General features: G+C 35.7%; 16 protein-coding genes and 1 long non-coding RNA gene across 27 annotated transcripts; 7 read left to right on the top strand and 10 right to left on the bottom strand.

Annotated features, from left to right (window-relative positions):
* Positions 1-963: 963 nt before the first annotated feature.
* LOC122303038 (transcription factor MYB20) lies at positions 964-3,297 on the top strand. Its single transcript, XM_043114569.1, has 3 exons — positions 964-1,211; positions 1,768-1,897; positions 2,431-3,297. Exons 1-3 carry the CDS (start codon positions 1,079-1,081, stop codon positions 3,080-3,082), a joined length of 915 nt encoding a protein of 304 aa, XP_042970503.1. The 5' UTR covers positions 964-1,078; the 3' UTR covers positions 3,083-3,297.
* Positions 3,298-20,612: 17,315 nt separating this feature from the next.
* Positions 20,613-27,775, bottom strand: LOC122302904. The gene is made up of 11 exons (XM_043114370.1): positions 27,340-27,775; positions 27,164-27,221; positions 26,150-26,427; positions 25,905-25,938; positions 23,705-24,396; positions 23,555-23,603; positions 23,362-23,487; positions 22,358-22,462; positions 21,840-21,931; positions 21,322-21,475; positions 20,613-21,003 (listed from the first exon to the last, which is right to left on the bottom strand). The coding sequence occupies exons 1-11, from the start codon at positions 27,513-27,515 to the stop codon at positions 20,737-20,739; spliced, it is 2,031 nt and encodes a 676-aa protein (XP_042970304.1). The 5' UTR covers positions 27,516-27,775; the 3' UTR covers positions 20,613-20,736.
* A 3,385-nt stretch (positions 27,776-31,160) lies between these two features.
* On the top strand, positions 31,161-35,889 carry LOC122302903 (glucan endo-1,3-beta-glucosidase 2-like). 2 transcript variants are annotated; one of them, XM_043114368.1, is made up of 4 exons: positions 31,167-31,607; positions 33,995-35,248; positions 35,389-35,416; positions 35,567-35,889. In XM_043114368.1, exons 1-4 carry the CDS (start codon positions 31,550-31,552, stop codon positions 35,715-35,717), a joined length of 1,491 nt encoding a protein of 496 aa, XP_042970302.1. In that variant the 5' UTR covers positions 31,167-31,549; the 3' UTR covers positions 35,718-35,889. The 2 variants fall into 2 exon arrangements, with proteins under 2 accessions (XP_042970303.1, XP_042970302.1); XM_043114369.1 differs by lacking the exon at positions 35,389-35,416 and having other exon boundaries at positions 31,161-31,607.
* A 2,707-nt stretch (positions 35,890-38,596) lies between these two features.
* On the top strand, positions 38,597-40,707 carry LOC122302902. Of its 2 annotated transcripts, none has more exons than XR_006240540.1 (2): positions 38,597-39,417; positions 40,263-40,707. It is a non-coding gene; the product is annotated as an uncharacterized LOC122302902 (long non-coding RNA). The 2 variants fall into 2 exon arrangements; XR_006240541.1 differs by having other exon boundaries at positions 40,252-40,707.
* Positions 40,158-41,936, bottom strand: LOC122302901 (GDSL esterase/lipase At5g37690). Of its 3 annotated transcripts, none has more exons than XM_043114367.1 (6): positions 41,625-41,936; positions 41,399-41,526; positions 41,159-41,285; positions 40,876-40,988; positions 40,554-40,776; positions 40,158-40,470 (listed from the first exon to the last, which is right to left on the bottom strand). In XM_043114367.1, exons 1-6 carry the CDS (start codon positions 41,869-41,871, stop codon positions 40,259-40,261), a joined length of 1,050 nt encoding a protein of 349 aa, XP_042970301.1. In that variant the 5' UTR covers positions 41,872-41,936; the 3' UTR covers positions 40,158-40,258. The 3 variants fall into 3 exon arrangements, with proteins under 3 accessions (XP_042970301.1, XP_042970300.1, XP_042970299.1); XM_043114366.1 differs by having other exon boundaries at positions 40,554-40,803; positions 41,159-41,279; XM_043114365.1 differs by having other exon boundaries at positions 40,554-40,803; positions 41,625-41,934.
* A 1,756-nt stretch (positions 41,937-43,692) lies between these two features.
* On the top strand, positions 43,693-45,815 carry LOC122302899 (F-box/kelch-repeat protein At1g57790-like). Of its 2 annotated transcripts, none has more exons than XM_043114361.1 (2): positions 43,693-43,997; positions 44,332-45,815. In XM_043114361.1, the coding sequence occupies exon 2, from the start codon at positions 44,473-44,475 to the stop codon at positions 45,535-45,537; it is 1,065 nt and encodes a 354-aa protein (XP_042970295.1). In that variant the 5' UTR covers positions 43,693-43,997; positions 44,332-44,472; the 3' UTR covers positions 45,538-45,815. The 2 variants fall into 2 exon arrangements, with proteins under 2 accessions (XP_042970295.1, XP_042970294.1); XM_043114360.1 differs by having other exon boundaries at positions 43,694-43,997; positions 44,369-45,815.
* Positions 45,816-49,225: 3,410 nt separating this feature from the next.
* LOC122302898 lies at positions 49,226-53,279 on the top strand. Of its 2 annotated transcripts, none has more exons than XM_043114359.1 (5): positions 49,226-50,161; positions 50,534-50,592; positions 50,693-50,821; positions 51,736-51,875; positions 52,766-52,905. In XM_043114359.1, coding segments are annotated over exons 1-5 (1,032 nt in total). In that variant the 5' UTR covers positions 49,226-49,459; the 3' UTR covers positions 52,768-52,905. The 2 variants fall into 2 exon arrangements, with proteins under 2 accessions (XP_042970293.1, XP_042970292.1); XM_043114358.1 differs by having other exon boundaries at positions 49,232-50,161; positions 51,736-51,871; positions 52,766-53,279.
* A 753-nt stretch (positions 53,280-54,032) lies between these two features.
* On the bottom strand, positions 54,033-60,610 carry LOC122302900 (THO complex subunit 4D-like). Its single transcript, XM_043114364.1, has 7 exons — positions 60,361-60,610; positions 59,053-59,290; positions 58,040-58,183; positions 57,883-57,951; positions 56,350-56,537; positions 55,700-55,750; positions 54,033-54,544 (listed from the first exon to the last, which is right to left on the bottom strand). The coding sequence occupies exons 2-7, from the start codon at positions 59,245-59,247 to the stop codon at positions 54,286-54,288; spliced, it is 906 nt and encodes a 301-aa protein (XP_042970298.1). The 5' UTR covers positions 59,248-59,290; positions 60,361-60,610; the 3' UTR covers positions 54,033-54,285.
* Positions 60,611-70,118: 9,508 nt separating this feature from the next.
* Positions 70,119-81,381, top strand: LOC122302896 (DNA repair protein RAD4). Of its 3 annotated transcripts, none has more exons than XM_043114356.1 (14): positions 70,119-70,270; positions 71,018-71,086; positions 71,202-71,323; positions 71,552-71,842; positions 71,936-72,028; positions 72,589-72,681; positions 72,803-72,904; positions 74,515-74,564; positions 76,689-77,456; positions 78,095-78,470; positions 78,569-78,763; positions 78,859-79,011; positions 80,224-80,433; positions 80,850-81,381. In XM_043114356.1, exons 1-14 carry the CDS (start codon positions 70,228-70,230, stop codon positions 81,240-81,242), a joined length of 2,958 nt encoding a protein of 985 aa, XP_042970290.1. In that variant the 5' UTR covers positions 70,119-70,227; the 3' UTR covers positions 81,243-81,381. The 3 variants fall into 3 exon arrangements, with proteins under 3 accessions (XP_042970290.1, XP_042970289.1, XP_042970291.1); XM_043114355.1 differs by having other exon boundaries at positions 71,018-71,089; XM_043114357.1 differs by lacking the exon at positions 72,589-72,681 and having other exon boundaries at positions 71,018-71,089.
* Positions 81,382-82,816: 1,435 nt separating this feature from the next.
* LOC122302895 (HMG-Y-related protein A-like) lies at positions 82,817-84,702 on the bottom strand. Its single transcript, XM_043114354.1, has 2 exons — positions 84,487-84,702; positions 82,817-83,533 (listed from the first exon to the last, which is right to left on the bottom strand). Exons 1-2 carry the CDS (start codon positions 84,544-84,546, stop codon positions 83,027-83,029), a joined length of 567 nt encoding a protein of 188 aa, XP_042970288.1. The 5' UTR covers positions 84,547-84,702; the 3' UTR covers positions 82,817-83,026.
* Positions 84,703-85,306: 604 nt separating this feature from the next.
* Positions 85,307-90,909, bottom strand: LOC122302893 (myosin-binding protein 3-like). 2 transcript variants are annotated; one of them, XM_043114351.1, is made up of 5 exons: positions 89,874-90,909; positions 88,090-89,186; positions 87,762-87,980; positions 86,132-87,663; positions 85,307-86,005 (listed from the first exon to the last, which is right to left on the bottom strand). In XM_043114351.1, the coding sequence occupies exons 2-4, from the start codon at positions 89,054-89,056 to the stop codon at positions 86,168-86,170; spliced, it is 2,682 nt and encodes an 893-aa protein (XP_042970285.1). In that variant the 5' UTR covers positions 89,057-89,186; positions 89,874-90,909; the 3' UTR covers positions 85,307-86,005; positions 86,132-86,167. The 2 variants fall into 2 exon arrangements, with proteins under 2 accessions (XP_042970285.1, XP_042970284.1); XM_043114350.1 differs by lacking the exon at positions 89,874-90,909 and having other exon boundaries at positions 88,090-89,821.
* A 615-nt stretch (positions 90,910-91,524) lies between these two features.
* LOC122302894 (senescence-associated protein AAF, chlorolplastic) lies at positions 91,525-97,637 on the bottom strand. 2 transcript variants are annotated; one of them, XM_043114352.1, is made up of 13 exons: positions 97,479-97,637; positions 95,944-96,340; positions 95,390-95,539; positions 94,551-94,624; positions 94,179-94,255; positions 94,001-94,072; positions 93,246-93,314; positions 92,995-93,041; positions 92,764-92,893; positions 92,607-92,675; positions 92,400-92,503; positions 91,979-92,054; positions 91,525-91,880 (listed from the first exon to the last, which is right to left on the bottom strand). In XM_043114352.1, exons 2-13 carry the CDS (start codon positions 96,276-96,278, stop codon positions 91,737-91,739), a joined length of 1,347 nt encoding a protein of 448 aa, XP_042970286.1. In that variant the 5' UTR covers positions 96,279-96,340; positions 97,479-97,637; the 3' UTR covers positions 91,525-91,736. The 2 variants fall into 2 exon arrangements, with proteins under 2 accessions (XP_042970286.1, XP_042970287.1); XM_043114353.1 differs by lacking the exon at positions 95,390-95,539.
* A 1,787-nt stretch (positions 97,638-99,424) lies between these two features.
* LOC122305539 (protein RSI-1) lies at positions 99,425-100,268 on the bottom strand. Its single transcript, XM_043118137.1, has 3 exons — positions 100,096-100,268; positions 99,971-100,001; positions 99,425-99,819 (listed from the first exon to the last, which is right to left on the bottom strand). The coding sequence occupies exons 1-3, from the start codon at positions 100,171-100,173 to the stop codon at positions 99,638-99,640; spliced, it is 291 nt and encodes a 96-aa protein (XP_042974071.1). The 5' UTR covers positions 100,174-100,268; the 3' UTR covers positions 99,425-99,637.
* A 6,377-nt stretch (positions 100,269-106,645) lies between these two features.
* On the bottom strand, positions 106,646-111,457 carry LOC122302892. The gene is made up of 10 exons (XM_043114348.1): positions 110,751-111,457; positions 110,469-110,606; positions 109,651-109,839; positions 108,886-109,023; positions 108,671-108,792; positions 108,385-108,517; positions 108,164-108,293; positions 107,980-108,059; positions 107,668-107,802; positions 106,646-107,250 (listed from the first exon to the last, which is right to left on the bottom strand). Exons 1-10 carry the CDS (start codon positions 111,447-111,449, stop codon positions 107,023-107,025), a joined length of 1,992 nt encoding a protein of 663 aa, XP_042970282.1. The 5' UTR covers positions 111,450-111,457; the 3' UTR covers positions 106,646-107,022.
* Positions 111,458-116,959: 5,502 nt separating this feature from the next.
* On the bottom strand, positions 116,960-123,339 carry LOC122303477 (probable transcription factor At3g04930). Its single transcript, XM_043115276.1, has 2 exons — positions 122,133-123,339; positions 116,960-117,064 (listed from the first exon to the last, which is right to left on the bottom strand). The coding sequence occupies exon 1, from the start codon at positions 123,227-123,229 to the stop codon at positions 122,222-122,224; it is 1,008 nt and encodes a 335-aa protein (XP_042971210.1). The 5' UTR covers positions 123,230-123,339; the 3' UTR covers positions 116,960-117,064; positions 122,133-122,221.
* A 1,066-nt stretch (positions 123,340-124,405) lies between these two features.
* On the top strand, positions 124,406-125,800 carry LOC122302888 (geranylgeranyl pyrophosphate synthase, chloroplastic/chromoplastic-like). The gene has a single exon (XM_043114345.1). It carries the CDS (start codon positions 124,421-124,423, stop codon positions 125,606-125,608), a length of 1,188 nt encoding a protein of 395 aa, XP_042970279.1. The 5' UTR covers positions 124,406-124,420; the 3' UTR covers positions 125,609-125,800.
* Positions 125,801-126,234: 434 nt separating this feature from the next.
* LOC122302890 (glutathione S-transferase DHAR3, chloroplastic-like) lies at positions 126,235-130,916 on the bottom strand. Its single transcript, XM_043114346.1, has 6 exons — positions 130,459-130,916; positions 129,551-129,641; positions 129,170-129,313; positions 127,581-127,698; positions 126,643-126,783; positions 126,235-126,507 (listed from the first exon to the last, which is right to left on the bottom strand). Exons 1-6 carry the CDS (start codon positions 130,697-130,699, stop codon positions 126,421-126,423), a joined length of 822 nt encoding a protein of 273 aa, XP_042970280.1. The 5' UTR covers positions 130,700-130,916; the 3' UTR covers positions 126,235-126,420.
* Between the last annotated feature and the right edge of the window lie 9,657 nt (positions 130,917-140,573).

The following is a 140,573-nucleotide window of genomic DNA, read 5'->3' as shown; positions in this document are numbered from 1 at the left end:
CATAAGAGTGTAAAGGTTAATTCAAATTGGACCCAGTTGACGTATAGTCTTCCTTCGGTTCTCATCAACCAAGTAGTTTTCGATTCGCAGGGTAGGTATATATACAAATCGGACTTCTTCGATCCTTGTCCTTTTCTATAGAAAAATTGGAGTATTTGACCTTTCTTCTCTTCTCTTTTTACATAAGAATTAAAGGCTTATGCATGAGTCTACAATTAAAATGTCCATTGAGAATTTTCCTTTTCTTAATTTTCGTATTGTTTATATTAATCTTCTTATCATTTTAAACTTTTTATGACAATAAAAAATTTAGCACGATCATGATATCATAATATATATCAGTCTTAAGATTAAACAATTATCTATTCCTCATCTCTCTTTTGAATTAAATATTTTATATGTTGGGTATTAAGATAAAATGTGATCTATCAAGATATTAATTAAATACACCTATTTTCGTTAACTAAATTTTGATATAATTAATGATGTGACATTCTATGTAATATGTACATATTTTTTGGAAAAGAAAACGTAATTGTTTTTTTTTTGCTTGGCAGAGAAAGTGACTTTGGTATAGACTCAAAACTGTGAACTATTTGTAACTTTTTATAGAATTTTTTAAGGTTATCTTACCCGTACACGGAACATCCCCTCTCTGCCTTCTGTGACCTGACAACATGGTATTATCTCACGCTTCAAACTCAAGCAAAGCAAGTTGGATGAGGTGGCGCTTTCTGATAAAGACGTCGCACGTGTGGTACGCATTGCTTCCCTCGTTAACACGTGGACAAAGTCGGAGGCGGAAAATTACTATAAACACAAGCAATTAGCAATATATTTACTAATTAATATATAAATAAAATGATAATAACAACAATAATAGTTATAATAATAAAAAATAATTTTATGGCCGAGTCCATCCAAGAAGGGGTTTGCTTTATATATGTAGGTAGAGGTGCTAACACTACCTCATTCTGTATTTCTGTAACTCTCTCTCTCTCTCTCTCTCTGTGCCTAACTTGAAGAAAAGTATATTCGTCTTAATTTGTGGGTGTCTGAGCTTCTGGTTTTGGTGAGGATGGGGAGGCAACCATGCTGTGACAAAGTTGGGTTAAAGAAGGGGCCATGGACAGCTGAGGAGGACAAGAAGCTTATTACCTTTATTCTCACCAATGGCCAATGCTGCTGGAGAGCTGTTCCTAAGCTTGCAGGTCTTCCATCATTTGTCTTTCCCTCACTACATTCTCAGACACAGAAACAGAGACATTTAGCGAACTTTTGATTTGTTGATGGTTTCTTTCGGATGTCTCCCATAGTTTGGTCAATTTAAAATGCTTGTTAAAGTTGATTGTAGTTTTTCTTGTCATCACGTATTCGTCATCTGAAAATGAACCGTGCATGACTTTGCCTCGCAGAAATGCGAAAAAAAACATGATGCTCTGATGGATTTGAATCTAATTTTTTCGTACAGGGCTTTTTCTGATTGATCATTCTGAACTTTCTTTGAATGTCTTTTTTTTCCCGTTCTTTCTTATATATTTATCCTTTTCTCACAGATTGTAAGGAAAGCAGGCAGGATTTTTAAGTTGGTTTTGCTTTCTATGTTTTGTTTTGGGTTTGGCTTGATAATTTAAGAGGAATAACCCAAAAAGCTGACTGCCCAAATGGTTCTGGATTGTTTATAGTCAGAAATAATGAATTTGAATACAGAAATGAAGACAGAAACATTCACTTTAATGATTAAAGTAATGGTGGGTCTGAGTGCAGGATTGTTAAGGTGCGGAAAAAGTTGCCGACTGAGATGGACAAACTATCTTCGGCCAGATTTGAAGAGAGGTCTTTTATCAGAATATGAAGAACAAATGGTCATTGATCTCCATGCTCAACTAGGCAACAGGTTCAATCTTTTAATCTATTTCATACTCTGATACCACCTCCTCTTCCTTCTTTCCCCTGTCTTTGCTCAGGTCTTCTGAAATCAACTTGTTTTTAGTGCTAAATCTGGAGTGGTAGTCTTCTGCATTATTATTTTCTCCACATATGCACCCTATCAAATGGTATTTTATTTTATTTTTTATTCATCAGTAACGGAAGACTTGGTTCTTGCAAAATTTTGAAAGAGACCGAGTCCCTTTTCTTCTTATTTTTATAAATGTAGCTCGTTGATTTTTTTGTTAAAGCATGCCAAATTCGGGAGAATATTACTCTTCCAAGGAGTAAATACATCGGCAATTTTGTCATGGCGGCGATTTTTCATATCTGTTAGTTAAGACTTTACGCATGGACATTTCTAGTGGCCATAAAAGTCAGCACTCTTCCTTTTAGTAATTCCAAAGGATATGAATTGAAGTTTTTATTTTTAAATATATATAGATATATATATAGTTACTATTATACCGAAGTCCGTAAATTTTTCTTCTCGTTTTGCAGATGGTCTAAGATTGCTTCTCATCTCCCTGGAAGAACTGATAATGAGATAAAAAATCACTGGAACACCCACATCAAGAAAAAGCTGAAAAAGATGGGCATCGATCCTATCACCCACAAGCCAATTTCTACTGCCGCTGAAGAACCCCAACCCCAACAACAACTGCAACACCAACCAGAACAAGAGGAAAAGCATGAGCATCAAACTTCTGATCAGACTGATCATAGTACAGCTGAACTTGATCAAAACAAAGAACCGGAGACATCATTGCAATCATCCACCATTACTGAAACCAAAGAGGAAGAGAAAAGCATGACAAGCCCATTTGACCCAATGGAACTCATAAATAACTTCCTCTTTGATGAAGTTCCATTAATGGAACCCCATGAGATTATCGCTCCAAGTGCAGCTTCTTCATCGACTTCTTCCTCCTCATCCTCTTCTTCAAATTCCTCCAACTTCTTGCAAGAGTGCATAGATCAATTCCAGGATTTCGAGTGGCCTTGTGATCAGTACAACAACAGCTTGGGCTGCTTGTGGGATGATCATGACCTTCCTAGGTGGGATTTGTTGATTCATGATGATGGTGACAGAAAGCAGGTTGTTGATCAGTTCCCAATATTGGTTTTCGAACAAGAATCTAATTGGGCATAAAACTAGTTGTGAGTTGGGATTTTCTTAAGAGATTCACTTGTAATTCGGTTGTTATAGACTTATAGTTGTCTCAAAGCGAGTCAAAATCAAATAAATCAAGATCCGGGAAAACCCCATCTCTGAATTACCATTTTACTTTTATCATTTCAAAAATGAACAGAAAATAAACGTTTCTGTAAATGAGTATGGGAGTATTTTGGATTATGTTCTTTCAATATGCATGTGTTGCGGGCTTCATTTTTGTGGTTTAGATTTTGGTTTCTTACTGGTTTCATTTTCTTCCCTTGCGTCGAGGTTCAAAGCTGGTAAAATATTGCACTTTACCCATTGCTTGGAATTTCGTACTATTTTATTCCCGTCCTTTTGATTCCGATATTGTCCCTTTTAATATCCAATCCGCGTTTACTTTTACGTTTCTGAAGTCTGGATACGGGTGCTTGAGCTCCTGTACATAGATTGTAGGTGCATTCTCCCCCACCGTACTTTTACAAGACGAAGTGGAGTTTAGATTTTGAGCAGTAGTTGATTCTATATATTATATTTATTTTATAATAAAAATAATTTTATAATATGAGGTAACACATCGAATTATATTAATTTGTTAGATTTATCTTAGAGTTTTGTATATATATGCATATATTTATATATATATATATATAGAATTATTCTACTTAGCATCTTACACATCACAAACTATATTTCTTTTAATTTTTTTTTTCATAATAAATATATAGTATATAAATGATAAATAAATCAACTCAATTAATTTAATAGAAATAAAATAAAAATATATATATAACGTGTGGTGTGGATCCGTCAGATGCTAAGTGACATGATATATAACCCATTTGTATATATGGCAAGACTTATGTTTTCTAGAAGTAATTTACGATAACTTTCTTGTGGGATTCAAATATCGACAGTACTTTTATAAGTCCAAAATATTAATTTTTTTTTTTAATGTTAACTTATATAAGATAATTTTCACATCAAGATATATTTTATAAGCATTCTTATGAAAATATTATTTTCTATATTGCTTATATATTTTTATTTTCTATCTCTAATATCTTCATGATCAGTACTTCATTATTAATTAATTACTGGGTGTCTCCATCATCATATTTGTTGAATTTTTCTCCAAAGCGACAATTCAAATTAGTGGATTTTAAAAAATCATAATCTCGTCCATTAATTCAAAAGTCCAATGCTCTTATAAAATACAAAAATGTTTGTCACAGTGACAACTAGCTAGGGGCAAGCGAGAGCGAGATCAGATCAATGGGATTAATAGATATTTTCACTGGATTTTTTTTATTTTTTATTTATTTATTTATTTTTATCCTTTTGCATGCGACTATGGTGTATTGATTATTTTGTGTCATTTAAATAAATAACTTTAAGATATATTTATTTATTTATTGGATGACTCTTTCAACTCAATAGCATTAAGTGTCATCATAGGCTCTAGTCGCTGTTGCTATATATATATATATAGAGAGTGATATATCTCTGTGCATTTATTATATATATAATCTATTTTATTGACAAAGTTTTATGGCCATATAACTTAGTTAATAGTAATATTATTATTAAATGGGTCCTCTGAATAAATAAAAAAATGATCAATTACTAAAATAGGTTAATATATAAACTGTGGACGAACTCAATATCATGAAAAGTGTTAGAAAAAATGTAGGTAATGAAATAGCTATATATAAGTAAGCACTCCTTTAATTATGATTGGTTAATTTACAACATATTTTATAATCAATAAATGCAGTCATGCTATTGTATAAAAAATAAATTTTAATATTATAATACTATATATCCTCCATTTTATATATATGAATTGTGAAATAATTATAAAATTAGAATAATTTTTCATGATAAAAACATGAATATATACATTGTTTAGATTCGGAAAGTGTTTCAACTCGTCTCATCATTAATATAGGTTTTTCAAATTCTCATATAAAATATAATTAATAATTCAATTTTTTTAAATTTCAATTCAACTTTTTTAAATTTCAAAACAATAATAATAATATGTTATTCAACTTTTATCTTTAATCTAAAACCAGTTCATCTCATATCATTTTATCTTATCTATAAATCCAAACCAACAAAAGTAAGTGATTTTTGTCCTGATCATCATCAGCTTGCCATTAAAAGTCAGCTAGTTGTTATTGAATTGTGTACCAAACATTTGAATATGACGTTGCATATGAACCACAATGGATAGTGGATTCGTGGGTGAACTTTAATAATAGTACTACTGGTCAAGGGTCATTAGGATTTAGTACTGATCGACATTTTTCATCATCCTGGAGAAAGAAGCAAGTTTTCCGATCCTGATGATCAACCTTTTAGGCCAAGATTTTGAAAACTTAAATAATATTAATGCAATCATTATGATCATCGGGATATTTCTTATATTATATTGATCATGAATTAATTAAGGTGATTATGATATATATTGGCAACTTGATTCAGATACTTAATTTAAACAAGCTACTTCGATCGGGTCAACTTAATCTGTAAATTAAATATATTAAGCCAGCTTCCACGAAATAAAGGGGAAATATATATATATATATAATGAAAGGTTTGCTTGTTTCCGATTATTTTATAAACAGTTTTCACATCAAAATTTCACAAAAAACAAATGAAAAAGATACAGAAAAGCCCTTATAATAAATATATATTAAATATGGTTTGAATTAGCATATTTAATATAATATAAGTAGCATGCATGATGAGAATTAGCAAAACAATAATACATAATATAAATACATTTTCCTGCTCATTAATTAATATGGATTCTTAAAACTACCTAATCATTGACGTACAATAGTTTAGCTTATGGCAGTGTCGTAATTACTTCAAAATTAACTTTCAATCCTGTGGGCTGTGAGAATTATATATACGGATATACCCATGCACGATATGCTGGACTTCGAAGGAAAGATCGATCATCCACCTGATGATCTAGCTAACGTCTCACCGTCGACCATGATCATCTTTATTTGCAAAGGTCAGATTCCGCAACCTTTCCGGCTGCTCTCTTGGTACGACTATTAACCATGTGACGGCACAACAATAATCAAATTAAAGAAAATTAATAAATAGAAAATAACAAAAACTCTAATAATAATAATAATTATAGGATCTAGCTAAGTACTTTAGTTAGACCGGGTAATAGATTAATTAACTTTAAGATTTTCTTTCCCAAATATTGGTATATTTTACAAAATAAAAATAATAATTTACAAATTTAGAGAGAGGAAAAAGGAGATGATCGATCATGATCTCGCATTATGTATGGTCCGATCTAATTAAATTATATATATATATATATATATATATATATATATATATATATATATATATATGCTTATTTCGTGATTTTCATTTTGAGGCTAGGAACGAATAACTCGATCGTGTTGATCAAGTCAAACGCAATTTCTCCGAACCATTCAAGTCTTTGTCTTCAATTTTAGTTGGATTAACGTACGAAGTGATCATGAAAGCGTCTAGCAATTGAAATAGAACCACATACTAGCTACACGTAATTTAATAAATATTACCAGATCTATCGCTTGTCGCTCACAAATGCATGCATGAGTATATAAGTGGTCCTAGTGTGTGTACGTACTTCAAAATATTCATAATCTCGATTTTACGGCCGCCGCATTAATAGTGTTTGTCTTCTTTTTTTTAAAAAAAAAAAAGAAAAAAAAAGAATAATTATAATTCAGTTCTTAACTTCTAAACGATATATATATATCAAGCTAAAGCTGCTAGCTGTATTAATCGATTAATCGCAAGATCATGACACGAAAATATGTCAACGCAAGACATGATCTTTTGGCTGAATATCTGAAGCTGAAACTCGACGTTCACACTTCGGAAAGATCATATATATACATGCAGTACTGATCTTTCGATCCAGAGGTTGACTTGTAAACGAAGGTTATAGTACCGTACACATAGTCAAAGTGAACCTTACTAATTAGTAGTTTATCAAAGGTCGATCGGCCTGGCCAAAAGTACCAAGACAAAGCTTCTTGTTTTTTTAAACTAAATAAAAATAAAAATAAAAATCTAGCTGTTCCTTGCGTGCTAATGCCATTGATTGAAATTAAGGTCCAAATCCGATCTTGTTGACCATGAAAGATTCAATGAGATCAGTAAAATTAAAGAACAAATGGATATACATCATTTTAATTTGTTTTTGAATAATTAATAGTACTTGTTTCGCATTCTTTTTTATTAAGTGACAACTAGGAGGCCGGAGCGATTGATATCAAACCCATGCAAGCTGGAGCATTAAAGCAATAGTCGAATGAATAAAATATTATATTCTTTTGAATTAAGACATTGAAGATACTGTTATAATCAATTAATTAAAAACTTCAACTCGTTCTTTATATGATTTTTTTTTTCTCTTTAAATAAGTGTAATATCGTGCGCATGAAAGGCTACTTCATGCATGCACGACTAGTCTCATGTCAAAGGCCGGATGAAATTTCATAATATTAATTAATTATAATAACAAATTAATGTGTTAACAAGTGGGCAGCTTGGGAGGGATGGAGCGAGGCATATACATGTTGCCATTTTAGCGCCAGTTTATGAGGATCATAATCACCATTAATATATGGACTAATTAAAGATAATCATGACTGAAACTCGTTATATGTGCTGGCACCTCATTTTCATGACTTGGCTGCATTACGGCGAGTATCTTGTCCTCCCATCTCTTGTATGACTCATGACGTACTCAACCGCGTGAAACGATTACCATGTTGGCTGGGCATTAATTAATCCTAAATATATATTTTCAGGGGAAATAGTGAGTTAAGTAAGACCTCATTTAATCAAGAATAATTTTATATTTAACTGTAAAATGTATAAATATCATGTAATTATTTAAAAAAAATAAAATTCATTTTTAAATAATTAATTTTTTATATAAATATTATATTTTAATTTTTTTTAAATAATTATATATTGATTATATAATTTACAATTATAAATATTCTTTTATTTAATTAATTTATTAGTCACCACCATTCAAAGATAGTGGCTAATCTCTGATAATGACTAATTGAGAAAATGGATTTAGCACCATTCATTCTTGGGCCATGCAATAGTACGTACTCATCTTGCGGTGAATCTTTCTGACTTGTACGTTTTGCGTTCACACCCTTTCTGCGGTCTCTTCATCTCCATCTTTCTCGTCCACAATTTTCACGACTTTGTTTCCCTCGGAATTAAAATAATCTTATTTCCCATCGCCTCGGAGTTGAATCCTCGATTGCAATATATCTATATATAATTCAATAAAAATTAAAGAGACTTGAGTTATGACACGTACAGACAATACAGGGATTATTTTCATTACACTAATGTAAAATTACGAATATATTCCACATTATTGGTTGGGTATATAGTAGCTACTAGGTCGAAGTTAACACGCTAATTAAACACCGCGTTTACGTACAGCAACATCATCATTAATTGGTGAGCGACGGACAACTGGATCCCATTGTTTCTCATGTGTTGATGATCTTGTACCATAAAACTTGGCAAACAGGCTAAAGTATGAAGAAATTGATTATCCTTTTAGTGGAGAGATTAGCCAAAAGGAATGTTACAAATATAATGTGTATATATATATATATATATGTCCTGATAATGTTGTTGGTATTTGTCGGTTGTCCAAATGGACAATACAACAAAAGCTGATACGTACCTTTCTGCTTAATTGGCCATATAATAAATAGAGTAATATTACACAACTTCCCCAACCTTTTATTGTGCTTCCGGCCTGTCCAAAAATTACACAAGATAATTTTAAAATAGTTCAACAAGTTACTTACGTCTACTGGAGCCTCTTTTATAGAATTTGTACGAGATTTACAAAATACTCTAAAAATTCTATTTCTCTCTCTCTCACGTTCCTCTTTCTCTCTTCACCCATTGCATTCTATCACTAGCAGAGCTCTCCTTTTATAGGAGAGCAGTGGGGGGACACACACCCACTCCTCTTGACCAGAAGAGTCTCTGGAGGTGAGTGAGTGGGTGGATGGTTGGTGAGAATAGAGTGGGTGGCTGCAAACCCAAACCCATTTCATACTTGGGGGGTTTATTCAACAATCACCCCCTCCACCTAAGTGTGTCATACCAGGATGCTTACAAACTGATTCATTCTTCAAATGAATGCACCACATTCTTTGATATGAGAGACTTCCGTTGTTGAATGCGCTCCAATGCACCCGAGGGTGCTCAGCAGTGTTCAATACTGATCAAGTCCAAACAGTGTTGGAACTTGATCCCTGTGACGACCTTCGTCAACATATCTGCTGGATTATCTTCAGTGCCAATCTTATGAAGTTTGATGTCATCTTCTTCTAATATTTTACGTACAAAGTGAAATCGGACATCTATTTGTTTTGTTCGAGAGTGATATACTTGATTCTTGGCCAAATGAATTGCACTTTGACTGTCACAGTAAACGGTAACCTCTTGCTGCTCAAAGCCCAAATCTGTTACCAATCCCTGGAACCAAATAGTTTTTTTCACGACTTCTGTTACAGCCATGTATTCAGCCTCAGTTGATGATAGTGCGATTGTTGACTGCAAAGTTGATCGCCAACTAACTGGTCCTCCAGCCATAGTGAACATATAACCAGTTGTCGATTGACGTTTGTCAAGATCATCTGCATAGTCTGAGTCAACATATCCAGTTACTAGACTATCTTCACTCTTCTCGAACCTCAAACCAACATCTACGGTCCCAACAATATACCGTAGAATCCACTTAGCCGCATGCCAATTAACCTTTCCAGGATTATGCATATAGCGACTAACTAAGCTAACGGCCTGGGAGATATTAGGTCGTGTACACACCATGGCATACATTAAACTTCCAACAACACTTGCATATGGGACATTCTTCATGTAGTCCCGCTCTTCATCAGTTTTAGGAGATTGCAATGCACTGAGCTTGAAACATGGGGCCATAGGAGTACTCACCGGCTTCATCTTCGAGTCGATGTTGAATTGTTGCAGTATTCTCTTCAGATATTGTTTCTGAGTAAGGTGAACTGTACCTTTCACCCTATCTCTGCTGATCTCCATCCCCAGTATTCTTCGTGCTTCTCCCAGATCTTTCATTTCAAACTCATTACTTAACTGAGTTTTTAAGCGATCTATCTCCCCCTTGCTTTTACATGCAATTAACATATCATCTACATATAAAAGCAAATAAATGAAAGATCCATTTGTAAGTTTTCTGAAATATACACAATGATCGTATTGGCAACGAGTGTATTTCAGATTCAACATAAAGCGGTCGAAACGCTTGTACCATTGCCGAGGTGACTGCTTCAAGCCATAGAGAGACTTCTTCAGACTGCATACCCAACTTTCTTTGCCAGCTTCTTTGAATCCTTCTGGTTGAGACAGATAAATCTCCTCTTCCAGATCACCATGTAAGAAAGCTGTCTTTACATCAAGCTGTGCTAACTCAAGATTATATTGTGCAACCAAAACTAACAATATCTGAATGGATGAATGCTTCACAACAGGAGAAAATAATTCACTGTAGTTAATTCCCTCTGTTTGAGCGTAGCCCTTGGCTACCAACCTAGCTTTGTATCGCACTTCATTTTTAGCATCTTGATCATCTTTCTGATTGAAGATCCACTTACAGCCAATTGTCTTCTTTCTTTTTGGAAGCGGCACAAGCTCCCAAGTCTAGTTCTGGTGAAGAGACTGCATCTCTTCATTCATCGCTTTTGTCCATTCAACTTGTTCACTGGACTGTATGGCTTCTCTGTAAGTGGTTGGGATCTCACCCCCTTCAGCTGGTAATGCATATGTCACATAGTTTGCATAACGTGTCGGTATACATTTCTCTCGTCTCGGTCTGTTGGTTGCTATTGACTCAGGTTGACTTGGAGGTACTGTGACTGGATTATCAACCTCATCTTGTCCATGCTTTCCCAACTTCTTTGAAATAAACTTCACACTCTGTGAATCATCTGATATTTCGCCATCACTGCTGCCTTCACAGGAATCTTTATGCTTATGTGACTTAAGCATCTCAGGTTCGTTGAATGTAACATCTATACTGATGATTACCTTTTTGGACTCTACACACCAGAGTCTATAACCTTTTACACCAATACTAAAGCCCAAGAATTTTGCTTTCTTGGCTCTAGGATCAAGCTTACTTTCTTTAGCATGATAGTAAGCAGAACATCCGAAAATGTGTAAAAAGTCATAATCAGTAGCATGTTTACCTCTCCACATTTCAATGGGTGTCTTCCCATTATTGGCAGCTGCTGGTAGTCGGTTGATGAGGTGGTAAGCATATGTCATAGCTTCAGTCCAAAATTGTTTACTGAATCCAGCATTCAGCAACATACATCGCACTTTCTCTAATAAAGTACAATTCATTCGTTCTGCCACACCGTTCTGCTGCGGTGTACCTCGTACCTTGAAGTGTCTGACAATTCCCTTTCTCCGACATACTTCCATGAAGGGGTCTGAAGTGTACTCACCTCCATTATCATATCTGAGCCGCTTGATCTTCCTGCCGGTCTGAGTCTCAACCATTTTCTTCCAATCAAGGAAAATTTTCAGCACTTCATCTTTATTCTTCATCGTATACACTCACACACGACGAGAATAATCATCAACAAAAGTTACAAACTAATGTTTACCTCCCAAAGATGTATTTTGGGTAGGTCCCTAAACATCGGAATGCATATAGTCAAGAATTCCCTGTGTATTGTGTACTGCGGTTCCAAACTTGATCCGCCTCTGCTTCCCCAATACACAGTGCTCACAGAAAGACAGTTTACCTGTCTTGGCACCTTTAAGTAAGCCTTGCTTTACCAGTATTTGTAAAATTTTTTCTCCTGCATGTCTCATACGCATATGCTAAAGACTAGTGGTGTTGGCATCAGTCTCATCTAGCTTCTCACAGCCTGTGGAAGCTCTTCTATTAACAATACTTCCTTGCAAGAAGTACAAGTTTTCTCGTCTCAAGCACTTCATTGCCACCTGAACTCCCATTAGTACGTTGAGAGTTCCGTCTTCAATGGCGATTCTGAATCCCTTTGAATCCAGAGATCCCAGTGAGATGAGATTCTTTCGCAAGTTCGGAACATACCGAACTTCTGTCAGAGTCTTGACGCTACCACCGTGCAGCTTTAACCGAATGCTACCTATTCCTTGAGTCTTACAGGCACTATCATTGCCCATAAGTACTACTCCACCATCAATTTTTGTGAAGTCAATAAACCAGTCCCGACTAGGACACATATGATAGGTACATCCGGAATCCATAATCCATTCATCGGAACGACAAATGGATGATGAACTTGCCAAGGCAAAATCTGACTCGTCATATCTCTGTCCACAACATTGGCTGTGTTGGGTTGATTCTGTTGTTGTCCCTTCCGGTTGGGACAATCCTTCCTCCAGTGTCCTTTGTTATGACAAAAGGAACACTCATCTCTGGCGAGTTTTCTGCCGACTGATGAACCACGTGATGTGGCCCGAGTTTTCGAATGAAAACCTTTCCTCCTTCCGGGATACCTTGACTGTGGTCTCCCCCTTACTGTTAGCGCTTCACTTGATGTATCTTGGTGTACCTGTTTATCTTTTCTCCAGTACTCATTGCTAATTAAAGAGCTAGATACATCTTTAAAACTAATATTTTCCTTCCCATACAATAGAGTAGTAATTAAATGCTCATATGTATCAGGCAAGGAATTCAACAGTACTAAAGCCTTATCTTCATCTTCGATTTTAACATCTAAATTTAACGAATCAGCAAGAATTTGGTTATAATTATTCAGATGTTCAAACATTGAAATACCTTCACGAAATTGGAATCTGAAGAGCTTCTTCTTCAAGTGCAAACGGTTCTCAATGCTCTTCTTCATGAACTTATCCTCCAATTTCTGCCAAAGTACCCTAGCATCTGTCTCTCTTATGACAAAATACTTTTGTTCTTTGGTAAGGTATAATCGGATTGTACTACAAACTTGAGTATTAAGTTTCTTCCAATCCTGATCAGTCATATCATCTGGCTTTCCTCCCAACGCAATATCCAACTCTTGTTGGATCAACACATCCATGACTTCACACTGCCACATGTCGAAGTTGCTTGTTCCATCAAACTTTTCAACTTCAAATTTGACATTTGACACAGTGGACCGACGTCCCGAGCTACTGGCATATTCAGAGCTCCTATCTCTTCCAAATCCTTCCATTTGAATTTAAAAAATTTAGACTCAAAATTTTAAAATTCTAACCGTTCGGATGAGTCCAGAACGATCCAAATAGTAGGAAAGCACTATTTGATTGCTGAAATCGAATTCCGAATGACTTAGATCAAGCCGAAAATGGATCTGAAAAACGGACAGTTGTGATCTGTCTGGCACGTGGGACGCACACGCTGCACAGTGCAAGTGGGCGCGAGTTGGCTCGTGTATTACACGCGCTTCAGCACTGTGTGCGCGTGGGCAAGAGTGAGGCGCGTGTACTACACGCGCTGAACCTCTGTAGGGCACGTGGGGGCGCGTGTCCGTCATGCGTCTTCAACCTCTGGAGCGCGTGAGGGCGCGTGGACGCGCGTGACTCAGTCGTCTTTAACCTCCGATGCGCGTGGGGGCGCGTGGATGACAGCAGATGCACGCGTGGACCTTCTAGGGGCCCGTGTGGGCTACTCCGACTTCTGTTTTCGATTCCGTTTGTGGCAACAGATTCGTCTCGACGCGAGGAACGCCCTGGAGTTGTCAAAAATTGATTTTGAGCAACTTGAATTTTCGGACAGCTCGAACGAGAGCTCTGATACCAATTGTTGTGCCTCCGGCCTGTCCAAAAATCACATAAGACAATTTTAAAGTGGTTCAGCAAATTGCTTACGTCCACTAAAGCCTCTTTTATAGAATTTGTACGAGATTTACAAAACACTCTAAAAATTCTATTTCTCTCTCTCACGTTCTTCTTTCTCTCTTCACCCACTGCATTCTATCACTAGCACAGCTCTCCTTTTATAGGAGAGTAATGAGGGGACACACACCCACTTCTCTTGACCATAAGAGTCTCTGGAGGTGAATGAATAGGTAGATGATTGGTAAGAATAAAGTGGGTGATTACAAACCCAAACCCATTTAATACTTGTGGAGTTTATTCAACACCTCCTGGTTGTAATCCTCAGCTAGCTAACTACTTCTCTAGCTCTTTCCCGCCAGATGGATAGATGAAAGTACAATACAAATGTGAAGTCTCGGATTGACATTTTCGACAGCAAGTAATCTCAGAAAATGTGTAAAATGATCATTGCACGTACGTTGTTGTCGGAGGCCAGACAAAGTTGTTGTTATTGAGCAAAGTCGTAAAGAATTGGTCCCATGACTCTCATTACTTTGTTGGCTTGTTGGAACCCTGTAAGCTCACAGCATCATTATGCGCGTCGATCGCTATCACTCCACGTCAAACGTACGTTGATTAATTCGATTCCTCGTCCACAAAGACATAGTTATAAGTCGTCACATGTTGAAACACCCGTCAGAGATCGAGTGGCATTCTTATAAGAGAGTGACACCCAGTGTTGTAAGTAGTAGCATCAGCTAGCTAGCTTATTTAACGCGATCTTCAAAAAGGTCAAAAAATCCAACCCACCACCATTCATATGTTTCATACATGAATAATGATACATTTGTCACTTGTTAACAACCAATTCATAATTTAAATTTAAAAAATTATGTAAATTTATTTTATAATTTTATAAAATAAAATATTACTTAATCTCCTCATTATTAATTTTTAAAGTCACTATTAGAATATTTTATTCATTTTTATTCATTTATTTTACTTAGTAGTAATTAAAGAAGTGACTTTTAATAAAATTATATATATTTAAAATTATTTTAATGATTAAAAATGTTTAAAAATATGTAAAATATAATAATAATAATAATAATAATAATAATAATAAATAATTTTATCAATTTTGTTAATGATAAGGTGATAAAAATAAAATTATATTATCTTAGTTGTAAATCGGTTGTTAACCAGTTGAAAGGGTATCATTACCCTTCATATATATGGCACTCTAACGTTCGTTTAGCTATACAATTTAAATGAGATTAGATAAAATATTTTGAAAAATAATAAATAAAATATTATTATAATATAATTTTTTAATATTAATTTTGTATTAAAATTACAAAAATTAAATTATTTATTATACTTTATGTTAAAATTTAAAAAAATTATAATGATTAGATGAGATAAGATTTATTAGTTTTTGATAACCAATCCGGGCCTAATGCTTATAATGATCTTGACCAATAATTCACTTTTGTGTTTAATTTCATGAATAATCAACATGTCAAGGATTTGATACAAATAATGAAATCTATCTCTTCTAATTAGTTTAAGTTTTTAGAATAAATGGTGATTTTACACAATGATTAATTAAAATTTAAAAATAAAAATAGAAAAGTTTTATTTATATATAAGTCGGTGTGGATCACACACTTAATAAAGTGATTACATAACATAATTTAATTTGAAAAATAAATTTTAAAATTTAGATTTTACTAATCAAATCAATTTACTATTTAAGTAGTGTTGATGGTGTGTTCTACAATATGAACTTAAAAATAAAATAATTCATAAAAAATAGTTAAAAAATTTAATTAATTTTGTTTCCCTCAAACCCGTCGAGTCTAATATATTTAGAACTATATTTCAAGAATTTTTTTTACATGATATTAAATATATTTTATTGAGTAATATTATTCGTTGAATTACCCATGATCTAAAATTATATAAATGATCAAGTGGATATTTTGGTTGTTTCTTTAAGAGTAATATGAACTGGTGGCGGACGGAACGTGGGGCCAAAAGAAGAGAGAAGCTCAAAACCATCTCGTCCTCATTTTTGTACCAAGGACAGGCCCACCGACCTTGTGGGACTTTGTCGGTGGGCTTGACACATCGTGCGTATGTGACCTAAATGGCGCGTGGGGTTATGAAGCTTGCGGTCATGATACGGCGCTGACTTTGAGGTTTTAAAGAGTACGCGGGGTCCACCAAGGAGGAAAAAATCGTCGTGGGCGCCCTTTTATTTCCACTCGCCGAAACACGTATGAGAAGAATGCGGGAGAGGACACAGGAGAGTGAGTCGAACGGCCAGTGTGCAGACGGGCTTGAACTCTAGAATATCTTTTTTTTTTTTTTTTTTTTTTACATTAGTGATTAAGAAAATGAATATTATTAAATTTATGTATTTTTTGTAAAAAAAAATATTTGAAAGAAAAGAAAAAAATTGAAAATACACTACATCAGTTGATCATCGGTCCCAATAGCATTATCTTTCAGAAAATAAAAGAGAAAAAGTTAAATAAAAATATTATTAAAATATATTTTTTTAATATTATTTTTGTTTTGAGATTTGAAAAAATTAAATTGTTTTTCGTATTTTGATTGAAAGTTTGAAAATTTTGTAATGATTAAATTAAAAAGTTAAAAATTTAAAAATTTAAAATTAAAAGATATTTATGTCTAAATAATATTTGAATGTTGAGATGAGATAGTATGTAAAACCAAATTATGCCTAATTCTATATTGCAACTCAAGGAGAAAATGGTGATTACTCTTCTTGAAGAGTAATGATTGGTACAAGTCTCGACCATACAAGTCTAATCAACCCATTTCTTTTGTAAGAAAATAGGTCTCATCAAGAAAAAAAAATGTAAGAAATTACTTTTTTTTATGTGGGAGCTATTTTTTTACAAAGATATGTGCAACACTTGTTCACCCAAAACTTAGATATAATGTTATTTATTCTTGAATTTCACCACACATGCAATCAACTGTAGAGTTTGTATATATTCATATGTTGTACTGTAGTTTACAAGGCGCCTAACACGAGATATGAGAAAAGAAAAATGGAATCTCAATCAATTACAAATATTCAATCAATCACAAAGAATCTATAGCAAGTTTTTATATTTTTTCAATGTCTGCAACTTGTAGTGATCTTGATCGATCATTAATTTTGAGTCAGTTACAGAAAATGGTAAGTATGGGCATCAGAATCTCCTGATCAAGTCCATACGAATAAGTCAAACCACTAGCTTGTGATGTAGTAAATGAGGTCACAATGAAGCAAGCTTGCTGTTGCTGATCCCACTTATCATTTGAATCAATTCATGTGAACTCAAAATAATTAAGTATTTTTTGCTACAGTTTAAACCTGTGAAAACGTGGATATTAATGTCTCACACGAATACAAATTAAGAAATAGTGGAATTAATTATGTCTATGTGTGTCATGTCTCCTCATCATGTTTTAACCAATAATTAATAAATTATAGACGTTAATTGCTTGAAATTAACATTGAATTACTATGTCCATTAAGCATAAACAACTTCAAGTGCGTTATATATGACAGAGGTTATTGCTTTTTGACATTGATCCATGCGCACATATGCATGAACACCGATCCAAAACAATATGATGTAGGTTGCTGTAACGGACACACACACATATATATATAATAGAATATTTCAAACTGTACAGGACTGTATTACTCTACTGAAATAAATAAATGTGTGTGTGTGAACAGGCAAAGTGAAGAAAGAAATAATAATTAACAAATGCGCGAGTTGGAAGCTGGGAGTATAAAGTGCAGAAAATGCACATGTGAAAAGGAGCATGTCTCCCTTTACACAATTATTGCCTCGACAGACGTATACATACGGAATTAGACAAATGGAAAGGACAGATAGTGGAAGAGAAAAAATATTGGATATGGACGAGTAGGACAGCACCAAAGGAGAAGAGGGAAAACATATATAATTTCATAGCATTATTTGTTTATTTAAGGAGATACGAGAGGTTGCCACATCATATACCTTCTTCTTTTTTCAAGAAGCAAGCAATATATATCGTATGATTTTCTTTAAAAAAAGAAAAGAAAAGAAAAGGAGGAGGAGGAGGAAGGGCAGGGATAATATTTTGAGGCACCTTTTGAAGCTTTTTCATGCATGGAACATGTCTGTGTGAGCATGCTTCAATGGCTACTCTGTTGGGGCGGTCGCCGAATCATAGGCCCCGGTCGCCCCACGCGCATCGATTCCATTGGCCTTCTTAGTGGATTTTGGGGCCCTCTCCCCAAGCAGCATTTATCCCATCATGAATAAACTGAATCAATGCTCCAATGAGTACTGCATAGTCACTTGATTTCCAAACCTAATATAGTATCCTTTCAGGGCAATGATTTTGGAACTCCAAACGGACCACTGATAACGCGCACGACATTTGGTTGTTTGCAATGCCCTCTCTGATCATCTTAGTGGGAAAAAAGGGTTTGGACTTTTGAGGTATATATATTACACTGAATTTGACTAAAGTGACGCGATGCCAACGTGATGCCCAGGTTGCTTAGGTTTCGTTTCACACCTAAATTTCTTGCTCTTCCAATGACTCCTGATCTCTCATTGCTCACTTTTCCATTGTTTTGGGTGAGCTTAATTAAGTGCATGTTTGGGATTGCGGTAGAAAATATTATTTTTAACTTAAAGTTTATAACTTAGAGCTTAACGCAATAAGCTCTACTATTAAAAAGCTATTTATTGTTTGGAATCCATATATCTATAGTACTTTTAAACATACTAATTTGTTTGGAAACAAATTTAAAAAACACTTTTTGACATAAAAATGACATAAAAGGGCATATATTTGATAAAAATAAAATATTACAATACAATAATAACAAAAATAGTCTAATAGATTTTTCAATAATTATAATGAAAAATAAAATTTTTTCAATGATGCATAAGTGATAGGAGAAGAATAAAAAATATTGATGGGCAAAATCTTGAGTAGATTATACTGGAATAATAAAAAATATAGATTGGCAAAGTTGTAATTGTATTAAAATGATGAGGGTCATTTCGTAATGTACATAGTACAGTAAAATAGGGATTACTTTTTCTGAAGTGCTTCTGACAAAAAGCATCACTTTGGTACTTTTGTTGAAACGTAGTTTTCTGCTTTTTCTTAGTTTAGAAGTACTTTAATGTAAAATTATTAAACGGATAAATTTTGTCATATAAGCACTTTATACCGTTCTATCGCACTTTTTAGACCTCCCACCGCAATCCCAAACAGGCCCTAAGTGTCTTTCACTATTAGTACGCTCTCATGGGTCCAAAGGACCGCAGAATAGTTAATCAGGGTACGTTTTCAGCATGTTTGTATCGCTGGCAGCTCCCGAGTCCCCACCACGTACAACAAAAAATGAGAGGTGATGAACATTTTAGAGTACCTTTCGGACCCCTACGGGAAATTTCTGGATCCTCTTTCTCAAGTTTTTATATACACACATGACCTCTCTCTCTCTCTCTCTCTCTCTCTCTCTCTCTCATGGATATTCAAAATGGCTTTTGTATTTGATTCATTTTTATACAAAACCTTATCTTCTGCAACCACCTTAAGGAGACATTTTGTTTTGGACGCCACCTAAAGTCGACCATTTGCTTACATCCAATACGTTGAAGGATGAATATCAGTAATACACTTTCCTCATAAAATACTTTTTTTTTTTTCTTTGAGATCATAGATTAGATTTGTCGGGCGGCAACCCTGTATCAATCATTTTTAACACGTCTGTGCACACATGTTCTTTCAGGCTACATTGGGATGCAGCTTGATCCCATATGATTTGAATCGATTTGTGAATAGTAATATTTTACAAATATTTTAAAGATATATTTAAATATAAATAAGTTGAAATAAATATAAATATATAAAATAAATTGAGATGAATTAACTTTTATATGAATAGTAAAAAAAAAAGTCTCATTAATGATTGGTTTAAAATAGTTTTAAATGATTGATTTGATATAAAGTGAGATGAGTTTGTTGGCCATGGGATGATAAAGCTAAATTGGGTTGGTTCTTTCTAGGTCTGCTCTGCAGTATGGCTTACTTTTTTTTTTTTTTTGATAGGATGCAGTATGGCTTACTTAGAGCATCATTGGCAATAGATTCTAATGCAAAGTCATAATTTACGTAATATCACATGATTTTGTAATTGGTTATTCTACTCAAAACTTATTTTCACATTAGATTATTTATCTAAGATCCAAAATAAGAAAAAAATATTATTCTAAATTATTTTTGCCATTGACAAGAAATATTACTGTTCTACAATATGTAATTAACTGGGCTGGGTCTGCTTCCCTTTTTTATGAACCAAAGATATCTGATTTCAATATTAATAAAAACACCAAAAGTTACGTACCCAACAGTTACCAACAGTTACATTTGGAGGTCTGGTCCGTCTATGGTCTGGGTGACATCCATGGAGTTTGGCAGTTCACCATCAGGTCTTCATTTTTGGTTGTATACGAGTTTAGGCTAAGCCCATGTAGATACATTCTTCTGGACGACATAAATGATGAGACTGCAGAAGTTGAGAAAGTAAACTAAAATATTGGTACAACAAACTTTATTTCAGTTTGTAACTGCCGTCTGTTGTCAACAAGTATAGTAATGTTTCATCTATGTTAATTATTTACACCCTTCTAAACAAGCTAATCTTTTAGCTAAAACTCCAACTTAATTTCTGGGTTCCGGGAACCTATGTATTCTTCAACCTTCTTTGGAATGTTGGTTGCAACCATACTTCCACCGTTGTAACCATCCATCAGCAACTTTCCTATCTTTGATTTCCACTCTGAACTGTCCTTCTCATTCTTCCTATCATGCACAACTCTGTCACAATAGTTGAGCATTGTTCCCAAGCCGCTATTCGGTACCCAACCGTATTCCATCAACACTTGAGCCTCAGCTTTTGTCAAGTCTTCTCCAACCTGAACCACAGAGTCAGGCACAAGAGAATTAAATAGCAAAAGCACACACGGGCAAACAGCATAAACTTTATTTCTATAAATTCATAAGAGCAAGTATAATGCATTCAATTGGAACAACTGTCTCCTTTATTAACGGGTTTTAGCATTTAGTTTTTGTGTTCATCCCCTACGCTATCAGCTAAACACAACAAGATACTCAAATTCAAGTCAAGCCAACCGTATGTAGTACATGGTACAAAACCACATAACCCAGCAGATCCATGCTACAAAATTCAAGTCAGGCCAACCGTACGTAGTACATGGTATCCAAGACATTACCACTAATGCTTTGTTCTCAATTACTGAAAGCCTGCCGCAGTTACTAAGCTTCATCGCAGTCACTAAGCGCTTGATCTGCCAGTCAATTGGTAACGAATCCACTATCTCAAAGAAGTATGTCGCATAGCCATATTCAGGACGTTCTAACACAATCCTGCATTACAGATATGTCATCATACAAGTAGACAAAATGGAAACATCAAAGTATATTAAAACCTCCAAAAGTTTAAGCTATTAACAATTGGAGCAACAAATATATGAGACTCACAAATATTAATATACATACTTCCCTTCCTGCATAGACCCTTGCCTTTGTAGACCCTTCGAGCATATTTTTCAAAACACAAATAGTCTCTTAAATCAATTAATCACTCTTTTGTTACGTATTGTATATTCATATCATGTAGTGTATTTTATAAATATACATGTATAAAGAAAAATAATTGTAACAAATTTGTGATATAATAAATTAATGACCAATTTATCGTCACTAATAATTTATGTTGAAGAGCATTCACCTGTTATGCCTCTTGAAGACAAATATAAATGATTGGAGGTCTCGGCACCAGCCCCATTCAACAGGCCATTTTCGAAACTGTAGATATCGCGTCTTTGACAAAAATAAATAGATGAATCAGAAACTAATGACTAGTGAACAATGACCAGAATGATATAAAATGTCGAAAATCCATCCCCCCCCCCCCCCCCCCCCCACACCAAATGATACAACAAAGTCTTTTTTTTTTTGCTATATGATGGGGCATTATTGTGTTTTTGAAAACTTTCATGGGTAATTTTGACTTTTAAGGGAAAATGAGGTACATTGCAGTTTTTGGTAGGTCAGGGGTCATTGTCAAAATAGATAGTTTGGGGGGCGATTGCAAATAGTGAGGTAGTTTGAAGGGGAAGGGGCTATGCATATCTTCTCATTATAAAAATTATAACCTACTAACATATATAAATAGAAAGTCGGCCAATGGACAAAATGGTATAATGTCCACCACTTTCAGATCACCAGGTCACAAGAACTTATTACCTGCTCCACGAGTGAAAATAGACAGGCCAAGCAATAACTAGATCTTGCACCCTTTGCGCATCGTATAGGTGCAAACTTTAGGCACAAGTCGCGCTGAGAGAAAATCTGTCTCATTAAGAAACTGATATTAGAAAATGAATTTACTGAAAAGCCTGATGCATCGTACAGACGACACAGGAAAATAAATCTTCAATCAGAATCTGTCAAAGAAAAGTGCTTATGAGACTCGATAGTCACTCTTACAGATATTCAGTCAACAATGCAACAACTAATAAATTAGCATTACAATATAAATAATTGTACATATACAAGAGCATCGCCTATGTGCCCTAGTTTAGTGATACAAGAAATTCATGAAAGTTCATGCCATTGCCCGCTCATCCATTGACCGCTCTCAATATCTATTAGGTTTTTTCAGTAGCATTATAACCATGATGATAGCTACCTAGGGAACTTTTGTCAGTATGATGTTTGACATGATAAAGGAGGCAGTCCACCCAATTATTCAAAATATTATGAAATTGTTAATCTTAAAGAGGAAAAGACTTGCAATGATCCAACATTTAGAGAATGCCAACCCCAATTTTTTCTTCTTCTTTACTCTTACTTATAAAAAAATAATAATAATAATTTCTTCTTCTTTACTTAAATTTTGCATGTCTCCATAATTGAGGTTCAACGTGAAATAAAATAGACAATAGAAAAACCTATCTAACAACCATCCACGTATACAAATCTGAAAAAAAAAATCCATTTCTTCTAAAAAATTGTGCAGGTTCTTATCAATTATTTTCTTTCAAACAAATACTGCTTTTGATTGCTCGCTTATGTCTTCCATCTTCTCAACTTTGAATAATAATTTAAGTGATTTCAACAAATCTTTTTTCCAGAACGGTTCACATATATGTTTAAAAAAATAGAAACCACAAAAACGAGTAAGCCATGTAATATCATAGCAAAGCAAAGACAAGTGAAATCTATTAAATCTCAGAACTGTTACCAACCTTCGACATCACATCTTCAAGCTCAGCAAAGCTGTCTTCACTAAATGACTCATCAAGAGCTTCATCATTCTCCATCTCCCCATAAAGCTTAATTTCATCGACTGATATGCCTTTGTCAACCAACACCTGCCATTTAGCATTTCCATGAAACTTGATCCAAATAGAAAGTGCAACAACATCATTAATACTATACCTTCAGGAGTCCAGGTGCATCTTCCTCCAGGGCTGTTTCAACTGAATCCCTGCAATTAATTATAATAACCAAGAGAAACCTAAGAAAAGAGGAATAAGGATGGAAAAGAGAAAATGCAATATGCATAAACATGTCAAAAAAAGAAAGTACGTGGCTGTCTTTCTTCTCTTCCTTGGACGGTTGATGCAGAGTGGTTCAGTAGATTCTGGAGCAATACAGCTAAATCCAATTGCAGAGGTCACACTTTTCTTCAAGCATTCGATGTTTCTAGCTATATTCAATTCAGAATCCTTTACCAACGTAGCAGGCATCATCATCTGATCTCTCAGTCGCTTATGGTCCACCTCACCTCCACATAGTTGATCAGAGAGTTCTAATTCATTCTTCAACTGCAGTTTGTTACAGTAAAAGTTATGCCTAGCATTCCAGTCAGTTTTGTGCAAATTATGGTCATCCCTAGTTTCAACCTTGACCTCGACAACAGTTGATGAAGTAGAAGTATGCACACTACTTCTGTTGGCAGGCAAACAATCCTGTGACTTGCATGAATTTGACTCCACAAGCGTTCTCTCCAATGAGCATTTGCTGTCACTTGCATGAAGTTCCATATCATCACCACATTTAATTAATGCCCGTGAATATTGGTTGGTTACAGAAGATTCCATAGTAATATCATCTGGTGAACCATTTACTAAAGGTCTGCAGAAAACAGAAGCACTACTTTCAATGTTATCACAAAGTTGATATTCAGACACTGGCTCTTCTTCAACGAGATGAGTCTCTTTCTTTCCTTTCTCAGCAAACTGTTGTATTAGGATTTCTGGCAAGCCTCCAGAACTACCCTGTATAATATAAAGTTTAGCAGCAATAACGATAGTTACAAGAGATTCATAGACATCATTTTTCCCAGTATGCATTAAATGGAGCACAGAAAGGAAGAAAATCAATAAATGCACAAGGGGACGATAAACTCACACGTACCTATATAAACCTAGAGATGCATCCATTCCATTACAAGCAGTCAAAACAATAAAGATATATTATAATACGTACTCTCTTCCTTTTTATGGGAGTGAGGGGTGGGGGAATGTGAATCAATTCACCTAGGGATACACATATACACACTTGTATATGTTTACAACATTCAGAACAGACCAAGTTCTTATATTTAAAATTACCACTCCAGCTAGATAGCAGCTCATAATAGATTCCAGTATAACCCAATAGCGCAAGAAGAAGACATCAAAGTTTCCAAGCTATTCAGTGTATAACGGTCATTGACACAACTGCACATAACATACCAGATCACCATGAATGCTTTCTCACAACGAGACTCGAGAGTCAATCGTGAATATTCTGATTAGCTGCTTTCCGGACAGAAAAGGCAACTGTGGAGGTGCTAAATTTACTTCCACAGAGTTAAGATAGTTTTAGAACCCTTCAGGCCCAGAAAAAGGATCAATTTCAGACTCCTACTTCTTCATAGAGATTACTTTTGCGCCAAATTCAGGTAACTCTAGCAATATTTAAAATCTTCAAAAAGTTCAACATTTCTTTCCCAAACCTCTTTCAATTTTTTCAGAAAGAAAAAACCCATACTTCTTTGGCATACTAAAGATTTGTGAGCATCCGGGCATAAGTTCCCAACATACATGCATCCCATATATAACTTATAAGCAACACTTTCCCTCACCCTCAAACCCATGGACTTAGAGCTGCCTAATAAGTAAAGGTTCACCAAGTTATTCTGACCTTTTCATATTTCATGCACGGAGAAAGAAAATTCAACAAAAATAGGGGGAAGAAGGGGATCAAAGTGTATCTGACTGCCAAACAGTCCACCTTTAGTTTGTAGTTGAGATGTGATAGAATCATAGAAGGGAAGACAAAGCAAGGAAAGAAATGAGAAATCTTGATTATCTTTTTTTGATAATGAGGAACCTTGAAGGCCGTGAAAGCATAACATGTTCTTTTACCTGGTTAAACCCCAAACCCATGTAACGTGTCCCATCACAGAGAGTAGGTAAATCATCGGCTTTTTATTGATAGGACGTGGCCCCCAAAAATTGTTTGCACCAAAAAGTTCAAACTTAAGACCTAAAGGGAGCATACCACCAAGATCCAAACCTCACTTGATTGAGCCAACCCGGATTGAAAAATATTTATTATATAATATGCACACTTCTTTGTTCTAATCTTTGGAAAGTTGACATGGCACACCAACACAGTTTACCATCAAATTGCGGTATTAAGGACATACAGGTTATCACTTATCCTACAGAACACCGTTATGCTACTCAAGAATGACAGCAATATTATCTACCAATCAAATACCACGAAAATAGATTACCTTTTGAACTGGTTTTGTCAACTCCAACCGTTTCCTATAGAATAACAACGGACAATGTTCAATATGTTATCACATATATATGTAAGCAAATACCACATACAGACATACAATATGCCAATGTTTTTGTGACATGAAAGTGATGAGAGAGATAAGAAAAGCAGACATATTGATGACAAGGACCCATCATAACTTCTCCAAAGAAAGAACCATAACAACACTAATATGATTAAAAATAAAAATGGCACCTTGATAGCAGCATCCTCAGCCTCTCTTTCAGAGCAATGTGATCAAGATCATCATCAACAAAGTAACCAGGGATCTCATTTTGCACAATGGATACTGACACATCAGCAGCGGCAAGACCATTTATTCCATTACCCAATGAACCCAGCAAGTTGTCAAAATACTCAACCTTAACTTTGGCAGGAGCCACTGGCAGTGTCTGACTTTTGGGCAAAGTGCAAGCGTTGACATTGAGTTTATCTTGCCCAGCAACATCAGCCTCAAGTCCGGTACATCTAATCTGCTAAGAACAATCATGTGTACTTACTTGAGTCACTTGGCACTTGCAGTCTCCTGGAATACCCCCATATCACTTCCACTTTCTAAACACTAATCAATTCCAGACACTACCAGAATGCTACAGCACGGATCTTCAGGAGTCGCTCCCCCTGAGATCTTTACCATCACAAATTTGTACCTTTGACAATAGTGTATCTCCTAATCTGGCAGAGCAAGCAGAAGGGAAAGAAAGAACACCTTACAGAACAAGTATACTCCACTAACCAAAGAGGAAAAAAAAAAAAAAAACAAGAAAAGAAAAAAGACAGGAACCACGTGAAGGGAACAATGGATACAAAACTCAAACTTCTCTGTGAGTAGTAATCCATAATCTCTCTTCTTTCCTCAATTCATCAGTGGTCAATTTATTTCCAAACAAAAAGGTTCCTATCTATCAATGGAGAAAACTATCACCCCCGATTTTCTCCCCTTTAAACAAATTCAGATGAGAAATTTTGAGTAACCACTGTTATCTGACATACAGACACCAATATAAATTTCTTCATATCAATGCATCACTTGCATAATCTACGCTAATGTTAATCACAAACTTTTCCAGCCAAAGTGACCATAACCCTCCCACTTCATGTTGATGTCCTAATTGACATCGATAATCAATGCGTAGGTCATTTTTTTCAATTAATATTATCAAGCGCACCAAATAAATGGAAAACAGAATTTCCACGATGCTGAATCACCTGTGACGAATTACAGTGCACATCTTCTTCTTCTTTAAAGACGACACCAACATGGGGCCTGCATGGCATTAAAAATTGAAGCCTTTATCACTAAGACCAAGAATTAAACGCTTACAGGTAATAGTAAATTTTAAATAATAGTAATGGGATAAGATAAGGTAAATGTTGGAGCTTACATAGATTTGTTTTCACTTCCCTTTTCAAGAACAGGGGGACAAGGATCGGCCGAACCCAAAAGCCGTCTGTTTTCCCGTAACAATTTCCGCCGTTGCGTCAAGGGAACATGGTCGAGCTCATCGATTCCACTCTCGGAATTAGTTGATTGTACATTCGAGCCCCACAATTCAGCCATTCCGGAGCTCTCAATTTCACGAGTTAATGGCCATTCTTCTCCGCCCCAAAGCAGCGTATAGAATAAATAAAATTTGTCCAATTAAAGAAGTTTCTGAATTTAGGGTTTTGAAAAATTGCAGAATCAAACAGTCGGATAAAGGGGAGGGAGGATGCGTTTGAAGAACCGAAGGAAGCTGCGAGAGATGGAACCTGAGCGTGTGAGCCCGTGCGACTTGGGCTAGCTAGTCAATCCATTTAGATGGGTTGGACTTGGACATGCATTACAGCTCCATGATAATATTGCTAGTAAGGCAGAGGACTGTTAACCGGATTCAGTGGATACCCGGACCGAAACTCGGGTTTATTCTAAGTTTGAAACTAGAGAATTGTTATAGACATAAAAAAATACGTAAAAGTAAATTTACAAATTGACGTAATTTCACGTGATACGTTAGATTTACTTTATTTTTAAAATAACTTTATAATCTGATATACTGCATCAAATCACATCAATTTATAAATTTATTTTTATTTAATTCCTTTGTAACTAAAGTATTTTTCTGAAACTGAATGGAATCCAGGTGAAATGAGTTTTTGAAACCCGAAACCCGAAACTCGTTTTTTTTTTGTTACAAAAGTTTATATGTTATTAATTTTTTTAAAAAAAATAAAATATTAGAAAGCATAAATTTTTTTTATCCAAAAGTATATATTTTAAAATACAGTTTTTTCAATAAAAAAAAATGTTGTCCAAAATCATAATTTTTTATTATATAAAAGCTTATATTTTATTAAAGTTTTTTTTTTTTAAGAAGTCATCTTGAAAACCATTATACTAGAACATTTTTTTATGCTGAGAAAAAAAAAACATTTTTTATAATAATAATAATATATTAAAATAGTAAACTAAAATTTTAAATAAATGAAGTTAGAAACATCTAATTACCTTTTTAACTAAATGCATAAAAAATATTTTTTTTACTTCAAGGCTTAAAATTTTTTTTTTTTTAAGATACCAAGCCCTCGCTATCAGTCCATTTCTCTCACCATGGTCAGTTTCTTAAACTAAACAACAACATATATCCGTCACATACATATGAATACTTCAATGAAATGGTATGAAATCCAAATGATACGTCTCAATGAATATTTCAAGATTGAAACATCTACATATAGATTATTGTAGCGCAACAAATAACAGGTACAGACAGATGCTAACATGAACCCCAAAATATTTTCTGTATTTGAAAACAATAGAGCTGTCGACGGGCAACTTACCAACGGGGATCTCCAATTCAGCTTGAGGAGACAGAGACATATCATATCTCTTGCATTACATCTGTCAACAATCTTGAGAGGAGTTAAGGAGAGAGATAGAGAAAGGAAATGAGAGACTCTTCAGATAGACGACCGATCGAACTAAGCGAAAGATAGTTGATTTGGAGACTATTTTGATGTAAGGAAAAGTCTAGTTGTAAGTTCATTTATGTATTAATATGTATATTAATTTATTGTGATTGATTAAAAAGTAAATTTTATTGAAAATAATGCTAATTTAAATTTTAAGTATGAAAGAATCAGTATTGATACGCAGATTAATACGCGACTTTACTTGTATATAACAAAACTCTTGATATAATCACTCTTATCGTTATTATGCTATGTTGAATACATGTCATCCTCCTATTGGATGCATGGTATAAATCCTATAAATGCATCGCGTTCGATCTAGATCAGGACCTCTCTTGATTTTAATACGTTGTCTTGCCCTTAAAAAAAGGTTTTTCCAAAATATATTATTAAATTATTTGAGATTATTTAGCATGTTTTATTTATGAATCAATTATTTAATGTCATGAAATATTAAAAAAATGATAATAAAAGAATATGATAAATATAATATTTTTAAAATTATTTGTATAAAAATTATATTTTACCACACTACATTACGCGAGGATAGAAAATAATAAAATGATCATGTTTCTATATTTTTAAAAGAAAAATGTAGTTACAAATACAACTGCGTATTAATATGTGCACTAATTTAATGTGATTGGTTAAAAAGTAAATTTTATTGAAAATATTGCTAATTTAAATTTTGAATATGAATTAATTAGAATTGGTACGCAAATTAGTACGAGACTTTATTTATACATAGCAAAACTCATTTTAAAAACATCCAATAGTTTTTTTATAAGATGATCTATCTTCTGTTTCAAATAAAAACTCTTAGGCTGGTTTGGATAGCGTGATAAAATAAAATGAGTTGAGATAATTTGTGAATAATAATGAGATTGTTGAGTTTAGATAAAATGATATAATTTTTAAAAATTGTGTATATGAATTCAAAAGTGAGATGAGATGATTTTAAAATATAAATCTAAATATGAACTTTTCAAAATTTAATAATGATGTCCCGAGCACGTGAATTAGTAGAGCCAAGCAATACATACAAAAGTGTCATATATATGTCGCTTGTTTCCTTGAAGGGAATGCCAATTAATGGTGTTAATGGATAAAGAAGATAAAATTATTTATTTTCTTTATCTAAAATAAATATTTAAATAAAGAAAATTTCTCCGTATGAATTGAGATTAACAATCTCTAAAACCAGACGCTCTTTAACGAAGTTTTGATAATTTAAAAGATAAGTAGTGAAAATATGTAGTTTTTCCTAAAGAGAATATATTGTTCACCCGACAGACGAAAGAGAAAATTACGTTCTGTTTTTGACTTTTTCAAAGGTGGCATCTGGAATTTAGAAACAATTTAAGTAGTACTGTAATTATGGCCGAACTTCAAATTGGTACCTTCATCGATTTGGAAAATATTCATGTGGCAGCTATCTGCCATGTCAACACAATAGAAGACGACGCATTACCATAAATATTTAAAAAAAAATTAAAATAATAAAATTAAGAAAAAAACTACAAATAAAAATGGAAAAGCTTAATAAAATATTTTAAAATAAAAAATCCAATAAAAAAATATTTGTTAAATAAGATACCTTAATTATATTTTACAATTATGAAGCATAATAACGCTCTATCAATTTGACTTATTTCTTTACGAATCAATCACTTCTTGTTCACCCAAAGGAAATTATTATGCTTATAAGTACCGTACAGTTTACATTATTAAGTGCATGTTTAGAATTACGGTAAAAAAATATAATTTATAATTTTAAAATTTATAATTTATAATTTAAATAATAAATTTTATAATTTAAAAATTATTTACTTTTTAATAAATATGTATCTAAAATGTTTTTATAATTGGTTATATTAATTTTTTAAAAATAAACCGTTATCTATATGAACTTTTTAATAAAAATTTTAATTTGATACTTAAAAAAAACATTTTCAACTTTTTTAGATAATTAAAATATTTTTTATAAATTTATCAAATATATAATTTTTTTCTTTAAAATAATTTTAAAATAATTAAAAATAGTTTTTAAACTTTTAATCTCAATTCTAAATGGATTCTAACTACCGAAAGTAATAATAACAACATAATGAAAGGACGGTAAATATGACCGTTTGAGGCAACCTGGGTCACTTCCTTGTCCTCAGTGATGCTGTTCCTTATTAGCCTGTTTCTACACTGTACGTGGGAGCCATTTTCGGAGTCCATGCTGTAATGTACCAACAAAATTGAAAAAGCTTGCAAACGGCTATCAGACCACAGATTGTCCGGGCCTTCTTCCCTTGTCCCTCCGCTGGGTACCTCTTTATATTATAATATCTCTATTTCCTTCAGAGCACTGCTCTTGATTGCTTCCCTGAAAAACCCCCATATATTGATTCCTTAGCCGTCATCAGATGGAGCAGAAAAACTTTCCACGTGATTTGTGGGCACCACACTCGTCTTTCTTCCTTACATCTCCCCCACCTTTACCCTCACTTATTTCTTTCTTCATTTAAGTGTTTTCCACTCTCATACTCTGACTTCCACTCTCTGTGTCTCGTCCTCTCTCGTTTTGTTGTTCGATTTCTTCAGATTCTCTGAACGCTAGCTTCTCTTGTTTTGAGGGTTCCCACTATAGAATCAATGGCAGTGCTTATTCTTCTTCTTTTGCTAGCAGCTTCTGCAGTTGCTGCTGAGGAAGGTGGCTTTCTTTTCTCTGACGCATGCGTTTTTTTTTTTTCTTGAATAATCTTCCTCTGTTAATAGTAAGTGATTTTGGTATTTTCTCTTTTGATTAGTTCCGATCTTAGATTTCACTTTAAAATTTTGGTGTCTCAGTCGCTTCTTAGAGGTTGTAAGGAATTTGACATTGTCTGCATGTGTTCTCTATGATGTCTTAGTCACCCCACCTTGCGTTAAGACTTTGGAGGATTTCATATCATATTAAGGGCATATAAATTGAAGTTATGGGCCAAAATAAGGAAAGAAAATGGTCTCTCTCTCTCTCTCTCTCTCTCTCTCTCTCTCTCTCTCTCTCTCTGTTTACCGAGCAAGTGTATCTTTGTAGGTAGTTTGTTTATTTATATATTTATCTATTTATTTTTTGTTCCAAAATAAGTCGTCTTGCCTATGAGGTTTGGTAGCTCATCATTAATAGTGAAATAAAGGAGGACATAAGGGCGTTGAGGAGTATTAAATGTTAACCGGAGCCATATTGTTGAATTATTTTTGTACTTTTATTATGAAGCAAGGGAGCTGCTTTAAGTATGTTTACAGAAATGTTTTAGCAGCAAAAGTATTTCACAAAAGTAAACTCACAACGTGAGGGGGTTTAATATGGTAGTTCATATTGTAAAGTTATATTTATTTTAAAGTAGATTTAACCTATGAGATGAAACCGCTTTTAGTTTTTTTTTTTTTTTTTTTTTTTTTGGGGCGGGGGGTGAAATCTATATGTGACTGTAGCATTATCTATGTTTATCCACTTATAAAAACAGATGGACTTATTAGTCTTGCGGTGAATGTGTGAATGATTACTTTTTATTCATTGTTATCTACTCTATATTCAAATTAAAGCAATAACACCAGTCTGAGAAGCCCTTAAGTTCTTAACAACTATAAAGGACTGGTTGTTCACCTTTGGAAACTTAGCTGCTTAGGTACTACTCAATACCAACAAGGTGAATGACATTCTATTCTGAGATTCTCAGCAACTTTATTATTAACACAACTGTGGTAGTACCAAGGAAACCACGAGGTAAACTTGGTTTGAAAAAACGCCTCTAACTTATGCTTGTCTGAGTAATACTGAACGTCCAGTTTCATTTATCGTGCTAGACTCACTCCTTGATGTTCAATTTCCTTAATAAATAAATGCCGTGAGATTGATCTTGCTAGTTTTTGTATTGAAAAGTGTTTCTCTAGCATACTTCTTATGTAGTTGGGTTGTGCCCCTTTGCATCCAACAAAGTCGTAAAAGTGAATAATTAATATAAGATTACTGCACCCAAATTCATAACCTTAAATTATTAGATTAAGGTAGTATCCAATTGTATTATATTAAGGTCTCTGGTCCATGTAACTTCTATACTCACTTGGACTTTCTTGCTTTCCTATCTTCCTAATAAGATGCCCCCTCTTGTAACTTGTACTTTTTATTCCTTCGGTTTTCATTTTTCTTGTGAAATTTTTATGGGACCCAACATAGGAATTACATGTCACGGCTAGATTATAGTTTGACAGTTTCCTTGGAACTGTCTACTGGGTTGTTTCTGAAAAAGTGGCTACAAAATTATGTAGGATCTTGTCCGGGCCAGTCTATTGGACTGAATGTTAAGTTATGTTCTTTTTCTCGCTTGCCAAATGTCCGGCCTATTGGTGCCTAAAAATCAATAGGCTTGAGAATTTACAGTTTTTTTAGCATATATACTCTGAAACGAGATGTTTTCCTTTTTTATTATAAATAATGAATTGTTTTTTTTAATGGAAACGATATGCATAGCCCATGTATAGGATGTATACATACTTATCAAAAATAAAAAATAAAAATGTACAGGATGTATACAATAATATGGGTTGGAGTTGTGGTATTTAATTCTGTTATGATCTTTTATCTAGATTTTTAACCCATAGCCAAAGGAGTCGCATGTTCTGTTGGATTTTGTGCTTACCGATCTTTGTTCTGAACCAAGTTGCGTGTGCTTTGCCAAAACATTTTAATTTTTTTAAATGTTCTTACTAATGCAGATACTTCAACATTTAGAAGTGCCTTAGTTCTCTCACCATCTAGGGGAAAAAAAAAAAAACAGAAGCAAACATTAATTTAACAGGTTGTTTGGTGCTAATTGTGGTGGTCAGTTCTCAGTACCAGAAAATCCACACATTTGTTGAGCATGAGGATACTTAAGTTTTAATTGATCCATACTAGTGCGCGAAGTTGAATATGTGGATATCATAACTTATTAGTACTATGGATATATAATAGTTAACTTGTTACTAAAAAAAACAAATTTCCCTCTCAACTGTTATATGTATTTGTTTCTATGCATGTTACTTGCTGCAACCTTTGATTTTGGTTCATTTTTGCAGATGCATTTATTGGTGTGAACATAGGAACAGACCTATCAGACATGCCACACCCAACTCAAGTGGTAGCCCTCCTCAAAGCCCAACAAATCCGACATGTCCGCCTATATAATGCCGACCGTGCCATGCTCATTGCACTTGCAAACACAGGCATCCGAGTCATGGTATCCGTCCCCAATGAACAGCTTCTTGGAATTGGCCAATCAAACTCCACTGCAGCTAACTGGGTCTCCCACAATGTCGTAGCACATTACCCAGCCACCAATATCACAGCAATATCTGTTGGTTCTGAGGTACTAACAGCGATTCCAAATGCCGCGACAGTCCTTGTCAGTGCCCTCAAGTTCATTCATTCCGCTCTCGTGGCATCCAACCTCGACCATCAAATTAAAGTTTCAACACCTCTCTCTTCCTCTATTATCCTTGATTCATTCCCTCCTTTCCAAGCCTTCTTTAATCGCACATGGAATCCAGTTTTGGTTCCCATGTTGAGTTTCTTGCAGTCTACTGGCTCGTTTTTCATGCTCAACATTTACCCTTATTATGACTATATGCAATCCAATGGCGTAATATCCCTAGATTATGCACTTTTCAAGCCTCTCCCTCCAACTAAAGAAGCTATTGATGCTAATACTCTTCTCCATTACTCTAATGTCTTTGATGCAATGGTTGATGCAGCATACTTTGCCATGGCTTTTCTAAATTTTACTAACATTCCTGTCATAGTGACAGAATCAGGCTGGCCCTCAAAAGGCGATTCTAATGAACCTGATGCAACAATAGAAAATGCCAACTCTTATAACAGCAATTTGATAAGGCATGTGCTGAACAAAACTGGAACTCCCAAGCACCCTGGAATTGCTGTTAGTACCTATATATATGAGCTCTATAATGAGGATATGAAAAGTGGACCAGTCTCAGAGAAGAGCTGGGGATTGTTCAATGCAAATGGGTCGCCAATTTACATCTTACACTTGACAGGATCGGGAGTGGTGTTAGCAAATGACACTACGAACCAAACTTACTGTACTGCAAGGGATGGTGCTGATCCGAAGATGCTTCAGGCTGCATTAGATTGGGCTTGTGGACCAGGCAAGGTGGATTGCTCACCTTTGTTGCAGGGAAAACCGTGCTACGAACCAGACAATGTGCTGGCACATGCAACTTATGCTTTTGACACTTACTATCATAAGATGGGGAAGGATTTGGGGTCATGTGACTTCAATGGGGTGGCTGCAATCACCACCACAAATCCAAGTAAGATCATAGTCGCACCTGTAAAGAAGGCAACATGTCTTTCTTTCATTTGATTCTCTTATTGGTATTTACTGGGTCTCAGGAGTGTGACGAATAATGCATTTGCAAGTTTTAACAGTGTTGTTGGTTCAATGATGCAGGTCATGGTTCTTGTATGTTTCCAGGAAGGTAAAATTCTAATTTCTTGATGACCAACCCTTGACATCTTTTTAAGTTGATTATAGTAATGAGATTTAAGACAACAATAAAGAAATTTGTGTAGAGCAATGTGCTAGATGATAAATTAATATGTTCTGTTTGTTACATATGTCCATGCAGTGTTGGCAAGGATAGCTCCCTGGTAAATATCACAGCTCCATCCATGAATTCCACAAGTTCGGACTCTTCAGGCTGCAATATTTACGGTGCTGGTTTACCAAGTATCTTCATCGTTATCAGAGTTTTAATATTGAGTGTTGTATTCTTGTAAATGGTGGTATGGGATGGAGTCTGTCACTTAAAAGTTTCGATGTAGATGGTGATTGGAGATCGTTCAGGGAGTGGATTTTGATCAATTCAATCTTGTACAAAGTAAGCTCTATGGCCTGGAATGTAATGTCCTGCATCTATGTTGTTATTATTTGCCAGTGAATTATGCTTTATCCCCTCTCTCTCAATCTTCGTGATATGACCACCATTATCCCTCTTATATGGCAAGCATACACGTTCCTCCTAAAACATTGCTTCAACTGCTTCATCTTTTCTTAGTTTATCTTATGAACTGCTGACTCCTGTGAATGATCTCAATCGTGAGTCTTTTATTTCTATAAATCCATAGCGTTCTAATCTATTTCGGAGAGAATTGCATTCTCAATCAATCCCAAAGATAGAACCGTATTACTCTTGTATAATTGGTGACTTATTAGTACAAACGAGTTGCATTGAGGCGGGAGCTCATTCATGCTAAGTTTTTATTTTTTATTTTTTTCACAATTGTTTTAAAGGAAAATCTTATTTGCAAGTTAACTGTAAAATATTTTACACCGCATGATTTGATATGAATTTTATAAATTAAATCTTATCAATATCTGATAATCTGTTTCAAAATTGAAAGCATAACCAATTCAAATATCCATATTTAATTTGTTGAGTATCCAATATCCATATAAAATTTTAAAATATCAATTTAGAATTTTTATAATTGCAATTATCACGAATGGAAGTATTAGGACTAGAGTGCCCCTTCGAAACGGATGCGGTGCCAAGGAAGGATTTACACCACCGATACGTTATATTCTGTGTTATTAAAAATAAAAAATAAATTACTTATCATTTCTAGCTCCTATATTTATTTTTATTTTTTATTTTTTATTTTTTATTTTTTATTTTTTTAACAGGTATGTAACGTGAAGATAATAAATAGAATATCTCTTCAAAATAAATCAGGCACAAAAGATTAATTTAAATAGTCATCTGTCTTTCACCAAAACCGAAGTTGCCCATGAATCATGATCACCAAACTAGATGTTCTCTCTTGTCAACCGTATACACAACCAAGTTTGTTTGTGGATATTTGGTTTTGTTCAAGAGAGACAAAAGAGGGTGATGATGAGTATGTGACTTCAATGGAAGACATAAATGAATATGTACTTCTAATTTGCAAATTTTTAACCTTAATAAATAGATTTATGAAGAGTGCTAACACAGAGTATAAGGTTGCGTTTGATTATCAAATTCATCTTATTTAATCATTATAATTTTTTAACTTTTAACATAAAATATAATAAACAATTCAATTTTTTCAAATATCAAAATAATAATAATTTTTAAAAATAATATTTTATTTAATTTTCAACTTTCATACCAATTTATCTCAATTCAATTCATTATCCAAATCGACCCAACCAACTCGACCTCATTGAAGCAGTTTGTATTTTGTCTTATGGCCTAAGGCCACGGTAGTCAATCAGAGAAACCCCCCCACCTCTTGATACTCTGGCTCTAAACAACACACTAGAAAGAACATTACTAGCAATGGTTGCCATCTCCCTCACCATCTCATTTTTCTTCTCTCTGAAAAATAAATAAGATTCAATAGATAAGAGGAAGTGAGAGAGAATTGGACTGTCAATGAACCAACTTGATGAAAATATATCGTTTTTGTTCAAGTTTAGATTGTTCCATTCTGCTAGACCCAGCGGTGGTTTCTTGGAATGTGAGATCGAATGTGAAACCGGAGGTGTCATTGGCCGTTGTGGCAGCAACCTCGATGACTCTTAGAAGCACATAGAAAGTTGGATTAAATTTGGACAATTATAGTGTGGCATGGAAATTATGTTAATTGCTTATGTGTCACCGATTCATTGGTGGCTGTAAAGTGGAAAAGGCCACCGTATCCGGTTAGAAGGTTTTCTTTTGGACGCTGTTAGTGTGCCGCATAGTGCTCCTGAGTATTAGTATTAATTTATTCGTCTTTATCTTCATCTTTAAATTTAAATAATATAATTTTAAATTTATCTATATTAACTTATACATATCTAAATTTTTATATAATTATAAATAGTGATTCTTCAAGTTTGAATAATCACTTTTAACTCTCCAAATATTATTTTTAATATTTTTTCTCTCTCATATCCATTAAAATCAACTCTATAAAATTTGTATTAAGATGATTTTGATATATGAAATTTATATTAAGTTGATAATGATACAAAGTGTTTTTTAGTATATATTAATATTTATTGATAAAATTAAATATTTTGACATATAAAATTAGTAATATTTAGATATATAAAATTGATATTTTTGAGCACATGAGATTAATTATAAAATATATAAAAAATAATAATTTTAAGAAAAAAATAATAATATTTTTTTATTATTTGATTTAAAGATACATAATTTAACGTGAGAGTTTTTCTTGATATACAGAATTAATCTTCAAAATATGTAAATTTAAAAATGCATATGGAGAAACTTATATTAGTGCTTAGTGCAAATAATATTGTACTTTTTTAATTTTTTTTCTTTTAAATATTTTTAAATAATTATTTTTAAAAAAAATACCAACATACTAATAATTAATTTTTTAATCTTTAAATAAAAAAACTAAAAATAATAGAAAAAACCACCGAACATACTATTATACTCTTTTTCTCTCGTGACTAACATAATGGTATTATGTTATGTTTAGGTCTCGTTTGTTTTCAGAAGTGAGATAAACTAAATAAAATATTATTAAAATATATTATTTTTATATTAAGATTTTAAAAAGTTATATTAAAATTTGAAAATATTAAATTATTTATTTTATTTTATATAAAAATTTAAAAAAATTATAAAATTGCCCAAACTGCGGGTTGCAAGTTTGCAACTGGTGCACTGACCGTGTAATTTTGGGGAACATTGTGGTCAGGCTATTAGCTCATTTCACAAACCCTAGTTTCCCATCTATATAAATTAACTGCGATCATCCCGTTGGCAACAGTCGTTCCATTTGATTCCAAATTCCTATCTTTTCAGATCGCAGCCTTTACTCTCACACAACACTGTTTTTCCTTGAATTCCTGCAAAATTTTGTTTGCCTTGCGGTTTCTAATATTCATTCCGAGAGAGGCATCTATGCTATGATTACCTGTGCTTAATCGATAGCAACAGGGGATATGAAGCGATGCGAAATCAAAATTTCCGGGTACCTATGGACTGGCAGATTCTTTATTCTTGGTGGATTCTGACTATTTCTCGTAGGTTTCACACCCTCTCATCTTCTAAACACCGATCCGTCTCAGAAATCGCCAATTATTTTCTCAAATTTGTTTTACCCGAGTTTGTGTCTGAGTGCTCAATGATGATTGATTTTGCTTTAACCACACCGAAGAGAGGCTGAGTCTGGTTTCGATTTTGGGTATAAGCCAAGGGAAGAACTTTTTGTGCTTGGTGGGTGCCTGATGACTCTCTTATCTATGACTAGGAGGTTAATGCCCCTTTTTATAGAGAAAAGAGGAAGGCTTTATCAAGCATTTGAAGTATCTTTGGCTTGGATCGAAGAGGGTTACCTGCTCCAAGTTCTCTCATGTGGAAAACCATGGCCTTTTATCTGAGAGCAACCACAATTCTTTTTACTTCAATAGATCTGTATCTTGAATTTCTTGGGTTGATTATGCGCGAATCATTCTCTAGTTAAATGCACGGTAGAGTTCTGTCTCAGAATGAAGATCCCTATTTTTTTTTTTTTTTGGCTTTCAATTTTATGTTTTATTGGCTTTACGTGAGAAGGAAACCATGATTTTTCTTGAAGAACCATATGTTTCTTCTTCTTTTTGTCATTTTTCAATTCACAAGAATGGTCATGAATATTTCTTGATTCCTTGTATTTGAATCTAGATTTTGTACACCTCTACATTTTGAGTAAAGAGCTAAAAACTTTATATATCATTCGTGCTGTATCTGGTCAAGTTACTTTTTGTATCGGCATGATAATGCAATTACCTTGTTGTAATTAACGCACGAAAGAGATTTTGCAGGGTCAACAGAGTGCTAAGATATGCCAAATGCCATCTAGGCATTTTATGTCAAATACCATCTAGGCATTCAGGAATTTTAGTTAGAGTTTTGCTACTCATAAGCCCATACACCACACACCACATAATTTTTTTATTTTTTTATTTTTTAAATTTATTTTTTAAATTTTATTTAGTTTTATTCTTTTTAAAATAATAAAATTCTTCTATTAATCATTCATATACTATACATTTGGTAAGAGAAAAAAATTAAAAAAATAATAAAAAGAGTGGTGTGTGGTGTATGAGACTTATGAATAGAATTTTTCTTTTAGTTAGCTTAATCCCATTTGCTGAGCTAACACTGTTACTGCTCAGAATTTAAGCATTTCGATATTATCTGAGAAGCTTGAGTTATAGCTAGTCATATGTTTGAATAAAAGATATATATATATATATTAGCTCTCTCTGCATTAAGGGCATGGAGCTCTATAATTCATTTAGTGTTATTTCATTTATATTGAGATACAAATCAGGGCAACGGAGCCGGTGCAGGGGAGAGAGCAGCAGAAAATAGGCTGGAAAAAAGCTTTTCGGCAAGCACTGCGTTTGCTTTGTCCGTGGGATGGAATGCATCCCAGAATACATATTCACTGCGATTGCTGCACATCTTGGAGTTAGGCAAGCATAGCCCCCCGATGTTCGAGTCAACCTTGCAACACGATGTATTGGAAATCTTAAATCCTGCATGAGAAACAGGGTCAATTTCAAGACATTGTTTTGTTTATACCTAGTTGATTATTCTGAATTGAGGCTTTTGGGTTTACCATATGTGGTGGGATTATCGATCAAATCCAGAACTGCTGGATATGTATCTGCAAATATTAGTTTTGCATTTGGGAGGCGCCCGTTTAGAGAGGCTACTAGGTTTTGTGCTTTGTAGTTGAATTCCTGAATCCATTGATTTACTCTCGTTAAGCATTGGCCTTTCTTTGATTTTACCCTCTGAGAGGGAATGCAGCCGAGTGGGCCAAGATCATGAATGATCATCTTTCGCGCACCGAGTTGATACAGTCTCTAGCATTTGTAAAACCCGAATCATCACATTTTAGGAACAAATATAGAGTCAGAGAGTGTAAACTTTCTTACAGATAATTGTAGGTCAAAGGTGGAGATCAATAGTTCCATAAATTCGTCATGCGTGTACTGCTGACCGTCTTGTAAAAAGGGTTGCAAGAAATTGTTGACATAATCATTGCTTCCTACAAAAATAAACACAGAAACAAGTAAGCATGGAAGATCATGTCTTTTCTACCAATAATTTCGGAAAAAGTAGCCAAGTAGGGGATTTTCTTGATGGGCCAACGGTCGGGTATTTGATGCTTTTTGTGAGAATGAATTTGAAAATGCCAACATGGGAGACTTCAAGTACCGATTCCAATGAAGTACGTGGCTTCATTGCAAAGCTTGTTGGCAGCCACTTCTCCTATTTTAGACTTGATTTTCTGCGTCGTCGTTGCGAAGTTATTTATTTGATCATCGAAGGACAATCTCTGTATCTACCGCACCCGTAATAGATCGAGAAGAGGAAAAGTTGAGAGAGATTATCAGTAATGTATGTACTAGTGCTTGAATCCAACTGAAAAGCAAAATAAATTGGATGTGTTATTACAAAATAAAGTCCAGTGTCATTGAGAATTCCGGCTCCACCGGATGCATAATTCACCCCTTTAAGGAGAGCATCATCGTTTTGTGACAAAGACAGATAAGGTGGTGGTGATGAAATCCCAAGCTTTTCCGCTGCAAGTTTATGACAAAAAGAGTTTTGCTTTAACCATGAAAACAATTAATCAGAACACAACAAAGATAATAATAAAAGTTTAAGATAAATAAAGTACATATAATGTCACCAATTGTCCTCCCATTTGTGAATCTTCCGGTGGCCTGCCCACCAGCGTAGTCAACACCATACCAAGGGTAATTTGATTTTGCAAGTGAATATTGCATATAATTGTTGTTTCCAACTTCTGTTAAGGAGTCACCAAAGACAAATGTCACTAGTGCATCTGCGGATGAGGCGGACGTTGCAGCTGCCAAGATCAATGCGGCAAAAGCCAGCCCTGGTAATTGTAATGCTATGGCCATTTCCTCTTACTTGTGAGGTTCTAAAAGGAGAGGCCCTTTTGTGAAAATGATTTCATATATTTTCCAATTCTAGGCAGTGACACAGAATTTATAGTATGGTTTAGAAACAGTACAGGATCACTGTTTTAGGTCAATACCAATTCTCCAAGTTTGCACATATTAGGTGATTATTTTCAAAACCATCGAAGATGCAAAGCGGTGTGGTGTGAGCCTTATTTTCCATTTTGTTCAGTGCAGCTTCTTGGAAATTTCAGGATTTAAGTGGTCTCTCTTTCTAGGCGTTGGCCAACTCACCTCGTTAAGTCAGCATGGTTAGCTTTGTTAGGTGCCGGTAACCTTTGGCTAATAGCTAGCCTAAGACAAGAGGCAATAAAGCAGAGCTAGTGAAGGGAGACCAAAAGCAGGAGCTTTTTAAGCGCGCTCTGAAACAAAGGAGGCAGATTCGTGAATGAAGTGAGATCTTGGAACAAGGGCAGTGGTTGGGTCTAGGAGAAAATGGGAGGAAAGTGGCTTAGGAATGAAAATAGGTTTTTCTACTTAATTCTATTTCTGTTACGCTTCCTCTGCTCTTCCTTTGATTATATACCAAATCACCTACCTGTATCAGTTGATTCTTCCGATTCTCAGAAAGTGAGGCCTCGTACAGATTGCTTTCATAAAGCATTAATGTCCTTCTTTTCAAAATTCTCCTTCTTCCTTCCTTATTTGAGGATTCAGCCCTGGTTGATAGTTTGTTTCAGTTGGAGGGCAGAGATGAGGTTTTTAAATAAACCAATTCCTAGCTTTGTTAGGTTTTGCCATTGGCGTGAAAATGGCAATGATCTTTACTGCTACTGTGCTGCGATCAATGACTTCAAGCTCCTCAACAGGCAAAACAGAAGCACGTGCATGTTCAGTTCATCCTCTATTTTCTTTTTCTTTTTCTATTTTTATAACCAAATGATGCATTAAAAGCAAGTCAGGAAGATGCTGTGGCGCTCCATACATAAAACAAAATTTACAGCATCATGGATAAATAATGCATTTTAACTATAATTTTTTTGTAATAAAGATAATTTATAATCCAATGTATTACGTTAAATCAATTCAATTTGTAAACTTATTTTTGTAAAATTTATTTATAATTAAAGTATTTTTCTTTAATATAATATTTCTAAAAATCTTATTATATTTGAAAACTAATGTTAGATATAGTCATGTGTTATAATTTTTTTTTAAAAAAAAGAGTAAGATTCATCATTGAGAAATTAATTTTTTTAAGTGAATTTTATATTTATTTATTTTTTTAAAAGAAGTATATGACGCTTGTGGACACTATAACTATAAATATCATTTCTCTATTTGAATATAATGTTGAGGATTTTAGTGATAGGCTGGAAAATAAATTATGAACTATTCAATTTGTCATGTCTCCACAATGGGAATATAAATAAATAAATATGATCCTTAAATTAATAAAAAATTAAATAAAAATAATGTGATACAATTTTGATTATCAACTCTAAATAGGTATAAATTATAAAGAAAAATCTCAAAGTGGGTATAAATTATAAAGAAAATACTAGTTTGATACTAAAATGAAAATTTTGATATTTAGATTATTTTATGCCAAAAAGAGTAATTAATTTGAAGGGTAAAAATATATTATATTTTCTAAAATATTTATAATTCTCTTTTTATCTTTCTAAAATATTTGTTAAGATTAGCTTTCCGTGTGCGCGTGTGACAATTTACACGTAGAATAAAATTACCCAAAAAAACTTAAAAAAAAAAGTAGAGAGGAGACGAGGACTTTTAACTTTTCCAAGCCGGGTTTGGGTACACTATTCTCACATGACTCGTCTGACAGGCTTTTATTCTTACCTTTGATTTTTCATAACAACTACGCGAATGATGGTGCAGATCAAGAGTGTGCCGTCAAATTAGCAGTGCTTAATCCTTATTCCTTGCAACTAGTGCCTGCAGAGTGACGAGTGATTAGTTGAGAGAGAGAGAGAGGGCGAGACTTAGGGCCTAAGTTTAGTTATCTGTCAGAGATTTATAAGAAAAACCCTCTCCTCGACGGTCCGCGAGTTTTCTGCATTCGCAAACTCTGGTGGTGAGATTAACGTTCTTTTCGATAACTGGTTAGTATTCTGATTCGATTTCTCTACGATTTTGTGTCCATAATTGTTATGTAGTGATCTGTGTGTGTAATCCTCGTTGCTTTTGATAATAGGCACAGCTTCTGTTACTCGATTTTAGCAGTAAATAAGGGTTCTCTTGGTTTTTGGGGCGGTAATAGTCTTTGCCATCCTAACTGGGGTTTTCTATATAAGATGACGTGATAGTTTTGGATTTTTAATTTCCATTTGGTTCAAAGCAATAGCAATAGCAATGGTGTGGTAGTGTGCAGTGCTAATTGTAACCGTAGCTGTTATGATAATTTGTTAATTTTTTTTCTTTTGTTGTCTTTTGCAGTTTTTATTCCTTACACTGCACTTTGATTCACGTACAGGAACTTGAATTTGATTGAGGGGGAAGGTGCGTTGTAATATTTTGGGTATTGATTAATCGGGCTAATTGGATTGAGCGAGTCTTTTGAAGGATAATTCAACAGATATGGCAATGATAACCGATGGACAGAGGCACAAAAATGGTTTTGAGGACAATGGAATAGAGTGTAGGCCATGGTCTGATCTTCCCATTGATATTTTAGATATAATTGCCAGAAAACTTGATATTGTTGACCATGTGTCATTTCGTGCTGCCTGTAAGAATTGGCGAGAAATTCAGGGGCTTCCACTTGTCAATGCACCATGGATGATGGGACACCGTTGGGATGTGGACGAAAATGACGAAAATGTCTACAGTTTATGCAGCTTCTCCCTCCTAACTGCCAAATGGAATCATGTTACCCGTAACAAATTTGAGAGAGAAGGGTTTAGGGATTTATATGGTGCGGCCATATGTGCCTCAAAACATGGCTGGTTGCTTCTACAGAAATCTAACTTGTCGTTCTTCTACAATCCTTATACCAACAGTATAATCAAACTACCCGATCTTAACTTGAGCTTCAATCGAACTACATTCTCCTCTGTTCCATCTTCTCCCGATTGTTTTTGCTTTGCAATACAAAGTTCCAAAGACAGTCTAAAAATCTACATACACGTCTGTCAGCCTAGCGACCATAAATGGACAACATTTGAGTTAGATGGTATTAGGAAGGCAGTTGAGGACGTGGTTTACTGTAATGGAACTTTTTATTGTGTCTTTAGTGGAGGAGTGTTGGGGGGCTTTGATCTTGCAAGCCGTGAATGGAGTTTTCTGAATATATTATCAATTCCCGAGGCCTCATTTTGGTCTAGGGCTCATATGATGGAGTCTCATGGGCAGCTCTGGTTGGTGTGTCCTTCTAACTGCTTTGAAGTTTTTAAATTCAACTGGTTATCCCAGCTTTGGGTGAAGACACATACATTGGGATGTCGAGCTTTATTTCTCGGCTGTACCTCATTCTTGGTTTCAGCAGAAGGAGAAACTTCCAGTTTTGCTGATAAGATTTATTATCATTCTGATTATGTCAGTTCCTATTATTCAATGGAGACTAAACAGAGTTATCGATGTGAGTCTACTCCACCTCGACTGGGGACTCAGAGAATTTGGATTCAGCCTCCTGAGCAGGTCTAGAGCCATTTAGCTGTCTTTCTGCGCTTGCGCTATGAAATATTCCGCTGTTTAGTATTTGAATAATGCGCTTTGGGCACTTGTTTGAGTTTTGGTGCTATGAAGTTATAGGATTTATTGCTCTTGCCTCCAGTAACAAGTGCCTGAATTACAAAGCAGTTTTGTTTTTTGATTAGTACAAAGTTGGGAAATTTAACTGCATCATTGTAATGATATGACCTTGCTAGAATATTTACTAGTCCTTAGATGTTTATAATTTATTTTTTCATCTTTTGAAGTTACATCATATGCATGTTTATGGTTTTGTATTTTCCTCTTCTGAAGATGCCATGTCCATGTGATGATAAAACGCTGGTCCCCGCTGAAAGGAAAGATATTTCCTTTTAACATTATCTCTGGTACTGAATAATGCTGACAGTGATATTTTTCTGATACCCGTTCTTTTAGAATTTTCTACTAATCTGATCAAACATGGTTGTTGTCTAATTGGAAAAAATGTGCATAAATGTTAAATTATTATTTACATGAAACAGTAGACTCGTTTTAAGGATCTTTTATATGTTTTAATTTTAGAAACCTTGAATGTTAGAGCGGGTTCATGGGGTCGTGAGGCACTGAGGCCGGGATGTTTCTCTACAACTGGATTAGCCGAAAGATTACTGGTTCTAACCCAGAAATAGAATAAGTTACAATGGACAGTTAAATATAATGAGTAGAAAAGAATACACGATGGTTCTTTATCTGTGGGTCAAATTGTTGGTACATTAAGTTATTTGCTTGCATTACACTTTTGGAATAGAGAACTATAAATTTAAGATTCGTAGATGAAGAGTTTATACATACTATCCTGTGGGGTTTGTAATCGGTCTGTCATGATCGTTTTCATTGTTCTTCTATCAAATATATTTTGAGAATGTGTTTCCTAGTTGTCTAGTACTGATTGCTTGGAAAGCAACATACTGCTGTTGGAGTTAACCTTCTTTTTTTTAGCTCATCTTGGTATACTGGCCTACTGGATGCTTCTTTTGTTCCACACTTCCACCAAGTTGTGATGATCAATATGGAGCATGCTTATACTACAAATTTTAGAAGATAAAACACATTACACACAACTCCTAACCCATGCTATAAACTTTTTAAGAGATCTTTAGCATTAGTTCCTTGTCACAAGATCAAATCAATTATTGTTTGTAATGTGTTCAGGCCATTCACTTGGGACAAAATGCCCGTCTGTTATCAGTTGTCATTCACAAATGGCCAATGGCTAAAAATTGGGTGTCACCTGGCACAGATATGACTAACTTAGGCGATAACCTCAACACCATGTTAGAGCATTGGCAATGGGTTCTTCATCTTCATTTTTATTTTTAAATATGAAAAATATGTCCTTAAAATCATCCACATTGGTTATTCATCTCTAAAATTATAAATAACTAGTTACAGTCTTTATTCAAACATAAAGAACACATTTTCATTCTTCAAATAATATTTTTATTATTTTTCCTCTCTCCATCCCGAACGGCTTTCTCTTTTCTCTCTTTTTCTCTCTTTTCTTTTTTCTCTTCTCCCTCTCTCTTCTCCTCTTCTTTCTCCATCCCCAAACGCCTCCATCCAGGAACGCTCTCTCTTCTTCTCTTTTCTCTTCTCTCTCCATTGCTGAACGCTCTCTATCCCCGAACCGCTCTCTTGTTCTCTTCTTCTCTCTCCATCTGAACAGCTCTCTCTTCTTCTCTTCGACACTCATTTCACAATTTTCACCCCTCTCTCTTGTTGCTCTGTTTTCTCTCTTGGACGCCCACAATTTTCTAGTGGTTTCTTCATCAACGGCGGCCTCGTCTCTTGCCCAAAAGGTGATTTCGTGTAACCCATTTGTGAATTTGGTTGCAGAATTTTTTCGTGTGTTATTTGGCCTAATTAGAATTTTTTAAGGTTTTTTTTTTTTATGTGATTTTTTTGGGGATTTTTGGGAAATCCACATTTCTGGAGATTTTTTTTCTGGGTAAATGATTGTAATAACGTTAATGTTGGGGACAACAGCTTGTGGAAGGAAAACTCACGTATAGGCATAAATAACACAAGAAAAATAAAAACATGGAAAAAGAGAATAAATGAGGAACGTACCACCCTCAGCTTAGGAATTTTAAGGAAAAAAATAATAATAATATTTTTTTATTATTTGGTCAAAAAATACATAATCCAATGTAGGAATTTTTCTTCATATTCAAAATTAATCTTCAAAAGATATAATTTTATATATGAAGATAAAGAAACTATTGCCAGTTAAGCTGTACAAGTCCTAGCTATCAAAACTTCAAAGTCTGATATACCAGGTAACTTTTTTATAATGCCCCTTTGTGCTCCTGTTGCTCTAAAAATGGTAAAATCTTGGGCACAAGAAGAATAGGTTTGATCCTAATGCTCCTTTTAACTCTAGCAACTGCAACAATGGTAATATCTTAGGCACGACAAGATTACATCGAGGATCGATCCGTATCATCTATGACTTGGGTTCTAATTTCTCTATTTTTTGAAGAACACCGAGTTGGGTTCTTGTTGTACAAATATATATAATCCTTGTATATCCCTAGCAATGCAATAACAACAGATGTTACACATGAGCTTGGAACGACAATATTCTGATCAGTCGTTGACTATGGTAAAATCGGACAAAATAAACTTATAATATCAATCGGAAGATGGAATCATTTTATGTACGAAACCAGACCTGTCAAGTTGTAGATTATTTATAATTTTGATCCACTCCAAAACGTTAACAGGAAAGAACAAACTCAGGTACCGGACGGTTGGAATTAAAATAGGGTATTTTCAGAAGTGCCTTTTCTTTATATCAACGAGGAGCAGCAAGAGAGACGGAAACATCAAGCCACAGAGCAACTCTAGGTAGCTGGCTATTCTTTGTGGTCTTTTCTAGAAAATAAGCAATATTCCATGTGTTGGGATTGATTGATTTCTTTTGTTTAATACCCTAAATACGTACAGAATTTCTAGAATTAACATCGGTCACGTACTTTTTCATCTTTCTTCCTATCTATCGCCAATGAAACCTGACTTGTCCGCGCTATATACGCGGTTTGACAAAATTTCCACTTTTAAAATTCTATGGGGAATTGAATGTTCTGGCTAACTTTATTCGCTTCTTTCTTTCGAAAGAGGAGGTAACACCGTGTTACGTAACGCCTGAAAGAGAAGAGAGATTTCCAGGGCAAAGTAGTAACGTGGGTTGGCATTTGTATTGGGAGACACTAGTGAAAAGCCTCTCTTTCACGTTTTATGCTTGAGGGCAAGTGCCACATTCCTTGTCAAAGTTGCCTTGGCATTTCTTAATTTACTTTAGATACTGTTAATTAATAGTTGTCAGAAGATATAAACAACACGCAGCGCAGGCAAGGCATGAGAATTGATTAGTTTTTTATTCTTTTATTATTTTCTTTAAATATTTATTTAACATCCTTAATCATTAAGAAAAAATTAAAAAAGTATATAATTTTATTAATAATCATTTCTTTTAATCATTAAATAAAATTAAAAATTAAAAAAATTAAATATAAAAAAAAAAAAAATAGATAGTAGAAGAGTTGCAATTTGCAACTCTTATCTTCTTTTCAATAAAGTACGTAAATAATAAATATTAAAAAGAAAACAAATAACAGAGAAACGGGGGTTCATACTTCATGCCTCTCCTCAATTAGAAGAAGAAGAAGGCACTTTACTTACTTGAGTGTCAGTCACATCAACGCCCACCAGCACCACATCTATATTACATGCATACAATCCAGCCTGTCTAGATATATACATATACACACATACGATTCCTACAATTCCCATCTTTCCTTCCTTCCTTCCTTCCTTCCTTCGTCTTCTTCTCCCATAGTCTTCTGATTTGAACCGAACAATCCAGAAAGATATGTCCTTCTCATGCGGTCTCGAATGCGTGCTTTTAATCGGCTGCACCCGTTGGGCCTGCAAGCGCTGCACCTACGTCGGTTCCGACGATAGCGCCACCTGGACTTTGGCTACACCTGAGGAGTTCGAGCCTGTGCCCCGCATCTGCCGCCTCATCCTCGCCGTCTACGAACCTGACCTCCGCAACCCCCAGTTCCCCCCCTCCGGCGGCTACGGACTCAACCCTGACTGGGTCGTCAAGCGCGTCACCTACGAGCAAACCCATGGTCATGCGCCACCTTACCTCATTTACTGCGACCGCGAACGCCGCGAGATCGTCCTCGCCATCCGCGGCCTTAATCTCTCCAAAGAGAGCGACTACAAACTTCTTTTGGACAACCAGTTGGGTATGCAGATGTTCGACGGCGGCTACGTCCACCACGGCCTCTTGAATTCGGCGATCTGGATTCTCAACCACGAGTCCGACACCCTCAGCCGGCTCTGGGTAGAGAATGGCTGCGACTACGATATGATATTCACCGGACATTCGCTCGGCTCTGGAGTGGCCTCTCTTTTGACCGTGATCGTGGTGAACCACCGGGACCGGGCATTCGCCGGCATCGCGAGGAATAAGATCCGCTGCTACGCGGTTGCACCCGCCAGGTGTATGTCGCTCAATCTGGCTGTCAAGTATGCGGATGTGATATACTCCATCGTCTTGCAGGTCAAGTATTTTCGATGCCTTTTTTTTTCGTTAAATTGCTTCTATATTTGTCTGTAATATTGTAATGCTCTGTTTCTATCTGTATGTTGTTGGCGCGTTAACCTTTTATGCTTTTTCAATAAAACTCCCATCATTAATGGAACCAACAGTTAGGAAACACGTCTCTTCAATATGCAAAAGTTTGGGTATATGACTGGCATCTCCTGCTAATTTCGGTTCTGAAAACTTCTGATTACAATTGGTTTGAGAAATTTTATAAATCTCTTTAATTATTGCTCCTGAAGCTGCCTGCTTCTCTATAACTTGGTTTAGTTTAGGTCGCCATATTCAACTGGACTGAGAGTGCCACCTCTTTAAATTATTCTTGTCCAGGATGATTTCTTACCAAGAACAGCCACCCCCTTGGAAGATATATTCAAATCTATCTTCTGGTTAGTATTCGTCTCCCAATATTTCGAAAGATAAACCATTCTGAGTAGTCAAATTAGTGGAGTGATAATCTCTTAATTCAGGCCTTGATGCTTTCGACAGCTTGCCCTGCTTGTTATTTTTCGTTTGCTTGAGGGATACCTTCATCCCAGAAGGTAGAAAGCTTGAGGATCCAAGAAGACTTTATGCACCTGGAAGAATGTACCATATCGTAGAGAGAAAATTTTGCAGGTACCATTGGCTTCAACTACAGTGGAGTATTAATCTTATGTTTTCATTAGGGATTGTAGATATTTTCGCCTTTTTTGGCAAAGCGATGATTTTTGTGTAACATAGAATCAGCTGAGGAGAGTAATGGTAGTCATAAGGGTTATGATTGAACAATGTTCTTGGCAAATGCGCTCAACCTGTCTTGCATGCATCTTTACCCATGACAGCAATCAATAAATTCATACTTACGAAATTTTTCATAATTTTCATTTAAGATCATGATTTCTATGCAAATGAAAATCTCATCTTCACATAATCAAATCAACTCATGTCATAGTAGGATGGAAGCCAGTCCTAACATTTCTGTGATATCTGAATTTTGTCCCTTAAGGTGAGATTTCCCCTCTTACAAGAAAATGGGGAAGGTGGTTGGCAGCTTTAACTCTTGGACTATTGTTTCAGGTATCAATGCATATTGTTCTAATGCCACTTTAAACCTATGTATCCCCCCCCTCCCCCCCTCCTCTCCCCTCCCCTGCCAACATCAAAACCTCCACATCTAGAGCACGTTTTACAATATGCTATCGATATGTATGGTTATATGTTTTGTTTTTTATAAATGATATGTATGGTTATATGTGGTTGGCGTCTGATGAAAGAAGTAAATCATCTGAGCTACGAAATTTACTGTGTAGTCTGATGCAAGTCCAATTTTAAAAGTGAGCTTACCCTGCTAGTTTGTAAACCTTGAAAAAGTTGTGTGAGGAAGGCCTCCTATTATTCTGTCTAGAGCTCAGTTAATTTTCACAAATTTATGTTTTCCAAATATATGTATTAACCATTGTCAACTCTTCTCCTCTTTGGGGACTGTACACCATATTTCGGGCAATATTGTTGCTCTTGTTTTGAGTTCCCGATCACTTGGTATATTGCAGATGCGGGAGGTTTCCTCCAGAGGTCAGAACAGCCATTCCTGTTGAAGGGAGATTTGAACATATTGTCTTGTCCTGTAATGCAACGTCTGATCATGCAATTGTTTGGATAGAAAGAGAAGCAGAAAAGGCTCTACAAGTATGTAAGAAACAGCTATTGACATTCTCTTACTCTTTGCTCATATTTTTGTCATTCGTGCTAAATGCTTTATTTAAAAACTATTGAAATTCATGTTCCCTATTCCTTCATGATCATGAAATTTTGATAAGCAGCAGCGTAAAAGAAAGCAACAAAAACAATACAATATACCAAAGTTTGGGAAGCAGTTCGAGAGTTTTTTTTTTTTCCTTGGATGATGTGTAACCTCACCAAGGCAAGACTCTTCGAACCCATCCCTGGGGAACCTTTGGTACACAATCAAAACTGTGCATAATGTCATCCAGGAAATTTCCTAGTGCAGAATCAAATCCAGGAAGGATCTTATTGTTATTTATCTATGGATCGATTCAAATTCATTTCGTTGATATGGATCCATTAATTTTTTCCTAGTTAATGATCAGACGTTAGTTTATTAGCATGAAGATGGTTGATAAACTTGAGCTGTGTCAATGATTAGCACGTCTGAGAGACGTCTTACAGATTTGTGTCCTTGTCATGTGTGGCACCAAAATATCCTTCTACCACTTTTTTTAGGGACAAGAAAAAGAAGTCTTGAAATCTTCATCCAGAATGTACTCAAGCTTAATTGAGTTTTCCTTATATGTTCTGCATTACCATTGATCATATAAGTTGCCAAGGAATTTGCATCAGATAGAATTAGTTGACCATGCTGTTGATGGCTGTCTTGTGCATCCAATAAACAGCCATTAACAGTTTAGTCTTAATAAAACTATGCAGGACCTGTTACGTATCTCCGAGATGATAAGCTATTACCTCTATTGCTCTTTTACTCGCGAATGTCAAACTAACTATTAGACTACTAGCGTTTCAGTTGTCTTTTGAACAAGTTACTAATTAGCATTCTTCCTATAGAGAATGAAGGAAAGCATTCCCCAGACGGTAACAACTGCTCCAAAAATACAGAAACTCGAGAGGTTGCAGACCATTGAAAAAGAACACAGAGATGCGCTGGAAAGAGCTGTCAGTTTGAATGTGCCTCACGCCGTGACTGCCCCTGAGGTGGAGGAGGTACTATCTCAGAACAACGAAGCAGAGTCATCGGTGAGTCAGAATGAAGACGCCTTAAAAACCGAGTCAAAGTCCACTGGTGAAGGGGCCCAATGGAATGAAGTGGTTGAAAAGCTTTTTAAGAAGAATGAATCGGGAGAACTGCATCCACGTCCAAAAAGAGAAGCACATACGCCACAATAACAGCAATTATTTTTTCTCCGCTCATTTTTCGTCTTTGTTGTAAGTTAGAGATTAGGTGTCCGTATTTGTTTGGTTTTGGGTTCTCGGACACATTTGTACATCTCTATTGTAGAAAAGAATTCTCGCGATGATTTTTACAAAAGTTTTACTACATACAAACACAGTCTCGTACTAATCTACGTATCAATATTGATTCTTTCATACTTAAAATTTAAATTAATATTATTTTTAATAAAATTTACTTTTTGATCAATCATATTAAATTAATGTATAGATTAATGTACAGTTATACTTGCAACTAAATTTTTCTTGCTTATAATCCCGGTTTCACCAGCCACAAGGGAAAAATAAATTAGCAACTTTGGAATTCTCGCGAATTGCTTTAATATTATTGTATATGGTTTTATTAAATTGGTATGTAAGGAGGTTTTGATTCTGAAATGTTTTATTTCTTTTTTACTCATAAATTCAAATACTAACCTACATGTCTTTTTTCTACCTTGGCAATCTCCGACATGCCAATCCAAACGAGCATTGATAAATATTCCTGAAAGACCCCAACATTAAAGTCTATTTATCATGTTCCACTTGAAAATTTACTATTTAACATGTTCCACTTGTAAATTTATTATTTAATAACGAATCATGTAATGATGATGAAAAGTCAATAAAAAAAGAGAATGAGTAGATTTTCTCTTAAAATTAGGTTTTGTTAGTGAGGTGATTTTACATCACCTTATAATACCTCACCGCTATTTACTCCTTTTTTACGTAACTTATTATTTTTTCATTCCTATTCCCAGATAATAGATTTAGCAAATGCTAGATCCGCCCGAGTATATACCATAATCCCTTTCAATTCTTGTTCAGTTTTTCCCAGTAACAGCATACAGAACTACCTCACTAACATTAGGAACGGTCAATAATATACTCAAATCCATTCATTTCCCAAAACTTGAAAATTTATAAGTAACTAATAACGAGAGGAAGCATAAAAATTAAACTAACTAATGAGAATCGTCATACACCTTCATTAACACCAGGGCATGTAAATCCAAGCATTAAGCAACAAAACAGACGTAACTGGCAAAAGAAATAAACCAATTTATACAGCTCACATAAGCTAATATTGACTTTCCTACTCATAAGTTTAATTCCCGAGCAGTTCACGGCTTGAAGATTCAAGTGTGCTTGGCTTCAGCATGGTAATTATCCAGGTCATCGTTAAGATCATCAACAGACATGTCAACAGCTTGATTATTTTCACGACCACGGCCCCGGCCCCTGCCCCTGCCCCTGCCCCTGCCCCTGCCCCCACCCCGAGCCCGAGCTGGACCCTGAACATGACCCCGAGCTGGACCCTGACCTTGACCCCGAGCTGGACCCTGACCTTGACCCCGAGCATGGCTACGAGCACTCATACCCCCGCGACGGTTTCGACTACAAGAACAAACAGAAACCTGTAAATAGTTGCAAATATCTATATATTACATGCTGAATGGCGATTGCCAAACACTCGAAGCCAGCAAGAAATTAACTAACATCAAAATGAGACCCATCTCAGCTATTATTCCAAGAAAAGAAGCTCAACAATTGGAATGATTCCTTCGCACCCATTATGCTGTTATGCATGACAAACGTCCATCTTCAGCACACATAGTATCTTAGCATGCCTGAGTTCCAATCATCCATATTAACAACTCTTACCATGAAATATGCTTTGTGCATGGACAATCGTGCACAAAGACAAAACATGATGGGTGAACAGTAGAGATCATGACTCTTTATGACATTCAAAATTCTAATCTTGAACAGATTCTTTTCCTCACAGACATTTTGCTACATATACCCAAAAAAACACAAGCACAAACTAAAATTTAAAAGCTATTCCAGCAAGCATCCACCATACCTAGCATAAATCAGGTTTGATCACAATCGCAATACACTGCTGAATAAAGTCCAGTCCTAAGCCTAGCTGGCTCCATTAAAAAGCTTCAATCAGGTGCAAGACCCAATTTGAGCTCAGCCACATGTGGAAAACAATAACTTGGCTGGAGTCCATCAAGCTTAGGCCCAGGTCACACTTGACCCAACTTCACAAAGCAAAGCTCAGAAATTCCACACTCGACTTAGCTAAGCTAATCTTCTTCACACATTTTAGTCGAGAGAAGTTCCAAACACACAAACAACATACACCCCATGATATATTCTTCGAATATGCACAAGGTCATGTAGGCTGACATCTGAGTTAGGGCCAAAACTCAAGTTTAGCCACAACTGATCCAACTTAAACTAGCTAACATCCTGGCTGAGCTAGACAAATTTCTAAAATAGTTCTTAAGCAAGAAACAACATTAACACATGATAATTCCTTCCAATTCGAGCAATGAATACAAGTATAGTGTATGCAAAGTGGTCTGAAATATAAAAAGTAAACTAGATCGTCAAATAAGATGAAAGAATATGAAATGATCTCTATCTCCAAAAAAAAAAAAAAATATATTAAATGATCTTGATAATTATGAAACACAGTTATATTAGCAGCCAAAAAGTGGTATGTAAGACAGAAAAATGTAGCAGCACACAAAGATTTACCCAGAGCCACGGTTAACAGCAGCAGAGCCTCCAATAGGACCACCTCCAGGCCTGCATAACTCAAAGCATCAGTATGGTACTTATAACCACGTTAGAACATAATCACTAAATGGATAGATGCAACTAAAAAACCAGGGAAAATTTTATTCATCATGGCCTACTTAAAATAAAAAATAGCACCTCGAGTGCAAAATATACATGGTACAAAAAATTGCAACACGGTATAAACAAGTTCAGAAATGTGATATGATATTCAGACAGCAAGCTCCACAATATCTGGACGGAGAATATCTTTAAGAAATCATTGAATGTTTGATAATTCTACTCAATTTCCAATAACACAATACAATTAACACTAACAGGGGATAAGAAGAAAATATCCAACTTTGAGATCAATAAAGAAAAATATTTGAAACAACCATCCTAGATCCTTGGATAACCACTCAGAAACCCTTAAACAAGCAAAACAAAAAAACAAAAAAACAAATTCGAAACTTAGTAATGTAATTTCAGTCACTTCTGCAAACATATTCAGAACTGATAGACATCATATGATAGGCTGTTGAGATGGAGAAGGGGAAAAATAAATGCAAAAGATACTTGCATATGAAAAAGAGGTTAGTTTGAGAGAGGGCATATAAATAACATACGTCATAACAACTGTTCTCTTCCTCCTTCCATTTACTCCAGTCACATTCACACGAGCTGAAACAGGTATTTCTGAATTCGCACCTACAATTTCGATCCTCATGGGTTTACCATCCAAGAGAACATTATTATACCGCTTAAGAGCTGCAAATGCATCACTTCTTCTGGTATACACAACTTCAGCCGAGCCCTGTAACCAAGCAAAAAAAAAAATACAATTTATCCAATTAATTATATATGATCACAAAAGTCTGATAAAATACCATAAACAATCGCAAATAAGCACAATCAAAATATGAAGATGAAATACCAAACAAAGTTAACCACATAACTGGAGAATATCACAAAAACATATATATGATACTTAGCAATACGGTATACATTTATTGCAGCACAGAATGAAACTAGTGTGCTTTTCAGCAAATACCGAGGAATGCCTTATGGTTCATCCTGATTATTTTACTGGACGGCATAGACTCATAAGACTTATTTTTATATCAGTAAATAAGAATTTTATTAAATTAGGCATAGCCAAGAACACGGGACATACAAGAGCAACACTTATGCATGAGGGTCTAAAAATACAAGGCAATCAAGTACATTCATGCCGTTAAAGTCTATTACCTCATAAGACTTAGTAATGGAACCATGAAAAAATTACAAAACACAGCCAAGGTAAAGCTAAGCAGCCTGAAAAAGCTATGAGTTTGTTTCATATATTTTATTCATAACATGGAAAAGGCTATGGGTTGCAAACCGGCAAGCATCAGATGGGAAGCATAAAGCATTCCAAGGACTGGACTGGACTAATAGATAATAGCAGGTAAAAAATATATATATTTGTAATACGCACTCTGGGCATGATATTGCAGATATATTTTAATCAGAGAAGACTGTCTACGGCTATGAATTTAGCTGTCATAGAGCTGCTTATGCAAATCCTTCATCTTCCATTCCTACTCACAAACTCAAAAATCCTTTTTTTTTTCATAAGTTCTATTCATACGAATGAAATAGGCTAGCCCATGTACACAGGAAGTACACAAAAGAACACCTAAACACATTCTAGATTAAGGACAGAAAGTCATGAACATTGCTTCCATCAAGTACAATAGCTGATAACCAAAGCATTAAAGTGCGCATCATAATTGGAGACCAATTAAAAAATGCAATTTAGAACTGTCGATAAAATAAGCTTGTCATAGAAACATCAACAATATTGATTGTCTTATCATTGTAAAATCTTTGCTACCAACCTACAGAAAATATTGATTTCAAAGGAGTTGGTAACTTGGTCGTGTAATATGGGTCCAACTTTTGAATTGAAGTCTAACAGTCAGAAAAAAATCCAGGAAACCTAAATGCAAAAACGACATTCCTCAGCCAATAGACAAGTAGTAGGACTAAAATTCTTGTTCCACTACATCTATATATATTAAAAAGTTGTTGTTCCACTGAATATTAAAGATATCCCATACACATTCCAAATTTAGCGCATAAAAAAAAAATGACATCTACTTTACATAAATACTTACACTTGGGCGACCACTTTTGTCGTAATGAACCGCATATCGTTTCAGGTCTCCAATCTCGCAGAACAGTTCCTGAGTTGCACATCAAGTTTCAAGTGAACTTCAAGAAAATTTCTCTACAGATATCCCTTAAGATGAAAGTGTATGGCTTGATCTGTACCCTTATATCTTCATTAGTTACTCCGTAATCCAAGTTGGAAACATACAATTTTGTGCCAATTTCTATCCCTGGTATTCCTGCAGCTCTAAGGCTCTCTTCAAAGAGATCATGCTGCCATGGAAAAGGCCTGGTTCTGCGGATAGACTGATTGAAAGCACACAAAAAGAATCCAGATGGGGAAAAAGGACACGTCAGCTGATTACCAGAATATACGACTCACCATTCTTCAAGCTCAATAGATCAGAAAATTCCCAGTAAACATAAAAGAAACTGCTAATAGAGTAGAATTGTGTTACAGTTAACATACTCAACAACCCCATAATCAGAATTCAGTAAATTAAACTAGTGGATGGTAGATGGGAGTAAAGGATTTAACCCACTGCATGTAAACCGATGCTATGATAAGATTGAGAGCTCCAGTTCTGAAGTTAAGCGAAGGAAGCTCCTTTGCAAAAATCCATGAACTAGGATATATCTGAATCTTTCACTGAAGACATTCCCCGCATAGCAAGAGGTCCATCACAAATTCCCGGTCAAAAGAACCATTCATCAAACACAAAAGTGACTGAAAATATATAATATGAGTCATAGATGGTTCTAGTGAACTCAATCCCAGTAAGTGTTAAGTTATTTTATGCTACCGGTGCGAGCTCCATTTCAAAAGTCACCTAATGAAGCACCTTTGCATACAATGCTAGGCCGTACCATCATAACTTATTGACACCATCATAGAGATTCCACACATAATCATCGTGATCTGTAGCAAAGCCCCCAATGCATAACCCAACAACCCACAAGTACATATAAATTGCAGAGATAATGGTTCAGATGCAACAGAGCGCGAGTACTTTAGTGGCTGAGCCATAATGAACTTCTCCCTGAATAAATATAACAGTATAGATCCTCTTGTTTTTGAGTCTCTAATTCTGAACTAGAGAACCCCTTGTATTTGGGTTGTTTAAGCATGTCAGATTCTCAAGCATATGTATAGACATCCACAGTTTTGAGCTTGCCTTGGCAATTGTATAAGATGATGGCCGAGCATTCACTCCGAGAGGACCTCTACGAACTGGACCAGGCATTCTTCCAATATTAGATGCCCTACCAGGTCCACGGCCCCGGCGAGCCCTACCTCGTCCTCTACCTCTCTCACGGGAACCTCTGTTCTTTATAAGATCATCAAGTGACATATCCAAAGCAGTAGCCATAATATATATGGAATTATATATTCTTGTAGAGAGAAATTTGAACCTGCGATTTCAGGACCAATAAAGGAAGAAACAAATAGAATCAATATAAAATGTTAACGTAAAAATTAGGCACATGAGTGCTGAAGACTAAAGTTCAATACGCCTGTCAGATTTTGTTGTAAAGATCATTATGCAACATACCAATTTTCTTAACAATTAATTTGTCTCCTGAAAGCTATTTTAGATTTGTTAAACTTAGTTAACCACTTACTATTACAAGTGTGTGCCATGTAAACACAAACTTATCAGAAAAAATAAAATAGTAAAAACTTTTGACAAAAGGCACCTACAAGGAGAAGTTAATGACAAGTACAGAAGTTAGACCGGAGCAGAATTGGTCAAACAAGTCATTCATTGGATCCATCCCATGTACAGTAATGCAAGCCAGAAATCACTTCCTACTATTGCCAACCAAATAATGTGAAGGAATAATTCTAGAACCAAACCATAATCATAGCCCAAAATATTTCGATGCAACCACAATTCACTGGTCAGTTCCAAACAGAAAGTGGAATATAAAAAATCCAGATATAACTTTGGCTCAGTCGATCCCAACTCTAAAAGTTCAGAAAATCAAAACAACACAAAGAATATGATCGAAAATTTTCCCTTATTTTCTTTTTCCCCTCTTCTATCAGTATCCAACAATAAAGCAAACGTTAAACAAATAAATGGATAGGAAAAACCACTGAAAGATCAAACTCGGGTATTTCATCATTATCTTGTAATGCGGATATTGAAACCAGAAGGCGACAAACACATAGACGTATGTATTCGTGTGTGTACTCATGCAAATGAATATACACATATTTAAGAAAGAGAATCAGATCAAGCATTAACCACCAAGGAAAAAGTTATCTTCCATTAAAAAACTAAATCTGGAGCTTTTTCTAAAGTTCCAACAGTAAAGAAAGAGAACAGGGACACCTTGACATGGAATTTCCGATCTCATACTTGAATCTAGGGCTCAATAACACAGAACACCGCTCTATCCGACAAATCAAAGCCAGAATACAAATCAATAGTCCTAAAAACTCACAGTAACAGGTAAAAAGATAGGGAGAAAGATACCTAGAGATTATCACGAAAACCAGGTGGACGAATAAGAAGAAAACGATCACGGAACAATTAGGGTTTCGGATAAACAGACAGAGGGAGAGAGAGAGATAGAAAGAGATATCGGGGCCAAGAGCCAAACACCTGTGGGATTTGTAGGGTTATGAAGGGGGGCGAAGGTGGAGAGATCCACGAAGGAAAACAGAAGGAAGAGGGCAGCGGTTAGGGCTTCTTTCGGGGAAAAGCAAGGGAAGAGCTTTTTATTTGCTCGTGTGGTTGGGTTTGGAGTGCCGTTATCAAATGTCGTCACGTGGTGGTCGGCCAATGGCAATATTCCTTTTTATTTATTTATTTTAGAGAAATCTTCACCCCTAAGTTTTACTATATTTTTCACCCTAGTAGACAAATTTTAAAGATAGATTTGCGGGTTTCATGTGGGACATAAAATGTTTATTTAATTTTATTTTATTTTTAAATTTAATTTAAATATAAAATTTTTAAGCTAATTATTATAAATTTTTCAAATTTTTAAATAAAAATAAAAATAATTCTAATTTTTTCAAATCTTAAAATAAAAATAATATTATAAAACTATATTCTTACAATATTTTAATTTTATAATATTTTTTATTGAACTTTTTCTCTCTTCTTTTTTAAAATCTAAAAAAATATTTAACTCAAACTATCTCATTACTATTCACAAACTATTTTACTATCATTTACAAAATTTTCATCTTATATTACTTTCCAAACCTCCCTTAAGCAATCTCTATCTATGAGATGATAAGTGAATATACTTAAAAATATATCAAATAATAAAATATGACAAAATTCAGAATTAAAATTAGTTTTATTTTTTATTTTATTCATGATATTTCAATGAAACAATATTCATCAAATGTCTCTTAGGAAATTATAAATAACACAACTCTTTGGTTTTTTGGCAAGCCCGTGCTTATTATTTGATTGGAAGAACAAAGAATATTTTATTTTTATTTTTTGAGAAATTCTAAGTTGGATCTAAAAATTTATAACTTTTTTTCTTCAAATCTTACCCCGAGTTATTAAAACCCTCGGTTTACACTTTAAAAAATCACATTTCTCTCAATTTTCACTCCAAGTGGCAAGTCCATATGCATGGTTGAGCAAACAAGAAGTTTATAATCTTGAGCAATTATATAAAATATCCTTGATGCAGATATGAAAATGAAGCAATTGGGCTAAACTGTTGATCTTTGGAGTAGTCTTATCTTGGAAAACATAATGCAATCGCTGCGAGAATAAACATGTTGTGCTGGGTGAGTGGAATTAGAGGTGCTACCCATACCCTGCCCCCGCATCCTGGAAGCGGGGTACCCCGCCCAACCTCATTTTCACTTAAATATTAATTACATTTTATTATATTTAAAAATTATTTTTACATTCAAAAGTGATCAAAAATATTTTTTTAAATCCAAATTATAAATTTAAATTTTGTAAATATGACTATAATTTTAAAATTATGTAGTTTTTAAATTTACTAATACATACTTTATAAACAAGTCTAATAAATTGTAATATATATTTATATAGTGAAATGCTCTGGGCAGGTGGCTCCTATGAGGAGTTATTGTCGAAGACGAATAGGGTGCTGCCACGTAACGGATTCATCAAGGACTGGGTTTCGACGCAATGTAGAGGATCAAACCGAATTGCTCTCTTCTCTCTCTCTCTCACATTCCCGCTCTCAATCAGCACCTATCAAACTCGATCTCCCCTTTCCTCCTGATCTCCCCTTCCCTCCCAATCTCCCCTTCACCAACTTGCGAGATAATGGTCCTGCGTTTAGTGCAATGAAATTTTTTTCATGCAAAAAAAAAGTCCATACTAATCTCTCAATTATTTGAATCTATTTTCCTGATCATTTTACCCTTTTTAGGATATGCATCTTTCACTTTCATAATCTATCTTACTCATTTTCTAGATCGTCATTTGCTCTCAATTTAATAGAATTACTTTATTAGTTTAGTCTTTCACATCCTAATAGCTTTTCTTTCATCAAGAAAGCCAACAAATTCCTTTCGGAGGTCCATAAAGCAGAAGTCTTTAAGCATACTAAGAATAATAAACAACTATAACAATAAATATATGGGAATTTCTATTTTTGCTCTTTATTTTAGTATATTCAATATATTCCCATTTCAGCTCAATTGCTCTCCAATTAAATCCAAGCCCACAACCAGGAAAGACAACCCTTGGAACAACAAGAAATAGAAATGAACTCCATGTGTCAATAAGAGGCTCCTGATAGATGCAGTGAGTAGAAGAAAAGCAAGCGCAATTTCCTTCTTGTAGAGCCTATTTCTCTTCTTCACAGAAGGGACGTTTTGCTCAACAATTCTAAACTAGATTCATAAAGCCTCCTGAGGATCTTCTCTTCACCTGAAAACTTGGATCCCTTCTCAGAAAATACCAATAAATCTAATTCAGATGATCTACTGTCTTCTTGCCAATATTACAGTTTCAGTTTCATGGAGGGGAGAGAGAGAGAGACCTGGGACAAATACAGAGACAGAGAGAGGAGGGGGGTTTTGGTTTGAGGGAGACGGGGAGAGAGGGGAATAGGGGAGGGGCTGTCACGACAGAAAAGTGAATCCCCTACTGCACGGCTTTGAGGTTTAAAATTGTAGCCCTTACGTGGCACTACATTATAGGTCTCCGATAAATGAAGCATATAGGAAGCTCCAGTGAAAAGTTATTCTCATTTATATATACACAATTTGTAAAATGTAAAGATATATTTATATTTATATATATAAACATATATTTATGTTTTTGTATATATATATATATAGATATTTCTGTTTTTATGTATATATAATATATATAAGGGGGGCGACACCGCCCCGCCATGAGGAGTAGCGGGGTGCGGAGCCCCGCTGCCCACTCCTAAGTGGAATCCTCTAAGGTTAGTTGAACATGCTGACAATCAGTAGAAGATGTTGGGCAAAGTTGCTAACTTGAAGAGTGAGGCTAATCCGTAACATCAATAGCAAAAAAATGAGGTTCAAGTTGATGAACAGAAGAAGGCTACTCCCGAAGGGTATAGGGATGTCGAAAGGAAAGAGTGGGATGTGGTTTCTCTCACTTTTGGCATAGCAGGCCCTAACAAGAGACCCGCACGATGGGCTATTAGCTCAGTGGCAGAGCGTCGACTGCCCCAGCTCCCAACTCATATGGAGAATGAATTAGGCTCGTGTGTTGATGATCTACCAATTGATTCAAGATCTGGGTGATTCATCCAATTTAACTAATGCCGCAATCAGTTGGGAATCCAAAATGACGACACAGTACAAGCCACCATACCTCTAAAGGCTCCGCTTTGCCACATATCCACTCTAGTTTCGTCCCGAACCTCCCCTTGACCCATCCTCCTTTATTCAGATTGTGGGGCATTCGATGCACTTTATGTAGACCAAAAAGAATAGGCTTCTTGCCGACACAGAGCTTCCTTCCCTTCTTATAAGTTACTTATATTTCTTTTACTTTTTGTTGTTTTATTAAAGATGGCTCCTAGAAACACAAATGAATCACATAAATAGATTCCACACACTGATATGCCACACTATCAGTATGCCACGTCTCTCTTTTTCTTCTTCTTCTTCTTTTTTTCCCTTCCTTCTTCCCTTTGACTCTCCATTTTCCTCGCCAGTGTTGTCTACCCCTTGGCCCAACCAACGAACAACGGCCGTCAGCCACACAAACCAAGACTACCTCAACCAACTGACGGTAGCTGTCGACCATGGCATAGTGCACGACAAGCTCATGACACTGCCATGAGCTCCATGTTCCCATTGGTGACTTCTGCTCAACCTGAGGTGGTCGCCGTCAATAGTCCCCGACCACCTTGGTGGGCACTAGAGGGGGGAGAAAGAGAGGGAAAGGGAGAGGAGGGAGAAAGAAAAAAAAATGAGGGGGATACATGACACACTGTCTATAATATTCTTATTTATTAAATTTCAATGACTTATTAAAAACTTTATTCCGTCCACCAATATTATTTTAAATAGAGAACATTGTCATAATTTAAATTATTTAGAAAAATTGTCCTTTATTATAAAAAAAATAAAAATAAAAATTACTTTTTTTTTCTCTCTCCTTAAGTCCATGCTTATCACAAAGATAAATCTATCTACCCTCTTCTAATGTTGAGAACCCCTCCTTGATTTATTTTGTCTTCTGACTTGGTTCATGGAAGGATTCAGGTAATCTGTGTTTATGCAGACACCGATTAGGGTGGAGTTTGGTCCGGTCTCGACTTGGGAGGTTTTGTAGACCATACTGAACCTATTCGGTCCAGAGTTTTTCCATCATGAACCGAACTGAACTCCCTAAGGACCAAGCCAGTTCGGTCTGTTTGTCCCTTTGATCTACCTTATACTTTTTTTTTAATCCAATGGTATTTTGTTTAATACTTATGTAACTATATTCTAATATATTTAATATATACATATATTATACTATTATATATTAGTAATATGCAAATACAATTAGTCTATTAGTATATAATAAACTAGTAATAGTTATTAACTTATTTACTATAATTAATAATACACTAGTACTAATACTATAACTAATAACTATATGTAATAATAGTAATTCTATATGTAATATACTAGTATTATTATATCTCTTCAAACCCCACACATTTATTAATACTCTATGTAATACTATATTCAATAATAGTAATATTCTTATTACTAATATGCTATGTAGTTATAGTGATTTAATACTAACATATTACATATTGAGTTATACTAATACTATTATAAATTTATACATATATGATATATTATAATTTATACTATAACTTTTATAATATGTTAATATATTAATATATACTAATACTATATATTATAGTTAATAGTTATACATTAAAAAATATAATAATACATTGATACTAAATATATATAGTTATAGCCTTATAATGATTTAGTTATTATGAATTTATTATTAGTATAACTGTATAATAGTATTAGTATTAGACTATTAGTCAGTTAGTATAACTTTTTTTTTTGATAAGTCAGTCAGTTAATATAACTATATTCTACATTATTAGTATTAATATAAATATTAGTATTAATTATAGCTATATAGCTTATATTATAATTGAGAGTCTTAGACTATATAATATACTAATAATATTAGTATAACTATACAACTATATATTATTATTAATTATAGTTATTAGTATAAATATATAAATTATAGTATAGTGATAATTATATTAATTAAATATAAGTATAGTAATAATTAAATTATATTAATTATAGTGATAAGTATACTGTATATCTATATATAGTATTAATTATAGTGATTTGTATAACTATATAAATTATATAATAATATATTAGTATTAATAATAGACTATTAGTATATCTATTATTGAAGTATATGGCTTATACAGTGAAAATAGACATATGCTGGAGTGAGGGGAGCTTAGTGTAGCATAGCGACATGGCATCTGCCTTTCTGGGACGTTGATTAGGTTGGTGGTGTTATGGTACTCGGCTATTTTTGTAATTTTCTTTAAATACATCCTTACGTTTCACAATATTTATATATTAGTATTAGTTATAATGATTTAGTATAACTATATTAGTATAAGTATAAGTATAATCTATATTAAACTATCAGTATTTTTTTTATACAACTATTATATAAATAATAGGTTTGAAAACCGACCTATATGGCTCTAACCCGAAACCGACTGATTTGCATGTTTTGAGGGTGGAAACCGTCTGACACTGACCGTGTAAAGGGAAGAAAACCGGCTGGTCATGGTCGGTTTCGGTTGCATGGTCGGTTTGGGCTGTTCTTTTTGGGCCTTTTATTCATAACATTTCTGGGTTCTTTTTGGTCAGTTTGGTCTTTTTTTTTTCTTTTTTATCAATTCATCATCCAATATCTTTTTAAGCTTTTGTTCTCAACTAATCATTCAATTCATCATCTAATATCTTGTAAATTCATCATTTATAATATTAAAAATAAATAAAAATAATAAATAACTAAGGCATTCATCATCATCATATTAACTAACTAATAACTATATTACTTACTACATAATTAAAAATAAATAAAAATAATTTCACTAGATTTTTAGTATTACATATTATAAATTTATAAAACAAGCCAAGTTGTCTTAAGTATAGCAAAATGCAAGTAAAAAAATGACATAAAGAAATGAAAACAAATTGTCTTAAAGACTTAAACATAACAACAATGCACAAAAAAATAAAAAAAAAACGATATTCATGTCCGCTCATTACTGCTTCAGGCCTTCAATCTTCAATTTTAATAGTTGTCACATTTGATTGTGCGACCAACTCTATAAGAATAAAATAGCAAGTATTAGTGAATTCAGATTATGAAAAATACTTAAATTAAATTACAATGAAAATAAATAAAACATTACCCGATTCTACTATAAAGCTCTCCATATTATCCATAACCTCCCGGATATCATTGGGTATTGACAGATGTCTTAATCAATTTTGAGTGCAAATAAGTGTCTCAACAGTATCGAAGCTAAAGAACTCCGAAAAGGACCACGCACACGAGCTTCCATACTAAATGCTGACTCGAATGCAACCGTGGAAACATGCATGACCAATAAGCCTCGTACAATCCTCGTAAATATAGGATAGTTAGTCTCATTTATTTTTCACTAAGTCAACAAGTTAAAATATGCGCTGAGTGCCTCACAATCATCTGATAAATATCGATTAATTTTAGTTTTGGTAATACTAGATTCATTGGCGGAAGATGCCCTATACCACTCTTGAAACCATTTGGTCTCACATTCGTCATCACCTTCATTCATGGATGTAGATGTTAGAGGAGGTTGAGAAACTTGGGTACTCGTGGTGAAACCGAATGTAGCATTATATTCTGCATACAAATTTGCTAATACATGTCTTACATTCGAGACTAACTCCTTAGCACAAAACTCATCATGAATTTTCTTCAAGTGGAAAGTAAGAAACCCTAACTTGCTTCGTGGATCAAGCACAACATCAATTAACATGAACAATTTCATCCTATTTAATGACCCATAATACTTATCATATTTGGTTCTCATGTTTATGGTCATGCTCCTTAAACAACTATTAGTACTCCCGCTCAGCATAATTAATTCAGTTTTGAGATCATAAATCTCTAAAAAATTGGTATTGGTTGTCACATATAAAGATTAAGAAAATCTAGTAGTAGTTTCATAAAACATCTTAAAAAACTTGACAAACACTCGCATTGTCTCCTATTCCTTAGCTTTAGGAGGTCCAATATGCTTATTATCAAAGTAAGAGAGGAAATTATAATCCTCACTCTCCATCTACTTGAAAGTATTCTCAAACTTCTTAGCTACCTCCAATATCAAATAAGTTGAGTTCCATCGTATTTGTACATCAAGACACAACATTTTCTTACAATCAATTTTTTCTTTTTTCGCATATCTCTTAAACTTGTCTAATCTTGCAGGGGATGAACGCACATATCTAACTACATTTTTAATCATTGTAATTGCATTATTGCACTCATTCAAACCCCCACTCACAATAAAATTCAATATATGAGCACAATATCTCATGTGCATATACTTACCTTCAACACATTTCCTGTAAAAAGCTGTTTCAAATATGAAATTGCAGTATTATTCGAACTTACATTATCAACAGTTACAGTAAATATTCTATTAATGCCCAATCAAGCAAGCACGACTCAACATATCTCCCAATAGTGTCCCCTAGATGATTAGGGATTAAACAAAAATTAATTATTTTTCTACAATTTTCAATCCTTATCAATAAAGTGTGCAATTAGACACATATAATTCAAATTCTATATCGATGTCTATATATATGTCGTCAATGAAATCCTCATACCACTATCTTTAAACACTTTTTTAAGTTTTCTCTTTTCTACTTTATACAATTTCATACAATCTCTTGCAACCGTGACACGACATGACACTTAAAACTGATGTTCAAGAGACCAAGCAAATTTTCTAAACCCCTGTCTTTCAACAACCCTAAATGGCATCTCATCAATAATCATCATTTCTACAATAACCAACTTTGCAATTTTTTCATTATATTTGTGGGTTACAAGAGTCCTTAATGTACTACTATCACTCTCTCCAACCCCCTTCTCAGGTGATGCCTCGCCTGTCAATATTTTTTTGTACCTATTCAAAGGTCCACGTTTATGAGGATTTTTACGACATGGAGGCAAATGATTTTGCATCGTTGAAGTTCTGTTCTTTTTTTAGTGGCAAGTGTACATCTTTCCATAATAATTACATTTATCTTTTGGATCATCTACATGACAACCCTCTACCTTTGTAAAATGATCCCATACAATTGACTTGTCCGTTCCTTTTCTCTTTCTTAGGTAATAGACAAGTACTACTAGTAGGGGCACTAGGAAATTTTGATGTTTGAGTCTCTCTCACATCATCTTCTAAGTTAATTGTTGGTTGAGGTTCATTTGTATCAACATCAATCGGAAAAAAAAGAAGAATCCATCTAATTTATAAAACAAAGTATAAATATATTATGTTTATAATTTATATGATCCTATACACAGTAGCTAGTTTGCAACATGACAAACATTACAAGTCTAAAACTCTAATTTAGGTTGTTCACTCATATTCCCTCGATTTATATGAACTATTTTTAAACATACAAAGTCATAGACATAGTGTATTTATACATTTAGAGTCATAGACAAATTCAAAAAATATATTAGATGCTCATGGCCCACGAGCATAGACATAAAAAACATGATACAAGTTATACACACATAGTCAAAAATTAGATTACAACCTCATCTATATATGAGAGATTATATAAATTAACAATCATAGATTATATATAAAGTCAACAAATACATAATACATACAGAGTTAAAAAATACAAGTTAACAATCACAGATTATATATATATATATTATATATATGAGAGGGAAAGAGAAGAGAATGCTCACGAAGGGAGTCAAGGAGGCATGAGGGTTCGTCTGCGGCGTCGTGACTGGGGTCGAATGGAAGTTACGACTCAGTCACGAAGGTACCGTGGAATGGGTGTGACTCAGTGAGAGACTCAGAGAGAGTGAGAGAAAATGGGGGGGAGGTGGTGTTGAAACAGTCTGAGAGAGTGAGAGACGAACAATAGAAGAAGAGAGAAAATGGAAGGGGGAGGGGAGGAACCCTAACTTGTAGAGAGAAATGACGCGGTTTGCTTGAAAGAGTGAGATCAAACGGCGTCGTTGCCTTTATTTTTTCTGAAACATTTAAAACAAAACAGTTTTCATATTTATATATAAAAAATATAAATATAGATGGTCGGTCGGTTCAACAGTTTTATGTAAGGTCGAACTAGGACAGAGCCGACTGAAGTCGGTTTTCATAATTTTCTACTACTGGCTGACTAGTTTTTTGCGTTTTTTGCCGATCCGAGCGTCCGATAGTCGATTTCCATAGGTGGAGGTCAATTTTACAGTTTTATGCATACTCCTAATAAATAATATATATAAATAATAAATAATTTTTTTTTAATTTCCATTTAATCCGGTTTGGGATGAAAAATTTATAGACCGAGATTGAACCGAAAACACTCAATCCTATCAAATCTGGACCGAGACCGACCGGACCCAGCCTCAGGTCAGATTGGTCTGGTCCGGACCGGCTGATTATCGGCCCTTGAGTAGTTCACCGATACACATCTTTAGCATCTGTGTTGGTTGCACGTGCGGCTTACTCGCACGGGACTCTGTCGTAACATAACAATTGTTAGCGCGCTTATATTTCTCGCCAGAGCTCTCTTCTCTGTGAACAACTCAGAAAAAATGCGAACCAGGGCCGAGTCGAAGCGACAGAAACAATCTCCAGGTACCTACATCCCTAGGCTCTACCCATGTACTATATCTTCGTGTTTTCTTCTCTGGGATCTGCTAAAAAAAGGACAATAGAAGAAATTGCAGAGAAATTTATATTTACTTATGTTTATTGTTGGTTTGGTTTCCGGAAAGTGGAGAAACCCGACTTCACCTGAACCAATTTGTTGTCTTATGTTTTCTTCAACGAGGGTCGATTGGCTTCCCCCAGGAATGAGTTCGAAATTAAAAACAAAAAAGACGTTACTTTTTTTTTTTTTTTTAATTTCCCTATACTATTATGCATCCGAACCATGTATAATGCTTGTATTCTGGATTGATTTGGAAGTAAAATAATTGCTGGATTCGTGCGAAAGATAAAACTTTCGGGTTTGGTTGAGATTGCTTTATGGCATTATTGAGTTTTTAATGTTATCGATGGTGGCTAAGAAAAAAAATTGTGGGAAATGAAGTGAAACTGAAGTTTTACATTTGCACTATTGAGACTCCGAAACAAGACAAAACAAAAGATTTGGTCGGGATTTTGAGTTGGAAAGTATAAGTTTATTTTCTTCTCCTATCTCGGCAACTAGACAGTCAAACATAAAGGTTTTAAGAAATGATTTTTTTGATTAGGAAATAAAGGTTTTAAGAAATGATAACTGCACGTGCATTGATACTTGTGTACATTTTCATGGATCTCCTTCGCCTCTTTATACAGTAACTTTGTTACCTACTTTTTTTTTGGTATAAATTTTGGCAGGAATGTTCAATGATAAAAAAGCTCAGCATCATTCAGAAAGCAGAAGCCATTTAGAGTTTTCGAATGATGGTGGTATATTTATCCCCTTAAAGCTTTTATTAGTCTATGTCTAATGCATGTCAGGCAAGGGTTGTGAAGACGAACTTCGTAACTGAAGTGTAATTAACATTTGTATTGATATCAGGAACCCTTGCTGACATATCAGAGGAAGCTGTAGGCAGACTTCTAAAGCGTGCGAATAAGCGCAACTGCTCTGGGAAAAAGAAACATGTTAATATCTCCAGTCGACATGATTCAATAGACACGGTTGGTCCTATGAACTTTTTTTGTTTCTTAAATTTTGGTAGTAACAATTTGATTTGATACTATCCCATTCCCATATGGAATCTTTGGCCTAATGGGCGTGGTGGTACATCTTCAGTCTTAGGAGTTTGGTTTGCCTTTTGTGCAGTTTAGAGATATGACCTAAATTGAATGTTCTCTCAGGGTCTACTAACACCCGTTTGTGCTCTTTTTGTTTTAATTTAATATCAGCCAGCGATTGGACCAAATAGAAATGACAAGCTAGATGTGGATCCAAGGGACGGGGTTGAAGGTTGTAATAGAGATGCACTACAAAAGACTGCAGGAGAAGAGAGACTTGACGGGGGAAGTATGCAGAATGCTTCCCCTGAAAATGAGAACGAATTGAATGACTTGGATTGGGAAGATGGTTCAATTCCCATTTTGGACTCCACAACCAATCTTCCTGTTACTATTGAAATTAGTGAGACACCAAATTCCAATAGAAGGAAACCTTCTCGTCGAGCTTCTGCTGAGGATAAGGTGAACTACATCTTAAATAACATTGGAGACATGGAATTTGTCTCATGAAAACTCTGACACTAAAGGTTAAGGTTTCTGCCCCCTGGCATGCAGGAACTGGCAGAGCTTGTGCATAAGGTTCATTTGCTTTGTTTGCTTGCACGGGGCAGATTAATTGACAGTGCTTGTGATGATCCCCTTATTCAGGTTGGTTCTCCTTGATTATAATGATTGGCACGTCATTGTTATAACTGTCATGAAGGTTCACTTAGAACTCCATTTCCATCTGCGTATGTTATTTTTCTCATTTTACTGTAAGTATGTTACTGTTACAATCTGATGCGGACCTTGCTAATTGTTGTCAGTATTATTGTTACCGTTATTCTTATTATTGTTGTTTTTGCATTAGAATTTTGTACCAGAGGTCACAACACGTTGCATCATATATTAGGAGTTGTATTGAAGTATTGCTCAAGGGTTTATTCTTATTTCTTTTACGCCTTAAGGGTGTCCTGGAAGTACTGGTCCTTAGTCAAGCAGTTGTATTCTGCTTGTTATATTAGGAGAACCTTTGTACACAGTCGGTGAACTTAAGAACTCTCCTCTTTTTCTTATCACTGAACTAAAGAAAAGTTTAGTTCCTTTCTTCTCTCTCTCTCTCTCTCTAAATATTAGTCATCTCCTCTAGGTTTTCATTTTGTATTCAAGGAAATGGAAGAAATGGGAAACTGTTTGTTATTTATGAATAAATCTGACCATTGTGGCAGGCTTCTTTACTTTCACTTCTCCCAAAACACTTGTTGAATGTGTCAAAGGTCACACAACTCACTGCAACTGCTTTGTATCCCCTTGTCCACTGGGTATGCCTCTGTTCGATGATTATACATATCTTTTTCTTGCATAGTGGAAGCTGTTTTTGGTTGTAGTTTCATGACATGTCACTTGTTCTATCTTGTTTGATGCTTTGGATAAAACTTGCAGTTTCAAAATAACTTCCATGTTAGAAGCTCAACCAGTGCAGAGAGGTCATTTCGATTGGGTTTGGCCTCTGCTCTCGAAACTCGTGAAGGGACTCCAGAAGAGGTAGTTTCTTAATTTCTGATGGCTAGAATATTTTTGAAAAGTTTATTGACTTCTTTTTTTTTTTTTTTTTTTTTTCTAATTTATAATCTTCCCTATATATAGTTTGATCAAGTAGCTATACAGGACTATTTATTATTATTTTTATGGTTGTTTGTTTCTTTTTATTGGCTGCATTTCTCAACAAAGTACCAAACTTAGATGGTTGTAAATAATGTTGTGGAATCATGCTTAGTTAATATAAGGGAAATTAAACTTTTTCCTCAGAATTACCACCAGTTTGTCATTTTGCACTCTAAACTACAAAAAACTTAAATTTGCACTGAACTTTTTTTAAGTTTATATTTGCACCCTAAACTACCAATAGGTTTTACTTTGCCCTACTTAGGTGCCTTTCTTGTATAGGTCTTGTGTACACTAGTTATACCTATTCTTTCCATCAAGAAGCTTTTGTTTACTTAGCAAAAAAAGGTTTTATTTTGCACCCACTATTCAACATTGACCATTAAGATTGTGCCATGCGGCCAATTTTCTGTTAATCTTAACGGTTAAATCTTAACTGAGGTTGCAAACTGAAAGATATCCTTAATTTATAGTGCAAATTGAAGCATTTGTAGTTCAGGGTGCAAAGTGAAAAATAGATGGTAGTTTGTAGGTAAAAAGTGTAATTCCCCCTTAATATATATTTTCATGTTGTCTAACTAAAAAGTGTTAAGTATAATATCATACTTATACCCCAAAGGGTTGGCCCAAGTGGTGAAGGCCTTGGTCTTGGGGTATCACTCCCCTCAAGGTCCAAGGTTCAACACCTCATGGGTGCAAACAATCCTTTGGGGTTACACTCCCTGGTGAAAAGCCAGCGATTTAATCAGTTTCGTGTAGGGAAATTTTTGAGGGTGCGGTGCATGGAACCGGGGTTTACTCTGCCAGAGTGGGTTTGAAGGGCCTCACCTTGGAGAGGTTCCCCGACATAAATATATATATATATATACATGATAAAAAATACACACACACATACATGAATTGAGAGCTAGATCACATCAACTTATCCCATCAATGCAAGTCCTCGTGAAGTATGAATTAGAGAGTTGTCCAATTCAAATTCTTGGGATGGTCTTACTTGAAGAGAAGTACATAAGGAAGAAGAAACAAACGAACAATTCAATTTACATAACAATCTTGAAATCAAAAGTGTGCCTAAAGGAGAAGTTGCACGAATATAGAAAGTTGGCTAGACATTTGGGGTGGATAGAAGTTCAGCTAAATCTCAAAAGAACCTTCCAGATTTCTTGGTTCATTGTATTTACATAAAAAAAAAAGATTTCTTGGTTCATCCTTTGTAAATATATGTGATACTTGGTCTGATGCATCATTAATTATTTGCAGTCTTTGTGAACTATTTTCAACCGTGTTTTGCTTGAATGATTCATCTGTTTTTCTGTGCTCTTGGATAGTGGGAGATATGTTTACATATGATGAAGTCTACCTTTTACAGAATTGGTGATGCCATTCAGATTGGGTTAACTGTGATGTTGGAAGAAGTGAATTTCAGTTGATATACATATTTCTTAGTGCTTTAGGGAAAAGTTACTGGTTCATTTTTTCTCTTGCAGATTGTTGCATTGTCTGTGGCACTATTTAGAGCTTTGAATCTTACAACCCGGTATGGTATTTCTATAAATAATATTTCTTTGTTTTCTAATATGAATTTTTTTTGCTGGTCTTGTTTTTATTGTTTTCATGTTTGAAGAATGAATATATATTATTTTTCTCCTCTCTTGCTGCATGCAGGTTTTTTTTTTTTTTTTTTTTAGGTAAGAGATAAATATTATTGATATGAATGGAAAAGGCATAAGCCATGTACACCGGAAGTGTACAGAAGAACACCTAAATACATTCTAACTATGCTGAATTAAAGACAAAAAAGCATGAGCGTTGTCCCCATTTAATACAATAGCGGCAAACCAAAGCAATAAAGTGTGGAGAAAAAAATTCTTCAGCTCCTCTCTTGTACATTCCTTATCATCAAAACAACGCGCATTCCTTTCTAAGCAAATACACCACATGATACATAACGGAATCATCTTTCACATCGCAGCCACTTAATGACAACCTTGCAGCTTCCTTCAACAATCCAACAAATCCACCACCCTCGAGGGCATCACCCAAGGAACATCATTCCTTTGAAAAATCTCATCCCACAACCCCCTTGCTACCTCACAATGCAATAAAAGATGGTCCACAGATTCTCCATTCTTTTTGCACATATAACACCAATCTACCACGACACAACCCCTCTTCCTCAAGTTGTCCGTACAATGGCTCCCACCCAAGAAAACAAAGTTCTTATTTCGGTTGTAAACTCTAGATGGGTATCTTTCAAGTATATGCCCTGTGTACTGGGGATTTGCCATTTATGATGAATAAAACTTCTTGATTACCGATAAAAAAAAAAAGTTGTCTGTAGTCAAGATCTTCCCAAGAACAGCACTCCATACAAAAAAAGCAACTTTAGAGGGCACCCGGGACCTCCATATATTTTTCCAAGGGAACGGAGTATGATCTTGTGTTATCAAGATTTTGTAAGACGCCTTATCCGTGCATTTCTTATTATTAGACCTCCACTTCAATCTATCCCTATTAAGGATGTAATATTATAGTCACATCAACTTGGCATGCATTTATCTGGACAACATATGTGCTTCTCTATATTTAGCAAGGGTAATGATACACCTACAACTCTTTTACAAGTCATTTTAAATCAACCAATGTAATTGTGCCACTTCATTAAATAATAATTTTAATTTTACATAGCTACCCTTTATTTTAAGTAGAGTTATAAAATAGTTGTAGACCAATTGTAGGTTTATCATTTTTTGCAATAGGCACTGTCCTGTGGGATAATAAACCTTTTTGTTTTAACCTCAATGTATATGGAATTAAGGAGGTTGAGAATTGGCAGTTCAGTTTCATTATTGAGATGGTTTTCAGACCTAATTAATTTATATATATATTATTTCTTAAAAACTATAGATGCAGAAGAGCTGAGTTTGAGATTCAGGGAGGACTATTGTTGGGTATTGGAATCTTGAAGTTAAGATGTTGATAGCCAGTGAACTATAGCTCAAATACACCTCTTCTTTTATAAAAATAGGTAGTGGGTACAGCCCTGTGTACTTGGGGAACACCTATTTCATTCTAATTAAGAGTTATTTTTACCTATAAAAAAAATAGGTAGAGGGTACAGTGTTGTTTAATTCTGCAATGGCTGTGTTTGTGGTTACCGCTCAGAAAAGTTAAGATGCAGGTAACAAAAAGTTCATGAATTTAACCTTTTTATTTTTTCAATTCCTGTAGTAGTTATCAACAGCCAATAATTGAGTTACTCATTCTTGACTCTCAGTGACGCTAAACCTTCTATTAAATTCCGCGGGAAATATGTGCTTCTGATTTTCTTGATCTAGATATGTTGACTGGGCTTATATATTCCTTTTCAATTCTTCATTGCTGCCACGGGATTATATATACAAGGTTCATTGCAAAACTACAACTAGTTCTTCAGCTTCGTTAAACAGCCAATGTTGTTTAGGACATAATAGAGATTCTATTCTGTTGCAAGTCCTATCAAAGCTAAGGATGACATTATTTGTATCTTTGTTTTTGTTAGATTAACTTCTTTTCTATCTTTACCTTTATTATCTGGATAGATTCCTGGAAAGCTTCATCTATTGTGCTGAGTTTGATATGAAGGGTATATTTCATGCAAAAGGTATACATTTATTTTCAGGTTTTTGTCCATTTTGGATGTTGCCTCATTAAAACCAGATGCTGGTGAGTCTGAAATTTTCAGTCAAGATGCAAGCAGATTGAGTAACGGGATATTTAAAAGTTCAACTCTAATGGTGGCTAGACCAAACAAGGCTTCTGTCTCTCCCGTTAAATCATTTTCAAGCAATGCAATAGACAATATCTGTGAAACTTCTCAGAGAGGTTCATGCAAAAGCCGGGACAGCTATTCTGCATGTGACATCACTCAATCTGAAGGATCTTCTGTTGCTGGTGACTTGGATAATAAGATGTCAGATTCATTAGCTTGTGAGGCAGGACATGATACCTCTGAAGAATGCCTTACCAAAGTCCAGGGAACAAAGAGGAAAGGGGATCTTGAGTTTGAGAGGCAGTTGGAAATCGCTCTTTCTGCAACAGCAGGTGTGACTCTGGAGAACAAAATACAGTCAAATGCGAGAGACTTAGATGGTAATTCTATGGATTTTGCTTCTCCTCTGAAAAGAGTGAAAAGAATTGTAAGTGAAGAATCTCCTTCTTCCCAGGGGATCTCTACTGCAGTTGGCTCAAGAAAAGTAGGGTCTCCTTTATATTGGGCAGAAGTGTACTGCTGTGGAGAAAACTTGACAGGAAAGTGGGTGCATGTTGATGTTGTCAATGCAGTTGTTGATGGGGAGCAGAAGGTTGAAGCTATGGCTGCTGCATGCAAAACATCTTTGAGATACGTGGTAGCTTTTGCTGGACGAGGGGCTAAAGATGTGACACGCAGGTTTTGCCTCCTTACATTGGTATTTGTAGCATGGAGTCACTTTCTGATTCAGTTGTAACCTGGCTACCCTTCTAGATGGTATCATCTTTCAGTATTATGTTAGATAAGCAATTGATTTGATTCATAATTGTGAGGCCTCATGCCAAAAAATTATCATATATATATATTTGATAAGTTATAATATATATATATATATATAATAGAAATAAAGATAAAGTGAAACATAGAAGTAAATAACAAATTAAATTAAGATTTACCTTTTAATTTCAAATTCTCATAAATATTGCAGAATGGGTATGGATATATTCTAATTACAGGTACTTGTAAATCTACACATTCTACCAAATGATCTCCACACTCAAGTTTAGAGATCCTTCAGTAGAATGTGGAGATCCATAAAGGATTATTATTCACTGCTGTTGTTATGATGTTTTTGGAAAGCAATACATGACAATTTATGTCGAGTGATGTTTATGTTTGGCACGTGTTTCACCTAATGAATGCAAACAGCATTATCAGATTCTTTTTTAATCTATTTACTTCAGTTGCTGTAATTATTTTCTGTTCAGTTTAGATTGCTTAAAGAGGTTCTAATCATCTCATTACCTGGAGGTGGTAATATTATGGGCATATTACAGGTATTGTATGAAGTGGTACAGGATAGCATCACGGCGGGTTAATTCAATTTGGTGGGATGCAGTATTGGCTCCACTGAAAGAGTTAGAGGCTGGTGCCACTGGAGGCATGGTCCATATGGATAAGCAACAAATTGAGAGCTCAACTGAACACAAGAAAGAAAAAACATCTAGAGAGTTGGGTAATCCAAATCAGGATGTTGTTACAGGTGATGCCATCTTGCATGGAATGTCAACCCTAGAAGTCGTGAAAGAGTATGGCAAGAAGATTGACATAGAATCTTCTGTGAACGATTCTTTTGTTGCTACCAGAAGCTCTCTTGAGGATATGGAGTTGGAAACTAGGGCATTAACTGAGCCTCTTCCAACTAATCAGCAGGTACAGTGCATTGCTAGGGTTGGGTTGACATGGTAGTTACATTTCTTGACCGTGTTTTTTTTTTTTTCTCATTGTAAAACTTGTTCTAAAATATGCAGGCCTACAGAAATCATCAACTTTATGCCATTGAACGATGGCTTACTAAATATCAGGTACTTTATCCAAAGGCACCTGTTCTTGGCTTTTGTTCTGGCCATCCAGTTTACCCACGTAGTTGCGTGCAAACACTAAAGACAAAAGAAAGATGGCTACGGGAAGGGCTGCAAGTTAAAGCCCATGAACTTCCTGTGAAGGTTGATTCTGGCTTAAAGGATTCTACTATTGTTACTCTGTCAGGTTTTTTATTCTGTCTGGTTAAAATATTTGTTTATTTATTCTCTCTGGCTAGGAGTTGAAACGTTCTGTAAGGCTTCCCAGAGTATCTGATCCTGAGGATGATGAATGTGGTGGTGGTAATTACGAAGGAACAATTCAACTTTATGGGAAGTGGCAGCTGGAAGCATTGCATCTGCCGCGTGCTGTTAATGGCATCGTGCCAAAGGTGAATTATTAACACCTTGGTTCATATGGAATTGTCCAGATGGTCTGGAAAAAGCATCTAGTTAATATTGAAGTAAAATTTGCTGTTTTATTGGTTGTCGTTAATTCTTAACATTACTGTTTATTTTCGCCTTTAGTTTAGATTGGGTGACAATTGCATGCAGGCAAGTTTTGACATGCCATGCATAGTTTGATCAAAGCAGAGTTAAATTTTTATTCGATGCCTTTATAATAGCTGATTGGATGATGTGCATTTTCTTAACATGAACTCAAACCTATTTACTCAATGACAATAAATGTTGATGTATCTAGAAATGTAGACAACGTTCCAAGCTTGCATTGCAATTGCCTACTTTTTTTAGGCCTTTTTTTTTTTTGGTCTTAAATGTTTATTGTTTAGTTATCTACCATATGTGTTGGGGTATGAACCTCTGGCGGTGGCTTTTAGTTTTGAAAGAAGAGAATACTTGAATGTCAGAAGTATGGCCTTTTGGGGAATTGATCAGTCTCTGTTTTTTAAAATTGTGGTTCTGTCGGATTAATAGCTTTATAAGAATCCTCGAGTAAGGTTTAACTCCCATCAGCATCTAGGGAAAATATAATGGGGATGCTTTCTCATATTAGAATCCTGCTGGCTCAGCCCTTACTGCACAGTGCCAAATCTCCTCGTATTTTGGCCATGTATTTTTCTCTTGGCATTTTGGCATTATTGGGCAAGGATAGATGTTCTTCCTACCTACCAAGCACCAGTTTTAAATCTGATTTTTTATTAAAATTATCTGTTGTCTATGTTTTTGGTGCAATAACAATATCTAAAGCCTGTAGATATGTTCTAACGATTTTATGTTGTTTTGCCATCAACCAGTTCGCATGTGGCAAAACTAAAGCTACGTTTCATAGAATGGAGAATTTAGCAGTAGGATCCTTTATCTTGTTATCTAAGGCTCTGTTTGGCTAGTGCTATTCATTATTTTATTATTATTTTTAACCTACTTTTCACTACAATTCACTACTATTCAATATTTTATCATTAATTTTTTACTATTATTCACAGAATATCTGAGATCACCTTACTACCCAAACGCAACTTACGCTTTTGACTTGTAAAACTGCTGTTTGTGCATGGACCAGTTTCATAAATCCGGTCCATTTCTGTTTGGTTCTCCAGCATTTTCTGTATCACTTACAACTGATTTCTGTATTGGAAACCTAGAATGAACGTGGTCAAGTGGAAGTTTGGTCTGAGAAATGCCTCCCACCTGGGACAGTGCACTTGAGGTTACCGAGGGTGTTCTATGTTGCCAAGAGACTGGAGATTGATTATGCACCTGCCATGGTTGGTTTTGAATTCAGAAATGGACGTTCGCATCCCATCTTTGATGGTATTGTGGTGTGTGCTGAGTTCAAGGATGCAATATTAGAGGTAAACATCTCACACTTTTATGTATGGGTTACTGCCCTTGATAGGGCCTAAAACTTTAGGATTTTTGGTATGTTGTGATTAATATTCTTTTCCTTTTCCGTTTCTTCTTATAGAATTACCGAGCATGCATGAGCTTTTCTCATAAACTAAACTAATCCAGATTTGTTTGCATATTTGTTGGCATTCAATTTGCTGAATATTTATGAATCCTGCTTGATAGTAACTTCTTCTTTTTTGGACTTGAAACAAATGATTTTACAAGGAAACCTTAAAAAATGCTTGTTAATATATATATATTTTTCTGTCTGTGTTCTGATTGCTTCCTGGATTGTGTGAAAACTTATCATGAGGTCTTTTCAAATGGTCCCTGAATTCCAAGTTTCAAGTCCTGAATTTATTGGTTACCTGTTCTCCAGGCATATGTAGAGGAAGAAGAAAGAAGAGAGGTCGAAGAGAAGAAAAGAAACGAAATGCAAGCTATTTCTAGGTGGTATCAGCTTCTCTGTTCCATCATAACTCGGCAAAGGTTGAACAACCGTTATGGTGAGAGTTCATTAGCACAAACCTCCACTGACATCCAACGTAATAGCAGATTATGTGCACACGCTGGCGTATGTGACGGGGATGGGCAATCTCGTGTATGCCAACAAGAAGGTACACATAGTGCTAAGTTGGATTCTTCATCAGCTGCCCTGTCCGAAGACCACGAACATGTATTCTTGACAGAGAACCAAAGTTTTGATGACGAGAGTTTGGTGCTGATAAAGCGATGCCATTGTGGATTTTCAGTCCAAGTGGAAGAATTGTAGCACCATAGACTATTGTTGCGACACTGCTGTACATTTAGACAATGGTTGCAGCCAGTTTTTTCTATTATATAAATTTAATCTCGCACTGTTCGAGTCTTGAAAATGATCCAAAATATATATGGAAAGTAGTAGTTTTACACCAGCGCCTTTAAAAGAATTGCATTAAATCGAGTTCTATATTAAGCTCCATCTGTAAATTCTCAGATATATGTACATCCATTTGATACTGATTCTATGGCCAATTTGGAACTTGCTGCAAGTGTACGGATGTTCAGTACAGAACAGTCAAAATCAAAGGCAATTTGCTGCAACTATGAGTTTAGCATTTCTGGGCTTAAAACCTTTATGAGTATGTCAGTGTGGGAAGACTGCATAAGTGTACACGCCATAAGACAAAACGGTCAGACACTCTTGGCTCCAAATCACATTAAAAACAAAAATGCAATCATTCTAAGTAATAGGTTATTAATGTTTAAAATAGACAAATTTGATAGGTTTCACAAGAAAAAAAACACTGTATTTTATCTATTCATTTAAAATTTTTATACAAATCATTATTCTATTGTACAAGTGTCTCACGAAAAATGTGCAAGGTAGGATTATAGTCTTGTTTAATGAGGCAGAGAGATGAAGGATATAGAGTGACGAAAGGTGATATATAATCTTAGCACAAATAAAAGATTTATTTGACAATTTAGATGTGCATAACAGCCTGAACGAATTGCACCATCTAAACTATAATCTTTTTAATTTCTTAGTTTAAGGCATTATATGAAAAGAGACGTGCATTTATCATTTTCTATACTCTCAAATCAGCAAATACTTAGTAAACAAGTTAAGATTTATGTCCAAACAAACGATGCCATCAGCTTTCAGACAATGGCCCATCAGCTGTAGAGCAATGGGGTCACGTAGACGAGACAGCCGTGCTTATAACGTTGGGGGTCAGAGTTAAATTTATGGCCGAAAGGCCCGAAACCAGGGTCCATACCACCATAAAAGCACCGAAAGAAGCTTCTGGTGTCGTACTTATCGATGATGAGTCCTGATAGTTTGGACCAATCACTATGCAATTTGTTTTTTTGTTTTTATTTTTTACATATTTTTTAAATATTTAAGAAAGATATGAAATTTATTAATAATAACTTTCTTAATTATTAAAAAATTAGGGAAAACAAATTCATTAATTAAAAAAACAATTTCTCTATCTATGATATCACAAGCCCATCTCTTCAATCGCGCGCCCACAAACAATTTGTGCATCATTCCCCACAAAAGTCACCGTCAACCAGCTCCCATCCGCACGTCAAGCCGGTGTGGGCCAAAGGGCCTTTTACAAAGACAAAGACACACCAATGACTGTGGACAAGAATCCTATCAAAGAAAATGTTGGTCCTATTTAGGGAGAGAAGAAGACTCTTGCGGCACCATCAGCTCACTAAATACCCATTTGCAAACAAATCTCCAATCATATCAACTGCCGCAAAATTCAATCCAAAACAAAACAGGCACCAAGCAAAATATCGGTTAGCAAACAACGAAATCCACTTCAAGTAATCAAGATTCTAGGCCAATAAAATGAAGATAATGCATGCAATAGAATTATAAAAACACAACAAATAAACAAATCCTAAAAGCATCATTACAACAAGCCATATCCTCCATTAGAATTAGAAACTAAGCAAGCCTCGATAACAGCTACATTGCATTGTACATGCAGTTACATGGGAAACTATAAACTAGAACTAACGTCACGTTGATTACCACGGCCACCATTAAAGTGTCTATTGTTGAACACTCACTCCAGTCCCCGGAGCCTTCACCTTTGGAGGCCGACCTCTCGGCTTTCCAGTAGCCTTAGATGCCGGCACTGTTGTTACCGATCCTCCCAATCCCCCACTGGGCCTTGCCATCTTCCTCGGCCGCCCTCTTGGCTTCCCACTACCCGTTGAGACCCTCATCTTGGGCGGCTTTGGAGGTGCATTTGGGTCCTTAGGTGGCCGGCCCCTAGGCCTCGCTGGAGCCAAATCCATGCCAGTTGGCAGTAGGACCTTTGGCTTTGGCGGCCTGCCACGGCCCCGCCTGGGAGGGGCATTGGGGTCCCGCTTCGTGTAGTTGTTTTTCCAGAAGACCAGCTCTCCACTCTCTGTCATTTTGTTGAGGTGGTGTGTGAGTAGTAGTACTGAGTGCCCAGCAGGCAACTCCCCATGTATCGACTCAATGTACTTTGATATAGATGATTTGTTGGAGCCATTCTTGTCGTTCAATGCTTCAATTGCTTTCAAAATCATCTGGAATTCCAAAGCTCAAGCATTATCACAACTGGTTATTATATATTCCTTTTATTTATCTTTTGTCTGGCTGTTGAAAGAAAAATCTTGAGCAATTAGCTTATGGATTAGTATAAAAAAATCAAGTACCACGTTCACTGGTTCAATTATTTTCAGAATCATCTGCAATTCCACAGCCCAGACTTCATAAAGAAATGGCTATTCTCTCTTATTCTTTAGGATGGGAATTTGAGAAAGGTAGTATTTTTAATTTGAGGGTTTAAAAACCGATAAAAATTCAGATTGATTACTAGAAAACAGTGTGACGTTTTAATGGATTAGTATATTCCTCTCTAAATAATGAAAAAATCAACTGCAATATCAAGAACAAAAGCAGTTCAAGATAAAGAATTTCGTAGAATTGTGGCTCAACTGTGGACGGTTTCTTCTTTCTAAATTTTATATCGTATTTTCAACAATACCCACAAATAGTTTGAAGGGGCACAAACCAAAGAAATAAAAGACCAAGAAATACAGAGATCAACGGGAGGACATTGCGACGAGAAGAATCAGAAAATGAGAGTTAAAAAGGAAATTAAAAAAAAAATAGTCCTTTTTAATTCTTCCGGAAACCCATTTCTTAATTACAAAAATTCAAATATCAAGCACGAGTAGCAAAACCCAAATCAATGAAAAAAAAAGGAAGAAATTTAGATCAATTAGAGCTCACACTTGACGAAGAAGATGAAAAATGAGGATCAAAAGGGAAAGTTATTATATTGTTATATCAGAAACTCTTTCCTTTTCTTAATTAAAACACAGGAAATTAGCGAAAACTAAATGATTGAAAACCGAAAGTAAAAAAAGGGATCCACCAGAGTTGAACCTTGCTAAGGGAAAGAAGGGATAAGAGTGAGAAAAAAAAAGGCCTGTTTTTTTCATTTATGGAGATTTGTAGGGACAGATTGGTGTACCTCTGGGTAAGGAGGAAGTGATTTGGGTTTATCTCTAATAGTAACGTCTTCAGTCGCCATGAGAGTTGAGGTGCAGACTCACAGGGAGAGAGACGGAGAGAGGCTTTTTGCTTTCGCTTTTACTGAAGGCAGAGCAGGAAGCTAGGGAGAGAGCTCTCCAGTTGAAAGCACTCGCACAGATTTGAACGCTGCATTTAAAGCTAGTCCAATATATATGTGAAAAATTCGTTTTTTTATTTAAATGTACGGCTTGGAATCCTTAAGTGGATGATAGTCGGACGGATAAGGGTAGATCTGAGAGACACACAATGATCGATGACGGGGGGCACTTCATTAGTTGACACTTGAGACTTGAGAGACACCGGGATGCACTCATCCCGTTGCGGAAAAAATTTCAAAATATTTTTTTTGAGTAATGCTACGTAGAGTTATTTTTGTATATTTTTTGTGCATTCCACTGATATAATTGGCTGAATTAATTTTTTTTAATACACAACTAATCATATCACTGGAGTGCACAAAGAAATGCACAAAAGTGATTGCACATAGAATTTTTCATTTTTTTTTAACAGAAAATCTAAAAACATCTGTGGGTCGCAGGTAGTCCTATTAGTAAACCGGTTTGAAACTGGGCCTCAGTAACTCTGACCCGAACATGAACCTCCACATAGGTGCTGATTGTTGGGTTTGGGTCCTTGGGATCCAGTTTTTGGCCTCCTGGTGTCTAGAAGAAATCTTGAAAAAAACTAAAAAAATAAAAAATAAAAAATAAAAAATAAAATACCACATTAATTAAAGTCCGTCAAAATGACATGAAATATTCAAGAACGTATCATCCCTCAATTAAACTTTGTGCAGTACAAGATTTTCACTACACACCATGCAAAGGAGTTAATGCCACCAACTAACAAATGGAAAGATATAAGAGCTGCTAGAACATTAATGACAACCCTCACTAACAAATATAGACACAGCTGATGCTTGTTTATACAAATAAATTACAGCCCGGCCTGGATGCTGAAAACCCATGCAAAGTTTAACGGACCAAAAGATCAGGACAAGAAAAATTCAAGCCTTCTCCTTGAAGATGATCTCCTCTCTCACATCCTGTAAGAAAGAAACAGGAATGAAACTATCCAAAAACAATTGAAGTGCATACCCTGACCTACACGATCATGAGGTCAGGCAGAGAAGATGCACTCCCTTAATGTACATCTTTCACGGTCGCTTGGGAAAAACTCGTAGTGAGGAGGTACCACAAAATTCTACGTACGCTTTGCACCAAACTTGTAGCAAAAGAAGAAATTAGAAATTTGAGGCAGACTTCAATTCGGTAGCTGAATCTCATGCACCAATTCAAAAAAACCATACCAGGACTCTCCTTCTCCATCAAGAGATTTCCTGGCACCAGAAAGCATATATTTCGATGAGCTTTTTTTCGTGCTCAGTATGAAGTGTGATCTCTTTAACCACCTTACATCTGCAGACTCAGCCTACTGATCATCTCTGAGAAAAGCATCTGCATTTTTCGAAAAATTAGGAGTTATCATATACAAATTCAAGTCTGATGTAATATGGAGTACAATTTCATTGCAGTCAAAAGTCAAGATAGAATTAGTGGATGCAAACAGAAATTAGATAGTACCTGTTGTCTTCTCATTTGTGGCAGGTTACTGCACTTTCACCCTAGAGTATCATCATTCATGTTCTTCACACGAATCTCAACAGCCCTCAGATCGCGAAGATGTTGTAAGATTTCTTGAAGAAGATCCACTCCCTTGTCTCCCTTCTTTATGGAGCTCATACAATGCTTTAGAAACTCCCTGTCCGCTTCAAGTGCTTGCAGCCTCTCATAAACATGATCCACCTCATCTTCAATGGCTAGTTTATTTACATCAAGTTCGAAATGGGATTCAAAGGAGTTTTGCATTTCAACATATTCGGATTCACCCTTTGCTTCATATAACAACCCTTCTTCATTTTTGTTATTAGTGGCATCTAGGAGAGGAAGGAGACTCTTTGCCATTGAATCCATGGTTTTTCTCTCTGGATAAAATTTATCCTTCGAAAACCCAAATGAAATCCCATCTTCTTCAGGACTGGTAAAGTCATGCTTGTCAACCTCTTTGACAACATACAGTGAGGAATGCTTCCCTGGAACCCCATTTTCTTCTGGACTAGTTAAGACGTGATCGTCAAACTCCTTGGCACCATATGTCGAGGACCGCTCAATTGATTTCCCATCTTCAAAATATCCTTCATCATCACCCAATGTGATAAGCTTTTCCTCCAGTGCTTTGAGCTGATCTAGAATGGACAGCCGCTCTTCCTCGAATTCTACCAATGATTCATCAAGAGCACTCATATGCTTCACACAGTCAAGTGCCATTTCCTCCAAATTCAAAACTGCTTTATCAGGACTATTGTTTTGACTGGTAGCTTGATGGCTGGAATAGCTACTGTCTTCATCCCTCGCTTCAAGATTTAGATCAATTGATAATTCATCACTTTCGTCTGCATTGCTGCAAGAAGCAGAAGAGTTTCTGCTTCTTAAACTTCCATGTTTGATTCTTCTTGTCACTCTTATCTTCTCTTTCGCCTCATAATCTAAGACCTTCTTACGATGTAATTCCAATTCTTTCTCAAGTTCTTGCTTCTCCTTCTCTCTCTTGATCATGAGCTCATTTAAAAGTTGCAACGCTTCCTGGTCATATTCAGCTTGTTCTTCCATCATCCTCTGGTATTGTAATGCTTCCATCTGCATTGCTGCTTTCTCTTCTTGAAGCCTGGTGATCATAGCCATTGTCTGGTTAGCAGCTATTGCAGATGCACTTCTCTCTTCTTCTAGTTCTGCATATAAAGCACTTAAATTTCTTCGCTCGGCTTTTAGAGCTGCTTTCAGCCGGTCAATGGTGGTAACTGCATCACCACCTTCCATCTCACTTATCACACTTCCATCTAAAGACTCTTCAGCTCCTGACTCTCTCTTTTCAAACAGCAATAGTTTCTTTTGCGAGTAATGGAGGCTGTCAACCGAATTTGGTGTATCGGGACATTTCTCATCCTCTGCTTCGTTAGGCTCTGAAGGAAAGGATCCATGATTGTTTGTCCCTTCTTGAGCATTTTCAACCAAAATTATTTTTTCGTGCTGGGTAGTTTTCTCCATAGGACTTAGACCTAGGAAAATAAATTTCGCATTAGAACCTATGTTATAGTAACTTCTGTATTTTTTACAATTGATTAACTGATAATTGGGCATAAGATGTGAGGCTTACCAAGGTCATCCTGAGCCATAAATGCATCAGGGGTGGTGGAAACTTCAGCAACATCGTCATTAGTGGAAGCCTGATCTTCTGGTTGGCATGTCAGTGAAGAAACTGGCTCTTCAGCTTGAGTCTCAGCTTCATGGTCCGACTTTTCTGTGACTATGGCGGTCTTGGCTGAACTTTGATCGGACAAGAGATTTATGCTGTTTATTTCTGCTCCACATGCTCCTTTTTCATTTCAATCAATGGAAACGCATGACATGAATGTAGTGTCCTTGACAAGGAAAAGTAAAGATTATAATGGAATAGTTTATAAATAACAAGAATTTTTGTGTACCTGGTGGATCATCTGGTTCTTTCCCAGCTACTTCTTCGGCGAGGGATAAAGTTTGAGGTTCTTCAGTAGTATCAACTTGTCTACATGCCTCAGAGACCGTATCTTGTTTTCTTTCTACCACCTCTTCCGTAAAATAATTGTCGGTATCAAACTCAGCCATCTCAAAGCTTTCGAGTTCTTCTTTAGTTGCCCTATTTGGACACTCATTTATCGTGAGAAATGCTGCCTCCGTTGTGACATTGAACTGTGTTTCAATTCGTGCCTCAGAATCAGAAGCTCTATTCTGTCGATCATGCTTTCTCAGATCTTCCTCTCTCCAGTTGCATGATCCTAGGTTTGCAGTAGTCGAAGAATCAATCAACTCCACTGGTATTAAACGATTTAACTCGCAAGCAAAATAGTTCTTGCAATGCATACTGATCACTTCGCAAGAGTTATCTTGTTCAGGGAAACATTGTATGGTAGAATTATCACAAGCTCGATGAACAAAACTGGTATCATCGGAGTCCTGCTCGGTAGAGTCCTTCAATATCATTGAACCATCCTCCTGTACCACTTCTACGAAGCTAGAACCTCCAAAATCAGAATGTATCTGATGCTCATCTGCTATCCCTTCATCACATTGATTTTCTTCCCAGTTTTTTTTATGGATCTCATTGTCCTTTTCTCTGTGACTTGGAGAAGAATAAGATCTGCTTAGCTCTTTGTACTCTCCTTCATTGCTGTCATCATCCACTTCTTCTATGACCAAATCGTCCTTCTGGTTGTGATTCAAAGCACCCCAAGAAGGCCAAGAAGGAGGACACAGTTTGCAGCTCAAGTTCTTGTTGCAGCATGAACACATGAAGATATTTGTACCATTTTCACCGTGGTTCTCACTCAGCCGTGAAACAAAAGCAATCCTCTGCGTGCTTCCAAGGAAGCTGCCATCATAGCTTGGTCGAGATGCCAAGCAGTCCTCACACATATTCTGTGGTTCAGCCAATTTTTGATGAGTTGAACAGTAGCTCAATTTGGAAATTTCAGCGGCATGCGTGTCACATATAAGGTCTCTGTAAGAGTTTGTGTTTCTTCCAGGCTCCAAGATGTGATCAACCCTAGAACACCATAGGCATGGTGGTTTAAGGCCAAAAAAATTGGAAAATTTTGTGATCAAATAAGTGAACAAAGAGTTGAGGAGGAGGAGGATTATCAAGACCCATTCAAGGATAGCATAGACTAGAGTGACGATGATTTTGTTGGTGTTTCTATGCAACATGGTTGCAAACTTGTTGCTAGCCATGAATTTGCTGGATTTTCTTGTTATTTTCACACTAGCAAATACATATGGGGGAGAGAGAGAGAGAGGTGAATGGAAGAATGTTTTTGAAGTTTTGACAGAACAAAACTGAGAGGTTGCAAGAGAAGCAGAGATGCCTCTCAGAATGTGGTGTTACTTACTCTACTTGCATGTTTTAATTTCATATGTTAGTCGTAATTGTGGCTGTAGTTATACCGTACTTCCATTATGATATGAGTAGGACAGAAAATAACTCAAAATTTATGAGAGAAAGATTTCCTGCTAAGAAAATATTATATAGAGTAATTGAATTAGGTAGTAAAAGTAAAACTCTTTTGCTAGCAAAACGAAAATAGTTCTTTTTGCAACAAAAAATACCCTATTGCCGCAGTGGTCCTCCCAACTTGATTTGGGCTACACCACGCGCAACAAGTGACCCACCACCCTCTCTATATAAACGATTTGTGGCCCACCTGTAATTGCAGAATTAGACAGACGCTCTTACCCATTGATCCATGTAGTTTATTTTCTACTTTGCATTGCTGTCCTCAGACCTTTCATACTTGATTGTCTGCAGAACAATTTCAATGGTTTTGATTAGTTTAATAAATGTATAGCTACATCAATTATATATAAACTTACAATACTAATCAAAGATTAAAAGTGGCTGGCAGGGAATGATGAAACAAGGTTGTCAAACAGCAAACAGTGGAAGGCATGATGGAAAGGCTAAGAGGAAAGGAAAAGTGAACAGAAAAAGGAGAGTGGAGTGGATCAAACTGGGGCCCTGTGAGAGAGATTTGAGACCCCTTTGCATGAATAAAGCTTATAATAATGTTTTGTGGGGATCAAGGTTTCCCTTCTTGCTTTTGCTTTTCAAGGCTCAGCTTTGGCTTTTGAAAAGTTACATTCCTGGATTTACGAAAACACAGAGAATAATTAATCAAAGAATCCATCTAAAGCTCACCAAACTAAACCTTAATTCAAGAAAGAAAGAGATAGTGAAAACAATCACGGAAGGTTGGCTATCACTATGAGTAGATGATTTTAGACACAGACGGCGAAGTAGTCCCACATGCACCTACAGTTCTTTTTCTTTCGAGGTTGATACCCTAAAATCTATTAATCAATCCTCACTCTTGACGAAGGAATACCGCTTACACGCCTACAGCCATTTAAATCCGCTACTATGATCGGGTTGGCTCTGTTGGCTCCCTTTCCAGAATGGACCCTTACATATCTTTACAAGAATTTGAGGTGCAGTCTTTTATGGGGTAGAGATCTCCATCCTTGTGGCAATGGCATCCTAAAGCGACCATGTGATATGGAACGCATAATTTTGTCTACCCAAACGTGATCAGCTCCTGCCACAATGACATGGAGCCCACCATCCACGATGGTGGGGTGACTTAATTCCCATGCTGGACCTTTGTGCAACCTATATAGAAGTTCCAAAGGAAAGAATAGGGCTATTTCAACAGACACAAAAATATGCAGATCCGGGCATTAAAGCATGGATGAAAAGTCATGCAGCGGCAGCTGTAAAGAAATTAGACAAAATCCCCCCATGCTAAATGTGGACTTGTGCTGCCTAAGCATGCAGATGCAAAGCCGGATGGATTTCTGCAATGAGACCTGCAACTCATGAATTCATGTGATGCTGTTCCCTGTATGATGATTGACAGCCTAAACCCTGAAATATGCTTCGTTTGGAGTAGAACTTTTCTAGTAGAATGTCTAAAGGACGTTCTTCAATTTATAAATCGGCCACTCCACTAATAAATAAACAAGGAAAACTATATCTTGAAAGAGATTAAATTGAAAAAAAAATAGACCTTCATGTGATCATAACCATCCTGGAGTGCAACCTCTCCACGCTATTCCTAAAAAGGACATAAATAAGTGAAACAAAACAAAGTTTCCTCTCCGTCGACTATGAAGACCATGATCATATTGTTAATCCAAATAGGAATTCTAGTACAAATTCCTGTTTATCGGTCCAGGATTCCTCCATGAGAGAGGTTTTCAATATCTTGATTCTTAACTTGGGTTGAGGCTATTTCTCATTAACAGGGTAAGTCATTTTGATTCAAAATCAACAAGCCGTTCATCATGTTTAACGCTATAGCTGTACACGTTAAGCCCAGGTTCGCTAATAGCTCGCAATGGAAAGCAGATTCGTATGTCATAGAGAATGGAAAATCTTGGAAAATAAGTTGGAAACAGAAAAAGTATTCATGTAGAATATGAAAGCCTTCTCCTTTACATCACTTTCTAGTGATCAGAGGGTTTATCCTAAAACTCGAGACCTTCTGTGAATATCTACAACTATCTAAGTATTTTAATTTGTAACTGCATCATCTTCAGCTTATTGGCTATCTTCATTATTAGTCTGTTGGTTCATCATAAACCTCCAGCTGTCTCCTTCCTCTATCTCCCACTGTTTCTTCAGTTCATAAATAGCTTTGGATGCCGCAATAGAAATTGCGGGATTACTATCTTCCGCTAGTCTCTGAAAAGAAAACCGTGCAGAGGCATCATTTTCTGCCGTTCAGGACAATAAACTATGACTGTTTTAAACGTATTTCTTTCAAATTAAGAATCCGCTACCTGTAATGCCCCCATGCCCGCATTACCAAGAGTCCACATGGATGGGGCTGCTGCCAATGCATTGGCTACTGCTCGCCTATACCACAGATAATTACAAAAATATATTATCCATCAATGAAAGAAATTATACAAAACTGTATATCAACCAACGTAAATGTTAGTACTGCTTGCTATATTGTAAAATCTCTCCCTTCAGAATTTGTATAAACGCAATGTCAATCATTAATATGGATTACACATGCGCCTATGTTAGCAATACTTTGTGGGCATTGGGCTAGTCCATTGTGACATAATTGATAACAATCATAAGTTCAAAAATCACAAAAAGAGATCGCCTGTGGCACTGTTGCTGATCTAGGTGCAGGATCGTGTACTTACACGAAGCTCTAACAGGCTAAAGCACCTAATTTAAATAGCTTGCCTGGTACTGACGTCTGGAGAACTTGAACATTCTGCCAATAACGATACACTACTTTTACCATCCATTGCATCAAGATCTATAAGAGTTGCAATCAACAGCTCCAGCTGCTCCAGAAAGTAATGAATGGTGAATAAATAGACACTAAAACTATTATAACATTGATGGCTCCCTATGATACGGAGCATGAATAAACACAAAAATTCCAACCTCTTCAGGATCAGTATAGTCAATCCCATCAGCTTCAGAAAGAGCAGATGCCATGCTCCAGTAAGCTTCCTGTGCAAAATCAAAGGGGAGCAGAATGAGTCTTATGATTCCGGATGCACCTGATGGAGTAAGTGGTTTTAAACAACCTAAAGAGGACCTGAATAGCAGCTATGCGGTCAGTAGACACTTCACTGGCGAAGAAATCAAGAGTTTTCCCATTTTTTTCAAGCATTATGCGCCCCATCACATCATTGGTAGTGAGAGAACCATTTTCTGTACGAAGCGGACTGAATTGCAATGTATCAGAGTGAGGGTTTCAATGACGTATACTTTTCCCCTCCATTGGGGGCAGGTGGCAGATGCTTAGCTAAGGAAAGAATAAACTTACAATTTGTACAGCTTGCTAACCATCATGTCATGGATATTTCTCACAAACTGCATGCTTAAAAATTGAAAAGAAAATAAATTTTAAGAAGAATAAATAAGAGTGTGCACAATACATTCAAAATAGATAAATAAATAAATAAATAAAAAGATAGTGATAAAGAGTAGATACAAGTATTTCCATTGCAACAAATGATGAGATTATCTTATAAATTTCCCATTAATTATCAGTGTCAGAGAATAGATCAATTTGACCTCCAAAGCCATTAGGGCATCTTCCATTGCACGTTGTTTTGCACGGAAGTCAGCTAGGCGCAAATCAGCCTGAAAATCATTCATAAACCAGCATGAGCATACATCATATACCACATATTACTTGGCACTTGCAATATGAGTATACAACAGTTGCATTTTAAGAGCAAGAAACCCAAAGATATACAAGTATTCTGCATGCTTAAAAAAATAAGCCTGCGTGGAACATAAAAAAAATTATTTTATAATATGTACAACCCTTCATTACCTTCTGACCATGACGTAGTTATTTCTCTGTATCACATTCACCTTTTCCCTTTCATTCAAAACAAGTCTTCCTTTTATTGCAGCTTCTCTCTATATGTTACACATTGTAAAACTCTATAGCTTCCATTGCCAGCTTTTGACTTCAGAGTACATTTCCTATTATGACCCATTTTTCTTTTTCCTACGTCACATTGATGCTTCTAAAGGCACCTTGTAACAACATTAGTGACTTGTCAGACTTTCACACCCGCCTTATTGACATTATCAAAAGTTCTCTCTCAATTTTAGACAATCTAGTGTAGGATAAGAGTTATGATTTATATTCATCAGATGCATGACCTATTCTACATGCAACACTGTTTGACTTCACCTTTTCTAGGCAACTGCTAGCAGAACCTAGCTTTACCAAGCACAAATTGGGTTAAAACTTGTGCAACTTCCACACTACATGGCATGCACCAAGTGAACAAATGATTATATAGTAGATGCACCTCTAGGGCTCCATCACTCCAATGCTTATCAGCAGCTTTTTTCAATCTAGACTGTGCTTTGTATGTCAAGCTCTGCAAGATACAAAGATCACCAAAATTTCACCACAAAGAAACTATCAAGTAATTCAAGTCTTCATTGCCAAGTAAAACAAGACTAAAAAATCTAGCCATAACATACAGTAGCAATATGATGAAGGCGCTCAGCTTTTTCTTTGACACTGCGATCAATTTTCTCAGTATCTTCTCTCGCCCGAGCTGCACAATATAAGGTCAGCACAAGGATACCAAAAAATCTGATATGCACAAAATAAAAATAAAAATAGCATGTTTAGGCATCATGTAAGATGAAAATGCCATTAGAACAACAAAAGCAGAATGTTTAAACATCTACACATGCAAGAAAATGACATTTATGTGATGAAACAAACTGGATTCACTCCACAAGGTTAGATGATATTATTAGAAAATAACACACGCACACACACAAGTATATATGTAACACTCAAAACAGAAAGAGCTCATGAAACTGGAAAGAGATGTAATGATTTACCATCAAGCTTAAGAAATTTTGACCCAAGAATAGCTACATCTTGTCGAACCCGGGCATCCAACCTCATTATTCCACTGAGAAAAAGTGGCACACGATGAGCGGTTGAAATGCATGTGTCCGAACCATATATATAAATACTTCTAGCTAAGCCAATATATTTTTCTTTTTCTTTTTTTTATACTTAAAAAAGTAAGTTTTACTCATTCAAATGAAATAGGCATAGCCCATGTACCAGGAAGTATACAAAAGAACACCTAAATACATTCTAGATTAAGGACAGAAAGTCATGAACATTGCTTCCATCAAGTACAATGGCTGAGAACCAAAGCATTAAAGTGTGCATAAAAAAATTTAGGAGCTCCGCCATTGTGCGCTTCCTATCTTCAAAACACCTCTCATTCCTCTCCAACCATGTACACCACATGATACACAATATATTTTTCTTTTCCAACAAAGGAAGCAAGCCTATATCTAAAACCATATCAAATGACTAATGCCACCCAAACGATCTACTGTGGGTTTTATTTTTTATTTTTTTGATAAGTAATAAGATATTTTATTGATAAAAAGATAGGCAAAGCCCGAGTACACTGGAAGTATACTGTGGCTTGTTTTTCTGATTTAAAAAAATAGTTTCTATACATGAATACGATTTCTATAAAAGCTTACTCAACCTGAACTCCTTGCATCTAATTCAATAGATAATGGATATCTTTGCCATGTTTTTCAAGTTATTCACAAACTTTCTTACTTGTTAAATTGACAATGCATGGGATCATGATCATTGCAAGATCTTTCAAACAAATCATAAGGTCCACATTAGATTACTGAATAATTACCGAGAAAGCAAGACAATGTCATTACGAGCCCTTTCATTTACGAACTTGGCATCGTTGTGGACAAATTTACAAGCTTCAGTTAAGCCCAGACTGGAGCGACAACTCTCAGGCATGACTCGATGCTTATCTTCTTCATCACCAATTTGTGCACTGGTTTACCATAAAATTTTAGAAATTTAAATAAATAAAAGCAGCATTTACTAATTTTAAAAACTCAACATAAGTCAATGTCAGAAACATGGAATTGCAAAATCATTTGACGGAGAAGCATGCTCCTTCCAGTAAATGCTAGAATACAAACCAGAGCAAAAACTCTAATGAAAGCATTAATGCCCAATACAATGATCTCTTCTGTGTTTATGTATCATGGTAAATGGTAAAGCTTTCGGGCAACTTAACAATGCATGCACATGGTGAAATTAAAAAGAAAAGAAGACTGAAAAAGTCAAATAAAACAACGTAAAACTATATTGATAAGATATGTAAGAATCTGGATGTTAAGTTCTTAATGTCAGGTAAATTAGAATTGGTAATCGGCACTTCCTTATTTTTACCTCAATACATCTTCACAATCACCATAACTCCTAACAAATTCTTTTTCTTTGGTTTTGTGTGTTCCTTTGGACCTGCATATTATAGAAGCACCCCGAGAGACAATGAAACTAAGAGGTTTTTGACATCTGCGCCACAAATCCCCATTTGAAAAACTCGATTTTGCTGTCAAGAGATGTCCATGGCTCAGTTGCCGTTTGATTACGGGACTAGGAAAATGTATTTTATCATGTTGTGGTGACTGGGCAAAAGAATATGCAGCTCCCTGTGATCTAAGGATATTTTTCCTATCACTCGCTACAGGATCACTTGAAACCTTGCTTGCAGTAAGTGCCATGGGAAGGATCAAGACAAGGATGAAATGATCTCAAGCAGCATCTCCCTTACAGAAGCTCAGAGCTACAGTAAAACAAAAAGGAATCGTCAGTAAGTGTCACATATTCTCTGTGAGCATTCAGGTAAAGAGTATGGAAGAAAATGTATACCTAGCTACCATATCATTTTCACACCGCAGTTGTGTTTGCATTGAACATTGAACTTTTTTTTTTTTTTTAAGAAAAAGAAGATAATTGATTACTGACACAGTGAACGGACTACAGATTGATAAAGTAATTCAGTAATGCAACTATAGGGAAGAGCCTACAAATCTAGCATTCTATATGACCTTGTCGATATCTCACACGAGTTTGTGTTTTACCCCAGCCCCCCCCCCCCCCCCCCCCCCCCCCCCCCATTACGGCGTCTTAAGGTGCTGTTCATATTTTATTTTATTAGAAGAAAAAGGACGGTATCCTGTAATTTTTTCTTTTTCTTTCTGTGAGTGTTCATAGGAATAGGTTGGTACCCCGTAAGTTATATCTGTATTTCTGTGCTGTTAGTAAATGCAAAATCTTTAGCACCAAATCGAAGGCCTATTAATGTTTACAAAGGAGCATCAAGGCCAAAATATAACGGCATTCTTAAAACTTTTAATTTATTATTTTAAGGAGGTCAAGCTTCAAATTCAAACAGAAAAATTACTTCATTGGAAGCCTCGAGCAATACCTCTCCTCACCCTCACAACCTGAAGTGATGATAAAGGTTATCGTATTTACTCAGGTTTAACGCCTGATACAGATGGTTACTATAGTTTTACATGAAGAAAACCGAAGGTAATATTGTTCAACGCGTTTAAGACAAGATTAAAGGCACAAGTGTTTGTAATCAAGAGCTTTAAGCGGTTGCGATTACACTTTTGGGTGACACATTCGTCCAAAAATAAAACCCTTGAGAATTCTAAAGTGACAACTAATATTACAACCATGTACCTATGAAGAAAATAAACTCGCATAGAAAACAGAAAGTTGCTGCAAAGAAAACCTCGACGCATCAGAGTTGTCTCACATAGAAGAAAAGTTTCGCAACTCAATCTCAAGAGCGACAGCTAGAAAACAGAAAATAAAGAATACCCATTTAAGTAAAAGTGTATAATAATGCCATTAGGCAATGGAAAATTCAGTCCGGGAGGCGAGAAAAGCAATGCGACTGAGGTACTAACCTGTGAAGAGGCACTCCGTCTCCAGAAGGACAGAGAGAGAGAGAGAGGTGGGAGGAAATGAAGTAGGAAGAAAGCTAGTAAAATTGTAGAGAGTGGGAGGGAGAGCGAAGGCGCAAGGCCAAGAAAATTGGGAAGAGAATTTGAACCACAAGCTAAGCTTGTGGCCCCTTGAAGGCCAACGCTACCAAACAAAAAACAGAGATTTTTCAACTCATCTGGAGACATAAAAATTTATATTTAAAATTTTAAATATATCAGCTCCTCTGCGTTTATAGATTTGCGCTGCATTACAGTTGCCACGCGTCTTTAAACTAACTTTCCACGTTACTTAATAATTATTTATGTTTTTTTATTTTTTTTATTTGTTTTTTCCCAAAACCGAATCCGTTATAAATTATAAGAGTATTAGTATTGATTTATTTATTTTTATTTTTCTCTTTAAATTTAAATAATATATCTTTAAATTTATTTATATTAATTTATGTATTTCTAAATTTTTGTATAGTTATGAATTGTAATTTTTCAAGTTTGAATAATCACTTTTCACTCTCTAAATATTATTTTTATTTTTTTTCTCTCTCCTACCCATTAAAATCAACTTTGTGAAATTTATATTCAGATGATTTTGATATATAAAATTTATATTAAGTTGATAATATATTTTTTTAGTACATATTAATATTTAGAGTAATACTATATGTAGTCATAAAGTCCGCAAACGTCAAGCAATCGGTTTGAAAAATAGTGGGGTTTACGATTAAAAAGTTAGTTTTTTTTTTCATATGGGTCCCGTATTAATTCACTTTTTTCAAAGAGACTGTGCGCTGCTTGCACAACCACGACTACAAATATCATTTCTCTAATATTTATTGATAAAATTGATGATATATGAAATTAGTAATATTTACATATATGAAATTGATATTTTTGAACACATGGTGCTAATTGTAAAATATATAAAAAATAATAATTTTAAGAAAAAAATAAAAATATTTTATTATTATTTGGTTCAAAAATTCATAATTCAATGTGGGAGTTTTTCTTAATATGCAAAATTAATATTCAAAAAATGTAATTTTAAAGATGAATATAAAAAAACCAATGCTACCACTGTAAGAGGGATCTACGCTTTATATATTTAAAAATTATTTTTATTTTATTTTTTATTAAATTAATTAAATTATTCTACTTATTATCTATACATTATATATTTATTGTAAAAAAATAATATAGCGCGTAAAAATGATATATAAAATTATTCAACCATTCAAATTATAATGGACATGCCCGATCGAGTATGCGTTTGGCAAGTGGGTTACCCTAATCCACCAGCTTCTATTAAGTTCATGCTCGCACCGGTTTAGGTTATACTTCTTTGAAAACTATTTGTTCTTTTGACGTGAGTTGGATTCATTAGTCAATTTAAAATAAGAAAAGTTATACTCATCATTTTAATTTTTACATTATACATACCAAATATATATGTTTTTTTAATTTTTTTTCCTTACCAAATTTGTAGTGTATGGATTATGAATAAAATAATTTATTTAGTTTAGTAAAAATAAAATAAAATAAAAATAAAATCATGTGTGGTGTGTGGTATAGGGATGGTAAGTAAAAATGGCTGTTCAAACAAAACTCCTATGCCTTTTCAAATGGTTGAAAAGAAAGTTTCTAATTCTATTTAGCATTTTTTTTTTAATCACCATTGATCTCTTGCATGAGTCATGATCCCATAGAACATAAAAAAAAAAAAAAATTGGTGGCTATGTTATTAGTTTCCTTGATATTGATAACAACAGAATATTAATACTTGTAGAATTTGGAGGATAATGCTCTCCCTTACAAATATTAAACTTAAATTTGAGTTTTTATACATTCTAAATTAAAAAAAGTTTACAGAATTTTAGAGAAATATACTATTTTCTGGATCCAAACAAGGGAGATGAACATATAATTGATGCAATATTTCTATTTATAACTAACCATTTCTGGATACAAAAGACATGGCACCAGCACCAGCACCAGCACCAGCTGATTCTAGTCCTAATTGAATTAGACAAGGGATATATATTGCTGCCAGAAATGCTACACAAGCATAGCATATATGGCAGGCATATTAGTACAATTTAACATGGAAAGAATATTAAATAATTAAATTAAGGGCATTTGGGTCCTCCTTCCTTGGTCTTCCAGCTATTGTAGCAAGGGCACACTTGCTTGTTGCCATAAGTGCCGGGAGGAACACACAGGCACTTGGAGCAGCATTTGAGGCAGAAGAACATGCACGGCTTCTTGTGTGATGTCGCCGAGCAACGATACGTACACTTGGGTTTGCAATCTGCACGTACGTACGTATAAGGCAAGCCACAAATTACGTACACATATATAGAAACGTCCTAGCTAACATGAAACTTAATAAAACTTGAAGTCCTTCATGACTTCCTTACACATTACAAGCACGAGAACTATATATAGAGATATGTATGTACCTGAAGGACGCAGCTTTGCGTTACCACTAGCCTGTTCAAGAATCATATACAAAGAGAAACGAATGAAGTCAGAGCAAAGACTACGAGAAATTACATAGTGAAGAGTAGTGAGTAAAGCTTCATACCTCGGCTACCCCGGAGAATGTGATTAAAAGAAGCAGAGAAAACACCAACAAGAGGGATCTGCGTGCACGTCCTTCCATGTCTGTGAAAACTTTTGTCTCTCGTGAATTAAGCACGAAAGGGATGAAGTAGCTCTTCAAGCAATGGAGTTTACAGCAATGGAGGAATCCAAGGTGTTATTTATAATGGGATTAATGGGGACGATCAATTGCAATCAGGGAAAGAGATGGAATGCGTCATTTGAGGCGTTAAATTGGGGGATAGTTTGTGCCAAAAAAAATCTACGTGGAGCGTCGTACAAAAAGTTTGCGTTACAAGCGGCGTGTCTGACGTTTCATTTGTTTAGTTTGCTTGTCGACTTCCACACTTTCTCACGTCCTTTCCAGTCTCCATGTGCCCTTTATTTTGTAAGAAAAAGTAATATTCTTTTAAATCTGCAAGATTGTTTCTTCTCGAGATGTTAATAGAGTGTGAGGTGATCTCTTTTGTCCTGATATGGGTACGGTTGCTGAACACGTGGGTGAACATGGTCTTCGTTGTATTGGATAAGTGAGTGAGAACAGAACGCACTTTCTCATGATTGTTTAGGCTCGTCACAGACTGATATATATGCTATAATCACGAGTCATTATTTTAGATAGGCAGCAACTACTGCAGCAGCATCATACTAATTAGTTTTTATTTTATTTTATTTTTTTAAATGTGAAGACTAAAGAAGCTGTGTCGGTGTCAAAGAATTAGTCATGGGAATAGTAGGATTTAAGCACCTCTCATCCAGACGTACCAGAGTCATTCTCGGGGGGCTAAAATGGCAAGCGAGCAAGCATCCCATGAATTGTGAGCAAAATTGGGCAAATAGAATGGCTATCATATATGGCAACCCATGAACCTTAAGATTTCATTTTTGTCACCCGTTATAAGGATAACCCAAACATGCACAGTTTCCTTCCCCGTATGGAGCATAATCAGAGTATTAAAACAAGCTTTACGTTTCCTACTAATTAAAATGAGCTTTTCCAAAAGTCACAGAAACGCCTGCGAGGAAAGAAACAATTCGCCATCTGCTGGTTTGCCTTTAAATTCAAGAAATTAGTGTAATTGTACATCCATTAGAACTATATTGAAGTTTGATTACCCAGCACTTAAGAACTGATCATAATCGAAGTATCAGTATTTGGAAGGGATACAGATATCTCGAGGTAAAAGATTTTCGATGGAACAAAATGTTTTTAATGGCGACTGGACGTAACCCTCGAGACAAGATCCATGAATAAGTTGTCGTTGAAATTCTTCCCTGAAAAAATAATTTTGAGGTTGCAATATATTGGCTGGTAGTGGCCATGTGAGGAGGGAGCAATTTTCAAACAATGGCTGTTGGATGATTTATTGCTAGTTGGCATTCACAGCCTGAGAGGCACTTGGGGCCGGAAATCATGGACTACAAAGACGTCTTATTACGAGAAACCCTCCTGCTTATTACAGGGACTGAGTGTCATCATCTATCACGTGCAACTTTGAAGACTTTGACGGCTGATTGGCCGAGCCAACCTTCCAGCATTTCATTATATGCGGTTCTAAAAAATTAGGAATAATGGTAGATATAATGTTTTTTTTTTTTTTTATATGAAATCAGAATGCATTAATAATAGAATAACTATAAGGAATTCTTATTAACCCAGATAACATGGGAAACAGGCTGTGGAATATTAGCCCCCACGTTACAATGTCATCCACATTTTAAGGATAACGAGTCAATTTATGAGCTGCCTCGTTACCTAACTCGTGAATATGTTGAATTTTTCACATACCAAACAACTTCACAAGACTTGAGTTTTTTTTAAGCAGATTTCCTAATCTTGAAAAAGATATGGCAGCTGCTGTTTGCAGTTCTTTGACCGTCACCAAGTAATAACTTTCAAGAATATTTCGAGTATCCGTATGCATGCAAAATTGAAGTCCTCTTAACAAAGTTAAGAGTTCAATTGTTTCGAGATCAACAACTTCACTTTCAACTTTACTGATCGCCATAACATCACATTTCTTATCTTTGAGTATATCCCCAACCCGTGTTTTATGTTGATTAAAGAACATGACTCCATTAACATTAAGTTTGAGGAAACCATGAATAGGAGGCTTTCAATTGCAATGCGTCTTAGGGTTTGAGTTAGGTATAGTCACCAACTCATTGTGAAATTTCTGCAAATACAGTGCATGAGCAATCACATGTCTAGGTTCATAATATATTTTTTCATGAATCATTTTATTTCTCCTAAACCAGAGAGCCCAGGCAATTAAGAAAAAAGTAATCAAGTCATCCATTATCCCCTTCTCTTTCAGCATCAAAACTAAATCTAGGAGACTTTGATGTTCTTCATTGTCTTACAGAATAGGCAAATAACTTTTCCATACTTATTTTATTGTGGGACAATAGATAAGAGCATTTGAAAGGTCCTCTCGTTCCCTTATGCAGAAACAACAATTTGTATCAACTTCAACATATTTCTACCTAAGATTGTATTGAGTGGGTGGACAATTTTTGCAGGCTTTCCACGCAAATATCTTGACCTTCTAGAGAATTTTTATCTTTCACAACAAAGATTCTGTTGATTAAAAGAAGAACTTTCACCTACTCTTTCCTCCCATCTTCTTTTAAAGAATCTATATGCACTTTTGACACTAAAACTCTCATTATTCCCCTGGCTCCATATCCATTTATCACTATTACCTTCTTGACAGATAATAATTTTTAAAATATCAAAAGTTGTATTTGGATTGAAAAGAGCTTTACTTTGTGCACATTCCACCATTGTGTATCATTGTCAATGAGAGAATCAATAGTCTCATTTTACTCTCCTTCCTCCACCAAATTCAGTTCCTGCTGTAGAGGTTTATGTCCTAAAATCCAGGGGTCTGTTCAAATTTTGATCAATTTCCCATCACCAACTCACCACTGACATCTCTCATAGAGATACTGCTTAGCTTCCCATATTCATCTCCAAGTATATAGATGGATTAAACCCAACTTTGAACCAAAGAAATATGATTTTTGGAGTATTTGGATTTATAAATTTTGTGAAGCAGTTTATCTTCTTTTTGTAATATCCCCCACTCTTGTTTTGTCAAAAGAGCTATATTAAAAGTCTTTAAATCTTTGAAGCCTAAACCATCTCTGAACTTGGAATTACACATCTTTTTCCAGCGGACCTAGTGAATCTTTCTATCATTTTCTTTCCTCCCCACTAGAACTGTGCCATCATACCATCAAACTCCTTACATAGGCAATCAAGTAATTTAAAGAAGCTCATGGCATAGGTTGGGATAGACAATGCCAAAGTTTTAAGTAAAATCTCTTTGCCTTCTTGAGATAGCTGCTTTTCTTTCCAAGTTTATAACTTCTGCCACACTCTATGTTTGATATGAAAAAGTATTGGACTTCCTTTATCCACCATTGGTGGCAGTCCTAAATACTTGTCATACTATTGAACATTGCTACCACCCCATATTGATAATATTAATACTGTTTATCTGGGTTTCGACTCGGGTATACCCAAACTGGAACTCGGATTTCAAATCTGGGCCAAAACCTAGCCCAAGTTATCCCAGGTCAGAATTGGGTTGAACCTGGATGAAACCAGTTTTAAAAATCCAGAACTCAGATTTCTGGGTTGTATCCATTTTTTTTTTTTTTAACATTAGAATTCACAAATCAGCTACATTTTCACTTCTCTTAGTGAAAGAGAAATCCTACAAACCGGGTCGGACTTACTAAGGCCAAATAACAGCCCACCAATAATACAGTGACACGTAGACTTTCTATCACAATAATATTTTCATGCACTACATCAGATTGGAAATCCCTTTCTCGTTTCCCACCCCCCTCTCCAAGAAAGATGAAACCCACCTCTCCAGGAATCGCACCACCCACTCTCGCAGCCTTCGCACCCACTCTCATTAGCAGGGAACCCCCCTTTCGCACGGTTGCCTTCGCACTCCGTCTCCACCCACTTCATCTATCTCCCCTTCATCTCCAGTGACCCACTCCGTCTAACGCCCCTTCATCTCTTCCGATTTCCGCATCTTCATCTTCTTACTCTGCTTTCCGCTTGAACCAAATCAATTGAAGATTTATCGTGACAGTATCCACTAGAAGGCATCACTGCAGCTGTAAGAGAATGGCAGCCTCTTCACTGTAACTATACATGCATGTGTATGCAGGATTCTATTTTCTTTCACCTTTCTTTACTGTAGAATCCATTCTAATTATCCCTCAAGAAGACAATTAACAACTGGACTACGACATCCAATCGATGTATGTACCTGGCAATCCAACACTAAATCCATTTCTTTTTGCATGTAAACCCCCAAAACAATAAAATAAAGTCCTGATCATCAACACCAAGTATATTAAAACAATTCAAACATCGAGAAAGAAGAAATTTTACTCAAACTAGTGCAAAAGAAACAAGAAATTGATCGCGCAACATTTACTAGTCAAATTCCAGACCATGAAATTGGGAAAAGTATGCATCAAATTCAAAATATTAATAATGGTAATAATGAAAACAATAAAATAAAATGATCACTTGAAACAATAAAACCTTAGATGTACATGTAGAAAATATAGAGAACGAGTTTACGTAATTACACCGAGTCAATGAGACGAGTGAATTAGAGAATCGTTCACTAAGTTAAGGGTTGCAGGAAATTTCACTGCTAAGCAATAGCACCATCAGTACTGGTGGAGAAATGGGTGTTGTTGCCTTTTCGGCCGTTCATATGCATCGCAACAATTATGGGTGGAGGATTTTAATGGAGGAGAAACGGGTCTTGTGCCATGGAGTATATAAAGGAGAAATACGAAAATTAGAGAGGATTATTCGCAAGAGAGAACGGTGCACGTAGGAGGCATTTGGAAGGGGGGAGAAGAAGATGAGAGAGAGGGAGAGAGAGGGGAGTGCGGTTTAGAGTAGATATATTGTCTATTCCATGTGCACGAGTTTAGGTTTAATTTAGTGTGATTTCTGACGTGGCAGCTTGTAAGTGGGAGGCTGTTATTTTACGAATAGCAGACCGACCGCTTGGAAGCAGTTCTCTTAGTTTAGTGAAATCAAAAGGGGGACATTGTGGTGCTATTGTGAGCTGGGATTTAGTTTCCCTTTAGTTGTCTGGGCCTTCTTCTCCGGAAGATGTTTATTGCTAAGTTTTTTGTTTCCAAGTTATGTTATCCTATATTATGTATATCCTTGTGTTGTACAAGGTGTTGTTATTCTTTGTATTCAACAAATCATGTGTGCTTTTTATAAAGTCTTGATTCTTTGTACCCTTTGCATTGAGGAAACTTTTCGACAAACGCAGGAATAAAAGAAATAATATGAAAATGATTTCCTTGTTCATGTACTGTTACTTTTCATGAGTGGAATTATTCAAGTTTGTTGCAAATGATATTATGCGTGGTCAATGGAGAAAGGAGGGTGGGGTGAAGTAGGTACAACGTCAACCTTTATGGAGTTTTCAAAAGAGACAACTCCACAACTGCCAAATTATGAAATTATGATACTCTGTGTTTCCAAAACATTAAAAAAAAAAAAATCAAAACATTTAAAAAAAAATCAAGTTTCGGGTTTAAAATCTGGTACCCGGATCAGGTTTTCTATATGGTATGAAACCGAGCTAGAGAAAAACCCGATCCGGATGAAGAGTACTAGACATTATATCCTCTTTGACATCTATTACCACATTCTTACTAAACACCATAAATGTTTTATCTCTATTAATCTTCTGCCCATAAGTCATTTCATACTTCTCCAACAATCTTGAATATTCTTATTGGTAGTGGTGTCTTTATAAAAGATCACACTGTCATCCGCCAACAGTAAATGGTTTAATTTGGAAGCCTCTCTACAAATTTGAATTCTTGGCACACTATGGTTATTTGCAGCTTCTCTAAGCATATGAACAAGCCCCTCAGTACAAAGTAGAAAGAGATAAGAGGACATTGAATCCCCTTGTCTCAATCCTCTGCTTGGAATTATAGGTCATTTTCAAACTCTATTAATAAGCCCAGAAAAAGAATGAGATTCATTATTAAAAAATTAATTTTTTTATGTGAATCTCATATTTATTTAGTTTTTACTTATGCATTTTATGACAACAAATATCATTTGTCAAAAAAAAAAAAAAAATATCAACACAACTATTCCACTTAGTTATAGGATACTAATATTGTTCAACAACCATGATTTTTGAAAAAATAACAAATTCAAAGATCGATGAAAAATATCATTAAGATAAAATGAAATAAAAATGCAACAATATATTATTGCCTACTTGTCCACTTCTAAATGATAATTGTTCGTCGATCGAGAGAAACAAAACTCGAGGAAAGTGTGGTGCTGATTGGATTAGGGACCCGCGACCGTCTAGGGTTCTAATCCTATCATGATCATGTCCAATTAAGTAAAGGAGTTCAACCTCACATTAAAGCAAAATTAGCTGAAATACATATACTTTAGAACATCTAGTTTTAACAAACAACAATAAGAGCGAGCGAAATCATCTGAAACTCCTTTCAAGGCATATATTGATTTCATCATTCATTTCCATCGTATACCCATTTTGCACGATCAAAACTTAACAGAAAAACAAACATCTATAATGTCGTCATTATGAAAACAAGTCATTGATCTGACCCACTACTGAAAATCAGATACGGGCTGCTGCTGCTGCTGCTCCTCCTATTCCAATTCATTAAAAAGAAAAAAAATAGAGTTTGGTCATAATACTGAAATAATTCTACTCATCAATGGCCCATTTTGTTTTTAACAGGCCATTTTGGACCTATGCCGGACATAATTAATCCTATATGGCGATAGAGTGCGCCATTTTTACTGCTGGCAGACCTCTGTGCATGAGTCTGAGCTGAGACAGTTTCAAGGAAAGTTCAGTATCTCTGAGAGTTTCTTCCTATAATCCCAAGATTGCACGTTTTGGGACAAAACTGCGGCACCAACAGCAAGTGCAACAGACACAAAGACCATGTTCTTCATGCATCCACGGCCTCGTGATAATTGCCTCAAAATCAACTTGCAGTACTTGTCTGCATCCTTCAATGATGAATGGTGAGCACCATCATCTCCCTTTGCCAATGCTTTCTCATTCTGAATGACCAGAAAATGAAACAAGTGAGCAACAATATGGTATACTTCTACTCAAATTTTATGATCGGCAGTTATAATGAATTTCAAAATCCAAATTAGATACATCATAAAGTCGGTGGATTTTTAGGTCAGAAATTGTACAATAACGAAATCTTTTGGCCGTGGAAATTTCAATCCTTATGATAAGAATCACAAGAGGGGTGACAAAAGGTTATAGTGCCTTTTCACTTCCCCCACTCCCTTTGGATAAAGCGGGGGTGAGAGGTCCCAGAGGGGTGGGAGAGTGGTGCTAGGGCCATACTTCTGAACAGTTTGCAACTTTTTCTATGAGCAGAAAAAACTAGGACAATTTGAAAGAGATTTCAATGTGCTCAAACTGACATATTATCTTGCCTACAATATCTGAAAAACAGTTACCTTCAGCTTGAAACTCTGAAGAGTTTCCCTCAACGTGTCCAGAGTACGATGTTTCACAGAGTGCTCCTTCCATTCATCAGACAGCTTTCCCAGAATAACAACACTTGCTTCAAGATTATCCAGATAAAGCATGTCCTGTTTCCAAAGTGAAGACAAAATTCAATGACGGGTAGATAATCGGGGATAATGGTCTTAAATTAGAAAAGAAAACCATAAAATATTGAGCCTATTTATTTATTTTTGATGAATAAAATTTTTATTGAGACAAGTAAAAAGGCAAAACCATAAATATATTGAGTTTAAAATGCTCACCCATCGCTTGTAACATTCAGGGTTTTGACTCAAACACCAAATAAAAATGTCACTTGCTTCCTGTGCCAGGCCAGAGATACCTGCAGATGCATTTTTAAGTCAAGCTTTGACAGTCATAAACCAAAAGTCCAGCACTTCAAAATAGTCTCTATTTTTTTTTTTCTTTGTGGGGGGGGGGCACTACCTTCTCCAGCAGCTTTGATTGCGAAGTTTAAAATCTGTTGTGCAACTTGCTTCATTGCTTTGCTTCCCGGGGAACCAGCAAGGGCAACCTCCCTTAAAATAGGATATATGGCTTCAAACTTTTCAGTTGCCTGAGAGAGGGAGAGATTAAAAATACATAAAAAAAGAGTAAATATCATAAGTATACAGCACGCATACTCCAAGTGATGCACTGATGCCCACCTTTAGCCGATCTGATGATGCTGGATAAGTAATCCTCAACAAAAGCTCAAGAGCTGATGGCGGCACCACGCGCTCCCCCTTTCTGACAGCACCATTTAACAGAATAGTGCGAGCTTTTGGGGTAGATAAAATTCTGGTTTTAAGGGATGAAAATAAATTTAAAAATAAATAAACAAACAAAAGTGAGGAAGAGAAGAAGATAGCTGCAATTACGAATGAAGATGGTTTTGAACACAAGTAAAAGATAACAAATAAAAGTTAAGATCAATCTAAAAATATGTCTAACCTCTCCACCAACTGTAAAATTAAGTCTCTGGAAAGCGGATTACAGCCTGACTTGCTGCCCAGTATAGGCAGGAGTAAATAAACCCATGCGTATAACCCAACTGCTAAATCTCCTTGCATTGCCTATACAATCCACAAGATCCAATTAAAAAATACTATCAATCACAAAAATGATCTATACAGGAACATCAGATTACTAGTATCAATGACATTCACCTGAGAAATCACCCAAATAGTGACTGGAAGCTTATCCTGTCCTTGATATTTTGGATTTTCCTTAATTATAGGCAATAAACTGATCAACACATCAGGTTTTCTTCGCAGTGCCATTGCTAAAACAACAAATATGGCAACCTGCAGTTCCAACAACACATTATTTTCAAATTAACTACTCACTAAGCTGAACAGAAGATATGTAAATTGTTTGTGGCCAGACAAGAAGTTGACATTATAGAATTTAAATGAAAATACAGCATTGTCAATATAGAATTCAAATGAGGTGTTGAACCTGAAAATCCCCAAACTTGGGGGCAGTTCCACTAAATGCACCATTGATAACATGTTTCCCAGGGCCTCAGTTGGACTTCAATTTGTGAGGCCTTAAGTTACTATTCAATTGGGTGCTCTTATGAAATGAATGGTAACCACCAGAAGTGGTTGAACAAGTACCACGTTAAGATTTTCTCTTGGAAGATGTGCCCTTGCATTGTATCATTTTGAGGCTATGGTTATATTAAAGTTAACTTAGGATTAAGTGGTAACTGCAAAAAGACCAGAAACTACAGAGCAGAGAATTTGAAGATGATTGCTGAACCATCTTCTACTGTACTCTAACATCTAGATTCTACAACGTAATTTCTACAATTTTGCTGGAACAGAGCATTTAATATGCAAGAGCTGATATGAACTACAGAGCACCAAGTTCTCATATACTACAACCAACATAATGGAATCATAAGGAAGATCTGATTAGAAAGCTACCTGAGACTTTGAAGATAATTGCTGAGCCACCTTTTTGGATCCCTTGGCAGCTGTTTGATGATTTGCAAGGTCATTGAAAATGCTATCCAATGACCATAACATAAAGGACCCAAGTGCGTCAGAAGACCGCTTTCCAATCCAGTCAGCTGATGTTTTATAAACATCTTCAGGTATACTGGAAAGAGGAATCTGTAAAGAGTATCAAATAATGATTAAAAATGAAAAATAAAATATCTAAAAATTAACAATTGAGTTACAAATTAAACAAAAGATTTATATATATATATATAAATACGTATCATTACAGTCCAAAAGTATAAGCGATCAGTAACTTGAGATTATGGAAACAGAATCATAGCAAATGGCTAATCAATGATTAGACAACATACTGCATACTTGAGATCAAGAAAACAGACTACAATAATTGTAAAATTACCTTATCAAATATCAAGACATTTCAAGGAGCAGCCATCATGTACTCAAAACTCAATTTGAAGAAGGGCTTAAGATTTTGACAGAAAACTCAGCAGAAGTGCATTCTACATTTCACAGACTAACACCCACATGCATTCACAAAATACATCATAACATATACACGAAAAAAATCATGCTTTTCACAACAAGTTAGATTTACTTTTCACGCATTATACACCTCACATCAAAAAGCCACATTCTCCAGGGTCCTTTTGCCTCTATTTTCTCTTTTCCACCTACATATCTTTATCAATTCATGCCAAAAGATCCATATATTCAACGTTTCTCCTACCTCAGAAATTCAGAGCGAATTAGATAAATTAAGAATTGAAGCGAAAACTCACATCAACCGTCTTTGCAACACTAGACTCTTTCAATGTCTTCAACCACGGAAATTGAGCCGCACTCACCAACGCGAATGCGCGGCCAAAATAATCCGCGAATCGCATCAGCTGTATATCTTGTTGCGATTCGTACGATGCCTAAGCAGAATATCGAAAAAAGGAATACAAACGCTAAATAAAAACTCTTTACCGCATCATGCACAATAATTTAATCCGGAACTTATGAAGAAAGAATCGATCATGGTGCTGAGAAGTTAAATTTGAAGATACGATAGCGCTTACGGTGATATCAATGAGGAAAGCGCTGAGCTCAGCGGCATCGATCTTAGACGCAGCTTCAGTCACTGTCACCTTGGGTTTCTTCGGCTTTTTTGGCTTCTTAGGCTTCACGTCACCATTCTGTACTGCGGCGGAGACCTCAGGGTCGCTGTCTTCACCGTCGTCGGAATGTCTCTTCGATCCCTCTACTGCTTCGTCTGCGATCTGGGTCTCAAGCGTGCGGCGGAGGCGCTCCTCGGAGTGCTGCTCGATGGAGCTGAAGACATTGACGGAGGAGGCGGCGACGTTGGGCCGGCGACTCTGGAGATCGGTCGAATTCTCCCCCAGTCGAGTCCTGGAAGCCTTCCTATTGCGCTTATGATAGGACACCGTTTGCCAGGCGAATTTGTCGACGTTTTGGCTCTCCTTGATATGGTTCTTGTTCTTATTCCTCTCTGCTTGGTCTTCCTCCTCTTGCTCTCTTAGAATCGCTTCAATGACAGCTGTGTTCTCGTCCATAGCTTCAAAGACGAACGAAACACAGAAGAGCGAAAGCTCCGAAACAGTCTGTTTGGTTTGGTGGGGTATTCTCGTTGTTGCGTCGACGGCAGTGAGAGGAAGAGGGAGAGGGATCACGGAGATAAATGTATAATGGGTGCGAGTCGGGTGTATTGTTGAAGAATAGGACACGGAAAAGGACTTCCTTGAAAGGAAACGTGTCATTTCTCGGTTCTTTCGGTCCCTATTGTTTTAGTTAAATAACATAAATGCCATTATTGCATTTTTTTTTTCTTTCTTTAATACTTACCGAACGAAAATTGTATGGTAAGCAAATCATTTATAGGTTTTGGAATTATTTTTTAACCTCTTTCCCTTTATAAAAAGGAATTTAAATAAAACATTTTTTTTTTAAAATCCCTCTTAATAATAATAACTTTTGGTAACTTTTGAGTGCAATCGTGGACACGCTCGTTTTTCTTTTCCATGGTGATTGACGAGCATCTTTTTATTCTATAAAAAGTATTAATATATATATATATAAAAGAATTTCTGCATTGTAATATCGAAGCAGATGGGAGGGTAAAATTGGAATAAAAACCAAATACAATGTGAAGAAATGAATTGAATCTGAATCCTATTCCAATCTATAGTTTCAGTTAAGATGATTTGCCCAATCAGTGGTCACTCACTATCTCTCAGAGAGATCAGACACTGACCTCTTGTTTACTGCCACAACCATTATGTCATGTGATAAGCATTGGACTAATCTACGTGATACACAAAAATATCTTTAAAAAAAAAATTAAAATTAGACAGATTTCATATAAATTTATTAAATATTGAATCTATTTTATAGTAATTTAATAATATTAAATTATGCTAATTTATAAATTTATTGTTATAAAATTTTATTGCCATTAAAGTATTTCTTATGAAATTAAGGAAGATATATGGAAGGAGACAAGTGGTTGGTGAGGCGGAAATCGGAATATTCAAAAATAAATATATCCAAAAAATGCGTTATTCGGAGTTGGTAGTTTTTATTCAAAAAATACAAAATAAACTAATTAAAATTAAGAGATCTAATCTATTTAATTAAATGCATATTAGAATTGAATATATAACATATGTCGGACTTTATAAAATTCGAGAATGAATCCTAATTTTGAAAAACACAATATCATAAATATATATATTTTGTTATTTATAATCTTCACATATTATATTTATTTTATTTTTTAAAATTTTTTTCTTTAAACTAATTGAGAGAGAATTTCCAATTTTCCGTACATTCAAAGACACGTAATGTAAACTGAAGGAATGCCTTTATGGAAGTCAAACAAGTTGCAAGATTTTTATTTTTGTGCTTTCCTACTTGTATTCTTTTTGTTTCTTGACTTGGAGATGACGTTTGGAAAAAAATTTGTTCTCGTCTTATTTTATTTTATTTAGTTTAATTTTATATTATTTTATTTTATTTTATTTTTAACATCATTTAAATATAAATAATTTTAAATTAATTATTATAATTTTTTTAAATTAAAAAAATTAATTTTATAATATTTTTATTCAAATTTTTCTCTCTCTTCTCTCAAAAAACTGAATAAATACTTAACTCAAAATATCTTAATACTATTTACAAACTATTTTATTAATATTTATAAAATTTTTATCTCATCTCATTCTTCAAATATTTTCAAAATATATTAAACCCAAATAAAAGGAAATAAAAATACCAAAGAGAACAAAAAGATCCATTGTCGAGTTAGTTACAGATGAAAATCAAACAAATTCTCCCAATTAATCCCAAGTAAGTCACTAACAAGAAAAATAAATATTTTGAATTTTGAATTTATATAAATTGTAGTCTCATCAAGATCAACTTAGTGTGAAATCGAGTATATGGTGGGAAAAATAGGGATATGTATACAGGCATTCTTCCCCAAAGAAATTTTTTTTATTGTTTATTTGAACAGTTAAAATATCTCAATATATTTATAAATAATAGTGAGATATTTTATGAATAATAGTAAAATTATTTTATTTAATATGTTTATTGAGTTTTGTATAAAGAAGAGAGAAAAAATTAAATAAAAATATTAAAAAATTAAAATATTATTTTAATATAATTTTTGTTTTAAAATTTGAAAAAATTGTATTAATTTTTTATATTTTATTTGAATGTTTGAAAAATTTGTAATGGTTAGATAATGATTAAATGAAAAAAATTAAAATTTTTATTTTAAAATATATTTTGTATTTAAATAATATTTAAAAATAAACTATTTGAAAATATCTAACAATATCTAGAATACATGGTCCCACATAAATGTTCATAATTGTAGCACTACTCTTTTAAGATATCTGAATCTACAGTTCTATTATAAACTCTTCCTTTTAACCACCAACCTGAATTCCAAACGGACAAATCCGTCATTATGTAAATGTTATGCATCCTAAAATGAGGGTGGGATTATACCACTAGAGATATATTATTTTCAATGTTTTTTTCATGATGATTTAGAGGAAAATAGAATCAATAGGATTTTCATGATACTTGCTTTCCGATAGAAAGACATTGATATGGTCGGAAACGCGCAATATTGAAGAAGGGTCGGCATTCACTGTTGTATGTAGACGCCATGAGTGGTCGGATGCTCGGAGCTTCTGGTTCCTTCCTAGAAAATAATAGCTCCTACCTCTCAAATAACAAAATTATATTAACATTTTTTTTTTCTTGATAAAGTGCACAACAATACTTAGAGATTGTTTAGATTTAGAAACTATTTCGTTTTATTATTACAATTTTTTTAAATTTTCACACAAAATATAATAAATAATTTAATTTTTTTAAATTTTAAAATAATAATAATATTAAAAAATAATATTTTAATAATATTTTATTTAATTTTTAAATTTTATATAAAATCATCTTATCAGATCTTATTTCAATATTCGAACAATCCCTTAATTAAAATCTAAACATACTCTAATTTCTGTTAGCACTTGGTCCAACAATTCGGGTATAAAAGCATGAGCCCTACTCTTAAAAACTTTACTCTCAAACCACTTTTCTATTAAGGTGTGGTTTGGATAGTTAAATGAAATGAGATAATTTTAGATAAAATTTAAAAGTTGAATAAAATATTATTAGAATATTATTTTTTAATATTATTATTATTTTAAAATTAAAAAAAATTAAATTATTTATTATATATTGTATAGAAATTTAAAAAAATCATAATAATGAGATGAGATAAAATAAAATACTTTAATTATTGGGCCGCTAATCCTTTTCCTCTAAAAAAAGAGTATCAAAGTTCTTTAGTTTTCTTTTAGAAGCGAAGTGTCTTAACAAAGTAGGTCGAGATGAATCCATCCCACATTCGAGCATCAACTTTTTTAAGTGTTATGTTGGTGATAACCTTCTTTGTTTTGAGCAAATTACTGTTAGGTTGGTAGAATGGATGGGAACTGGGAAGGAAATGGAGGCCCTATCCGCATCATTATTCGTTATTAGGACAATCATATCCCTCGTGTGAAATCCAGATAAATTGTGCCTCCTTTCTGTCCAAGCATCCAAGTGCTGACCCTGGCGTTTCTCCACGCTATGGCATTTTTTTTTTTTATAAGCAAAAATATTATATATATATATATATATCAATAAGAGTAATTAAATACACTAAACGTATACAAGAAAATACCTAGCCCATACTAGCTAGCCCCAAATGACTCCAAAAGCCCATGAAAATTAGAAATCTATCTAAAATACATCATGCCCAAATTGAAATAGAACACATCTCTCCAACCCCAACCCCCCCTAAAGAAATACTCCACCGAAACTCCTTCGAGGATGTCTTTATAATGCCCTCCCTTTTGTCTTCTCTCGACTTGAGTTACCTCCCTTAACGTCGTAGTTAATTGTCCAAAAAAGACGCTTTAACTTCTTGTTTTTCTTAAAACTTGATTAGTTTCAAGCGAGTGGCTCACCTCTATTGTAATGAGTAGTGCTTTAAATTGGTCTTCAAATTGTCCATACAAAAGCCCCACAATATGCTGAATCTCGTTAACCTTACGTAGAACCCAATCTATTATCCTAAAACACAGTTCCCAACTGCTCTCCCAACCCTAGACATTCCTCCTCACAAGGCACCAACGATAAACCCGTAATTTCCTCTGTGCAGTATCCTGCATTCAAATCTTGAACTTTCTCAGCAACTATATTGTTCCTGTCCATTATTGCTGTCACCATTAGAGGTTCATTCACCTCTGGCATAGGTGTCATCGTTGCTCTTTTTAAAAATAAAATAAAATAAATTTATGTCTGGGAATCTCTCTAAGGCAGGGTCCTTTGGATCTATTCCTGCAAATTAAACTCCGGTCCCATGCACCGCATCCTTGAAAGTTTTCTTACATGAAACTGGTTAAATCGCAGGTTTTTCACTAGGAAGTAACCTCGAAAAATTGTTTGCACCCATGAAGTCTTCTCGCCGTTCCACTGACGAGAAGATTGCTCGTAGGTGCTCCACGCTATGGCATTTTGCCATTTTGATAACTAGGACAACAATAAGAGAAATCCGTCCAGCCGCTGTAGCTGAATTTGTTAGTCTTCATTCTCCTGTGCTCTAGCACTTGCACTCCCTAGACCACTACCGTGTAGTTACATAGGGACAATCAATCTGTAGTGACCGGAATCTAGTAATGAATGGGGATCCCTGTCAATAAAAAATTGTGAAAATATATTCTTCCTTCTCTCACTCAATAGGTGTATCTAGTCTGATACGGTACAGTACAATGCGAGACAATGGAATGTAATGGGATGGATGGTAGAGGGCTACCTGCGCCCAAAAGCGATTATTCACTTGTCTCAATAATATCAATGGGGGAAAAAACAACAGAACTGGGTTTCGCTGCCTCTCCCACAAATACTTATACCACTAGCAAAAACCAAAATCATGTCAGTCTTCGTTTTCAGCATTTCTCTTGGAATAAGCCAATACTTGTCCCCCCATCTGCACAAATTTGAAGGAAACAAGGAAAACCGATATTTAGCCAAAGCCCGAAGGTCCAACTGCGTCAGAGATGCCTTGTCACTCTTAGAAAAAAATTGAAACCATCCCAGATTCTTTACTTAACGGCTTACTTCAGTAGCCCTTCTATTTTGCCAAAGGATAGCGCGAGTATCTATTGCCACTTCTCACATTGCATCTCAAACCACGAAAATTGTAAGCAAATTAAATCGAGTAATTCTATTCCCTATATTATAGGCTTGATTCTTTTCTTCTTTTTTCTAGAACTTATTTCAGCATCTAAAACATTCATGGCATTTCCAATAGAATTCACTTAAAATTTCCCAGACCAACCAGGCCCACCTCCTAAGAAGAACCTCAGACCATGGAGCACTTGACGAAGAAAATAGCTCGGTGGGTTAGTACTTTCCTACAGAACCATTTGAGAAGTGTACCAACAGACTCGGCAACATTTGAGAGAAAACCAGTCAATTGCAAGCTCGATAACAAACACAACCAATTTATGCACTGCACTATAATTTGTAAGATTGAAAATGAAGAAGAAATCACGAACGATGGACGATCATCAGCCTGGACTTTGTACATTTACATTTTCAGTCTATCTATACAGATAAATTTTACATACTACTACTGCTACTACTAAAACCAGCCCCGACCCAAATTTCTCAAGATTTGCCTTCATCAGCAGGAGAAGATAATTCATTAAGCAAACATTGGTACTGTAAATAAGCACTTCGATAAAATCAATAAACGGTATATTCACTTCATAAAAAAAGTTTGTTCCAACCTAAAAAATATGTATAACGCCTAGCGTATTGAACAATGATACTAGCAACCATAGCAGGTGTTTGATAAAAGTCTTAAGAGACTTGTCTCATGTATTCCATGTATATTCTTTGTCTCGGATGATACACAATAAATCACTACAGTGTACAAGTATTTATAGACTAAAAAATAGCCAGGTGTCTCAATGAGATTTAGCCACGTCTTGATTCCATTGGAGATGAATTTCATTCTTGAATAAGTACGGAGGCAGAGCATTGTGAGGACAAGGCAGAGCACTATGCAACGGATGACAGGTCCTTTCTTGTGTGCGTAGTGGTGGTGCTTGAGCAATGATTTTCTGTCTTAACATCCCCCCGCGATTCAAGCGGCACTGGAGTGAGAGTGAGGCTTGATCGTAGTTGTGAAAACCGAGCTGAAGACAATGGTTTAGTAAAAATGTCAGCAAGTTGATCTTTACTTGAAATGAATGAGACTTGGAGTGTTTTTGCAGCCACCCTCTCACGGACAAAGTGGAAGTCAAGTTCAACATGCTTGGTGTGAGCATGTAACACAGGATTTACAGAGAGATAAGTAGCCCCTAGATTGTCACACCATAGTGTGGGTGCTTCAACCAAAAAAATTCCAAGTTCTTGTAATAGAGATTGAAGCCATAAAACTTCACAAGTAGCATTAGCCACAGCTTTATACTCAGCTTCAGTGGAAGACCGAGCTATAGTGGGCTGTTTCTTAGACCCCCAAGAGATCAAGTGAGACCCAAAATAGATACAGAAACCTCCAGTAGACTTCCGGTCATCAGGGCACCCGGCCCAATCAGCATCAGAGAAGGCACACAGTTTAATTGGTGAATTTATGCAAAAGTAAAGACCCAAATGTTTAGTGGAGTTGAGATATCGAAGAATGCGTTTGACGGCTTGCCAGTGAGGCAATCGTGGATAATGCATGAATTGACACACTTTATTAACAGCAAAGGCAATATCTGGCCGAGTGAAGGTCAGATATTGCAAGCTTCCTACAATGCTCCTATACATGTGGGGATCCTCAAAGGCAGGGCCATCTAAGCTAGTTAATTTTTCAGAGGCCGAAATTGGAGTTGACACAGATTTGGATTGGTGCATATTTGTTTTGAAGAGAAGATCAGACACATATTTATTTTGGGAAAGAAAAATGCCAGAATCTGTATTCAACACTTCTATACCGAGAAAGTAATGTAGAGATCCAAGGTCTTTTTACAGGGAAGTGAATACGCAGAGCATTAACAAACTGAGTTATTAAAACTGGATTTGAGCCCGTAACAACGATATCATCAACATATATCAGCACATAAACACAATCTGAGTTATTTCTAAAAATAAATAGAGAGCTATCAGACTTGGATCCAATGAAACCGAAGTGAAGTAGTCGATCTGTGAGCTTGGAAAACCAAGCCCGAGGGGCTTGTTTCAAGCCATAGATCGACTTTTTCAACTTACAGACATGTTGAGGAAGATCCGGGTTGACAAACCCCGGAGGTTGCTGCATATATACGTCATCTTCAAGGTCTCCATGTAAGAATGCGTTCTGTATGTCCAGTTGGTGTAGATGCCATTTGTGAGTAACTGCAAGAGAAACGATTAGACGAATGGTGACCGGTTTTACAACCGGGCTAAAAGTTTCGCCATAATCCAAACCGGGCTGTTGGTGAAATCCCTTGGCCACAAGGCGAGCCTTGCGGCGTTCAAGGGTGCCATCAGCTCGTCTCTTGGATTTGAGAACCCATTTTGAGCCTAAAATATTGAAAGAAGGGGAGAATGGGACAAGATCCCATGTCCGGTTTTGGAGAAGAGCAGCAAACTCATCATTCATTGCTGCTCTCCATTCCGGAAACCGAGAGGCTTCAGTGAAATTTGAGGGTTCTTCTGGTATGGCAATGGAGGACGTGGTAAGGGAGAGGGACGATTTAAGTGGCCACGGAATGGTGCCGTCGGTGCGGATGAGGGGGCGATTGGATTGAGTCTTAGATCTTGTGAGCATAGGGTGATGAGGAAGAGGGGTTCCGATTGATGAAGAGGCACCGATCGATGGAGGGGCCGACGGGTTAGGGTTTGGAAGTTGGGAAGGGGATGAGGCTGGCGGCTGCGTGTTAGGGTTAGAAGTATCTGAAGGAAGAGGATTATGTTGTATGCGATGGGTCGGGTTAGATGGAGGGGTAGGGGAGCGGGCTAGGCTTGTGTCTGGTATGGGCTGTTCACAGGAATTGGGCCGAGAGCTTATGGGTGAGTGAGTGCAACCAGATGGCAGACTTGAAGATGGGCTGTGGTGTGGAGCTAAAGGGCTGGACACGGGCAAAGTGTGTGGCAGCTTTAAAAGGGTGGGTTGGGCCTGATCGGGCAGTGGAATTTTAGGAGAGTCCAAATTTGCTTGAGAAAGAAAGGGAAAGTGGGTTTCATCAAAAATAACATCTCGGGATATATACATGCGACCCGTAGGCAAATGAAGACACCGATATCCTTTATGGTCGGGGCTATAGCCCATGAAGACACAAAGTTGTGAACGGAACTCTATCTTATGACGGTTGAATGGTCGAAGATTGGGCCAACAGGCCACACCAAAAATACGTAAAGATTTGTAATCCGGAATTTTGTTAAATAAAATTTCAAAGGTGATTTATTACAAAGAATTTGTGTGGGCATACGGTTTATTAAATACACAGAAGTCTGAAAAGCTTCAGACCAGTATTTATGTGGTACTGAGGCATAAGCAAGTAATGAGAGCCCAGTTTCTACTATATGTCTGTGACGCCTTTCAACCGTGCCATTTTGGGCATGTGAGTAGGGACACGTAAGACGATGAGATATCCCATTTGTGGTGAGAATTTGAGCAAGAGGCCGAAATTCACCACCGTAATCGGATTGTACTGCTATGATATTGGTGGAAAAGGTATTGGAAACATAGCGTAAAAAGGCAGTAAAAATATTGTAAACATTAGACTTTGCTTGAAGAGGAAATAACCAAATAAATTTAGAAAAGTCATCAACAATTGAAAAATAAAAACGACAACCATCTGAGGAGAGCATAGGTGCAGGTCCCCAAACGTCTAAAAAAAGGAGTTCAAAAGGTTTATGAGACCTTGAAGGAGATGACAAGTGTGGTAAAGCATGAGCTTTAGCTTGTGAACACGCTGAACAGATGGATACAGGTGTCTTATTTGCTACGGGAAGCTGAAAATGCCGAAGAGTGAAATCTGTGATTCGGGAAGATGGATGACCAAGACGGGCATGCCAGTGTTGAGTGGAAGTACGTTCACCAAGGAAAGCACATGGAGTTGATGAAGGAACTGGGTTGGGCATAGGAAGGACATAGAGCCCATTCTTAACTGGTCCTTGAAGCAGCACCTCCTTGGTTTGTAAATCCTTCACAAAGAAACAAGTGGAGTGAAACTCAAAATATACAGAATTATCAGCACAAAATTGACGAACAGAAAGTAAATTTTTTGTAATAGAAGGAACATGCAAAAGTTGAGTAAGAAGATATTTGCCAGAAGAAGTTGCGAAGTGTGCTGAGCCAGTGTGTTGAATAGGAAGGGTCGTGCCATCTCCAATGCTAACTTGTTCAGGGCCCTGATAAGGCATAGAGTCTAAATTGAGGTTAGCAAAATTTGATGTGAAATGATTCGTAGCAGCTGTATCAGGAAACCAATAATTGGACGATGATTCGGAAGATGGTAGAGAGGTGAAATTAGCTGTAAGGGAGGAAGGAGGTGGGGCTTGGTAAGACTGATTTAGGCGATGATAACATGTGACAGCAGTATGGCCCACTTTGTGACATATTTGACATACGGATTTGGTAGAGTCTGGACGGGGAAAAAGACCGGGTTGATTAGACTGGGCCGAAGGGGGCCCATGGCCTCGTCCACGTCTTCCTCCACGGGAAGATGAGTTGCGGCCTCGTTGTGGATTACCATAGGCTCGGAAGGTGGCGTTTGCAGAGATGGGATTAAGGGAGAGTAGGGATTGATTTTGATGGACTAGCCGAGCTTCATGGTTTAGAAGGTAACCGAAGATCTGGTGAGCAGTGAGAGGCTCGGGCCGAGTGGTGATTGAGGAGATGACTGATTCATACTCAGTCCCTAATCCGGCCAGAAGGTAAACAATGAATTGGGCTTGAGAAAGAGGTTCGCCAGCAGCACTAAGAGAAGCCGAGAGGGATTGAGCTTTGTGATAGTAGTCGGTGATTGATTCAGCACCCTTCTTCAAGGTAGCTAGTGAAAAATGAGTTTGAAGAATATGAGCTGATGATTGGGCAGCATAAATATTCTCAAGTGTCGACCATATTTCATGAGAAGTTTGGCACTGAAGAACCTGGGAAAGGACCATCGGAGAGAGGGAGCTGGTGAGTGCCGAGACGATTAACTGGTCTTGTAGTACCCAGTGTTGATACTCAGGGTTCATAGCACCATTAATGGTTGCAGGAGGAGGGGGGAAGGTTCCATCAACGTAGGTTTCAAGTTGATGTCCTACCAAGAGAGGTACTATCTGAGCTTTCCAAAGGGGATAGTTATCACCGGAAAGTTTGATAGTGATGGAGTGATTGGCTGCCGTGACTATGGCAGTGTTAGGAGAGTTGGTATTCGAGACACTTGAGTTAGGAGTGTCTGTGTTGAGTTCTGGAGACGCCATAGAGGGCGATCAAGAACTGAGAGAAGATAGGAAAAAAAAAAAGAAGAAGAAGAAAAGAAACAGAGAGCACTTGGAGGACTGAAGGCGTTGGCCTTTAACCGGCTCTAGATACCATATTGAACAATGATACTAGCAACCATAGCAGGTGTTTGATAAAAGTCTTAAGAGACTTGTCTCATGTATTCCATGTATATTCTTTGTCTCGGATGATACACAATAAATCACTACAGTGTACAAGTATTTATAGACTAAAAAATAGCCAGGTGTCTCAATGAGATTTAGCCACGTCTTGATTCCATTGGAGATGAATTTCATTCTTGAATAAGTACGGAGGCAGAGCATTGTGAGGACAAGGCAGAGCACTATGCAACAGATTACAGGTCCTTTCTTGTGTCCGTAGTGGTGGTGCTTGAGCAATGATTTTCTGTCTTAACATAGCGGGATGTACAATTTAGCAAAACCAAACGACAAAAGGGAAGAAGAATAAGTTGAATTTGGTGTGGCATTTTGCTTTAGGCGTAAATCATACTCGTTGCCCACGAAGAGAGTTGTCGAGAACCAACCTCAAGCACCGAGCCAAGATGTCCAACTCCACAACACGTTGCTGCTGCCACCGCGTGTCGAAATCCGGCACCTTGGAAGATTTATTACCATCAGGATAAAGAAAACCCTGCCGAACAAGAACCGTCCGAATTTCCTTCAAACACCGATCAAACACATCCAACACGGTCTCGGCCGCCACCCTACCGATCCCACCACTCCCCAGACTACTACTCTGATGACCGAATATCACTTCCTCGCAATACCCAACATTCGCCTGGCCATGATGGCTGTTACCATCACCGTCGAGATTATGATTCTCATCATCCACATTAGCGAATTCGTTGACATGAACGTTTTGATTAGAGTGAGAACAAAAAGTAGGCAGGGTCGGCAAGAAGCTAGCCTTAATTCCAATCAAATTGTTCTCGCTCTTATTCTTCTCCTCTTTCTCCTTGCTACCAAAACCGCTCGAATTGTTACCGAACGGTGATGTGGACGAGAATTCGGGGCTCCAAAGCTTCTCGGCGAGCTCGTAGAGCGCCCGATCGTGCGGCGAGAGCATCGAAGAATTGAGCCCGCGGGCAAGGCGGGACGATAGGATCCGGAACTTCTTCTGCAGCCTACGGAGCTTCTTGGAGAGCTTGGACTTGGAGTAGGGCTGCGACATGGTATTCGAGAAGCGGTCGTAGAAGACGTGGAGGTCTCTGGGGAAGGAGAGGCCCTGGGGAGCGCAGTCTCGGAGGCCTCGGAGGAACCGAATCTCGTTGGGCTCGGTCCATAACCGGTGGAATTTGAATGGCGGTGGTTTCGCGTCGACGTGGTTTTCATCGAGGGTGGATTCGAGTTTAGTGGGGACGAAATGAAGATTAAGAGTAGGGTTAGAAAAGGAATCGGGGATTTTGCGTTTGATAGGGAGCTTGCGGGGAGAGGATTTGATGGAGATGGGGGAAGGATCTTGGGATTGGGGAGTAGTCGGGGTCGAGTCCATGGCTCTGGCCTAGTGGCCTGTAACGTGTTGGTCTGTGCCTTCGCAGTGCCCAAGGGCTCAACCCTGAGACTGTTTGTTCACTGTTTGCGCTGCCATTGGGAACATTGTATCGGATCGTGTAAAATTATTTTTATTATAAAATTTATTTAATATATTATATTATTTTTTTTTTTAAAGAAAACTAGCTTTTTATGAATATTTTTTTAAATATAATTGGAGAAAAATGAAAATATAATTTTTGTTGATGGTAATTAGCATGATCCATTATCAATGATTAATTTAGTATGCTACAAATGTCTACTTTTTAAAGAGACATATTAACGCTTATCCTAATTGATTGAAGAGAAATGATAATTGCAGTTGTAAGTGTGTAAGTACTGCACAATTATTTTGAAAAAAGTGAATAAGTATGAATTCACATAAAAAATAATTAATTTTTAATAATAAATCATATTTTTTTTAAAGTGACTGCACGACGCGACGTTTACATATTCCATAATTGTATCTAACATTACTTTTAGACAAATCTTGAAGGTCCAAAATCAATTCCAAAAGACGGCATAGATTTATACTTTTGAACCTAAAGTTGTGTTTGGTTCTTGAATCAAACTCAATTTATCTCAAACTAATTATTGATAGAACTTATTTTTTTTTCAATTTATCATAAAAAAATTAAACTCATATCAACTCACTTAATATATTTCGAGCTAAAAAGTTAAACCCATCTTAATAGAGTCTATAAAATACTACTTATTCACAATTCAACTCATCTCAAACATATTCTCGTGCGATTCAGAAATCTTAAACTCAAACAAACATCATCCAAGATTTCAAATATCAACTACCAAAATTAGAAAGTCATTTACCCATAATTTAAAAAATCAAGAGAGCATTAAACAATGAGATTTTGTATGGTTGCCTGGGTGCAATAACCTAATAGAACAGTGATTTCAATCCTTTTTTATATGGTATAGTAATCTAAAACTCTCAAATCCTCCTTAAATTTTTGAGGTGGCAGGGATCTGTCCACACAGGAATAAAATCATCCACATTTAATTATATAGACCTGTCAAAATGATATTGAAAAAAAAAAGGGGGATAAATACGCATGAAAAAGCCAAATCATGTACTAGTGTCCAAGTAGCAGGAAAAGGAATCACCGTAAGCTACACGTTTGGACGGACACCCAACATGGCATCTCCCGTTACCTTTATCTCTACCAGAACACAAGGTCTAGCTGCCAGCATCAGCCTAAATAGTTCTTCCCCAAACCTCATTCCAATGGCCTTCTCTGCAACCATCTCAAGTTGCCAGACTTCACCCTTTCTCAACAACCCCAGCAATGTCCTCGAAAACCTCTCTAGAATCCCATTTGTGCTCCTCAAACGTGTTCCTACGAAAACTAAAGCCACCCATATTGCAAAATCATCTCTGTTCCAACCACTACTTACTGAAGAAGTAATGACCAAGTCCCTGCAACAAACCCCTTTACACGCATCCCAATTCGAAGAATACATGGCCACGAAGGCAAAAAACGTGAACAAAGCATTGGGTGAGGCCGTGCCTCTGCAACATCCCTTGAAAATCCACGAGGCGATGAGATACTCGCTTCTTGCCGGTGGAAAGCGTGTCCGTCCGATTTTATGCATTGCTTCGTGTGAATTGGTGGGAGGGGATGAGTCCTTAGCGATGCCGATTGCTTGTGCTGCCGAGATGATCCACACCATGTCACTAATCCACGATGATCTTCCTTGCATGGACAACGATGGTCTTCGGCGCGGTAAGCCCACAAACCACAAGGTTTTCGGCGAAGAAACTGCTGTCTTAGCCGGTGATGCACTCCTATCCCTTGCCTTCCAACACGTAGCAGCCAAGACCACAAAAGTTTCTCCCGACCGCGTCATCCAAGCCATTGCAGAGCTGGGCTCAGCAGTCGGCTCAGAAGGGCTTGTGGGGGGGCAATTAATGGACCTTTGTAGCGAGGGAACAGAGGTGAGTTTGAGTGAGTTGGAGTACATTCATGTCCATAAAACAGCGAAGCTCCTGGAGGCTTCAGCTGTGTGTGGGGTGATAATGGCAGGTGGGAACGTGATTGAGATAGAGAGGGTGAGGAATTATGCGAGGTGTGTAGGGCTGTTATTTCAGGTGGTGGATGATATTTTGGATGTGACAAAGTCGTCGGAGGAGCTGGGAAAGACAGCCGGGAAGGATTTGGCAAGCGACAAGGCTACATATCCTAAGCTAATGGGCATCGACAAGGCCGACAAGTTTGCCCGCATACTGGCGGATCAAGCAATGCAAGAGCTTGCCTACTTCGAACCCACAAAAGCTGCCCCCTTGTGCTATTTAGCTGACTACATTGCCAATCGGAAGAATTAGGGGGCCCACTTTCATGGCTGCTTTAGATTTTTATGTCACAAAATTGCTGGTTGCTCGAGCCTTAAGATTTTTAGCACTTATTGTGCACAACTCTTGGGGATGTAATATATTTATTGGTTAAAGCACACATGGTACTTCAAATCTATGTTAAATCAAGCAATTTTTTCTTTATGTTAGATATAATTGAAGTTATACTCCTATTTGTCTTCTCTCTCTCTTCCTTCAAGATAGAAAATACCTAACTCCATTGCTGTACTAACCAGATCAGCCACCCAAACAGTAATCAATGATCGAGAGAAGAAGTGGGTCCGTTGTGACCCATTAATGGCTTTCGGTGGCTCCCGAAATGTTTATCTAAAAATAATAGGATTTTGAAAACCCACATGGATGATGACCTCTCTCTCTCTCTCCAAATTCCATCGCAACTCTCTGCACCAATGACTAGGGTATGCGCGGTTTTCAGAATTTACAAGGCCTGAAGTACTCTTCCCCGTCTTTTTTTTTTTAATAGATAATAATACTCTTTTATATGCATGATCAATAGTCACCATGTTCCTCGCTCCCCACATTTTGGTAAATATAAATGGAGGCGAATCTGGAAATAGATAAAGAATAAACGCATTTACTTATCGAAAATAATAATAATAAAGAAGTGTTTCCATGATACATGTAAAGAAGGTAACGGGTTTATACCTGCGCAGTCCAACACACAGCTACACACAATTTAACCCAATATATACAAACATATTCATACATGTCAAGAAGGTTATGGGTTTAGACCTGCAAAGTCCAATACACATGCTACAGAAAATTTAACCCAAGACTTTGGGACGCCAACCCGCAATTACATCCTCTGGCAGTGCACGTGTTTTAATAAATGAATCCCTTGAGAAGATAGCCTGCATGGCACGAACTCGGCATTCTTAGGATTGGAGAATATCTATGTGAACTAATAGATACTATGAAACACCATTGCTAGAGATGGATAGATAGATAGATAGCATTTACAATATTTTTGCTTATATTGGGCATACCTTCATGTAAGACTTTGCGTGGGGAAGAGAATCTGGAACTGACCAATTCTTGTAATGCCCCAAAGCAATCTCTAGATGATGCAGCTTGGGTCCAAGTGAAAAGTCTCCAGCAGAAACATCTTTCCCATTGACAAAAGGACCCTTCAGGGTAACAACCAATTACATTGAAGTGTCGGGAGATAACATTTATCAGTTAAATTTGGTTTATGCAGACATGCCCCTAAATCAAGATCAAGTTTCATAATAGACACAAATTTCAGTAGCAGAGGTAGCGGGTGGTGGACTATAGATTATAAAAAGAAAAAGAAAAAACCCTAGATGATTAAATTAGAATCAGCCGCTTACGATTAAATTTGGTTTAATTGATTGGCTTCACTGGCTACCACATCAATGGTATTACGTTAGTGTTGCACATAAGGTGTTATGAGTAGAATTTTCCTTTGCAAATACTCAATCTTTGAAGTTTGCACTCTAGCATGACAGGGCCTGGATGATGAAAAAAAGTTCTAGTGATATCTTCTGGCCATTAATGTCTGAGAAAAAAATTATTGTAGTGACTAGAAAATGACTGTTTATAAATAACTTAATTTCCTTATAAATAACTCCCATTGCATTTTCATATGTGAATCTTGATGGCCAGATAACATGTTCTCAAAAAATAAAAATTGAAGATACTACACTGACACAACTGAATAGACCGTTATCACCATTTGACAAGCATTCCACATGTTCCATGGCCCCAAGGGCTGTACAAACATTTTCGTTCAAAAAATCACTAGACATCATATATAATGGACAACAAAGTTCTGTAAATGGAAGCTGATCCAAACATAATGCAACATTTATTTTAATAAAAGTTCATTGAAAATGCTGTCCTAAAAAAGAGAATTACGACTAGCTAGATAGGAAAAAATTGAAAATGAGTATAGAGCACTCACATTTTCTTTAATATAGTCGTTAAAAGAACTGAGTTCGTTGAGCAACACTTTCTCTGTTCCGTCACTGGGGTCTTTGCTTTTGAGAAAACCAATAAATGTGGAGAAGATCTTTGACCCACTACAAGACAGCATTTAAAATAACTCTCCTTTATCCCTCACTTTGTAACTCCAAACAATTTAGAAACATGACAAGACATAACACTTAAAACCATCTAATAGACATCTAACACCTAACGAGAATGGACTGATTTAATCAATTTACATTTTGTAAATATCACAATCGCACCTACACATGCATGCTCACACACATATAAAAGTGTAATGTTACAAACTGAAAGAAACTGGAGCTCTCACTGAACAAAACATCATGTAGAAATGGTGATCATATTCTCAAATGTCACAATAAAATAACATAATAAAAGGCAAACTAATACGGTGTTCAGCATCACATAGTTATAATAGAAACATCTTCGGAGTTGTACATGTAGGATACAGCTGAAAATATTTACTTAAAAATAATGCCTCTATTTAAGCTAATTGACGAAAATTAGAATTAATAAACTCCACGCTGGCTTCCAATTCCAATTAGTAATAAATCTCTATTAAAGTACCAACAGTTTCACTGAAGATCACAAATATTAAAGGAAAAATATGACGATTAAAGGAGCAGATCACATGTTTTCATTGAATTATCGATGGCAACTCGACTCTAGGGTTGCTGGGAGATGAATAACCAAGAAACATCATTGAGTAAAGAGTTTTTTTTTTTTTTTTTTTTTTTTAAGAATTGAGTAAAGAGGTATCACCCACAAGGTTTCAAAAGGATAGTGGAAATTGTGCCCAAGGACCTTAAAAAATGCTTCAATGACGCTGACCTCCAATTACATTTCCATAAATCCAATATAAAAATATATATAAATAAAAGCTTAGCTATATGTTTTATTTCAAAATTAAATTTTCTTTTTATGGGTAAAGGATAAAGAGTCGTTTTAAATTATTTCATAATTCCATTTTCAGCACCTTAGCGGTAAGATCTAGCATCACTTACCCCTGAACATCAAAGCCTTTTTTTTTTTGGGAAAAAAAAAAAAAAAAAAAAAACTATGCAAACTGTAGCTGGGGCAGGTCATCCTCACCTTCAATCACATGCTCGTGGATGATAAAGATAAGATGAATTTAGTAATAAAGCATTCTTGTAGGTGCCCAATGTTTCTCTAGGCCACGTAACTGCAACCATTATTTATAATCTCCCTTTGAAGAGAGCAAGAGATAGAGGGATAGCTTGCCATTTTGCTACTACAACAATCCCTATTGTCTGAACCAAAAAGGTATCTGGTGATCAATTTGGAGACTTTTACACGTTTACTTTTTGGAGCCAGGAAGTCAAATGCAGGTTTCATAAAATTACTATGATACACTTACCGAACATAGATATATATATAAATATTTATATATAATACTTATGTATATATAAAATTACCATTATGCACTTTGATGGGTGAAAAGCACTGAAGGTTTGAAGTAGTTTCTAGTGATGAGTAAGTCTGAAAATAAGTTTACAGCATAAACCACTGAATATAAAAGCATACACTGAAGCCTTCTCGGGAGGGGTTCCCAGTGGTGGATTAGGGTACTTTTCTTCTAGTGCTTGTGTAATCACATCTGAATCTGGCATCCACTTCTCATCAAGTTTAATTACAGGAACTTTACCTCCTGGATTAATTTTTAAGAACCTAGATAAGAAAAAAAAATTGACAAGTTATTAGAGGTAAAGAAAAATCACAAGACAAAAGCATTTGATGTTATACTAAAGCGCTACTAGATTATGGTCTTATGGGTGCATGTGTATATGTAACTTATACGACTAGTTTTTTTACCAAATAGATGTTCCATCCTCTATATGAACATTTTGTTTTTTTGGGGAAAAAGAAAGGTCGATATAATGCAAAGAGATAAAATCAGATCATTACCATGCGGGCTTGTGAGCCAAATCTACCAACTTGAGGTCATAAGGGAGATGCTTTTCCTCCAAAGTCAGCAATACCCTTTGGCAAAAGGGACCTGTGAAAAAAAGTTAGGAGTATCATCAAATAACTTCCCATGCACCATGTTTTAACTAAGGGGGGATTATGGTAGACAGATATGCGGGACTGTTTTGGTTGTAGGCAGCCAAAACAGGCTTGCAATTGGTTCCCTACATAACATAACAGGAAAATTCTCTAAGCTTACCTTTTGGTGCAATTTGGCCCATTTATGCACTTTGTCTTCTCATTTTTCTGCTGGATCGATCTCAATTTCAGTTGAAATGGCTTGAGTAATGGGTGAGAAAAAGCAATTTTTTCTATTGTGAAATTCGTGGCTGTATTTAACCCTTATTACCATGTAGATTTGAAATGATCAAGTATAAGATGTTATTGATCATTTCAAATGCATGGTACTAAAATTTATAAACGCCAGAGAAAATAAATTTCCCCCATCTAAAATTTATCACCAATGGGCGAAAGTAAGAAATATAAAAAGAACTCACACTTTCACAGATTTTACAGAAGATCCATAAACCAAAGCCGATCAATGTATAAAATACATCACACACGCATCCATTAAAATTTATCAGAAATTAAAAGTGAAAGTTTTTTTATATTTATTTATTAAGGTAACTAAAGTAGTACAGATTGTACTGAAAAAACAGATAAATATTTCCAACATAATACAACATCTTATTAAATACGCAATTTGACTATCTTTCCGGCAATAATCTCGGCAAGCAAACATACAGCAAGGCTTCTAAGAAGCTCATTCTCCTTTTCTTTTCTTCGTTTTTCAGCATTTTCTCAGTAACCAAACAGAGTAAGGGGGTAGAGAGAGAGAGAGATCTTACAGTCGCCGAGCTTGTTGGGGGCAGTGACGGAAGCTTTAACGCAGATTTCAAGAGGGTTGGAAGACGGAGCAGAAGACATGGAGACGGTGAGGGCTCTTCTGATACCGTGGGGTCCAACGTGGTTGTTGAAGCCGTTGGACGATACATGGGCGCTTCGGGAAAGCCGGAGATTGAAGACGCCGACGTGTCTAACGGTCGATGAGAACGAACACGTTGTGGGTTGGATTTTGGCAGTCGACATTGTCTGAGACTCGATAGAATTTGTTCCTTGCTTATGTCGCAAAACATGAAACTCCCGAGCTTTTAACACTTCTAGCAACCGAATCCGGTCGGAGTCCCGGTTTTGTTGGACGATTGGAATCCGATTGTTGGACGATCTATTTCGCAACCGAATCCGATTGGGGTCCTGCTTTTGTAAGCAAGAAGCCTGGTTTCATTTTAGACTAAATAAATAAATAAACTTGGTTTAGACTCATGCTATTTATAGGTTGACACACTTCTTATCCTAAAATTCATTGCTTTTTATAAAATAAATTTAAATATAATTTTATATAAACTAAAATCGCAAATTTTCATATTCGTCAATAAACAAACTTTATAATAAATTTATCCAATTTTAAGTTAACTCATAGTATTATTTACAATGTTATTTATTTTTTAAAATAATTATATTTAAAGATATGTACACCACATATTATTTGACATAATTTAATTTAAAAATTAATTTTTAAAATTGAAATCTTATAAATAAAAGAAAAATTCTATTCATTATCTATTTTCTTTTCGGTTCATAATGTACTAGTAGATGATAGGTGAATGAATAAAATATAATAAATAGTTTTGCTTGCAGACTTTGTTACATACAGTCGCCACATACAGTCGGTGTGCAGTCGGCTGTACGGAATGAATAAAAAAAAATTATAAAAAATTTTTTTTATATTCAAGGGGATCTACATGAATTATAAAGAGTTATAAAAATAATTTTTTTTTTATATAGATCCCGTATTAATTTTTTTTTACAGCAGACTGCACGCCGATTGTAAAAAGTATTTCTCTTTACTAAATTACAAACAGGGTGTGCAAGTAAAGGGTAACCGGCTGTATATTCTATCTTACGTGAAATAAAAAAAATAAAAATGTTGAATGCAACTAACATGCGTAACCAGTGCGTAACGGTGTCCTACATGGACTAATAAAACGGTGCGTTTTCATTCTACATCCACTCCACTTCGCCTATTCCCCTTCTCTTCTCCCACTAATCCTTTCCTTTACCCTCCTCCTTCTCCACTCCCCTTCTCTCCTACTCTTTCACATTCTCCTTCTCACCCTTCCTCTTCACAAGATCAGGTTCGTGCTCTATTGCAAACTGGTAAGTTCTGTTGGGACCAACAGCCTGATTATAGTGTGTACAAAAAAGTAGCCTTGGCCATGAGATTCTAGAGGTTCTCTCTCTCTCTCTCTCTGTCTCTCTCTCTCTCTCTCTCTCTCTCTCTCTCACACACACACACACACAAGCACATATTTAGATCCACAAGTAGTCTCCGGCCTGTTAGATTTTAGCACGGACGATTCTCTAAAAGTGTTGCTTTTACACCAACAATGGATCTGAAATGTGAACAAGGTGAAGAAAGATTATGTAAAATTTAATATCCACTTGTGAATTTTATCATGCACATTTAAAAGCTGTTTTAATGCACCATATATATATATATGGTGCATTAGGATTGTAACACGTGTATCGGATCCAATGGCTCAGCTCATATACTCGGATTAAAGGCACAAGCTCCTCACGTGCCTGTTAAAGGCAGATTTAAGCTTCACGGGGCCAGTTCGAGCCACGAGCCCTTCATGCACTTAAACACAAAACAAACCATTAGTAAATAAAATAACCAGCAGATAAGAAAATAATAAAAATGATTTGACATACATATTACACCAACGCTAAAAAAGTATTACACCTCTAGAACTAGTTATAATCTAGTATTGACAATTTGACATGGGAGACATGCAAAACCCTTACAAGGTTGTTTCTAAGTTGGCTGAAATCGATGGTCTTGAAAGAAAGCCTTCAGTTAGAATCTGTAACTGTATAAAGATTTGATGGGGAAATGTTCGTGCCTATATTATGGTGGGAATTAGTTATGTCAACCCTTCTTGAATAAGACAACCCCAATAGTTTGTTCATGTGTCGCAGGTGAAAAATGAGACTCATGCTTTGTGAACTTGGCACCGTAATCAAGATGAAAAATGCTAAATGCAACTGGTGTGTGTGAGCTACTCAGTCTTCAGCGACGACACTCACGACAAAGAGAAGGAAGCTTAGCTTTCGTGAGTACAACGACACCAAGGGTGATACCCATGAAGACGAATGTGCAGCATTTCAGCCTATAGCGAGCTCACTCATCGACAATGAAGAGAATGAAACTCCAACCACGAAGACACCCATGAAGGACCTCGGGGCACCCACGAACACACCCATGAACAAAGACGAAGACTTCTAGGCTCTACATGTCTTCCTCTTTTCAGCTATGGAAGACGAAGACAAGCTCAAGATTTTTCAGAAGAACACCCACAAACAATTTTTCAGACAAAGCACATGAAGGAGCCGCTGCATTTCCTTTCCCCTTTCTTCTTCTTCTAATTTTTGTTTTCTTTCTAATTTTGTTGTTTTTCATTTTTTTAATTCAGCTGATGTGGCCTGCACGCTTACTCTGCGATTACACGCTTCGATTGTATGCAGAAGAACTAATAAAAATACAACAAAACAACAAAAAATAAAAAGTAAATAAAGAAAAATAAGCCATACTTCTTTAGTGAGTGGGTGAGTAGCAGAGTTTTCTTCTTCGACGAGAATGACAATGTAAAGCATAGTTATCTCAAATCTTTCACTTTTGCCTCTCTCTTTCTCTTTCACCTTTTTCTTTCCATGGTGGTCGGACTTTGCGCCCCCGAGACCCATAAAACCTTTCGTCTCTGCCAACACTCCCACCTCATACAAAAACCCACTCCCCTCTTCACTCCCTCAGTTCTCCGTCACAGAACAATTCATAAATCCCAAAGGAAAACATTCTTCATTGTCTATGTCATCATGGAGAACCAAAAACAAAGTAGTCAACTGGGGACTCTTAAAGATGAAATCCAGGGCTTGTCCCTCTAGAACGTCGGCCAAGAAGCAAACCTATCAAAGTAATTCACCGTGAGAAAAATGGTCAAAGTAGAGAACCCATAATGCAGTTTAACCCTTAAAATCCAATCCACAACCTCTTTCCAAGCCACCATTAGAGGCTCATCTAAGATCAGACTCCTCTGACACACATAGGTTTCTCCTTCTTTAGAGAATAGGGACACAAGCTCATCATCATCTCGTGCCAAACGAACCATAAAAGTGAGTGCTTTTTCATTGTCTTATTAGTGTTCTCATTCCCATCTTCCTCAATACTATTCTCTTCCTAAAACTCTCATCCTCACAAAATAGAGCATCAAGCAGCATTGGAGGGCTTTGTAGCCTTCGGGTTTCAAGTTCTTGTAGAGCCATCTTCTTATGAGAAGAAGAGATTGAGACCTCAGCTCATTATACAATTAAAAGTTACTTGGACTTAGACCCATATCAATGTTCATCCTCCGCATATGTTTGTAAGAGAGTGAGAGTGAGCCAAATGAAGTAAGTAGAGAAATGATTTTATCTGAGAAGCCTTTTACTCCTTTCCTTTCCTGTGCATTATTTTTTTTTTCGATTTTGACATGACCTGGAGATCAGGCCTTGGAGAGGAGTGGGAGCACAAAGTGGAGAAGATTCGATTCGAAGAAGGAAGGGGAGAAGATAAGCCTCGTAAAAAAGATGGGAGAAAATGAAAATGAAAGTGAAGATAGTCTCAATTATCTAATACTAAATCATGAATTGATGAAAAAATAATGAAAATTGAGATGATAAATAGTATTACTCTAAATAAAATTATATGATAATATGTAGTGTAAATACTCCCAATATATAGTACAAATATGACAATAAGAAGATGGTTTTAGGCCCCTCCGAGCCTCATGTCTAGTTATAGGGTTTGAGCCCAATAAGCCCCGTTCACCTTTCAACACAAACTCTATTTGGGGATCTCGGCCACTTGAGTAAAAATTGACCACTTGTTTTTTCTACACATCTACGATTCTAAAATAGGAGCCTTGCGTCTTGAGTGGCAGCAAGCCCAATATTCCACCAGATTTGTAAGCTTCCATTATCTTGGCCCAAAAGGTGTCCTTTTTTAGAAAAAAAAAAAAAAAATCTATTTATTATTATTTTTATTATCATTCTCTCAATATTTTTTTGATATGGTATTAAATGAAAAGTCAACAAGTAAAATATAATAAATATTTTTCAATCATTTAATATTATATCATGATATGATAAGATGATAATGGTAAAAAAGATGATGAGTAATATTACTCTTTATAAAAATAGAAGTGTAAGGTCTATAATGATATTTTATACAAAAAAAATTACAAACTGGTATGGTTTAATTTAGTTTAGTCTATCATATATGCTTTACAATAAAAAGAATTTTAGAATCTAATGGAGCACGTTAAACTACATCAGTTTGTAAACATCCTTGTGTTGACCAAACATTTCTCTTTAGAAAATCTTTAGGTTGGTTTATAACAATTGATCACCCAATTTTTGCAAATTGTCATCGTATGATTTTACTATAATACCATGATATGTATAACTTTTAAATTAAAGAACTAAATGTACGTGCAAAAGATAATGGGAAATCCTAATTAGATGGTAATCAAATATTTGAATCTAAAAGTGACAAATCTTGATATGGAAAAATAATCCGTACCATTGAATCTGAAAACAATGGTCGCTCTTTGAAGTATATTATATCCTTCAGATCAATTCTAAGAAATCAAGTCAGCAACATTAATCTGATTAAACTCAAATAGGATCGAAGAGATGTTGGTTCAATGTGAAATTTGGTAAATCTGGAAGCTTGTGTACGTCTTTAAAAGAGCAATGAGGGTTCACTTAATAAAATAGATCTAGAAATTATATATATTAAGTTATAATATCGAGGAGAATTTAAAAAAAAAAAAAGAGAGAGATTAGAATTAATTGATGTGATAGGGGTACTGCAGTTTCTATATATGTTCAGGTGGTTTTCAGCTCCTGCCCATTGGTTCAAAACCATTTGCAGAAACCTGGAACTCATGAGCTCAAAATCGCAACGAAAGGCACGTGGGATATTCTGTTTGAATGAAGCGCCAACCACCCTTGAGAGGGTCCATGTCTCTTTCCCTTTAATACGTGTGGACCAAATTAAGCTGTCTGAACGATAGTAGCACAAGAAGATCAAGATCTAGATGAGGATCGATCATCATGATCGTCGTTTTTCCTTTCCATTTATAATTCTAAATTCTGACCCCAAACATCATATATAGATAGATTCATGCAAGATATGTAATGGAAAAATGGGAAAGGCTGGTGGTTTTAGATTCGAATCAAAAGAATCATGTTTCAATATTGAGTTTTGTACGTTAGAATATAATGCATTAGGGCGGGAACATGATGCACGTGGGTCGAGATTATTATGTTCATTGTCGTTTGCCCCGCAAAAGGCATGCATGCATGATCATGAGACATGATATGTTAAAGGGTTTGGCAGTTGGTTGATCATGAGTACAGACTATTCTGTCATGCCATGTTCGTTGTTAGTGTGGATTCCCCAACTCAATTACAATTTAAACGTGCATGCAGCCTGCCAACAAATCATGATAATTAGCCATTAATGAAAATCATTAAAACAAATTAAAGTAAAGAAATTAAGATATACGGCAGTTTACAATTAGTTGTTCTCTCTCTCTCTCTCTCTCTCTCTCTCTCTCTCTCTCTCTCTCTCTCTCTCTCTCTCTCTCTCTCTCTCTCTCTCAATATATATATATATATATATGAAAACATACAATTTATGATTTTTTAAGGAATTATATTATATACTAGGTGGGAGTAACGTGCAAAGCACGTTTGTCTAATTTTATGAAATGATTATTTGTAAAAAATAATATATATTTTATAAAAATTATTGATGTCACTTAATAATTTAAGGCATATTGGAGAAAATAAAAAAATTAGTTCAAAGTATCATATAATCCAATACATATTTATAACATCTATAATTTTAGCAAAGATATATACGAAAAATTTAATAAAAGTCTAACACAAACGGTAGTTCAAAATATGTGTCGTTTAATGTTTGTATTATAATTCATCAATTTATGTCATCCTGTAGACAATCAATAGAGACAACATTGAAATTCTTATTTTGCCGTTGGTTGAGTCGATCAGGGACAACATAAAGTTAAAATATAATATTTTTATAAAATTTGTGGTATAATATTTTCTATATATAGCATATATATAAATCATAAAATATATTTTGAAATTGTTGGCCGAATTTACTCTTTCTTGATCAGTTCAAGGATCACGGCCTTTGTCACGTGCCTATCATAGCAAGCCCACGTATGGAATATGACTTAGCGGAAGCTACGTCCTACTACCATGGGAAAAAAAAACACTTTGATTAAACACACTTATATTATCTATTATATGAGATTTTTAAATTTGGAATACTCAATAATCTGAATTAATGAAACGTATAATACACATATATTATACTTAGGGATTCACGTCTTATGCACCTAATACACGTGTATATGTTAAGGAGAAAGAGAAAAATATAATAACTAATCTTTAATTACTTATTATTATATAAACTATTAAGTATTATAATTATTGAGATTAATAAATCATATAACAACATTGAATGCTATCCCTCTCAACATTTATGTCTTCATTTTATGTGCCAAACCGTTAAAACAAACGGTGTTAACTTTAACGGAAAAACAAGAAAAACCGTTAAAACAAGATTTTCCGTTTCATACACACTTTTTATATATAGAAGATGTGTACGCGTTTGGAAGTGAGATATGTGTATGAGAAGTACTGCTATATATAGATACAAAGGGATTTACATAAAAATAAACTTACAAATTGACGTGGCTTTATATAATCTGTTATATCTACTTTACAATAAAAATAATTTTATAATATGATGTAACACATTAAATTAACACGTGACTTTAGATTTATTTTTGTAAAATCCATTTGTGTCTAAAGTATTAATCTATATACGTGTGTGTGTGTATATATATATATATATATATGTATTTCGAACATATTTCTTGATGAATTATTACCAGCTTATTTATGTGACTGTGGGCAAGAAACACAAAGATCGCATCGCCTTTATTGGGATAAAAACAATGAGAAACTCCAAAGGCTTATATGTATAAGCTCCACTAGCTGCAAGAATTATATATATAATACAATTAGGTCTATTGTCAACTCACAAACCAAATTAACGTGCAATGTGTGAATTGACACACTCGTCCCCCGAGGCCAACATACTAATTTTATCTATGTCTTATCATTAATGCTGATCATCCTAAGCTTGACCATTGACGAGTTAAAGATCCAAAGAGATAATTACATTCTATAATAGTACACGTAAGTACGTACAATTCCCTCATCATCGATCTAAAAGAAATTCAAGAGAGTACTTAATATTTAAATGAGCACGTTGATCATCGATCATCATGAGTACGTGTAGGCCAAATATATCATGTGCATGTTAAACGTACCCTAGCTAGCTACTTAGCTCTAAGAGGATTACTACTCCAATATCGTCGTGAAAAAGGTCGATTGAACATGTTATATAGAAATCGAGAGGAATATAACTGAGCATTGGACCGTACGACAATATCCCCATTCTTGGACCCACTAGAGATTCATATCCTCACGATTTTCCCATTATTATGATTACCAAAACTATAGCTAGAGCTAGGGCATGCATGCAAAAGGCCTTCCCCCCACAAGCTTTCTTAAGGTTAAAGAAATGAAAACAGATCAGTATATATCAAATATGACAACAGGGTCCTTTTTGTGTAGTAGTTTGTCCTTCGCTTTGTTCCCTCCCGATCATCGAGATTCGTATTGTGGCTAATATATACACATATCACACCAGCTTGGTTCAAAAGGTTGACAACCTATATGCATGAACTTAGTCAATGATATGTAGAAAAATTAATTAGTTTGGTACTTCAACTTCCGCTTATAGTACATCTGATGACCAGTTGAATTGAATCGGACAAATTAAAGTACTACTACAATATTAAAGAAGCTTTTTTTGGTTATGAGTCAGTAATAATTCGTCCAACGCCAATTTTAAACACATTGAATGATCTCCTTCATTTCTTTCTGTTCAAAGCAAACGTCGTCCAGCTTGCTCATACATGCACTTGAAAAACCAATTAAGATCGATCGAAAAGGAAATTAGGAGACATATATATAGGATCCCACTACGTACCCATTATTTTCTTCACGTCAGACCCACCTCTTCATTAAGAAAAAAAAAAAAAAAAACAAAGGACACGAAAGCAAAAAACTACAAAGCCATTCCACTAACTATATATATACATATATATATATATTATACCACCCTGGCACCCCCAATAACATGATGAACAACTGCAAAAGCATGTTACTAAAAATCTGGGTTCACCAAACAGATCAGAGAGAGCCTCACATTTCACATGATGCATGCTGCGGCAATATTGCATGCTGGATCTGTAATGATGGAGGAGTTGCTGTGGTACGGCTTGGAGGGTAATATCTGGTCGGGGGAGAGGGCCACGCTTGGGTTAATGCCCTGTCTTTCAACCAATATCTCTTGCCATTGAAATGTCGAATAGTACTGTACGATACGTAACATGTACCCACCAAAGTTGAAACATTAGCCAATCTGATTTGACACCCCTTTGTCCACACTCTCTCTTTCTCCATCGGCCTTTCATCAACTCTCCCTTAATTTTTTTGCTCTGTTTTTTCCGCATCTCTCAGAAGAAAGTGTGGTTATTAGCTACGACATGATATTTTTATTTTATTTATAAATAATTATTTAAATTTGTGTTTATAAAAATATTTCTATGATATTGTGATAAAATAAGACCACAATTTATATTGATATAGATGTATTAACAGGTAGTTAAGAGAGATTAGATGTATTAATAATTGGAACTCCGGCCACTAATTAAGACATATTTAACGTAGAGATGTTTGTTACTACAAGAAAAATAGATAATTGCGATCAATTAATAATAACAAAAATATTATTAACAATCAAATTTAATTGTTAATAATTTTTTGTTGCTATTAAATAGTCGTAATTGTCTATTTTTCTTATAGTATGTGTATTATTTTTATTTTTTATTTTTTACTGACGTTGATGACTTTAATTTTAGTTTCCTAAATTTGAATCCGTTCAACTTACGTCCATCGTTTTCCAGAACATCTTATTTATTTATTTAGTTTCCTGCTTTTTTTCTAAGCAAAATCTCATTTTCATTTCAATCATTCATGGTCATGCTCATCTATACTATTACAAACTTGTGGCTATCAGCATTGCTCCACAACGGACGACAACTATTGTATCGTTGTCTCTGGATTACTTCCGATTCCACGACTCGATCGGACGAAACTACTCATGATCATGATGAGCTAGCTGGAAGTTGGTTTAGACGTGACTTCTTAGAACTATCCGTTTTGAACTGCAGATCAAAATTATAAATGCTGCATGGATAGATATAGTTTCACCATGATCTGCATGCAGCCTCTAATTAAGTTTTGAGATGAGAGAATATTAATTAACCTTATTTCAGTCATGATGATGTACCTGGTGATCAAGATAACAGAACCCGGCCGCAAACCGGCCGTCATGACTCGTTCCTTTCAGCTCATTAGTTAACTTTCTAGCTAATTAATTAAGAGTCATTTTCAATAATCCTTTCAAGTCGACATGAGCTGATCATGCGTGCATGGACCATATATATGGCAATTACATCAATGTGAACAATGATCATCTCCAATATATTAAACGACAAGTGGAAATAATCATTGAAGATTAGATTAAGATGTGTGATTATTTAACTATTAATCACTAATTTGGTGCCATGTACTTGGCCTGCATGGCTTACGGCCGGCACAAGGACATCAATAATAATCTATAATTGGT

Source organism: Carya illinoinensis, chromosome 3 (genome assembly GCF_018687715.1).
Source record: "Carya illinoinensis cultivar Pawnee chromosome 3, C.illinoinensisPawnee_v1, whole genome shotgun sequence".
Classification (NCBI taxonomy): Eukaryota; Viridiplantae; Streptophyta; class Magnoliopsida; order Fagales; family Juglandaceae; genus Carya; species Carya illinoinensis.
Note: the sequence above shows the minus strand (reverse complement) of the source record. Positions and strands in the feature narration are given on the sequence as shown.

Bases quoted from the DNA above. Each gene is read 5' to 3' on its own strand.
- LOC122302890 (XM_043114346.1), bottom strand. From the start codon at position 130,699: ATGTCGACTGCCAAAATCCAACCCACAACGTGTTCGTTCTCATCGACC. The intron at 129,314-129,550 runs GTAATGATCTGA...TTTCTTATCTAG, and splicing joins TTGGCTCACAAGCCCGCATG to GTTCTTAAAAATTAATCCAG. The intron at 127,699-129,169 runs GTATGCTTTTAT...GCTGTCTTGTAG, and splicing joins CCTCCCGAGAAGGCTTCAGT to TGGGTCAAAGATCTTCTCCA.
- LOC122302893 (XM_043114350.1), bottom strand. From the start codon at position 89,371: ATGGCTAGCAACAAGTTTGCAACCATGTTGCATAGAAACACCAACAAA. The intron at 87,981-88,089 runs GTACACAAAAAT...GAAATGAAAAAG, and splicing joins AGAACCAGATGATCCACCAG to GAGCATGTGGAGCAGAAATA. The intron at 87,664-87,761 runs GTAAGCCTCACA...TTATTTTCCTAG, and splicing joins TATGGCTCAGGATGACCTTG to GTCTAAGTCCTATGGAGAAA.
- LOC122302899 (XM_043114361.1), top strand. From the start codon at position 44,473: ATGGCAATGATAACCGATGGACAGAGGCACAAAAATGGTTTTGAGGAC.
- LOC122302900 (XM_043114364.1), bottom strand. From the start codon at position 59,247: ATGGCTACTGCTTTGGATATGTCACTTGATGATCTTATAAAGAACAGA. The intron at 57,952-58,039 runs GTACAGATCAAG...TGTGCAACTCAG, and splicing joins TAACTAATGAAGATATAAGG to GAACTGTTCTGCGAGATTGG. The intron at 54,545-55,699 runs GTAAATCTTTGT...TTGTTCTTGTAG, and splicing joins GCTGTTAACCGTGGCTCTGG to TCGAAACCGTCGCGGGGGTA.
- LOC122302895 (XM_043114354.1), bottom strand. From the start codon at position 84,546: ATGGCGACTGAAGACGTTACTATTAGAGATAAACCCAAATCACTTCCT. The intron at 83,534-84,486 runs GTACACCAATCT...TTGGAATTCCAG, and splicing joins CACTTCCTCCTTACCCAGAG to ATGATTTTGAAAGCAATTGA.
- LOC122302892 (XM_043114348.1), bottom strand. From the start codon at position 111,449: ATGACACGTTTCCTTTCAAGGAAGTCCTTTTCCGTGTCCTATTCTTCA. The intron at 109,840-110,468 runs GTGAGTTTTCGC...TACTCTTTACAG, and splicing joins GTGTTGCAAAGACGGTTGAT to ATTCCTCTTTCCAGTATACC. The intron at 108,518-108,670 runs GTTAGACATATT...CCTTAAAACCAG, and splicing joins ATTTTACAGTTGGTGGAGAG to AATTTTATCTACCCCAAAAG.
- LOC122302903 (XM_043114368.1), top strand. From the start codon at position 31,550: ATGGCAGTGCTTATTCTTCTTCTTTTGCTAGCAGCTTCTGCAGTTGCT. The intron at 31,608-33,994 runs GTGGCTTTCTTT...TCATTTTTGCAG, and splicing joins TGCAGTTGCTGCTGAGGAAG to ATGCATTTATTGGTGTGAAC. The intron at 35,417-35,566 runs GTAAAATTCTAA...ATGTCCATGCAG, and splicing joins TCTTGTATGTTTCCAGGAAG to TGTTGGCAAGGATAGCTCCC.
- LOC122302898 (XM_043114358.1), top strand. From the start codon at position 49,460: ATGTCCTTCTCATGCGGTCTCGAATGCGTGCTTTTAATCGGCTGCACC. The intron at 50,162-50,533 runs GTCAAGTATTTT...ATTCTTGTCCAG, and splicing joins TATACTCCATCGTCTTGCAG to GATGATTTCTTACCAAGAAC. The intron at 50,593-50,692 runs GTTAGTATTCGT...TGCTTTCGACAG, and splicing joins ATATTCAAATCTATCTTCTG to CTTGCCCTGCTTGTTATTTT.
- LOC122303477 (XM_043115276.1), bottom strand. From the start codon at position 123,229: ATGGACTCGACCCCGACTACTCCCCAATCCCAAGATCCTTCCCCCATC.
- LOC122302901 (XM_043114365.1), bottom strand. From the start codon at position 41,871: ATGGCCATAGCATTACAATTACCAGGGCTGGCTTTTGCCGCATTGATC. The intron at 41,527-41,624 runs GTACTTTATTTA...ATAAACTTGCAG, and splicing joins GACAATTGGTGACATTATAT to CGGAAAAGCTTGGGATTTCA. The intron at 40,471-40,553 runs GTAAACCCAAAA...TTTCTCATGCAG, and splicing joins CGATAATCCCACCACATATG to GATTTAAGATTTCCAATACA.
- LOC122302894 (XM_043114352.1), bottom strand. From the start codon at position 96,278: ATGGCACTTACTGCAAGCAAGGTTTCAAGTGATCCTGTAGCGAGTGAT. The intron at 94,256-94,550 runs GTAAATCATTAC...TATATTGTGCAG, and splicing joins AAAATTTCTTAAGCTTGATG to CTCGGGCGAGAGAAGATACT. The intron at 94,073-94,178 runs GTATGTTATGGC...TGTATCTTGCAG, and splicing joins GCCTTCATCATATTGCTACT to AGCTTGACATACAAAGCACA.
- LOC122302904 (XM_043114370.1), bottom strand. From the start codon at position 27,515: ATGGCTGAATTGTGGGGCTCGAATGTACAATCAACTAATTCCGAGAGT. The intron at 21,932-22,357 runs GTAATAAGTTCT...TTTTTGTCAAAG, and splicing joins TATTTTCACTCGTGGAGCAG to ACGCGATATCTACAGTTTCG. The intron at 21,004-21,321 runs GTAATGTCTTGG...TCTGTGGTTCAG, and splicing joins TTGAGAACAAAGCATTAGTG to GTTGGAGAAGACTTGACAAA.
- LOC122302896 (XM_043114355.1), top strand. From the start codon at position 70,228: ATGCGAACCAGGGCCGAGTCGAAGCGACAGAAACAATCTCCAG. The intron at 72,029-72,588 runs GTTGGTTCTCCT...CCATTGTGGCAG, and splicing joins GTGATGATCCCCTTATTCAG to GCTTCTTTACTTTCACTTCT. The intron at 79,012-80,223 runs GTGAATTATTAA...TTGGAAACCTAG, and splicing joins TTAATGGCATCGTGCCAAAG to AATGAACGTGGTCAAGTGGA.
- LOC122302888 (XM_043114345.1), top strand. From the start codon at position 124,421: ATGGCATCTCCCGTTACCTTTATCTCTACCAGAACACAAGGTCTAGCT.
- LOC122303038 (XM_043114569.1), top strand. From the start codon at position 1,079: ATGGGGAGGCAACCATGCTGTGACAAAGTTGGGTTAAAGAAGGGGCCA. The intron at 1,212-1,767 runs GTCTTCCATCAT...GTCTGAGTGCAG, and splicing joins AGCTGTTCCTAAGCTTGCAG to GATTGTTAAGGTGCGGAAAA. The intron at 1,898-2,430 runs GTTCAATCTTTT...CTCGTTTTGCAG, and splicing joins CATGCTCAACTAGGCAACAG to ATGGTCTAAGATTGCTTCTC.
- LOC122305539 (XM_043118137.1), bottom strand. From the start codon at position 100,173: ATGGAAGGACGTGCACGCAGATCCCTCTTGTTGGTGTTTTCTCTGCTT. The intron at 100,002-100,095 runs GTATGAAGCTTT...ATTCTTGAACAG, and splicing joins CATTCTCCGGGGTAGCCGAG to GCTAGTGGTAACGCAAAGCT. The intron at 99,820-99,970 runs GTACATACATAT...ACGTACGTGCAG, and splicing joins CGCAAAGCTGCGTCCTTCAG to ATTGCAAACCCAAGTGTACG.